Source organism: Salarias fasciatus, chromosome 12, assembly GCF_902148845.1.
Source record: "Salarias fasciatus chromosome 12, fSalaFa1.1, whole genome shotgun sequence".
NCBI lineage: Eukaryota > Metazoa > Chordata > Actinopteri > Blenniiformes > Blenniidae > Salarias > Salarias fasciatus.
The window spans coordinates 10,919,235-11,039,630 of record NC_043756.1 but is presented as its reverse complement, the minus strand read 5'-3'; the positions used below and the strand labels follow the sequence as shown (position 1 = coordinate 11,039,630).

The following is a 120,396-nucleotide window of genomic DNA, read 5'->3' as shown; positions in this document are numbered from 1 at the left end:
TATTTAGATACATTTTACTGCTGTGATGCTGGAATGTCTTCCCTGAATCAATCATTTTAATGAACAAATATATTAAACTTTTGACACTGTTACTGTTTTCACATTCTTAACACCATTTTGGGATATTCACCATGGCTTGATGAATTGGTGGAAAAGACTTTGAAATAAACTTGATCTCTTTCGTTACTAATGAAGGATATCGCCAATTTCTGGAAATTTTTGCTTCAACCATGTACACAATTTTTCCATTTTTCGCGTAGAAATACGATGGCATTTTCCTGCAACACAGAACCAGGACAGAGTAGCAAATTAAAAACTTAGATTACAGGGCGAGCAATATGTGTCAAGGCTAAAACATTCCAATTATTATAAGAGAAGGCAATGTAAGGCAAGGTGATTTTATTTGCATAGCACATTTCAGCAACAATGCAATTCAAAGTGCTTCACATGAACAAAAATGTACAGCAGGCAATGAGAAGGCTGGATGAAAATAAGAACAAAGTCTATAAAAGCAAGAAAAGATCAAAAGAAAAAGCATAATTAAATCTAAAATGCAAAAAAAAAGTAAAAGGACAACAGTAAGCATGAAAGTATAGCAAGAAATGTATAGATATACAGTATATAGAAAGTATAACACTTAAAGATACAATGCAAAATACTGAAAGCAGCTTCTGCATGCTTGATTTACATAACCTAACATTACAGAGGATCTTGGATTTCTTAGTTTGGGCCTAAACCCTTCAGTAATTTGAAGACCAGAAGTAATATTTTAAAATCCATTCTTTCTATGATAGAAATCCAGTGGTGCAAAGCTCTGAGAACCGGACTGATGAGATCCATTTCTTGGTGTTTGTCAGGGTGAGAGCAGAAGCATTTTAAATTGAGTTTTTAGAAAGAGCGGTGATGACAGCATTATAGTCATGAATTCAACTAAATAAATTCCTTTAAATCCTGCTGAGATATCAGTTGTTTAACCCTCGTTCCATTTTTCACGAGCTGTCATTTTGGTTGTTTTGATATTGGACCATAGTCACCTGATGAGAGAGTGACACAAATCTGTGCGTCATCTGTGTAGTGACGATTTCAAACTTTGTTGTTGAATAAAATCTAAGCCAATGGGATTATTAGATGTTAAACAGAAGTGGATACAGAACAGAGGTGTAATTGCTATGAGCTCTGACTTAAAATTACCCTTTGCGTGGATCTTCCCAAATATTTAAAACACTTATTTTATTGTCAGACAATATAGATGAAAAAAAAAAAGTCTAAAAGAAAAACTAAGCTCATATTAACTATATCCTTACACCTTAATAAATAACCATTATCTTCTGTCTTATAATATAGTGTAGTTGTGTCAAAAACACCAGCAGGAGTCACACGAGCAGAACTTCTCAACATGTCTCATCAGGAGCATGAGTGCAGTTTCTGCAGTTGGTGAAAACACTCTTTTGTTTTACTATGCATGCGCATAACATAAAAAGCAGTGTTAAGGTCGATGTCTACTTTCCGAGTTATGTTTGATTATGAGTTCAAGGCTCATTTCACTCTCAGATGAAGCCTTTCAATATGTATGTACGAGACCAAATATGGAAACAGAAATAAAGGTAAAAGCCTCTCACTTACCCCTGAGGAATGTTGAGCGAGAACTTGAAATTATGGGGCCCTTGGTGAAGCACAGTGCCTGCAAAAAATGAGAGCAATCGGAGCAGAGCGCTGCAGCGTGCGGTGCCTCTCTCTGTCGCCCTGTCGCCCTCTCTCCCTGTGTGTGTGTGTGTGTGTGTGTGTGTGTGTGTGTGTGTGTGTGTGTGTGTGTGTTTGTGTGTGTGTGTGTGTGTTTATCAGAAAAGGAAAACGAAAAGCGACATAATTTGTCATTTTACTTCATTTTAATTCGAAAATTGACTGGATTCTCTCGTATTTTCCGTTCCCGACTTCCTGTGTGGTGCGATCTGCTCTGTCCAGCTTTACAACTGGCGGTCCACGGCGCGCAGCTCGCGGAGAAAATAGAGAGGAGCAGAGTGGCCGCGGTCCAGGGTGCGAGAAGCTACGGACGCTGCGGTCCCCCGCGCCTCCTGTATGAACCGTCAGATAAGTTAACAGCTGCGCTGATCTGACAGTCGGTGCGCTGCGCTTCCCACTTCCGCGTCGGAGGCGGCGCGTCCTGTGTGAACCAGGCGTTTGTCGCCCCCTGTCGGCGGGCCTGCCCAACCATGTGAAAGACTCCTTATCTCTCAATGATAAAGAATCCTTTAAAAAATTTGTGGATCCAGACAGTGATCCGGATCATCACCAAAATGTAATCAATTTTAAGTTAGCCCAAGACCCACCTTTCCACAAAGTTTCATTGCAATCCGTCAATTGCTTTTTCCGGGATCTTGCTAACAAACCAACCAACCAACCAACAAACCGACATGATTACATAACCTCCTGGCGGAGGTAATAAGAAGAAACCTTGGTCCTTCACACATTGTCAGGAACTCTAAAGCTCTCAATATGCAGTCACGACTGTAAGAATTTTTTTTCCAGGAAAGAATTGGAAGAATAATGTAAATATGCCAAAAAGTTCACATTCAAACTACTGTTGCTTCCTTAAAACCACAGTACATATGTCCAAAGTGTCTTCAAAGTATGGCGTAAATCACAGTCACACAGTTAACACTCGTAACTTGAGGACTTACCTCCAGTATCTTTTGCAACCCAGTACCGTTTGACTTTGAAATATCTTACAGTACTCTGGCGTGGCGTACCATTTTCATCATTTTCGTTCCACTTCACCTTTGCGTCCCCTTTAGCCTTCACTGAAATGCTCTTCACTGTGGTGTCACTGTTCAGAAAGAAAGAAAGAGTGCCTATAATAGTGTCTCCTTCGGAATAAGTGCCCTCTTGGTTCAGCGCTTCCAAAGTCAAATTTAAGTCCTTAAACGGAGACATGCTGTCTTTGAACCTTTGTTCACCCCACAGCGGGAGTTAAAAGTCAAGTTGCGTCTTTATAGAAGGGGATATCCTAATTGACAAGCCTCCAGGAAATACTTCATCATATTGTTTCAGACGTCCCTCAGCAGCACACAGGAAGTCACTGCACTGACTTCAACAGAGAAAATATTGTAGGCATTGAAAGCGTCGAAAGCTGAAAGACGTGTGGTGAGGATCATGTAAACTGTCATACATTTTCTTTATCAGATGGGCGGTTGTCACTTGATTCTTTATTGGCCCGTAAAGACAGGTGCAGTTAAGAAAAGAATGACCTGTGAGGCAGCAGTGAACCCCGAACTGAGGTCAAGGTCATCGTATTCAGCATTCAGAATCAGCAACACATGGCTGAAATTATTTAAATCGTTTCACCTGGACAGCAAGCTTTTCCTTTAATCATGACAAACATTTCCACCCGTTAGAGGTGCTAAACTTAATTTACAGATGAGCGCTTCATTTCAGTCAAGTCCCGTGCGCGGTTGGGCTGGCCCACACCAACACGCCACTGTACCGAGGACACGACTCAGGATAACATTTAACATGACAGCAGCTCCAGGACGGACAAAGACAAAGACAGCCGTGGTGTGCCTGCGCTGGGAACGGGGCTCGAACAGGGCAGGACCGCTTCCTACTTCGTTAGTGGGACAAATGCTCAGACCAGCACTGGACCATCGGGACCCACGCGCCCGATCTACAGCTGCGGCGGCATGCACTTGACGCGCTCCCCGGAGCCATCGCGATACTGCAGGGCATAACTGCCCTCATGGAACACCGCTACCAGCCAGCACCAACCCGGAAGTGCAAGAACCAGAGGACGACACGGACGTAAGAGGGGGTTTTATAGCGCCCCCAGCCAATAGGCTGAGAACAACAATACACACCCATCCTGCCACATTAAGAAATATCTTTAAAATTGTCAATTATATTGCTCCACCTCCATTAAAAAAAATTGTTCAACTTTACTCTGAGCAAATGACCTGAACATCTCGATCCACAGTTCACAGAAACTGTGCTGTCCCAAAGAGATCCTCTGCCTTTGCTCAAACAGCGTTTTCATTCAAAACCATTAAACAATGGAATCAGCTCCCAGACAGTCTGAAATGTTCTGTAGATTTAAAATTTTTTTTCTAGAAATCTAAAGAAATATATTCTTGATAACCAACTGTGTCAGCATCAGTCCTGTTGATTTTGTATATGGGATTTGACACTGATGTATATTAATTTTAAAAGAGCTAATGTATTGTTTTGTAATAGTTTTTAACATTAACAGTTATGTAATTGCATTGTGATTGTTGTGAACCTGCCCAGGGACTACAGATGGAAATTAGCATTCGCGAAATCTGGTACAAAGCATGTTTTCTATTGAAAGATTAATGTATTTGTACATGGTCCCTGTCAAATCAATAAACTAAACTAAACTAAACTAAACTCTATTTCATCCCTACTGACTGCCAGAGGTGGTGCTGAAAGCACTGGAATGACATGTTCTGAAACCGGGAACTTTTAAGTTTATTTGCACTCTGAAAGTCAGCATTTTTGAATGGGTTTCAATGAGACCCAGGTTCTTTTTCGTGCTGATAGATAATTAAGTATTGATAACATTCAAACCACTGATCCAAATCATATTGAAATTTTTGGTTTCAAGCCACATTGTACAGTAGGGACTCGATTTTCGTAGACTTCATGTGGTCTAAGCTGAGCACAAGCGCATTTTCAGCACAGGAAGTCAACAGGGCCTGTCCATAACATTTTGCAATTTTTGTGAAGGGGCGCAGAGCAGCGGAGTCACACATCTGTCCCGCCCACCAGTGCAGGTGTTGCAAGAATGCAGTCTGTGATGCACATCAACTTCCTTTCCGGCTCAATGGTCAGTGTCCTTAACAACCACGAGTGGTTGCTAAGGACGCAGCGGAGTGACGGCTTTGCAGAGGAAGCTGTCAGAAGGTACATAGGAACGAAAAAACTGCAGATCACATCTATAAACCGAGTAGAAACTTTGAAGATAAAGAGTATATTTAACTCTAGCGAAGCATTGTGTAAATTGCAATACAGAGATTTCTCCATTCTATAGATTTGTGTTTTTTGTTTTTGTGGTTCATATTGAAGCATCTGATCTGTCTCAGAAACTCTAGACCTTTCTGGGCTTACGTCACAATCGCGTCACAAATCAAAATGGCAGATCGGGTCGGTGAAAACAAAGGACTCTGGTCTGTAAAAATGTAGGACTCAGAGTGATTTTGGATTTATTTGTGAGGTTTTTTTTTTTTTTTTTTTTACATTTAAAATGGTTGCGGAATGACGTTTGACTTCTATAGCAGTTTGTGTACCACGCTCAATAGTGGGACTTCTTTATTTGGACAGAGAAGTTTTGTCTCCTGGTCTTTGTTAAGCGTGATGATGAGTTCATCGAACAAATGGTACAGAAAACAACTGAATTCTTGCACAAATACACTCTGAATGAGCTTCTGACCAGAACACTGGAATACAAAAGCAATGAGAAATCTGAAAACAAAGAAGATATTCCAAGTCAGTGCTTCTGTGTGTGTCAGTAAAAATACACCTATCTAAAGTTATTTGTTTGTATAAATAAATAAATATATAAATAAACAAACACCACTCTTTCGCCAGTTTTCAGTCCTCCAACACCACTAGAATTTCTCTAAACTGACAAACTTTGACGGAGGTACGGTAATAATAACTCCAGAAACTGACAACAGAGCGCTGGTGCTAAGTCAAAAACATGTTGGAAACAAAATAACAGATTTGATCATACTCAGAAATTATTCTTACCACTTAGGAAATAGGGGTGTAACAATACACAAAAATCTCAGTTCGATACTTACCTCGGTTCTGAGGTCACGGTTTGGTTCGATATGGTACGGCAACAAAATGCAAAACCTAAATGTTCTTGTTGTTCATTTGGTTGTTTATTATCTGTAAACAACAAATTACTGTAGCAACTTACTGTTTTATAAAAACAGGAAAATGAAATAAATGCAAAGTGCTGCTTGGTAATAAGTTAAATAAAATTTCCGCACCACCGATGCACACGTGCCTTCTCTCATGCTACATTTGGGCTGACGCGGTGCGCGTTCCATGCAGGCGCGCTGATCCTCAAGAAGCTTTTCCGGTGTCATGCCAAAAAGTGATTGCCTGCCAAAAACTGAATTGCTGCTCCGCCCAGTAACCACGACGTGTCCGGCCCTGAGTCAACTGGTAGCCTGGCACTAAGCCTCTGCTGCGCGGTCTGTTGCAGGACAAAGACCGCATCAGAAAAACACGCACAAAAAAAAAAAGAAAAGAAAAGAAAAGAAAAACCTTCCTGTCAGAAACTAATTTAAAATGATTTATGTGCATCTGTGTTTTTCTGAAATTATTTGGCGACTCCAAGAAATCATCTCACACCCCACTTGGGGTCGGGAGGAACAGCTGCGCTTGATGCAACATCAGTGCTCAAACTGTGCTCAACTTATCTTTCTTTCTTTCTTTCTTTCTTCCTTTCTTTATTAATGTCATTATTTTTCAGCATAGACAACCCAGCATCATGGCGCGGGGCAGGTGGCCGTTGAGACCTGGACCGTAGGAGCTCGGCTCCTCAGACTCAATCCCAGCAGTCCAAACACAGGAAGATGAGGAAGAAAAAAATAATAATAAGTGATTTTGTGTATCCTCAATGGGACTGACACTCTGGAAACCTGCCTGTAAAGTTTTGGTTACCTGGACAAATGACGACTGTGCCCTCCTATCATGTTCCGGGTCAAATTGACCCGTTTCAAAGTTTAAAGATCTAGGAAAAGTATTTAAAATTATTTTTTCAGGACGAAACGTCTTCTGCTTGCCTTATTTAGTGTGATCAACATATAAAATGAAAATGGGTCATTTCACATATTTGCAACCACCCCCTACATGTTTATATGACAGAGATACTGTTCGGGTCAATTTGACCCGGCAGTCAAACTGGATGTAAAAGGGTGTCAGAAATGTCAGATTATTTCTTTATTTGCATTGAAACTGTGAGACATTTCATCACAATCACACACACACACACACACACACACACACACACACACACACACACACACACACACACACACACACACACACACACACACACACACACACACACACACACACACACACACTCAGTCTCGTATTTCTATCCTCGTGGGGACCGTCCATTGACTCCCATTCATGTCTAGCCCCTAACCCTGACCCTTACCCTAACCCTAACCCACACTAAAACAAAGCCTAACCCTAAAGAAATGTTTTTGCACTTTTACTTTTTTCAGTAACAACAACATGGTCAAGAAAACACTGTTTCTCCTACTTAGGACGGGAAAAAGGTCCCCACAAGGCACGTCGTTCCATGTTTTGCTATCCTTGTGGGGACATTTGGCCCCAACAAGGATAGAAATACGAGAACACACACACACACACACACACACACACACACACACACACACACACACACACACACACGTTCAAGTGTTTTGACTTTTGACAAGAACCATTTGTGTTCTCGCAGGAAAACTATCTTGAGCTAAATTCTGATTGTAATGATTCTGATTTTGAACCACATGAGAGGATTTGTATTCCCATTCCCCCAAGCAAAACAGTCATGTCAAAAAATGGTAAAAATACAGTGGCGCTCATACCCAAAATGTGCATCAGGCAAACCTGTCTGCAGGAATCATAGAGAGTGGCAGGGGCCCACTGCGATGGCAGTGACTCGTGTGACAGACCTCAGGTCAGCTTTTGAGCTGGTCATGCCTAATTCAGTACAGAAAATCATTCTGGATCTGGACTACTGTAGGACTGAGGTGTGTTTTTGGGAAGAAGTGGAAGGAGTTGGACAAAACACATTCAGGAGTGTATTTGGGGCTCCTCATCTTGGCTGGGGTCTATAGGTCGAAAGATGAATCGACAGCCAGTCTGTGGGATGCAGAGAGCCAGATTTTGAGCCACAATGTCTCTGGAGACTTTTCACATTTTCTCCAGAGTAATCAGATTTGATAATCGAAAGACAAGGGCTGGTAGACAGGAGAGACAACCTGGGAGCTCTGAGGACAGTGTGGGAGAAGTGGGTAGAACCACCTCCTCTATTCTATAACCCAGACCCTCATGTCACAGTGGATGAAAGGCTGGAGGCATTCAGAGGTCACTGTCCATTTAGGCAAAACATGCCTTCCAACACAGCTAAATATGGGATAAAAAACTGGGCAGCATGTAATGCAAACGCCATTGAACATGCTGGTTTACACTGGAAATCCAGTTGAAGGAGGCCTAGAGAAGAGTCAGGGAAAAATTCAAATGTTGTTTCAATGTCATCTAAAACTATTGTTTTATATGTTGGTCTTTCAAAAGTAATGAAGTGGTGAAACAATTAAAAAAATATTTGAACATGTATTTTTTTTTATAACAAAAACGAGTGAATTATACCAATCTAACCATTACCTGTGAGAGGTAAAGAACACCATTGCACTAAATATTGAGAGATTAGTTAGTAATGGAGTTAATAATGACAGACGAACAATGATTGTTTGGATTTATTTTGGTTTTGGACATCTTTTGGATAGTTAAACATACACCGGGTCAAATTGACCCAGGAACATCATTGCTGTTCCTAAAAAATGAACATAACAGGAGGGTTAAATAAATGATAGTAAACCAACAATATATATGTTTTTTGTCTATAAATAATCTCCAACAAAAGATCAGACAAGCAGCTTATTGGAAAAAAAAGGACATAATTGCAGACAGCCTGCTAGAGGCTAAATAAAAACTTCCAAGGCACAGGACAGATAGGTTTTGATTCATAACTCTTAAACAGAAATATACTAAAGCACAAAGAATCTCAGATGTAAACTAGTCATCTCTGACTGTGTACCGATCACTGAGTACAGCTGCACAGCGGAGCTGGGGAGCATCTATCTGATTGAACCTGCTGGTTCTCATCCAACCTTCTACCTACTCAACCCACACACAAAACATCTGACAAGGACAGCAACTGTTGCTTAATTTCAAGTCGTGATGCTGTTTATTACAAGAATTTACAGACCAAAGCCAGCTGTGGTGGAAGTTTGAAACAATTAAGGCATCTTCAGTTTGAAGGTTTTAAACAAGCAACACACATCATGTGGCTGATCTGACTGATTAGCACAATGAAAAAAAAGCTAATTTAATATGAATTTAATTTGATAGGTGTGAGTTGAAAACCCTGCTGACAGAGGGTTCCACCAGACGTTCCCAGCAGATCCTGACAACACGTTTGGGTCTCCAGAGTCTGTCCAGTCTGCTCCTCCGGCAGCGAATCCAATTCACCACTAGGTGGTGATTGGTCGACAGCTCTGCTCCTCTCTTCACCCGAGTGTCCAAAACACGCTGCCAGAGGTCAGATGACATGATAACAAAGTCGATCATTGACCTCTGATCTAGGGATTCCTGGGGCCAAGTGCACTTATGGACACCCCTATGCTCGAACATGGTCTTCTTTATGGACAAACGTGGTGAACACAGAAGTCCAATAACAGAACACCACTCGGGTTCAGATCAGGGAGGCCGTGCATCCCAATCACCCCCATCCAGGTCTCACTGTCGCTTCCCATGTGGGTATTGAAGTCCCCCAGTAGAACAATGGAGTCCCCAGATGGAGCACTGTCCAGCACCCCTCCCAGGGACTCCAAGAAGGCCGGATACTCTGCACTGCTGTTCGGCCCGTAAGCCAAGACAACAGTAAGGCAGCTATGCCTGACCAGAAGGCGCAGGGATACGACTCTCTCGTTCACTGGGGTAAATGCCAAAACATGGCAGCTGAGCTGTGGGGCTATAAGCAAACCCACACCAGCCCGCCACCTCTCACCGCGGGCAACGCCAGAGAAGTGGAGAGTTCAGCCCTTCTCGAGAGACTGGGTTCAATCAGGCATCTGGCATCTTCAGTTTGAAGATTTTAAACAAACAACACACATCATGGGGCTGATCTGACTGATTAGGACTATGAAAAAGAAAAAGCTAAATTAATTTGAATTTAATTTGATAAAACCCACTGACATGAAAAATTAAGGAATTATCCTATGGTGCATTCATGAGTAACTGAGAGGAGGGAAAGTTTCCACTTCCTACTGGGAATAATGCCACATGTTAGGGAGATCAAATTGGAAACTTCACTTGAAGAGATGGAACAGCTTCACTTGAGTAGTATTTTCTTAATCCTCCAACCATATGTATTTTTTTTTTTTTTTTTGTGCTGCAAGTTAGATGTTCATTGCATGATTTCTGTATCTTTGTTTTATACATTTGTCCTATGGTACGGAACTCACTTTAGTGAAACAACATATTAAAAAATAAAGGTTTTTGGAGAGGGCCAATTTCATTCAGCATGGCAGCAGTTAAAGATGAGAAATGTAAAGTTCACTGCACATACATATTAAATTCATCCTGTTTTTTGCTTGGAGTAATTGACATAGCATTAGAGAGCCCAAAAAAAATCCCACCTCAGGACAGGAAACAGTTTGTGTTCCTGTCTGTTTAGATACAACAGCATGTGGGAGGCACCAACACTCCATGCAACTTCTGTTTGACCATCCATCATAGAGAGACATGAACAGAGGGATGGGGAATTCCTTCTTTGCTATGCTGAGTGGGATTTGTGACTGGGTACAGAGGGCTTGAAGTTGCTGTCACTTGGAGCACCTGCAGGATCAGATGTGCCCCACTCCCTCATTGAGATGAGCAAGGACAAGGTTCGATGGAGCAACAAGGAGCGGAAACACCACCTCCGGATCGAAAGCAAAACTAACTTCCAAATGCACCTGAGGAACAGAGATACAAAGAGAAGAAAAAAGGCAGTCAAAATCCACATACATTAATGATTCCTAACGGTAATGACTCTAAATGAAAAGCCATTTCATTGCATTATCTATTTACATCTGTCTATTCATTTTCTACACCCGTTCATCCAATTTCGGGGCTGGAGTCAATCATAGTTGACAGTGAGATAAAGAAAAGGTACAACAAACAAAACATGGTGTGAGTTCCAAAACAAATAGCAATGTTTCAAAACAGGAATGTCAATAAATGTCTCACTACATACCTTGAGGTAATGTTCAACTGAGATGATTTCACTGTTATGGAGAGTGTAGACAACTTTAGGAATCTTCACTTCAAGGGGAACCGTCACCTCTGACCTTGGTGTGATTATGTCTCCAACCATGGTAAATATGGCTTTATCATGGATCATGGTGTCCTTTTTGACACTGTACACAACCTTCTGGTGAAAACTGTGTACGAGCTTAACAGATTTTGAAGAAGAGTTGCGGATTATGGCAGAGGCAGACAAAGTGTCACCTGTTGGAGACAAATCATGATGCCCAGATGTGCAAATCAGTTACTGCATATTTTGAATAATTATAAAATACTTTTAACCATCCTCTAAGTTCAAATCTTGACACACTGTATGACGTGGGTCTAAAAATCTTTCCCACGAACTCCAGATAACCGGCGTTCGCCAGATCAACTACAAGTTTAGGTCTGGTTTTCAACATCTGTCGGTCACCAGTTAACAGGGAAACCAGTTAATATGAAACACCAGTTGAGAGCCAAGACATACGATATGGCCACTTTTCTCTCATGATTGTTATATTTCGTCTGGGACTGATTACTCAGTCTGTACAGGCCAGTAAAGACAGGTTCTTCTCTTGTTTATTTTAGTGAGTCACACACTGTACCTGGGAAGCAAACTCCTCGGTTAAGTGAAGCAGTCATTTGGAGCCGTCCGCTGGAGAAGTTCTTAACCGCTGAACCGGATAATGGATGCTGTAAACATATTCATAACAGGTATTTTTCCCAGTCAACTTACAGCCTCCAATAATCAGAAATCTAATTCTAGAAGAAATAGCGTTTTGTTTCAGGTGAGCTTTGGCTTAAGGTATATTGTTAAAGTGAAAACCATAAAAATGAACTGTAAAAGCTTGGCCTTGTTATATTTACATACATTTTACTGCTGTGATGCTGGAATGTCTTCCCTGAATTAAGGACTTATCCTTTAACTCCCACATTAAACAGGTCTGCAGGACCTCCTTCTTTCACCTGCGTAATATTTCTAAAATTAGGAACATGCTGACTCAAAGCGATGGTGAGAAGTTAATCCATGAATTTGTTACCTCCAGAGTAGATTACTGTAATTCCTTGTTGTCAGGGGGCCCCAATAACTGCCTAAAAAGTCTCCAACTCATTCAAAATGTTGCAGCAAGAGTTCTCACAAAAACCAGCAGGAGAGATCATATCACCCTATAGCTTCTCTTCACTGGCTTCCTGTTAAACCTAGAATAGAATTCAAAATCCTCCTCTTAACCTATAAAGCCCTGAACAACCAGGCCCCATCATATCTTAAACAGCTATTAGTCCCATACTGTCCTTGGAGAACACTTCGTTCTCAGAGTGCTGGTCTGCTGGAGGTTCCTATGTTTTCTAAAAGTAGAACAGGAGGTAGAGCTTTTAGCTATCAGGCTCCTGTTATGTGGAACCAGCTCCCAGTGTCTGTAAGGGAGGCTGACACAGTCTCTGCTTTTAAGACGAGGCTTAAGACCTTTCTATTTAATAAAGCTTACAGTTAGGGCTGGTTTATGCCTTTCTTTTAAGCCGGGAGCTTGTGTCTGCTCACTGTCTCTCTCTCTCTCTCTCTCTCTCTCTCTCTCTCTCTCTCTCTCTCTCTCTCTCTCTCTCTCTCTCTCTCTCTCTCTCTCTCTCTCTCTCTCTCTCTGTGTGTATTTCATGAACTGTTATGTAACTGTTCTGTAAGGTGATGTTGGGAAAATGAGTTGTCGATTAATTGTACAAATTGGTAACTTTGATGGAAAGAAAATGATCTCTCCCCCTCTCTCTCTCTGGGATCGATGGTCGATTCTACTATGGGAGACTAAAAAGTCAGAACACCTAAACCCTGGACGAAGAGGATGCCTTGCAGGTGGACTAGAGCCATGATTGAGGGATCACATGCGGCTGATCCATTGATCTAATGAAACAGCCTGGACTGCTCCTTTCTCTCGTTTCAAAGTAAATTCAGTCTATTACTGTGTCATTGATGATTGTTCCTTTTGTAGCCTATGTACTCTTTGTTTATATATGATATGTATGTAGATACAACAAACTGTCTGTCCTATATCTCTGTCCCCTCACCCCAACCGGAGTAGCAGAAAGCCGCCACCTCTGAGCCTGGTTCTGCAAAGGTTTCTTCCTGTTAAAAGGGAGTTTTTCCTTTTCACAGTCGCTTATGCTTGCTCACGTGGATCTGTTGGGTTTGTTCTGTAAAACTATCTCGAAAAGATTAAATAAAGCTGAATTGAAGCTGAATTAATAATATTGATGAATATTGATGAATATATTAAACTGTTTACACTGCAACTGTTTTCACATTCTTAACACCATTTTGGGATATTCACCATGGCTTGATGAATTGGTGGAAAAGACTTTGAAACAAACTTGATCACTTTTTTTAGTGATAAAGGCCACTGCCAACTTCTGGAAATTTTTGCTTCAATCATGTACACAATGTTTCCATATTTTCCTTGAAAGGACGATGGCATTTCCCTGCAACATAGAACCAGAACAGAGAAGCAAATTAAAAAGTTAGATTACAGGGTGAGTGATATGTTTCAAAGGCTAAAACATGCCAATTATAATAAGAGAAGGCAGTGTAAGGCAAGGTGACTTTATTTGCATAGCACATTTCAGCAATGATGAAATTCAAAGTATTTCAAATGGACAAAAATATAAAGCAGGCAATGAGAAAGCTGGATTAAAATAAGAAATGGTCTATAAAAGCAAGAAAAGATAAAAAAGTAAAAGAACAATTACATCTAAAATGTCAAAAAAATATAAGGACAACAGTAAGCAGCATACTCACTTAAAGATTTACATAACGTAATATTTAAAAGGATCTTGGAGTACTTATTTTGGGCCCGAACCTTTCAGTATTTTGACGACCAGCAGTAATATTTTAAAATCCATTCTTTCTATGACAGAAATCCAGTAGTGCAAAGATCTGAGAACCGGACTGATGAGATCCATTTCTTGGTGTTTGTCAGGATGAGAGCAGAGGCATTTTGAATCGACCACTCAGTAGAGTTTTTAGGAAGAGCAGTGATGACGGCATTATAGTTGTTAAGTCAACTGAATTAATTTCTCTAAATCCTGCTGAGACATCAGTCTTTTCATTTTTCATGAGCTGTCTTGCTTTTTTTGGGGTTTTTTTTTGATATTGCTGGTCAGACTGAGGTCAGAGTTCATGATCACAAAAAAAAAAATCTGGTTCTGTCACTGTGTTTTAACCAGAGACACTGAGGAAGAGCATCAACCATTATCCCCTCATAAGTTCCAAAAAACCTTTGGCACATCCAAAGATTCACCTGCTTAATGCTCCAACTCAGTGTTTTAATTGGACCACAGACACCTGATGAGAGAGTGACACAAATCTGTCCGTCATCTGTGGAGTGACAATTATGAACTTTGTTGCTGAATAAAATCTGACCAATGGGATTATCAGATATTTAAAAGAAGTGGATACAGAACAGAGATGTAATTGTTTGGGCTCAAACTGAAAATTACCCTGGATCTTCCCAAATATTTAAAATACTTTCTTCATTGTCAGACAACATAGATAAAAAAAAAAAAAAAAAAACATCTAAAAGAAAACTAAGTTTGTGTCAAATATATCCTCACACCTTAATAAATTACCATTATCTTCTATCTTATAATTTAGTAGTTGTGTCAAAAACACAAGCAGGTGTCACAACAGCAAAACTTCTTCATGTCTCATCAGGAGGACCAGTGGAGTTTATGCAGTTGGTGAAAACACTCTTTTGTTTTACTATGCATGCAGATAGTTCAAACATAAAAAGCACTGTTAAGGTCAATGACTACTTTCAGAGTTATGTTTTATTATGGGTTCAAGGTTCATTTCACTCTCAGATGAAGCCTGACCTTTAATCTACATGTATGTGTTAAACCAAATATGGAAACTGAAATGAAGGGAAAATCTTCTCACTTACCACTGAGGAATTTGGAGTGAGAACTTGAAATTATTGGGCCCTTTGCGAAGCACAGTGTCTGCAAAAAAATGAGAATGACTAACACTTCTATTGACATTTTGTATGCATTCAGCAATATTTGTTGTTGAGCCTGGTATTGAACCTTTATTATTGTGACACTTTAAATCAAAGTGTGCGAGTGTTTTCTCTTGTTTGTGTTTTTAATCATTTTAATGACAATAAGAAGAAACCTTGGTCCTTCATACATTGCCAGGAACCCTAAAGCTCTCAATATGCAGTCAAACTACTGTAAGAATTTTTGCCAGGAAAGAATCGTAAAAATAATGTAATTTTTTGCAAAAAAGCGTACATTCAAACTACTGACTTCCTAAAACAGCAGTACGTATTTCCAAAGTGTCTTCAAAGTATGGGGTAAATCACAGTCACACAGTTAACACTTGTAACTTGGGGACTTACCTCCAGTATCGTTTGCAACCAAGTCCTGTTTGATTTTGAAACATCTCAAGTGCTTCTTGACCAGTCTATCATGAGCTGAGTCATTCCACTTCACCTTTGAGTCCCCTTTGGCCTTCACTGAAATGCTCTTCACTGTGGTGTCACTTTTCAGAAAGAAAGAAAGAGTACCTGTAATATTATCTCCTTCGGAATAAGTGCCCTCTTGGTTCAGCGCTTCCAAAGTCAACTTTAAGTCCTGAAAGGGAGACATGTTGTCTTTAAGCCTTTGTTCACCCCACAGCAGGAGCTAAAAGTCAAGTTGCCTCTCTCTAGAAAGGGATATCCAAATAATTCTATTGACAAGCCTCCAGGAAATACTTCCTCATATTGTTTCAGACGTCCCTAAGCAGCACACAGGAAGTCACTGCACTGACTTCAAGTGAGAAAATGTAGGCATTGAAAGCGTCGAAAGCTGAAAGAGGTGTGGTGAGGATCATGCAAACTATCGTAAATTTTCTTTATGAGATGGGAGGCTGTCATTTGATTCTTTATTGGCCTGTAAAGATAGGTGCAAAAGAATGAGCTGAGAAGCAGCAGTGGACCAACCTCCAAATTCCACCGGACTCAAAAGCGCCATGCCGCACCGCGTCCAAGAAGTGCTGGCGTACGGTGCTTAAGTTTTGCTTCAAGTCTATTTTCAAGAACGGTACCGCTGCAGAGCCGGAGGCCACAGTTGAATAACCGGAGACCGCACTGCTAGGACTGCGCCTCTGTTGAGCCATGATTGAATGAATGGAGACTGCACCTTCAGGACCACTCTGTGAGGACCATGATTTTTATAGATAACTATATAACATACGACATTTAAGATATATCTGTAATTTACAAACATTATTTGAACAAATAAAAAAAGATAAAATTAAAGCTTATTTCAACCAAAATATTGCTTATCTTGATTGGTTTCTAAGACTGTCATTTGAAGAAATTATGTAAATCATATACCTGTGTTATTATCAGCTAAAATGTTAATGGAATCATATCTCTACATTTCAAACAAGGTAGAGTTGAAAAGAGGTGCTCAACAAGGACAACTCTGGAGACACATTTATATTTTATTATTTTTATATACATTTATGAACAAAACTGAATTACTGCGACGCTGACTCCTGCTGCAAAATCTGTGACCTCACGTTCTGAGGGATGCAGAGAAAGACATAAACACACATAAGTATACATAGCATGGACATATCCAATAAACTGTGCATATTTCACCTTTTTACCGGTTCCTTGCATTTTAGGAAGTTAACAAAAGCTCTGCCTCACAACTCAAGATGTCACAAGTATCAAAGAATAAAAAGCTCTAAACAAACCTGACTTTGTGCTGTAATGTCAAACTAATAAAACAATCCACAGTAAGTACTCACGTCTTGGCAGTCATTCATCATGGCAGTCAATGCTTCCACTGGCAGGTGAGCATCAACTGAGCAAGTAACATGTCTTGTGTGTCCAGTTTCATGTGACCTATCGGTGTCTATAGTGCGGTCTGAGAATTATACTTTAAATCTTTAATGTGTTGGTTAAAAAAATAAGTATTTGGCTCAATAAACCATTTATTATAAACAGAACATGAACTTGTGCTTTACTCCTGAAACGTTTTAAATTGTACAAATACTTTCAGTAATCATCCTTTACAACAGTAACCTTTTGTTGAATGAAACAATCCTTCACAACAGTAACTTTTTGAAATGTTGGTTTATTTGGAGTGAAATCATCCTTAAAACAGTAAATCATGTAGGACACCTGTTTTGAACTTCTATATGTATATTTTACAGCAGGTGGCAGGGGATTCTGTCCATAAAAAGAACAGTCCTTGAAGGTGCTGTTCGGTTCTTCAACTTGGTCTCAATCGGGACGCCAAAGCATGGTCGTGACCACAGACATAATAAAGAGTAGACCCTGCTTGGGGCGCTGCGCAGCGAGAAATACGGCCGCCATCTTGGTCCGGTCGAGCTGGCGCATACTCTCCAGTCATTTGTATGGGGATTCAGTCGGAGCACTGTGTGTGACACCTGTGTATTGGACGGTAGCGAGCAGGGCTCAAGGAACAACTTTTCACAGATAGGATTAAACGTTTTTTCAACATCACAACTGACTGTAGAGTCATTTGCAAACAGCTCGCTTATTCACAGGGTACCACCAATTTATCCCAAAGCAGGCACAGAGACACACACTCACATTCACACGACTTAAAAATTTTGAAGTGATTTGCAAGCTTGCATGAACCAAAAAAAAAAAAAAAAAAAAAAAAAAAACTGTGAAGAAGTGGAAGTTCAAAAGCAATAACCATTCAGAGTTTGTGGCCATCGATTAAAAAAAAAAAAAAAAGAAACACTTGATGTGATTATATGCTGAGTGGGATCTGTGACTGGGTACAGAGGGCTTGAAGTTGCTGTCACTTGGAGCTCCTGCAGGATCAGACCTGCCCCACTTCTTCATTGAGCTGAGCATGGACAAGATTCGACGGAACAACAAGGAGCGGAAACACCACCTCTGGATCGTAAGCAAAGCTGACGTCCAAATACACCTGAGTAACAGAGATAGAATCAGAAGAAAAAAGGCAGTCAGATTCCACATACTTTAATGAAGACATACATTCATTTTATTACATGATGATTTTAATGAATAAAGATGATTTCTAATGGTAATTACTCGAAGTGAAAAGCTATTTCATTGCAATATCTATCTACATCTATTTATTGATTTTGTACATCCCATCATGCAATTTAGGGGCTGGAGCCAATCATAGTTGACAGTGAGATAAAAAAAAGGTACAACAAACCAAACATGGTAAGACCCCAAAACAAGTAGCAATGTTTCAAAACAGGAATGTATTCATTATATGTCTCACTACCTACCTTGAGGTAATATTCAACCGAGATGATTTGACAGTTATGGAGAGTGCAGACAGCATCGCCAGGAATCTTCACTTCACAGGGAACCGTCACCTCTGACCTTGGTGTGATTGGGTCTCCAACCATTTTAAATATGACTTGATCGCTGATCTTGGTGTGCTTTTTGACCCTGTAGACAATCTTGTGGTGCAAACTGAACTTGGGCCTCACAGATTTTGAAGAAGTGTTGCAGATTCTGGCAGAGGCAGACAATGTTTCACCTGATGGAGACAAAACATGTGCAAAGCCCAGATGTGCAAATCAGTTGCTGCATATTTTGAATAATTACAAAATACCTTAATGCATTGTTGTGGCTAACAGTGGAACATTGTCTCATACAGCAAAGAAATAATGTATAAGGCAGTAAAGGCAGTCTCTGTACCTGGAGAGCAAACTCCTCGGTTAACCAAAGCAGTCATTTGGAGCTGTCCTTTGGAGAAAATCCCCAACTCTTTATCCACTGAACCAGATAATGGATGCTGTAAACATATTCAAACTAATCACACTTTCCCCAGTCAACTTATAGCCGTCAATCATCAGAAATCAAATTCTAGAAGAAATACTGTTTTGTTTCATTTCAGCTTTGACTTAAGCTATATTGTTAAAGTGAAAACCATAAAAATGAACTGTAAAAGCTTAACCTTGGTGTATGAATATACATTTTACTTGCTGTGATGCTGGAATGTCTTCCCTGAATTAATCATTTTGATTAGCCAATATATTAAACTGTTCACACTTTAACTGTTTTCACATTCTTAACACAATTTGGAATATTCACCATGGCTATATGAATTGGTGGAAAATCCTTTGAAAGAAAATGCATCTCTGTTTTCACCAATGAAGGCCACCGCCAACTTCTGGAAATTTTTGCTTCAACCATGTACACAATTTTTCCATTTTTCGCTTTGAAGGAGGATGGCATTCCCCTGCAACATGGAACCAGAACAGAGAAGCAAATTAAAAAGTTAGATTACAGGGTGAGTGACATGTTTCAAGGCTGAAATATTCCAACTATTATAAGAAAGGGCAGTGTAAGGCAAGGTGACTTTATTTGCATGGCACATTGCAGCAACAATGCAATTCAAAGTGTTTCACATGAACAAAAATGTACAGCAGGCAAAGAAAGATAAAAAGAAAAAGGATAATAAACCCAAAATTTTAAAAGAATTAAAAGAACAATGGAAAGGATTAAAGTAAACCACTGAAAGATCCAACAAATAAAAACTGAAAGCATTCACTTCTGCATGCTTGGTGTACACCTAACATTACAGAGGATCTTGGATAACTTATTATGGACCTCAACCTTTCAGTATTTTGACGACCAGCAGTAATATTTTAAAATCCATTCTTTCTGTGACAGAAATTCAGTAGTGCAAAGATCTGAGAATCGGACTGATGTGATCCACTTCTTGGTGTTTGTCAGGACGACAGCAGAAGCATTTTGAATCGACCACCCAGTAGAGGTTTTAGGAAGAGCAGTGATGACGGCATTATAGTTGTTAAGTCAACTGAATTAATTTCTCTAAATCCTGCTGAGATAGCAGTCTTTTTCACCGTCGTTTCATTTTCCATGGTTGTTTTGATGTTGCTGGTCAGATTCAGGTCAGAGTTCATGATCACATCAAAATTTCTGGTTCTGTCACTGTTTTTTAACCTGTGACAATGAAGAAGAGCACCAACCAGTAATCTCCCCTCTTTAGGTCCAAAAAACTTTTGGAATATCCAAAGGTTGACTTGCTCAGTGTTCCCACTCAGTGTTTTTATTGGACCACAGACACCTGATCAGAGAGGCCGAAATCTGTCTGTCATCTGTATTGTGATGATTCCACACTTTGTTGTTGAATCAAATCTGAGCCAATGGGATTATCAGATGTTAAACAGAAGTGGGGACAGAATAGATGTACTTTCATAATACTTTCTCCATTGTCAGACTGTGGTGATCACGGGGACAGAATCCACCACTCAGACTTAGGGGCGGGGTTTTGGTCATTTATATAAAGCGCTGCTGTGTGCGCTCGTGAGTGTTGTTTCCTGCTTTATGGAAAATAAAGAAGTTCTGTGTGTTCCGCTCACTCTGCCTCCTACTCCCTGTCTCCGGCATCACAAGACAACATAATTTGAAAAAAAAAAAATTCTCTTGAAGAAAAATAAGCTTGTATCAAATGTATCCTCACATCTATGCCTCAATAAAATACCATTATCTTCTATCTCATAATTTAGAGTAGTTGTGTCAAAAACACCAGCAGGTGTCACAAGAGCAGAACTTCTTCATGTCTCATCAGGAGTACCAGTGGAGTTTCTGCAGTTGGTGAAAACACTCTTTTGCTTTATTATGGATGGTTCAAACATAAAAAGCACTGTTAAGGTCTATGTCTACTTTCACAGTTTGGTTATGAGTTAAAGGTTGATTTCACTCTCAGATAAAGCCTGACTGTTTTGATCTGTAGAATAGAATGTATTTAACCAAAGATGGAAACAGAAATGAAGGTAAAAGCTTCTCACTTACCCCTGAAGTATTTTAAATGAGAACTTGAAATTATGAGGCCCTTGGCGAAGCACAGTGCCTGAAAACAAATGAAAATAACTAACAGTTCAACTGACATTACATATGAGTGCATTCAACAATACTTGTTGTTGAGCCTGGTATTGAACCTTCATTACTGAGTCATGATAAATCAAAGCGTGTGTGTGTGTGTGTGTGTGTGTGTGTGTGTGTGTGTGTGTGTGTGTGTGTGTGTGTGAGTGTGTGTGTGTTTCATCATTTCAGTACTAACAATAAAAAGAAACCTTTGACCTTCATACATTGCCAGGAACCCTAAGCTCTCAATTTACAGAACAGGATTGGGGCCACTGGAAAATTACAAAAAAAAAAACAAAAAAACAAAAAAAATTCAGCTCTAATTTTTTCTCAGAATTCTGGTGAGAGATGAGGAGACACAGTTACAGTGGTTTTGTGGTTCATTTCACCACATCCACGCCGTCTGCAGCATCTGCTGTCACACATCTCTGTTAATGTCAGAGCAGCCGGGTGTCTGCCTGTCACAGCTATAAGACCTCATACACTCATAAGAGAAGGTTGTTTAAACACGTTTTGTGCTGCTGGTCTTCACTGTCTCTATAAAATGGTTTAAGATGTCCACTGCATGCAATGCGTTGTATTTAATATGTACAAGTACTTCTTAAAAATTCTGTTTGAAAAAACAAAAGCAGAAAAATCACTTCAACATTTATGCATGTGTACATGGAAAAACAAACCAACAAAAATGATTTACTCTTATTTTTTCCTCTGTGCAGATAGACCAAGATGTCACTGTCTTCATGGATCATGCAACACTGGTGACTGAAATGGTGTCTGCAATTTCTGCACAAGATTCAACTCTGAAGCCAAGTCTGATCAGGTCCTCTGAATCATGCACTGCTAAAATTTATATGCAAAGAAACAAAATAACTTGAAGGGATTCTGATGACACACTTAAAATATTCTGAATGTTGTATCATATCTCTTCATGTTGATGTTCCGTACACTCGTTTGCTAGCAGAATAAGGTTGCTTACAGCTATACGTCTGACTTTAAAATCAGAATTCTGAGAAAAATGTCAGAACTTACTTTTTCCTCTAGTGGCCCTAATTGTCTCCATTCTCAAAATCTTTATTTATTTCCTTTATTTATTTACACCAGCACACTTGTGAAACCCTGAGTGATTTTTATCTGAGAAAATTGCGATATAAATCAAATGTATTTTATTAAATGTATTGTTGCAAGGCTGCTTATGAAGTCACAAACAGGAGCACAAAAGCAGAATGAAAGTACAATTTGAAATTATTCTGTTTCTCACAGGAGTTCCAGAGACATAAATAATTGAAGGTTAATTAACTGTGTAGCTGTTGAAGCACTGGAACTGTGTGAAGAGTGGTGCAGAATTACTGTAAACTCACAAAAAAGTGTAGTCAAAATACTGTGAGAAATTTTTCCAGAAACGAACTGGAAGAGTAATGTAAATATGCAAAAAAGTGCACATTCAAACTACTGTGACTTCCTAAAACAACAGTACATATGTCTGAAGTGTCTTCAAAGTATGGGGTAAATCACAGTCACACAGTTAAGATTTGCAACTTGAGGACTTACCTCCAGTATCTTTTGCAACCAAGTACTCTTTGATATTGAAATATCTCACATGCCCCTTGTAGACCGTCGTACTATTTCCAGAACTTTTTTTCCACTCCACCTTTGCGTCCCCTTTAGCCTTCACTGAAATGCTCTTCACTGTGGTGTTACTATTCAGATTGAAAGAAAGAGTGCCTCGAACAGTATCTCCTTCGGAATAAGTGCCCTCTTGGTTCAGCGCTTCCAAAGTCAACTTTAAGTCCTTAAAGGGAGACATGTTGTCTTTAAGCCTTTGTTCACCCCACAGCAGGAGCGAAAAGTCAAGTTGCCTCTTTATAGAACGGGATATGCTGATTGACAAGCCTCCAGGAAATACTTCATCATATTGTTTCAGACGTCCCTCAGCAGCACACAGGAAGTCACTGCACTGACTTCAACAGAGAAAATGTTGTAGGCATTGAAAGCTTCAAAAGCTGAAAGAAGTGTGGTGAGGATCATGCAAACGCTCATAAATTTCCTTTATCAGATGAACAGTTCCTCTTCACTGTTCTCCACTGTCGACTCTACAAGCAAAATAAATTAGGATCTGGATAAAATACATTCCTGTTCACTTTTGGATTGAACTATTCTAAAAACACTTTACAATTTCAAAAGCACTTCTTAAAAGCATGAGAATCACCGACACCCATCACTCATAAGTTTGCACTCTGTCATTATGTCACTGCAGTGATCCCTTGTAAACCATATTGAACATCAAATGTGTTTTTCTGTGATGAGTGAGGTGATTGCTGTTGGGTAGAGACTTCTCTTCAATCTGGTTGTCTTCGTCTTTAATGCTCTGTGTCGTCTGCCTGATGGCAGCAGGTCAAATAGAGTGTCCAGGGAGTGAGTTGTCCTTTATGATGTTGTTTTAATTTTTGAGGCCAATTTCAGTTCCCTAATTGAAACAATATATTCATAAAAAGCTCAGTTCCTCAAACTTGGGACATTCAAGGTTCCCATGTTCTGTGGAATTAAGCTGACTGACTTTCTAACTGTGGACACAAATCACAACCCAACAACAATAACCTGGCTGTGTGATATCACTGATACAGAATCTAACTGGTTCCTCTCTTGAGCTGTAAACCTCAGTGAACCATTCAGCCACGGACAATGACATTAACATACATAGCTCTATGTATGTAGCACTTGTTAAAAACATGAAAGAAAGAGATAATGTAGTTAATTTTGAAGAGAAAAAGTTTTTTTTTCACAAAAGTTTTTCTTGAAAGATTACAGAGATGACGGAAGACTGCTTTTCTCAGGCTACTCGTTCCAAAACAATTAACCTCACAGAAATGATACTGATGACAGTAAAAAGAAATGCAGACTTTCACATATTGTGAACCTTGGTGAATAAAAAGTGTACTTTATTGTATTTTAACACAGAATTCATGCTTGAGGTGAGAACAGTCAACAATGTATGGCTAGTTTACAATGGTCACATTTTTTAAAACATTTTTCAGAGCTCACTGAAAAAGTTTATTTTTAACCATGCTTCCCTGTCTGCCACTCTCCCCACCTTCCATCAGTTCGTGGACTGTCCCACCAGGGACAGCAAAATTCCAGACCTGTTTTATACAAATACCGCTGAGGCCTACAGATGCTCCCCCCTCCCCCCGCTTGCCCACTCAGACCACAACCTAGTCCATTTGCTCTCTGCTTACACACCCATAGTGAAGAAAAAGACTGTAAAAACAGCTACAGGAGGAAGATGGAGGATTAGCAGCAGAACAACATAAGAGAGGTCTGGAGAGGACTCCAGACCATATCAGGGCAGGACAAGGCCAGAAAGAGGGAACCTGAACCTGAGGACAGAGACTGGGCCAAACAGTTAAACCTGTGTTTCAGCAGGTTTGATAGCGGTCTCACCCCATCCCCCTCTAGCCCGAGCCCTGTCCAGCTGACCTCCAGCTCCTCCTGCCTGATCACCCGCTCCCCCTCACCTCCTTCATCTCCACCATCCCCAGGGCTCTCCTCCCTCCCCCAACCTTCTCCTCTTCTCTTTGCACCGACAGTGGATCAGGTGAGAATGCAGCTCAGGAAGACCAGAGCCAGGAAAGTCATGGGTCCTGATGGCATCAGTTCCAAACTTCTCAGGGAATGTGCAGACCTGCTCAGTCAGGTGGTCTGCTACATCTTCAACCTTAGCCTGAGACTGGAAAGAGTTCCTGTCATGTGAAAGATGTCTTGTGTGGTCCCGGTCCCAAAGACCTCGTGCCCCAAGGAGCCCAACCACTTTAGACCTGTGGCCTTAACCTCTCACTGATGGAGGCTCTGGAGAGGTTGGTCCTGAGCCATCTATGCCCCCCTGGTGAGCCCAAACATGGATCCTCTTCATTTTGCATACTAGCCTGGGATTGGGATGTATAACCTGGGATGATGGATGACGGAGGTCCTCTACCTGCTGTCTCCCTGTTTCACCTGGAGGACACTGCGAACACCGTCAGGATCACGTTCTTTGACTTTTCCAGTGCCTTCAACACAATCCATTGGATTGTGTTGAAGATTGGATCACTCAGCAGTGATGGATGGATTGAATCCAACCATCACTGCTGAGGGTGAAGATGGAGAGGGCAGGGGTTAGTGGCCAGTTGGCTGCACGGACCATGGACTACCTCTCACAAAGACCCTAGTATGTGAGGTTACAGGACTGTATGTCTGATGCGGTGGTCTGCAGCACTGGAGTCCCTCAGGGTACAGTACTCTCACCTTTGCTCCTCACCCTTCATCCTCTATACATTGGACTTCCGCTATTCCACAGACAATTGTCATGTCCAGAAGTTCGCTGATGACTCGGCCATCATAAGATGCGTGTCAGAGGGGAACGACTGCGAGTACAGGAAGGACATCATGGAGCTTTGTCTTCTGGTGCGAGCAGAACCACCTCCAGATGAATGTCAGTAAGACAAAGGAGACAGTGATTGATTTCCGCAGGACACCAAACCGTCCACCAGTGAGCATCCAGGGACTCGACATTGAGAGAGTGAGGACTTACAAGTACCTGACTCTCTGTATAAGAAGGATCAGTGTCGTCTATACCTGCTGAGGAGGCTCGCATCATTTGGTGTGAGCAGACCACTGTTTAGGACCTTCTATGACAGTGTGTCTGTGGTCTTCTATGCAGTGGTGTGCTCGGGAGGGGGTTGCACTGAGTGATACAAGAACAGACTCAACAGACTGATTAAAAGATCCAGCTCAGCCTGTGGCTGCCCGCTGGACTCCATGGAGATGGTGGGAGAGGGGAGGGCTCGGGCCCAACTACTGTCCATCATGGAAAACTCTTCCCACCCTCTGCATCAAACTGTGAACTCGTTGAAAAGCTCCTTCAGCAACAGAGTGGTGCACCCTAAGTGTAAGAAGGAGCGTTTCCTCAGGTCGTTTATTCCAGCATCTGTTAGATTGTACAATGCTGCTGTATAAATTTCATTGTGTGGTGGTTTGTTGTGCTTTTTGCCTGAAGTCATCACTTCCTCCTATTTTGATACTTTGTGGGGAAGTTAGATGCAACAGTGCTTTAACGCTGTCTCCCTTTGTTTGTGAACATTATAGAGCTGCCCACAAGGCAGCCTGTAGGGAATCACAAATCAAAGACAAGAATTCTGAGCTGAAAGGTCCCATCTTGATCATACTGAAAATCTCTCTCTCATGCCCTCCAACTGTTCTAAGTCCTCATTGTCCTTCTCAGCCCTCACTGTAGATGAGCTCTCTCAGCACTCACTAATGTGTTATTCCACTTTTCTCCTGTCTGATCAGATAAGGAGACCAATGCTGGTGTTGCCAATACCACAAGCCTTCATGTAGGTTTTTAATCTACAAAGTAATAAACAGTAATAAACACACTGGCTCAGGATATTGGGACAAATCCAACTTTCCAAGACTCCAGGATGATTTTTTTTTTGTGCTGACAGATATTGAGTATTGATAACATTCAAACCACTGATCCAAAGCATATTGAAATTTTGGTATCAAGCCACATTAACAGTAGGAGTCCAAGACACTTTGACGCTCCTGAAACAGAATCTTCTGGGGGAATCTGACTTCTTCATGGAGCACTTCTAAAGTCAGTTTCAACCCCTTTATTCAGACAATTCAGATAGTTTTAACTAATCAATCAAAAAGATTATTCACATATTATCAAACCGCATTGGGAAATTCTATGTACACATTTTTTCCACCGTAATGCGGTTGAGGGACCCGTAAACCGTGGGAATCGAAACTGCAACCTTTGCTTCTCCAGACCCCAAACCACCACCGCCCCAGTTTCTAACCTGTAGGATTTTTTTTCTACACAGGCTCAACCTACACACAAAACATCTGAAAAGAACAGCCACTGTTGCTTAATTCCCGGTAGTGATGATGTTTATTACAAGAATCTGCAGAGCAAAGCCACCAGCTGTAACAGTGCAACTTCTGAACAATTATGGCATCTTCAGTTTGAAGATTTTAAACAAGCAACACACATCATGTGGCTGATCTGACTGATTAGCACTATGGAAAAAAAAAAAAGTCAACTTAATATGAATTTAATTAGATAAAATGAAAAATGAAGGAATTATCCAGTGGTGCATTCATGAGCAACTGAGAGGAGGGAAAGTCCCCACTTTCTGGGATAAATATAATAATGCCACATTAGGAAGATCAAATTGGAAACTTCACTTGAAAAGATGGAACAGGTTCACTTTAGTAGTATTTCTTAATCCTCCAAGCATCTGTATTGTTCTTGCACTGCAGTTAGATGTTCATTGCATGATTTCTATATCTTTGTTTTATACATTTGTCCTATTGTACGTAAGTCACTTTAGCTAAACGGCATTTTAAAAATGAAAGTTCTTGGAGAGGCTCAATTTCATTCAACATGGCAGCAGTTAAAGATGAGAAATGTAAAGTTCACTGCGCAGACATGTTAAATTCATCCTGTCGTTGTCGCTTGTTGTTATTGACATAGCATTAGAGAGCACAAAAAAATCCCACCTCAGCCAGGAAACAGTTTGTGCTCCTGTCTTGCTTAGAGACAACAGCATGTGGGAGGCACCAACACTCCATGCAGCTTCTGTTTGACCATAAATCATAAAGACATATGGACGAGGAATTCCTTGTTTGAGGACAGAAATCCACTTTTCTGTTATAATTATACTTTTGCCACTGAAAGAGTGCTTTGATCATTTATGACAGGTTCTCGGCTTCACAGGGTACGACCAATTTATCCCAAAGCAGACACAGAGACACACACTCACATTCACACGACTTAAAAATTTTGAAGTGACTTGCAAGCTTGAATGAACCAAAAAAATAATTGTGAAGAAGTGGAAGTTCAAAAGCAATTACCATTCACAGTTTGTGGCCATCGATCATAAAAAAAAAAAAAAAACTTGATGTGATTATATGCTGAGTGGGATCTGTGACTGGGTACAGAGGACTTGAAGTTGCTGTCACTTGGAGCTCCTGCAGGATCAGATGTGCTCCACTTCCTCATTGAGCTGAGCACGGACAAGATTCGATGAAACAACGAAGAATGGAAACACCACCTCTGGATCAAAAGCAAAGCTAACGTCCGAATACACCTGAGTAACAGTTATACAATGAGAAGAAAAAAGGCAGTCAGAATCCACATACTTTAATGAAGACATACATTATTTTTATTACATGATTATTTTAATGAATAAGATGATTTCTAATGGTCACTACTCCAAATGAAAAGCTATTTCATTGCATTGTCTAGCTACATCTATTTATTCATTTTGTATATCCCATCATGCAATTTAGCGACTGGAGTCAATCATAGTCGTCTATGAGACAAAGATAAGGTACAAACTGTGCGACTGTTAAATCACAGTCACGCAGTCAACACTTGCAACTTGCAACACTTACCTCCAGCATTTTTTGCAACCAAGCCCTCTTTGACTTTAAGATATCTCTTGTGCACATAGTAGGTCTTCTCATTTTTTCCAATTCCTTCCATCCAACGCACTTTTGCATCCCCTTTAGCCTTCACTGAAATGCTCTTCAGTTTGGTGTCACTCCTCACATAGAAAGAAAGAGTGCCTATAATAGTATCGCCTTTGGAATAAGTGCCCCCTTGATTCAGCGCTTCCAAAATCAGTTTTAAGTCCTTACAGGGAGACACGCTGTCTTTAAGTCTTTGTTCACTCCACAGCAGGAGCTAAAAGTCAAGAGATAGTCAGTGCATTACGTTGTATCCATCCATCCATCCATCCATCCATCCATCCATCCATCCATCTTCCACCGCTTATCTGGGATCGAGTTGCAGGGGCAGCAGTATAAGCAGAGATGCCCAGACTTCCCTGTTCCAAGACACTTCCTCCAGCTCTTCCGGGAGGATCCCACGGCATTCCTAGGCCAGCCGAGAAGCATAGTCTCTCCAGCGTGTCCTAGGTCTTCCCTGGGGTCTCTCCTGGTGGGACATGCCCGGAACACCTTCCCAGGGAGGCGTCCAGGAAGCATCTTAAAGAGGTGCCCGAGCCACCTCAGCTGGCTCCCCTCGATGTGGAGGAGTAGCAGCTCTACTGCAAGCTCCTCCCTGGTGACTGATCTCCTCACCCTATCTCTAAGGGAGTGCCCAGCCACCCTATGGAGGAAGTTCATTTCAGCTGCTTGTATCCAGGATTTTGTCCTCTCGATCATGACCCAAAGCTCATGACAATAGGTGAGGGTGGGGACGTAGACAGACCGGTAAAGGACCAATGCAATGACCACATCACTGCAGATGCTGCACCAATCCACCTGTCAATCTCATGCTCCATCCGTCGCCCACTCATGAACAAGACCCCAAGATACTTAGACTCCTCCACTCAGTGGAGAGACTCTGGCAGGGCAGGCCACCTTCTTCCGGTTGAGGACCATGGCTTAGGATTTGGAGGTGCTGATTCTCATCTCTGTCGCTTCACACTCGGCTGTGAAACCGCCCCAGCAATTGCTGTAGGTCCAGGTTCGATGGAGCCAACAGGACAACATCATCTGCAAAAAGCAAAGATGAAATCCTGTGGTCCCCAAAACGGGAAGCGTCCGGCCCCTGGCTTCACCTACAAATTCAGTCCATAAAGATTATGAACAAAACCGATGACAGAGGGTAGTCCAGACAATGCTGACCAGACTCCTACTCCTGTCATGCAGAGACCGGACGGCCCTTAACAAGCACGAAGCCCGGAGCACCCCCTACAAGACACCACAAGGGACACGGTCAAACGCCTTCTCCAAGTCCACAAAACACATGTGAACTGGTCGGGCAAACTCCCATGAACCCCCGAGCACCCTATAGAGCAGGGGTCCTCAAATGCAAGCATGGGTCCGGGCTGCAGTGCCCTGTCGGAGTGGGGCGGGGGGGACAATACCGAGTGATGCCGGGAAGTACCGAGCAGAGCGGTGCTCACACGGAACGCGGAGCGTGGGGGCACCCCTTGTACGGCCATGGCGGCCCCCCTGTACATCTGTACATTGCGCCCTAGGCTGCCGTCTAGTTTGCCTATGCCTGGGACCGGCCCTGGGTCCATTTATTAATGTCGTTCATGTACAACGCAGGTCGAAGGTGCTGTCCGTCCCATCTTGCTAGCAGCATGCACGCTCTGTCAGCCAATCAGCGCATTGTTGTCATAGAGATGACAGCCCATAATATCCTGTCACCCAATCACCCAGTGCCAGCCAAGCAGCGCTGTCTCCCTCTTCTCTCAAACACACACATGCATGCACATACACACACAGCACGCAGCGCGCTGGGCGCATGCAGTGATTAAATCTAACAGAAGTGGGAATATGAGATATTTGACTAAAAATGAAACAAAAATTAGCGATAGAATAGTAGCGCATAGCAATAGATTGGTGATTAATAAAAATAATATATGTTTAAAGAAAAAAAATGTTTTTGTTTTTTTTTTTTTGTGGAAAAGTGCCATTTGCCCTGCGTCCACAGCGAGGTGTGCCGTGATCCTGTCGTGGACCGCAGTCCGCTAATTGAGGAACCCGGCTATAGAGGGTACAGAGGTGGTCCAGTGTTCCGCGACCAGGACAAAAACCGCATTGTTCCTCCTGGATCCGCGGTTCGACCATCGGTCGAATCCTCCTCTCAGGTACTCTGGAATAGACTTTCCCAGGGAGGCTGAGGAGTGTGATAGTTGTAGCAAATCCGCTGGTCCCCCAATTTAAAAAGGGGAACCACCACCCCAGTCTGCCAATCCAGAGGCACTGTCTCTGACCACCATGCGATGTTGCAGAGACGTGTTCCAGAGACTTAAGGTACTCAGGGCGAATCTCACCACCCCCGGTGCCTTGCCAACGAGGAGCTTACTGACCACCTCGGTGACTTCGGATTGGGTGATGGACGAGTCCAGCTCTGAGACCTCAGCCTCTGCTTCCTCCATGGAAGACGTGGCAACAGGATTGAGGAGGTCCTCGAAGTTTTCCTTCCACTGTTCTATAAATCCCCTGATCAGGTCAACAGATCCCCACCTCCACTATAAACAGTGTTAGTGGAGACCTGCTTCCCCTTCCTGAGGCACCAGACGGTTTGCCAGAATTTCTTTGAGGCCGACCAGTAGTCCTTTTCCATGGCCTCCCCGATCTCCTCCGAGACCCAAGTTTTTGCCTCCACAACTGCTTGGACTGCAGTTCGCTTGGCTTGCCCATACCTGTCAGCTGCTTCTGGAGTCCCATGAGCCAACAAGACTCAATAGGAACTCCTTCTTCAACTTCACCACAGCCCTTTGTGTCCAGTGTCCACCACCGGGTTTGGGGGTTGCCGCCACGACAGGCACCGCAGACCTTACGACTACAGCTCCGGGCAGTTGCTTCGACAATGGAGGTGGAGAACATGGTCCACTCGGACTCAATGTCCCCAGCCTCCCTCGGGACATGAGAGAAGCTCTCCCGGAGGTGGAAGTTGAAAACCCTGCTGACAGAAGGTTCCACCAGACATTCCCAGCAGATCCTGACAACTCATTTGGGTCTCCCAAGTCTGTCCGGTTTCCTCCTCCGCAAGCGAATCCAACTCACCACTAGGTGGTGATTGGTTGACAGCTCTGGTCCTCTCTTCACCCGAGTGTCAAAAACACGCGGCCGGAGGTCAGATGACACATCAACAAAGTCGATCAATGACCTCTGATCTAGGGATTCCTGGTGTCAAGTGCACTTATGGACACCCCTGTGCTCGAACATGGTCTTCTTTATGGACAAACATGGTGAACACAGAAGTCCAATAACAGAACACCACTCGGGTTCAGATCAGGGAGGCCGTGCATCCCAATCACCCCCATCCAGGTCTCACTGTCGCTTCCCATGTGGGTATTGAAGTCTCCCAGTAGAACAATGGAGTCCCCAGATGGAGCACTGTCCAGCACGCCTCCCAGGGACTCCAAGAAGGCCGGGTACTCTGCACTTCTCTTCAGCCCGTAAGCCGAGACAACAGTGAGGCACCTGTCCCCGACCCGAAGGTGCAGAGATGCAACCCTCTCGTTCACTGGGGTAAACTCCAACACATGGCGGCTGAGCTGTGGGGCTATAAGCAAACCCACACCAGCCCGCCACCTCTCACCACGGGCAACGCCAGAAAAGTGGAGAGTTCAGCCCTTCTCGAGAGGCTGGGGTCCAGAGCCCAGGCTTTGTGTGGAGGTGAGCCCGACGACATCTAACCGGTACCTTTCAACCTCCCTCACAAGCTCGGGCTCCTTCCCCCCAATCCATTCCTTAATTTTCTGTAATTAATCTCATCATTCAATTCTCTGGTGTGAAGATGGCCCATAAAGACAGGAGCTGTGAGGCAGCTGAAGGCATTGAACCCCTAACCAAGGTCAAGGTATTCAGCATCACATGGCTGAAAGTATTTTAATCATTTTACCTGGACAGCAAGCCCTTCTTTTTTTTATCACAAGAGACATTTTCACCAGTTGCAGAAAGTTCGCATAGTTCACTATTCTAGACAGGCGACACTACAACCAAAATAAATTTGGATCTGGATAAAAACACATTCCTGTCCACTTTTGGAGAAAACTATTCTTCTGTGGGTGAAAATCATGAAAACAAGTCATCTATTATATATATATATATATATATATATATATATATATATATATATATATATATATATATATATATTGTGTACATATATTTATGTACATACATAAAATACTTCTGTCATACACAAACACAATATTAGCTTAGTTTCACATGCATGAATTTTACTCAAACATTGTATTTCAATCTCTGAAGAACTCACAGTTTTTGAGCTGCTCAACAAAATATTCCTTTAATCCTTATTTGTCATTGTAACAAGTACAACCAAAAAAAAAAAAGAAGTGTGATCCAATCTGTACATCATACATAAAAATCACTAAAAGCACTTTAAAGAAACACAAGCAGAAACCCATCACTCACAGTCAAGCATGCACTCTGTCTTTTAGTCATTGCAGCGATCTCTTATAAAACATAATGAACATCAAATGTGTTTTGACTCAGGAAGAAAAAGACTAAATGTGGATGAGAGACAATGATGCTGGACACCATTGCCAGAACAAAACGTCATCAATAAACAAGTTTTTTATAGTTATAGTAGTTTGTAGATATACAGATATTGTGAACGAGGCTTTACTGTTTATGGTATTTATCGTGTTGAAACTCAGTATGAATCAAAATAGAATATAATAATTAATATGGAAATAGCAATAATGTGATGATTAAAAGATAATAATAGAAATAATAATCATAATAGTGATTATAGAATTTAAACATAATAACAACATTAATTACAATAATCGTGATAATAATAGATATAACAATTCGATATAATAATAATGATAATCACAATCATACAATCATAATGTCAGTAACAGTCAAGTACAATATAAATCCTTAAACCAATTCTCTCAATAAAAACTCAATCAGCCTGAACAGTTTATGAGTTCATTTCAGTCTGTTTATGTCTGTGTGTCCTCCAAGTCTGATGTTTATCATAAACATCAGACAAGTTGAAAACTGATCAATTTATAATCATGTTTATGGTGAAACATATCATTCCTCAGTGTGCTGTGGAAGCGAGATCAACCCCTGCAAGATGGCAGCGTGAATGAGGAGTCTCCGTATATGATCTCTTTGACTGAGGTGAGCATGGACAAGGTTCGACGGAACAACGAAGATCGGAAACACCACCTCTGGATCGATAGCAAAGCTGACGTCCAAATACACCTGAGTATAAGAGATACAATGAGAAGAAAAAAAGGCAGTCAAAATCCACAGACATTAATGATTCCTAACTATCATGAATCTAAATGAAAAGCCATTTCATTGCATTATCTATTTACATCTATCTATTCATTTTCTACACCCGTTCATCCAATTTCGGGGCTGGAGCCAATCATAGTTGACAGTGAGATAAAGAAAACGTACAACAAACCAAAGATGGTGAGATTCAAACAGATAGCAATGTTTCAAAACAGGATTGTATTCATTATATGTCTCACTACATACCTTGAGGTAATGTTCAACTGAGATGATTTCACAGTTATGGAGAGTGCAGGCAGCATCAACAGGAATCTTCACTTCACAGGGAACCGTCACCTCTGATCTTGGTGTGATTGTGTCTCCAACCACTTTAAATATGACTTTATCACTGGTTTTGGTGTACTTTTTGACTCTGTACACAATCTTCTGGTGCAAACTGAACTTGGGCCTCACAGATTTTGAAGAAGTGTTGCAGATTCTGGCAGAGGCAGACAATGTGTCACCTATTGGAGACAAAACATGATGCTCAGATGTGCAAATCAGTTGCTGCATATTTTGAAAAAACTTGGCACATTGTACGACATGGATGTAAAAATCTTTCCCACAACGTGAAGTTTGCTCTGTGCAGCCCATCGTACAGACTGCAAGATGAAATCAAAAGGTGATCACAGGTGGATGACATTGACATGAAGAAGCATGCGGTCGCCATGGCCACCGAAACTCAACTTAGCACCAACATTCACTAGCAAAACATGAACGGAGTTCTAGTTTACTCCCGCTGGGATGAAGCCTGATAAAACACAGCCCAGTGGACAGTACACAATTGGACAGAGTCCATTGAGACGCTCCCCACCATGAAGCGTCTCCCCCAGAGGCAAAAGAGCGAGCTAATAACTTCAGCATGAGTCCTATCAGCTGGACACGAAGAATTTTTTTTTGTTTGTTTTTTTTGCTTTTACACACCAAAGCGTTCACAATTGTGACATTTGTGTTTGGAGGAAAATCACTTTCACAAAATCACAGTAATTTTCCAACAACACATGATGTAAAACACTCTACATGTAAACAGAAACAAACACTGCCATGGATCGCAGCAGCAGTCCCACAATAGCCCCAAATTTCAGACGATGCTGTTAATTGGTGATTGATTTTTGTAAACAAGTAAAAATTTAAGGTAACTCCAGATAACCGGCGTTTGCCAGATCAACTACAAGTTTAAGGCGGGTTTTCAACATCTGTTGGCCACCAGTTAACAGGGAAACCAGTTAATATGGAGCACCGGTATAGAGCCAAGGCATACAATATGGACACCATTCTCTCACAATTGTTATCTTTCCACTGGGACTGATTTCACAGTCTGTACAGGCTAGTAAAGGCAGGTGCTTCTCTTGTTTATTTTAGTGAATCAGACACTGTACCTGGAGAGCAAACTCCTCGGTTCACTGAAGCAGTCATTTGGAGCTGTCCGCTGGAGAAAGTCTTAACCACTGAACCGGATAATGGATGCTGTAAACATATTCAAAACAGGCATTTTCCCCAGTCAACTTACATTCTCCAATAATCAGAAAACAAATTCTAGAAGAAATTGTGTTTTGTTCCAGGTCAGGTGAGCTTTGACTTAAGCTGTATTGTTAAAGTTAAAACCATAAAAAATAACTGTAAAAGCTTGACCTTGTTATATTTACATACATTTTACTGCTGTGATGCTGGAATGTCTTCCCTGAATTAATAACATTGATAAACAAATATATTAAACTGTTTACACTGTAACTGTTTTCACATTCTTAACACCATTTTGGGATATTCACCATGGCTAGATGAATTGGTGGAATAGACTTTGAAACAAACTTGATCTCTTTTGTTAGTGATGAAGGCCACCGCCAACTTCTGGAAATTTTTGCTTCAACCATGTACACAATTTTTCCATATTTCGCTTCGAAGGAGGATGGCATTTCCCTGCAACACGGAACCAGAACAGAGAAGCAAATTAAAAAGATGAATTACAGGGTGAGTGACATGTTTCATGGCTAAAACATTCAAATTATTATAAGAAAAGGCAGTGTAAGGCAAGGTGATTTTATTTGCATAGCACATTTCAGCAACAATGAAATTGAAAGTGTTTCACATGAACAAAAATGTACATCAGTGAAAGATAAAAAGAAAAAGCATAATAAACCTAAAATTTAAAAAGAATGAAAAGAACAATGGTCAGCATTAAAGTACAACACTTAAAGACAGAACAAATAAAAACTGAAAGCAGCTTCTGCATGCTTGGTTTACACAACCTAATATTACAGAGGATCTTGGAGTTCTTATTTTGCGCCGAAACCTTTCAGTATTTTGAAGACCAGCAGTAATATTTTAAAATCTATTCTTTCTATGACAGAAATCCAGTAGTGCAAAGATCTGAGAATCGGACTGATGAGATTCATGTCTTGGTGTTTGTCATTATGAGAGTAGAAGCATTTTGAATCGACCATCCAGTAGAGTTTTTAGGAAGAGCGGTGATGACAGCATTATAGCGTCCTGAAGTCAACTGAATTAATTTCTCTAAATCCTGCTGAGATATCAGTCTTTTCACCCTCGTTTCATTTTTCATGAGCTGTCTTTTTGGTTGTTTTGATGTTGCTGGTCAGACTCAGGTCAGAGTTTATGATCACATGCAGATTTCTGGTTCTGTCACTGTTTTTTAACCTGTGACAATGAAGAAGAGCACCAACCAGTAATCTCCCCTCTTTAGATCCAAAAAACTTTTGGAATATCCAAAGGTTGACTTGCTCAGTGTTCCCACTCAGTGTTTTTATTGGACCACAGACACCTGATCAGAGAGGCCGAAATCTGTGTGTCATCTGTGTTGTGATGATTCCACACTTTGTTGTTGAATCAAATCTGAGCCAATGGGATTATCAGATGTTAAACAGAAGTGGGGACAGAATAGAGATGTACTTTCATAATAATTTCTTCATTGTCAGACAACATAGTTGAAAAAAAATTATCTTGAAGAAAAATAAGCTTGTATCAGATTTATCCTCACATCTCTGCCTTAATAAATGACCATTATCTTTTATCTCATAATTTAGAGTAGTTGTGTCAAAAACACCAGCAGGTGTCAGAAGAGCAGAACTTCTTCATGTCTCATCAGGAGTACCAGTGGAGTTTCTGCAGTTGGTGGAAACACTCTTGTTTTACTATGGATGCAGATAGTTCCAACATAAAAAGCGCTGTTAAGGTCAATGTGTATTTTCACAGTTTGGTTATGAGTTATAGGTTGATTTCACTCTCAGATAAAGCCTGACTTTTAATCTATATGTAGGCTATTAAAACAAATATGGAAACAGAAATAAAGGTAAAAGCTTCTCACTTACCAATGAGGAATTTGGAATGACAACTTGAAATTATGGGGCCCTTGGCGAAGTACAGTGGCTGAAAAAAAGTAAAAAAATGAGAATCACTGGCACTTCTACCGACATTATGTATGCATTTAACAATATTTGTGGTTGAGCCTGGTATTTAACCTTTATTATTGAGACACAATAAATCAAAGTGTGTGTGTGGTGTGTGTGTGTGCGTGTGTGTGTGTCTGTGTGTGTGTGTGTGTGTGTCTGTGTGTGTGTGTGTGTGTGTGTGTGTGTGTGTGTGTGTGTGTGTGCGTTCTCGTATTTCTATCCTTGTCGGGGCCAAATGTCCCCACTAGGATAGCAAAACGTGGAACGACGTGCCTTGTGGGGACCTTTTTCTGGTCCTCAGTAGGAGAAACAGTGTTTTCTTGACCATGTTGTTGTTACTGAAAAAAGTAAAAGTGCAAAAACATTTCTTTAGGGTTAGGCTTTGTTGTGGTGTGGGTTAGGGTTAGGGTAAGGGTCAGGGTTAGGGTTAGGGTTAGGGGCTAGAAACGAATGGGAGTCAATGGAATGTCCCCAAAAGAGTGGGAAACCCAACACGTGCGTGTGCGTGTGTGTGTGTGTGTGTGCGTTTCATGATTTCAATCACAACAACAAGAAGAAACCTTTGTCCAGTAAAGGAACCCAAAAGCTCTCAACATACAGAGCAGGATTAGGGCCAGTGGAAAATCTTGAGCGAGAGACGATGAGAAACAGTGACAGTGGTTTTGTGGTTCATTTCACCACATCCACGTCGTCTGCAGCATCTGCTGTCACACATCTCTGTTAATGTCACAGCAGCCGAGTGTCTGCCTGTCACAGCTATAAGACCTCATACACTCATAAGAGAAGGTTGTTTAAACACGTTTTGTGCTGCTGTTCCTTCACCGTCTCTATAAACTGGTTTAAGATGTCCACTGCATGCAATGCACTGCATATAATGTGTACAAGTTCTTCTTAAAAACTTCTGTTTGAAAAAAACAAACAAAAAATCACTTCAACATGTATGCATGTGTACATGGAAAAACAAACCAACAAAAATGATTTGCTCTTATTATTTCCTCTGTGCAGATAGACCTAGATGTCACTGTGTTCATGGAACACTGGTGAATGACATGGTGTCTGCAAAAACATTCAACTCAGAATCCCTTCAGGTTCTGTTGTTACTTTGCACATAAATGTCAGCAGTGCATGATTTGGAGGACCTGATCAAACTTGCCTTGAGATGATACACATAAAATATTCCGAATGTTGTATTATATCTCTTTATATTGATGTTCCGTATCAGTTGCCAGCAGAAATAGGTCACTTACAGCAACCTACACTTCTGAATTTAAAATCAAAATTCAGACAAAAAAGTCAGAACTCAACTTTTTTTCACCCTAGTGGCCCTAATGATCTTCATTCTCCAAATGTTCATTTTTTCACTCCAGCACACTTGTGAAAAACTGTATGATTTTTAACTGTGGAAATTGCGATATAAATCAAATGTATTTTATAAAATGTATTTACTTCTTGCACGGCTGCTTATGCAGTCACTAACAGGTTCAGAAAAGCAGAATGAAGGTACAATTTGAGATTATTTTTTTTTCTCACAGGAGTTCCAGAGACATGATGAGTTGAAGGATAATTTGCCTAGCTGCTGAAGCACTTAAGCTGTGAGAAGAGTGGTGCAGAATTACTGGAAACCCACAAAAAGTGCAGTCAAACTACTGTGACAATTTTTTTCCAGGAAAGAACTGTCAGAGCAATATAAATACTGTGTGTGTGCAAAAAAGCACACATCCATACTACTGTGACTTCCGAAAACAACAGTACGGATTTCCAAAGTGTCTTCAAAGTATGGGGTAAATCACAGTCACACAGTTAACATTTGTAACTTGAGGACTTACCTCCAGTATCTTTTGCAACCAAGTCCTGTTTGAGTTTGAAATATCTCCTTTGCCCCTTGTAGTACGTCGTACTATTTCCATATTCTTCTTTCCACTCCACCATTGCGTCCCCTTTAGCCTTCACTGAAATGCTCTTCACTTTGGTGTCACTTTTCAGATTGAAAGAAAGAGTGCCGATAATATTATCTCCTTCGGAATAAGTGCCCTCTTGGTTCAGCGCTTCCAAAGTCAACTTGAAGTCCTTAAAGGGAGCCATGTTGTCTTTAAGCCTTTGTTCACCCCACAGCAGGAGCGAGAAGTCAAGTTGCCTCTTTATAGAACGGGATATGCTGATTGACAAGCCTCCAGGAAATACTTCATCATATTGTTTCAGACCTCCCTCAGCAGCACACAGGAAGTCACTGCACTGACTTCAACAGAGAAAATGTTGTAGGCTTTAAAAGCATCGAAAGCTGAAAGAAGTGTGGTGAGGATCATACAAACGATCATAAATTTTCTTTATCAGATGGACGGTTCCTCTTCACTGTTCTCCACTGTCGACCCTACAAGCAAAATAAATTAGGATCTGGATAAAACACATTCCTGTTCACTTTTGGACTGAACAATTCTAAAAACCCTTTGCAATTTTAAAAGCTCTAGCTCTTAAAAGCATTGAGAATCACCAACACCCATCACTCATAAGTTTGCACTCTGTCACTGCAGCGATCCCTTGTAAACCATATTGAACATCAAATGTGTTTTTCTGTGTTCAGTGAGGTGATTGTGTAACCCAGATTGGGTAAACAGAACTGATTTAATTAAATATTTAAAATAAATAAAAAGCAGTTAAAAAAGTATTATTTTCATTTAAAAACACACCGCTGATTGAAGAGTAAAATTTTATTTATTTAAAAAAAGAAAAAAAAGATTAGATTCAGGATTTACACCCGGCAGCCGTGAGCCAATCACGAGCTCCGCTGGTCACATGGTAGGCCGTCACTTCCTGCTTCGCGGCAGAGACGGCAGACAGCAGAGAAGCGCCTCAATGGTTCCAGAGGGAAATTAATCCATGTTCATCTTCGGGGTAAGATTAAAAATAACCATTTTAAACTGCCATCCGTTGATCAATTACCTTATTGGTGATACGTAATTATTATATCTGGCGTTAATTTCCTCTAGAACCGTGCGGTTGATCGAATGTTCGAGCTGAACGTGGCCATGTGATTAGGGCCAGGAGAACAGAAACTGACTCAGCGGTGAGTGAGATGGAAAGATTGGATGATTGTATTGACGGAAATTGATTGTAAAATGGTTGATTTTTATGGTGAAGATATTTGATGTCTTTTTATTTTCTTTATGTGATGGAAGAGCTAAATGTTTTGTGAAATGTGGAGCAATGAAGCACACATTTGGTTTTGTAACCTCAGGTTGCCAATTATTTTACATTCATTGTGTTTTTTTTATCAATTTGGTGGCTTTATATCACGTTTTCTGTTTATTTTCTATGAAAATGGATTAGTTTTGAGCTTTTGACTTCACCATACTTTCAGAATAGATGTGATTTCGTATAAAGAATGCGTGAAAGTAATTCTGATTGATCTTTTCTGGCCTGTTCATAGGTCAGGTTTTTTTTTGTGAATTGTTTCCTGTTGGATTTGAGTGGTGGATGTTCATCGCTCGGTGTGCGGGTGGAGTTTCCGACCGGGACCGGAGCCACACTCCGCCAGGGTCTGGAGCTTCGCCTGCGGGAAGCAGTGGGGCTGCACAGCCCAGGATTTTGGATTTCCCGGTGTGAACTGGGTGGCGAGCCAGGACGAAAGAACACGCACGTTGATCACAGATTCTTCTCCTTCACAGTGGTAGGATTGAACTGATCACTGACACACAGACACTGACACACTGGAGCACTGACACAGTGGAATACAAACTGAAGAACTTGATTTTGAAAGGGCCCCAACGGAACAAGGACTGCTTGGGAACTGGGTTTTCTTTTTGCCGGCTTTTATTATTTTGATTTATTATTTTCCATATATTCTTCTGCTTGCTGTGTTTGTCAATTGTTGTTGTGATTTCAAATAATACGTTTGCACTCAATCAGATTGTTGTGTGTGTCGTATTTGATATCTAATCACTGGCTCTTAAAGATCTAGAATCGCTCTGATAGTAGCCCAATTGATTTGATTTATTTGACACCCACCTGTGCCTTATTACGACTTCGCAATATTGGTTACAGATTTGGCGAGCCAGCCAGGAGCCGGTTGATTTGATATCAATACTGAAATCACATCCAGTATGGACTTCATACAGGAGTCTGGTATTAAGATCCCAAATGCAGTCATTGTTAGTGGAGCAACCCAGGTTGCAGATCAGGACGAGCAAGTCATTGATTTTTTGAAGAAGTATGGCTCTATCAAGAGAGTTGTTTTTGTTGATGATGATGCCTCTGAGTTTTACAAAAACCTGATCGTTGAGTTTTCGTACGGCACGGCCATTGAGGGATTGGCAGAGATTTTGCCGTACACATTTACAGTGAAAAATGATCCCCCTGTTGTTTATGTTGTGAAAACATTGAGCAGTGTGTACCATACCAGGATTGGTGGTAACATTACTAAGACTTACCTGACTGAGCTCAAAACACTAGCCAAGCGAAGCGGAGTTGAGTATGAGCTGGTATTGAAAGATGTCATGTCCCAGATCAGCGAGGATGTTGGTACTATGAGTCTAAATCCTGAAACAACTCCTGAAGTGCATGTCGAGGCCTCCTGGCCACATGCCACAGACGATGTCATGAATACAAAGGAAGCCAGATCTCCGTCCCTTTCAGTTGGTGATGTGAACCCACCTGAAATCCAGAAAGTCGTGGTTGAGCATATAGTCAGGAGGGAAACTGATAGCTCACATTTGCAGTCTCCAGTAAGGCTTCGCTCCTTTTCTGGAAAGACTCCCAGACCAAACAGTGAAGCTGATTATGACACTTGGCGCTCACACATTGAACTGTTGTTGAGTGATCCTGACATGGCCCCTCGGCAGATATCCAGAAGGATTGTTGAAAGTTTGCTCCCACCAGCGACTGGTGTGGTTAAAGGTCTACGGCCTGATGCTCCCCCGTTAGCCTATTTGCAACTGCTTGATTCTGCATTTGACACAGTCGAGGATGGGGAAGAACTTTATGCCCAATTCTTGAACACATTCCAGGACCCGGGTGAGAAATCTTCAAATTATCTCCATCGGTTGCAGATAGCACTAAATCAAGCTGTAAAAAGAGGAGGGGTTCCATCTAAAGAAGTTGACAAACACTTGCTGAAGCAGTTCTGTAGGGGGTGTTGGGAGAGTTCTCTGCTCACTGCCCTTCAGCTTGAACAAAAGAAAAATGATCCACCCTCATTTCCAGAGCTTCTGCTGTTGTTGCGTACTGAGGAAGATAGACAACAAGCAAAAACTAATCGCATGAGAAAACACGTAGGTGCCACAAAGCAGCGGGTCCAAATTCAGTCCCAGGATGCAGGTACATGTGTGGAACCAAAAGAGAAACCAGATGCAGTTTCTAATGCTATCAAAGACCTCGAGAGACAGGTTGCTAGCTTGCAGAGCCAGTTAACCTCTCTCATGACTCACAAAAAGAAGGAGACAGGCAAGAAGATTCCTGTAGGAAAATTCAAATCCCAAACAACAGATGAAGACAACACAAACTTCAAAAATCAAACAAAGCTGAAGCAAACAGGCAGACCTCGGCCGTGGTACTGCTTTAACTGTGGTGAAGACGGGCATATCTCCCCGTCGTGTACTGAAGCACCAAACCCCAATTTGGTAGCTGAAAAGAAAAAACAACTGGCAGAGAAGCAGCGTGCATGGGACACCAAAACCAGTCCCAGTGCACATTTAAACGAGTAACAGCACCTGTTGTGGGGCGAACAGGGGCTGCTCAGATCCAACGTCCCTCAGTTGATAATGCTGGAAATAAGTCTCAGGCATGTACCAGCCTGAAACAACTGGACAGGAACTCCCAAATTAAGCTTCCTGATGGATTGGTTGGTACTAAATGCACGGCTTGTGTGAACATAAAAAATGCAGAAGTCAGATGTCTGTTTGATACGGGTTCCCAAGTGACAACAGTCCCCCAGTCGTTTTACAACCAGCATCTTTCAGAGCAGGAGATTAAGCCGTTGATTGATCTTTTGGAAGTAGAAGGAGCAGCAGGGCAGTCTGTTCCTTATTTGGGTTTTATTGAGTTGGCTGTAACTTTCCCAAAAGAGTTTGCAGGGGCACCAATTGAGGTTAACACACTTGCTTTGGTTGTTCCCGATTTTGAAGCCATCAGAGATCCCCTTGTGCTTATAGGCACTAACACTCTTGATGTACTTTATGACTTGTGTTCCAAAACTGGAGTGATGCACCAGCCTATTCCATATGGCTACAAAGCAGTCTTCAAAGTGCTTGATGTAAGGCACAAGCAGACAGACCATTCTGAGTCCAGAGGTGTTGTGAGGTTGCAAGGGAAAAGTGCTCAGGTCATTCCGGCTGGTGAGTCTGTTGTTCTTGAAGGAGTTTGCCCAGAATGCCAGTTTCAGAATGAAAAATCTGTTCTCATCGAACATCCTTCTTCGCCTTCATTACCAGGGGGTTTGTTTGTGAGGGCTGGCTTGGTTGATCTTCCCCAACGGCAGCCTTATGTGATACCTGTTGTGATGTGTAATGAGTCTGATCACGATATTGTCATCCCTGCAAAGTGCGCAATAGCACAAATTTGCACTTACCAGACTGTCTTATTGAAGGAGCACAGTGTGACTGAATCACTTGAGTCATGTAAGAAACCAGCGCAGACAGAATCTTCACAAAAATCCACTCTGAACTTTAACTTTGGTGAGTCTGAAATTCCCCGTGAGTGGAAAGAACGCATCACTCGGCAACTTAACAGCATGCCTGATGTGTTTGCACAGCATGAATTGGATTTTGGTCGGACAGACAAAGTGACACATCACATAAAACTCTCAGACGAGACTCCCTTTAAGCAGCGAGCCCGACCAATCCACCCCCAGGATATTGAGGCAGTTCGGAGGCACATTCAGGAACTTCTCGACACAGGAGTTATCAGAGAGTCAGAATCACCTTTCTCATCACCCATTGTAGTGGTCAGGAAGAAGAGTGGCCAGGTTCGTTTGTGCATCGATTACAGGCGTTTGAATCTCCAAACCATCAAAGATGCCTATTCTCTCCCAAAGTTGGAGGATACATTCTGTGCACTCAATGGATCTGAATGGTTTTCTGTCCTTGATTTAAAATCAGGATTTTATCAGATTGAAGTTGAAGAATCAGATAAACCAAAAACCGCTTTTGTGTGCCCTCTTGGTTTTTGGGAGTTCAACCGAATGCCTCAAGGAGTGACCAATGCTCCAAGTACATTCCAAAGACTAATGGAGAAATGTATGGGGGACATGCACCTAAAAGATGTGTTGGTTTTTATTGATGACTTGATCGTGTTTTCTAAAACACTGGAGGAACATGAAGAAAAACTGATGAGAGTGCTCTCTCGTCTTAGAGAGTTTGGCTTAAAACTGTCACCGGAAAAGTGTGTTTTCTTCCAGACATCAGTTCGTTACCTTGGCCATGTGGTGTCCAGAAATGGAGTGCAGACCGATCCAGAGAAGGTCACAGCTCTCAAGACATGGCCGATCCCTCAGAACCTGAGGGAGTTGAGATCTTTTCTCGGTTTTGCAGGGTATTATCGGAGGTTTGTGAAGGATTTCTCCAGCATTGTGAAGCCCCTCAATGAACTGACTTCTGGTTATCCACCTTCCCAAAAGAAAGCAAAAATGAAACAGAAATCGGAGCAGTACCGAAACCCAAAAGAGCTCTTTGGAGAGCGATGGACTCCTGCTTGTCAGCAGGCATTTGACACAGTCATCACAAAACTTACCACTGCCCCTGTTCTGGCTTTTGCAGATCCCCAGAAACCTTATGTGCTTCACACTGATGCTAGCACCACCGGGCTCGGTGCTGTGCTGTATCAGGAGCAAGAGGGTCAGCTTCGGGTCATTGCTTATGCAAGCAGAGGGCTGTCAAGAAGTGAGAGTCGCTACCCAGCACATAAGTTGGAGTTCTTGGCATTGAAATGGTCGGTTACTGAAAAATTCAGTGATTATCTGTATGGTAATGATTTCACTGTCGTCACTGACAGTAATCCATTGACATATATACTTACCTCAGCCAAGCTAGATGCAACCAGCTACAGATGGCTGGCAGCATTGTCCACATTCTCATTTAAGCTTCTTTACCGACCAGGTAAGCTGAACAATGATGCAGATGGCTTGTCTCGCAGACCACATGGGAAGTCAGAGGATGATCTCAAGTCTCAGAAAGAGAGAGAACGCATTCTTCAGTTCACCCGAGACCACCTTTCAGACCCAGAAAGCATTGATGCTGTTGATCGAGAGGTTGTACAAGCAATCTGTGAAAGGCAACTCATCTACAGTGTAGATGATGATGAACACAGGGGTCTTAACAATGCTGTCTTGGTTGAGAGTCTTGCTGTTTCTGCTGATGCTGTGCCTGACAGTTATCAACAGGAAGGTCAGCTTGGAGGGCTTCCAGATATTCCCTATTTGTCCAGAGCCGAGTTGATGGATAAACAAAGAGCTGATCAGTGCATAAGGCATGTCATTTCCCAACTTGAACATGGTGACAAACCACCCCCCACTTTACGAGATGAGATCCCCGACCTTGCATTCCTACTAAGGGAGCTGAACCGCCTTGAGCTTTTGGATAATGTTTTATACAGACGGCGTCAAGAGGGTTCTAAGGTGACTTACCAGCTTGTGCTTCCAGCTGAGCTTCGTGATGCGGTATTGACCAGCCTCCATGATGACATGGGTCACATGGGGGTGGGCCGCACAATGGATCTTGTGAGGACTAGGTTCTACTGGCCAAGGATGGCCGCAGATGTTGAAAAAAAGGTCAGAACTTGTGGTAGGTGTGTAAGAAGGAAGTCACTGCCTGAGAGAGCCGCACCACTTGTTAACATTAAAACCACAAGGCCCCTTGAGTTGCTCTGTATGGATTTTCTTTCTCTTGAACCTGACAGAAGTGGGATGAAAGACATTTTGGTGATCACAGATCATTTTACCAAATATGCTGTAGCGATCCCTACACCTAACCAGAAGGCCCGCACAGTGGCAAAGTGTTTGTGGGAGAATTTCATGGTGCATTATGGTATGCCAGAGAAGCTACATAGTGACCAAGGACCAGATTTTGAGTCCCGTTTGATCAAAGAGCTTTGTCAGATCGCGGGCATCCAAAAAGTCAGAACAACCCCATATCACCCCAGGGGTAATCCTGTCGAGCGGTTTAATCGCACTTTGCTAGACATGCTAGGCACTCTCCAGAACAAAGATAAGTCTCGCTGGCGTGACTTTGTAAAACCTTTGGTCCATGCCTACAACTGCTCTAGGAATGATGTCACAGGGTTTACGCCATACGAACTAATGTTTGGACGCCAACCTCGCCTGCCGGTTGACTTGGCGTTTGGATTGCCAGTACAGAACAGCCAGCATGTATCACATTCTGATTATGTGCGAAACCTCAAATCTCAGCTCGAGGAAAGCTATAAGATTGCAATGAAGAATGCTGCAAAGATAGCACAGAAGAACAAAACACGGTTTGACAGGCGTGTCACTGCCTCGGATTTGGAAGTTGGTGATCGAGTGTTGGTCAGAAATGTCCGGATTCGAGGAAAGCACAAGATTTCGGATAAGTGGGAGTCTATCGTTCATGTGGTCACGAGTAGGGCAGGGACGCTTCCTGTTTATACAGTCAGGCCAGAGAACAATGATGGTCCTTTGAGGACATTGCACAGAGATTTACTCCTCCCCTGTGGTTATTTACCTACAGAGAAAAGTGGAGAGTTGATTCAAAAGCCTGTTAAGCACAGACCCGCCACTCGTGCAAATCCCGCTGTGGATGCTGATCCTTCCTCGGAGGAGGAGGATGAACTCATACCAGTCTATTGGTTTAGACCACAACCAAGTACCGAGCTCCCTACAGTCCAGAGTTCAGAACAGACCCACTCAAGAACATTCATTAAGAACAGTACGCAGCATACGGAACGTCCCAATATACTTCCAGCTGAGAGCTCAGCAAATGTTCCAGAGGTTGGTTCTACTTTTGAATCAGACAGATTACTCATCTCTGACAGCACATCAGGTTGTCCTCTAAAGGTCAATGAAACCACCAGTCATCCGGATGGCATTGAGCACTTACCTGTTACAGCAGCTGTCACAGTTGAACAAACCTCTGAAGTTGCCCAGACCAGCAGTGTTGTAACAGACCGTGACCTACCTGAAGAGTTATGTTTGGTAGAGAGAGAGAACTTACCTGCTGAAGTTGATGACATTCATAACGAGCAGCTTGAGGCAGATGAACCTGTAAATAAGGAAGCTGAAGAGGAAGGAAAGGATGAGTCAGATGAGGTGGAGCCAGGTGCAAGTGAAGTGTTGGAGGGACACACTGTCAGGAGGTCAGAGAGAGTTGGCAAACCACCAAAACGGCTTGACTACGTTGACCTTGGAAATCCGTTAATAACAGTGGTGAAATCATTCTTCCATGGGCTTACTTTAGCACTGGCCGAAACACTGAACGAAGCAGAAAAGTCCTCATTCCCCCCTATACTGTCAGTTTAATATGTCTAAATATTGCCATGTACAGGGACGTACATGAGTTCAGCAGGGGAGAGTGTAACCCAGATTGGGTAAACAGAACTGATTTAATTAAATATTTAAAATAAATAAAAAGCAGTTAAAAAAGTATTATTTTCATTTAAAAACACACCGCTGATTGAAGAGTAAAATTTTATTTATTTAAAAAAAGAAAAAAAAGATTAGATTCAGGATTTACACCCGGCAGCCGTGAGCCAATCACGAGCTCCGCTGGTCACATGGTAGGCCGTCACTTCCTGCTTCGCGGCAGAGACGGCAGACAGCAGAGAAGCGCCTCAATGGTTCCAGAGGGAAATTAATCCATGTTCATCTTCGGGGTAAGATTAAAAATAACCATTTTAAACTGCCATCCGTTGATCAATTACCTTATTGGTGATACGTAATTATTATATCTGGCGTTAATTTCCTCTAGAACCGTGCGGTTGATCGAATGTTCGAGCTGAACGTGGCCATGTGATTAGGGCCAGGAGAACAGAAACTGACTCAGCGGTGAGTGAGATGGAAAGATTGGATGATTGTATTGACGGAAATTGATTGTAAAATGGTTGATTTTTATGGTGAAGATATTTGATGTCTTTTTATTTTCTTTATGTGATGGAAGAGCTAAATGTTTTGTGAAATGTGGAGCAATGAAGCACACATTTGGTTTTGTAACCTCAGGTTGCCAATTATTTTACATTCATTGTGTTTTTTTTATCAATTTGGTGGCTTTATATCACGTTTTCTGTTTATTTTCTATGAAAATGGATTAGTTTTGAGCTTTTGACTTCACCATACTTTCAGAATAGATGTGATTTCGTATAAAGAATGCGTGAAAGTAATTCTGATTGATCTTTTCTGGCCTGTTCATAGGTCAGGTTTTTTTTTGTGAATTGTTTCCTGTTGGATTTGAGTGGTGGATGTTCATCGCTCGGTGTGCGGGTGGAGTTTCCGACCGGGACCGGAGCCACACTCCGCCAGGGTCTGGAGCTTCGCCTGCGGGAAGCAGTGGGGCTGCACAGCCCAGGATTTTGGATTTCCCGGTGTGAACTGGGTGGCGAGCCAGGACGAAAGAACACGCACGTTGATCACAGATTCTTCTCCTTCACAGTGGTAGGATTGAACTGATCACTGACACACAGACACTGACACACTGGAGCACTGACACAGTGGAATACAAACTGAAGAACTTGATTTTGAAAGGGCCCCAACGGAACAAGGACTGCTTGGGAACTGGGTTTTCTTTTGCCGGCTTTTATTATTTTGATTTATTATTTTCCATATATTCTTCTGCTTGCTGTGTTTGTCAATTGTTGTTGTGATTTCAAATAATACGTTTGCACTCAATCAGATTGTTGTGTGTGTCGTATTTGATATCTAATCACTGGCTCTTAAAGATCTAGAATCGCTCTGATAGTAGCCCAATTGATTTGATTTATTTGACACCCACCTGTGCCTTATTACGACTTCGCAATATTGGTTACAATTGCTTTTCTTAAATCTGGTTGTCTTTGTTTTTAATGCTCTGTGTTGTCTGCGTGACGGCAGCCAGTCAAACAAAAGGTCCAGGGAGTGAGTTGTCCTTAATGATGTTTGCATTTTTGAGGCCAATTTCAATTCCGATTGAAACCGTGTGTTCATAAAAAGCTCAGTTCCTCAAACTTGGGACGTTCAGTGTGACCATGTTCTGTGGACTTAAGCTGACTGGCTTTCTAACTGTGGACACAAAGATCACAACCCAACAACAATAACGTGGCTGTGTGTGATGTTACTGATACAGAATCCAACTGGTTCCTCTCCTGAGCTGTAAACCCCAGTAAACCATTCAGACAAGAACTATGACATTAACACATCTATGTGCGTCACACTTGTTAAAAACATGAGAGAAAGAGAGAATGTAGTTAATTTTGAAGAGGAAAAGTTATGTTTTCACAAAAGTTTTTTTCTTTTTTGAAAGATTACAGAAATGACGGAAGACTGCTTTTCTCTGGCTACTCATTCCAAAACAATTGACCTCTGACAGAAATGATACTGAAGACAATTAAAAGAAATGCAGACTTTTACTTATTGTGAACCCTGGTGAGAAAAAAAGTGTACTTTATTGTATTTTAACACTGACTTCATGTTTGAGGTGAGAACCTTGAGGTTTGTTTTTTTTAAGTAATAAACAGTAATAAACACATTGGCTCAGATTATTGGTACAAATCCAACTTTTTCAAGATTCCAGGCTGTCATTTTTTTGTGCGGACAGATATTACCATTCAAACCACTGATCCAACTCATATTGATATTTTGTTATCAAGCCAAATTAACAGCAGGAGTCCAAGACAATGAACACACATCTACACACCCTGAGTTCTTCACAACATGTTCAGCAATTTCAGTCAAGCTTTAAACAAAAACAGATTACAAGTTCGAAAAGAAGAAATCATTTTATTGCTTGTCTGTTGCATTTTTGATGACAAGTAGTGTTTGACATAGAAGTATTTTTTGTCCACTTCCTTCACTTTGACCCTCCCAGTCAAAATGAAAGGTAACGTTCCTCAAACAGAATCTTCTGGGAGAATCTGACTTCCTCACGGAGCACTTCTAAAGTCAGTTTCAAGCCCTTTATTCAGACAATTCAGATAGTTTTAACTAATCAATTGAAAAGATGATTCATATATGATGGAACCCCCATTGGGAAATTCTTTGTACACATTTCTTCCACCCAAATGTAGTCGAGGGACCCATTGTGGTGACCTGTAAACTGTGAGAATCAAAACTGCAACCTTTGCTTCTCCAGACCCCAAACCACCACTGCCCCAGTTTCTAACCTGCGGGGTTTTCCACACAGGCTCAACCTACACACAAAACATCTGAAAGGAACAGCCACTACTACTTAATTCCAAGTAGTGATGATGTTTATTACAAGAATCTGTAGAGCAAAGCCATCAGCTGTAATAGTGGAACTTCTAAACAATGATGGCATCTTCAGTTTGAAGATTTTACACAAGCAGCACACATCATGTGGCTGATCTGACTGATTAGCACTATGAAAGAAAAGCCAATTTAATATGAATTTATTTGATAAAACCCACTGACATGAAAAATGAAGGAATTATCCAGTGCTGCACTCATGAGCAAATTGAGAGGAGGGAAAGTTACTAGGATAAATGGAATAATGCCACATTAGGGAGATCAAATTGCAAACTTCATTTGAAAAGATGGAACAGGTTCACTTTAGTAGTATTTTCTTAATGCTCCAAGCATCTATTGTTTTGCCCTGCAGTTAGATATTTATTGCATGATTTCTATATCTTTGTTTTATACATTTGTCCTATTGTTGGTAAGTCACTTTAGTAAAACAAAATTTTTAAAATAAAGGTTAAACTCATTCTTCTTTTTGCTTGTAGTTATTGACATAGCATTAGAGAGCACAAAAAAATCCCACCTCAGCCAGGAAACAGTTTGTGCTCCTGTCTGTTTAGAGACAACAGCATGTGGGAGGCACCAACACTCCATGCAGTTTCTGTTTGTCCATCCATGACACATGAACAAAGGGACGAGGAATTCCTTCTTTGAGGACAGAAGTCCACTTTTCTGTACTTATAACTATACTTTTGCCACTGAAACAGTGCTTCGATCATTTATGACAGGTTCTCAGCTTTACAGAATACCACCAATTCATCCCAAAGCAAATACAGAGACACACACTCACATTCACGCCGACTTTAAAATTTTGAAGTGACTTGCAAGCTTGAATGAACCAAAAAAATAATTGTGAAGAAGTGGAAGTTCAAAAGCAATAACCATTCAGAGTTTATCACCATCAATTACAAAAAGAAGAAAACACTTAAAGGGGCTGTATCATGCAAAATTCACTTTTTGTATGTTTTAACCTTGTTATATAGTTATGTACTTACCAAAAACACCCCCAAAGCATTTTTTTCTTTTCGTGTCTGTGTGTTTGAGCTTTCCTCACATTTGTGCTGCTCAGAGAGGCAGCCCCTCCCGCACCCGTGAAAACAGACTGTTTCCCATGTTGACGTCACACGGTGAAGATGGCTCCCCTGAGCCCCCCTCCCGCAGGCCCTCGGAAATCAGCGTTGCCACTTTTTGTATCTCCGATTACGGGGATAAACTTTAACCATCGTCTGAAAGCAACAATCAAGCAAGAGCAAGAGTCTGACGAGTCTGCGCTTGGTGAGTTTCTAACAGGAAAAGATGTTGTCGCTTGTCTTTGCGTGTAGAGAAGCTAGCGCTAAAGAGCTAAAGCAAGCCAGTGTATTTGTTTTGAAGAGCTGATTGGTTTAAGTAGCTGTCAGTCAAAGTCCACAGGGGGAGAGGTGGGATTTTCAGTGAAACAGAGCGTTTTCTCTTCCGGGCTTCAGAATTAGCCCCAGAAAATCTTTTATTTCACACAAAATGACTTTTCCTGAGCGCCAAAAATAAACTATTACCATGTTAGAGCCATTTCTAGGGTTTAGAATAGCTAAGAAAAGCATGATACAGCCCCTTTAATATGATTGCACGCTAAGTAGGAACTTGGGCTGGACACAGAGGGCTTGAAGTTGCTGTCACTTGGAGCTCTTGCAGGATCAGATGTGCCCCACTTCCTCATTGAGCTGAGCATGGACATGGTTTGACGGAACAATGAAGAGTGGAAACACCACCTCTGGATCGAAAGCAAAGCTGACGTCCAAATACACCTGTGTAACAGAGATACAATGAGAAGAAAAAAGGCTGTCAGAATCCACATACATTAATGAAGACATAAACTTATTTCATTACATCATCATTTTAAGGAATAAAGATGATTGCTAACGGTCATTACTCTAAATGAAAGCCATTTCATTGCATTGTCTATCTACATCTATTTATTCATTTTGTACATTCCATCATGCAATTTAGGGGCTGGAGCCAATCAAAGTGGACAGTGAGATAAAGAAAAGGTACAACAAATTTAAAGATGGTGAGATTCCAAACAAGTAGCAATGTTTCAAAACAGGAATGTATTCATTATATGTCTCACTACATACCTTGAGGTAATATTCAACTGAGATGATTTGACAGTTATGGAGAGTGTAGACAGCATCAACAGGAATCTTCACTTCACAGGGAACCGTCACCTCTGACCTTGGAGTGATTGTGTCTCCAACCATTTTAAATATGACTTTATCACTGGTCTTGGTGTTACCGCTGGCTCTGTACACAGTCTTCATATGTAAACTGAATTTGGGCTTCACGGTTTTTGAAGAGGAGTTGCGGATTCTGGCATAAGCAGACAATGTTTCACCTGAAGGAGACAAAACATGAAGACCAGATGTGCAAATCAGTTGCTGCATATTTTGAATAATTACAAAATGCCTTCATGCATTGTCATGGGTAACCATTGAACATCCTCTCATACAGCGAAGAAATAATGTATAACGCAGTTCTTCTCTTTTTTATTTTAGTGAATAACACACTGTACCTGGAAAGCAAACTCCTCGGTTAACTGAAGCAGTCATTTGGAGCTGTCCTTTGGAGAAAATACCCAACTCTTTATCCACTGAACCAGATAATGGAAGCTGTAAACATATTCAAAACAGACATTTTCCCCAGTCAACTTACAGCCTCCAATCATCAGAAATCAAATTCTGCAAGGAAAATTGCTTTGTTCCAGTTGAGCTTTGAGATAAGCAATATTGTGAAGGTGGAAACCATAAAAGTGAAATTTAAAAGCTTGACTTTTTTTTTATATTTAGATACATTTTACTGCTGTGATGCTGGAATTTCTTCATTGAATTATTAATTTTGATGAACAAATGTGTTCATTAACTGTTTTCAAGTGTTTTCAAATTGTTAACACAATTTTGGGATATTCACCATGGCTTGTTGAATTGTTGGAAAAGTCTTGGAAACAAACTTGATCTCTGTTGTTACTGATGAAGGCCATCGCCAGCTTCTGGAAATTTTTGCTTCAACCATGTACACAATTTTTCCATTTTCCCCTTTGAAGGACGATGGCATTTCCCTGCAACACAGAACCAGAACAGAGTAGTGAATTAAACAGTTAGATGTGGGATGAGTGGTATGTTTTGTGTTTACCTGTGTCTCTGTTCTCGTCTGTGCTCTCCCTCCCTCCCCATCTCTCTCTCTCTCTCTCTCTGTCTCTGTCTCTCTCTCTCTCTCTCTCTCTCTCTCTCTCTCTCTCTCTCTCTCTCTCTCTCTCTCTCCAAAACTGATACATTGTTGCCAACTCCTCCATGAGGAGAGTTCTAAATGATGACAATCTAATTTGGATGGCTGCTCATTTGCATATCTCAGTCAAATTAGATGATGGTGTCATTTAAAACTAATACATTGTTGCCAACTCCTCTGTCAGGAAAGCTTGAAATGATGACATCATACATAAAGAAGGATCTGTTTTGCTGCAAAGTGTGTCATGTGATGTAATAGAGATATAGCCATAGAGAACCCTGATCATTCAAAGGCAGCTTTTAAATGAAAGCACAGACATCTATTGACATGAATCTACTGTGTTTTACAAATGTAGAAATGCTATCTCCAGTTACAAATCACATTTTTTTGGTGTCTTGTCTCATATCATCATACAGCAATATTTGAACAATTTAGATTAGTGTGACACTTAGTGTTTGTACTTTATTCTGTTGAGTGTCCATTTATATTCATTCGTCATATATCCAGTTTTATAATAAATACTTAAACATGCATCTTAAAGTTTCATTAAGAGGGGATCCAAATTCTTTGACATATTTAAACACACTTTTTTAAAGTAATGCAATAGTTACTTTGCCTATTACTTACTATTGAAGAAATATGAAAATATTGAAAAGCAGCTATTTAAAGATAAAACCAGTGACTACAACTAATTACTTTTTAAAAGTAACTTGGTGTGCTCCGGCAGTGCCATGTTCGACTCGGACGCAAAATTTGAGTTCTGCTGATTTACCAACTTACCAAACGACATTTGAACAAAACTCGGCAAAAAACATGCCCAACGACACCACAAAGACAAGCGCTGGCGATCGACTCTCCAGATATCACTTTAGAAACAAAGACGGGGACGACAAATTGCTGGAAACAAATGAAGCTCATCAGCCTGCTAAGCGAGGCACAGCTAGCGCTAGTAAAGCTACTGAACCTGCCACTAAAAACATAGAGGAAATGCCCACGACTGAGTTGCTAGCCCGAGTACGAAATCGCGCTGCGCCAGCTGCGGAGGTTGTGGCGGGAGCTCTAGGCCGGTGCGGTCCGCAGCATTGGTGAAGAGCCCCGCGAGGTGCTGTGCAGGCTGGCTTGTCCATGTCTTCTTGTCTTGAATCTTGAATCTTGAGCTAAGCTTCAGATCAGTCTCGAGACTGAGAAAGAAGAAGGGAGTAGAGTGGGTGCACGCTGATTATATCCCCTTGGTGAGGGGCGTGGCAGTATGGCAGTGTGCCAGCGCGCGTGCGGGATTGGCGCGTCACTTTTCAGATCTGTCTCAGTGATTGGCTGGCGCCACGGAGAGTACCAATAGCGAAGCCCATAGGTGGGCTAAGCATCACACGAAGTAGAATGGGTAATAAAGCTCGTAGATTATTGTCTTTTCAATTGCGGAAAGCTCAATCGAATCAAGTGGAACCTAGAATTAAACACCCTGACACAGGTAGAATTACCTCCCAACCAAAAGAAATAGCAGAGGCATTCGCTGCATCCTACAAAAAAATTATATGAAGGTCAAGAATTACAAGGAAAGAAGGAAAAAATAACAGAACTTCTGGATTCGATTCAATTGAATAAATTATCACAGGATGAGGCTGAGATGCTATGTTCCCCCATAACAGTACAGTAAGTACATAAGTACAGTGGGTTAAAGAATAGTAAATCCCCAGGTGCTGATGGCTACTCTGGGGAATACTCTAAGGTTTTCGTTAAGGAGTTAGCCCCAATTTTATGTATAATTATGCACTAGATGAAAGGGACCCCTCAAAAACATGGTCAGAGGCAATCATCACAGTCATACATAAGAAGGAAAAGACCCCACTCAGTGTATGTGATATCGGCCTTTAAGTTTGCTTTGTCAGGATTTGAAAATCCTGACCCCTATCCTGGAAAATAGAGTACAAAGACACATTCGGAAATTATTTAACTCAGACCAAATGGGATTCATCAACGGGCAGCATGGCACCAATAATGTACGGCGAGCTCTAAATTCACAATTTATTGCTTCTCATAGAAAGACTACATCAAAGCATTTGATAGATTGGACTGGGCATTTTTGGAGCAAACATTGGCTCATATGGGCTTTAATTAAACTTTTTCAAGTTGGATTGGAGTGTTTTATGATAACCAGCGTTATTATACCAGCGTCTAACAAGAGTTAGAGTTAACGGCCAGTGCTCTGATTTTTTTAATCTGGGGCGGGGGACGAGGCAGGGAGATGCACTTTCCCCAGCTCTGTTCGCTCTCAGCATTGAGCCCCTCGCTGAACTGATTAGAAGTAACCCCCTTATACAAGGAATAAGAGATGGGGGTGGACACCAACATGAAATCGCTCTATATGCGGATGATATATTATTATTTATTGAAAATCCCATGCATTCTGTCCCGGCTCTCCTACAAAATCTTAGTGAACATGGTCTAGTGTCTGGGTAAAAAGTTAATCCCAGTAAATCAGAGGCGATGATGGTATCTGGGCCATGGCCTATCCAGATTGTTGATTTGGTATCCTTTCGCAGATCTAAACATGGCTTTAGATATCAAGGAATCATACTCACTCCCCATGGTAGCACAACTGTATCAGGCTAATTATAAAAAAATTATTTGAGATATTTAGAAATTAATTAGTAAGATGGGATGTACTGCCGTTGTCACTTTTAGGTAGAGTAGCGGTTAATATGAAGTTACTCCCCAGGCTCCTCTTCTTGTTTCAGTCTCCCCCAATCAGCATCCCAACATCAGCCTTTAATATGCTGGACAAGCTTATATCCAGATTTATATGGCCAAATAAGAGACCAAGAGTAAGACTTAAAACACTTACTCTCGAGAAGAACAGGGGTGGACTTGGCCTCCCCAACACAAAATACTATTTTTGGGCAGCACAGTTAACAGCAATGATAGCCTGGATTAACAATGATGTGGAGACGGGGTGGGTAACGATAGAGCAAAATTCATTGCCAACTGTACCCCTTTCCAACTCTAGTATTTCTGAGCAAGTAATCCCAGGAAAATTTGGATCTTAAAAATACATGGGTAAAATACACCTTTAAAGTCTGGTCGACAATCCAAAAGAGAATTAGAGGGACGGCTACACTTTCAAGGGCTATTCAGATTGCTGGAAATCCAAACTTCCCCCCTCAGTGAAAGATATCGCTTTCAAAAGATGGGAAGACAGAAAATTAAAAGTCATTGATCAGTTGTTCTGTGACAATGTTTTACAGCCATTCTCATATATTCAAGACAAATTCTCTCTAACCCAACGTGATCTGTTACGCTATTTTCAGATTAGACACTACATCACAAGCCATAAAGACTGGAATATAATTAAAATGCCCCAACAAATGTAGAGACATACTTTATCAATGTAATTAAACATCAGTTACCCAAGAAAAAAACATGTGTCCCATATATACAGACATCTGTTACTGAATATACCAGATAATACTTTGTATATCGAAAATAAATGGGAGCTGGAGCTAAATACTACAATTGAGGATGAAGAATGGAAAAAATATGCACTGGATGTCATAAGGGTATCAATAGTAACATATGGGAGGAATTTGATTGGAAGATGAAGACAATATTCTTTAAGTCACCTTTGGTGGTTTCCAAATTTATACTGTTGGAGAAAACGTGGCGGCGATCACTCACACATGTTTTGGGATTGCCCAATGATGCAATCTTTTTGGAAGGTGGTGAAGAGAGAAATAGATGAAGTTATGGGAACTGATTTATTATTCATCCCAAGTCAGTTTCTTTTCGATCTAACTCCTGAAGATATGTATACCAATAACCAAAAGTACCTGTTACATACAGTATACTTTGATGATTGCTAGGAAAATGGTAACAATAAAATTGATGAATCTACAGCCACCTGCAGTGGCACAGTGGAAACACAAGTTGTGGGAGGTGTATGGAATGGAGGCTTTGACTGCTCAAATACAATTGAAGGCTGATGTTTTTGCGAGAAGGTGGCTACCTATAGCAAGATATCTTTCAGAATAAGGGAAATCTCACACTGTTGTAATGTCTTTGCTCTAATTATTATGTATTCATTGATATTTTTTTAGGCTTCCTGGGCCTCAGAAGCTTTTCTGTTTGTTTTGTTTTGTTTGTTTGTTTTTATTTCTCTCCTCTCTGGGCCTACTTTTCTTTCTGTACGATCATACTTTGTCGGTGATGTTGTCAAGGAATGTTGTGGTTTGTTTTGTGTCTTTGGTTCAATAAAAATATAGTTAAAATAAAATTAAAGTAAATTGCCCAATGCTGGTTTTAAACCTTCCAATTATTTTAAGAAAAAGCAATGCACGGCAAGGTGGCTTTATTCTCAAAGCACATTTCAGCAACGAGGCAGTTCAAGTGCTGTACATTAAGAAAAATGTACAGCTGGCAATGAAAAGGAGGATGAAAATAAGTAAAAGCATAATGAAATCTAAAATATCAAAACTCATTAAAAGAACAACAGTAAGCATAGCAGCATAACAATGAAAGCCGCTTCTGCATGCCTGCCTGCATAACATAACATTACAGAAGAGCCCAGATGTATTATTAAGGATCTAAACCTTTCAGTATTTTTAAGACCAGCAGTAATATTTTAAAACCCTTGTTTTTTTTCTATGACAGTAATTCAGAGCAAAGACCTGAGAACTCGACTGATGTGATTTACTTGGTGACAAACTTGGTGTTTGTCATGATTGGAGCAGCAGTGTTTTGAATCAACTGTCCAACAGAGTTTTTAGGAAGACCAGTGATGACAGTGTGACAGTCGTGAAGTCGACTGCAGACAAATGGATGGATTAACCTTTCCAAATCCTGCTGAGATATCAGTGTTTTAAACCTCGCAATATTTTTCATCTGACAATGAGCTGCTCTAATGAGAGGAGTTGTGTCAAAAACAGCAGCAGGTGTCACAAGAGCATAACTTCTTCTGTCTCATCAGGAGCATCCAGTGAAGTTTCTGCAGTTGGTGACAACACTTTTTTTTTTTGCTATGCATGTGGATGGTTCAATCATAAAAAGCAGAGTTAACAAATAAAGTTGATAAGGTCTATTCTTGTGTTATTTATGTTTGATTATGAGTTTAAGGTTCATTTAACTATGACTCTGTTGCACAGAATATATTAAACAAAATAAGGACACAGAAATAAAAGTAAAAGTTTCTCACTTACCCCTGAGGGATTTTGAGTGTGAAATTGATATTATGGGCCCCTTGGGGGAGCACAGTGCCTGGAAAAAAAGAGAGAATGATGAACACTTCTGGTGATATTACATATGTGTGCACAGATTGTACATAATAATCCATTTGTTTTTTAACCTTGAACTTGGTATTGACCCTTTTGTGTGTATGTGTATGTGTATGTGTGTGTATTTTGTCTCTGTGTTTCATCATTTCAAGAATTTGCCTTCAGGCAATAAGCTGAATCTGGTCGTGGCAGTGTGGGTGGAGGAAACCAAATTTGTCATTCATAAGAACCTGAAAACTCTCAAAAAGTGAAATGCAATATTTTTAACTTTCAGAAATTAAAAGTCATCACGTCAAAGATAAAAATCTTAAATATCTTTATTCTTTTGAATAATTACCCCCCACAAAAAAGGTGCAGTCAAGATACAGTGACACTTTATTCCTGAAAGAACTGCAAGAATAATGCAAATATGCAAAAAAAAAGTGCACATTCAAACTACTGTGACCTCCTAAAACAACAGTACGTATGTCCAAAGTGTCTTCAAACTATTTGTTAAATTAGAGTCACACAGTTAACACTGTCAACTTAGACACTTACCTCCAGCATTTTTTGCAACCAAGTCCTCTTTGATTTTAAGATATCTCTCGTGCGCAGAGTAGGTCTTCTTATCTTCTCCAATTCCTTCCGTCCAATCCACGTTTGCGTCCCCTTTAGCCTTCACTGAAATGCTCTTCACTGTGGTGTCACTGTTCAGATAGAAAGATAAAGTGCCTATAATAGTATCTCCTTCAGAAAAAGTGCACTCTTGGTTCAGCGCTTCCAAAACCAATCTTAAGTCCTGAAAGGGAGACATGTTGTCTTTAAGTCTTTGGTCACAACAGGAGCTAAAAGCTCCTAAAAGCTAAAAGTCTCTACAAGCTGGATATCCCAATTGACAAGCCTCCAGGAAATATTTCATCATATTGTTGAGACTTGGTTCAGCAACACACAGCCAGTCACTGAACTGACTTCAAGTGAGAAAGACAGGAAGCTAAAAGAGGTGTGGTCATGATTGTGCAAACTGGTCAAAGTTCTCTTGCGTTCCTTCAGTGTGTGCTCATATCAACAAGTCCTCCAACTCAAATGATCACAGTGGCCATTAATTCATGCCTCAAATTACAACAATGAGGTATGTTTTAAACTCAAGCGCCCCATAGTGAGCATGTAATTCTACTTCGTGTGATGCTTAGCCCACCTACAGGCTTCGCTATTGGTAACTTCTCTTGGTGCCAGCTAGACACTGAGACAGATCAAAGCAGTTCCCACGCCCATCCTGTACGTGCAGTGGCGCATCTCCACGCCCCTCACCGTGGCTATATAAGCCGGGTAATCCCCTCAATCTCCTTTCTTCTTTCTCAGCTCCTGAGATCAATATCAATGCAGCATCAAGACAAAGATAAAGACAAAGACACAGAGCCAATGGAGCAGCCGGACAAGAACGCCCGAGACATCTCGTCGGGCTCTTCACCTGCCGCAGCTGCAACGCTCCGCCGCAGGAGAGGGACCGGCATGAACGCTGCTTCACCTGCCTGGGATGGCAGCATCAAGCTCAGCGTGCTTCCTGTTCTCCCTGCCTGACGCTCTAATCCAGGCAGGGGGCACTCTTCGGTCCTGCCCTGTCCTGGGCAGGAGACTCCTGGCCTGGATGCTGAGAGGGTCAGACTAGCCAGGCTGTGAGCTGATTCGAAGAAGGGAGATTGAGGGGATCACCCGGCTTATGTACCCATGGTGAGGAGCGTGACGATGTGTACAGGATTGGCATGGCAACTGCTTTGATCTGTGTCAGTGTCTGGCTAGAGCCAAGTGGAGTTACCAATAGTGAAGCCTGTTGGTGGGCATGCACACACTCGTAGAACTGTAGTTACATTCAGTAACTATTATATAATGTCACGAACACCACAGACTGATGGAGTTTTTTTGTTTTGTTTTGTTTTGTTTTTTGAATTTTTTTTTTGGGAGTGAGTTGTACTTAATAGTTACATTCAACCACAAATATAATTCTCTGCATTGAATGACTTCAGTTTGATTTTCAAAACACAACAAAATCTTCTTTCAGAATGAAGTTTTGCTCTTTAACCAATAATGATAAATATCCCTCTTTGCCTTAAATAACAACAAATTGTGTGATTATTGTGACTGACAGGTTAGAGGTGGATAATGTGCCTGAAGCTTCATGTTTGCCATTCTGTTTGAACCGACTAGCTTAGCTAAAAGCAATCAGAGGTTGTTTGCTCATTTCACCAAATCACAGCAATAAATCCAGAACGATAAATGTAACCAATAAAACCAATAAACCAATAAACATGTCTCAGGACTAAGCATGATACATCATTGAAAAGGACTTGATCAGGGGAGTAAGATTATGCAAGACTGGAAGTTTGAATTTGCTCCTGCTCAGAGATATTGACCTTTGAACTTTGACTTTGGTGCTTCTTTTAAAGCTTCTATTTTGACAATGAAAAATACTAGAATCATGGGACCAACTGTTATACAAAGCTCTTGAACTCCACAATCCTGTCAGGTTTGACTTAATATTATCACCAACAGGGGGCATTATGATATGTGGTAAAAACTCAATTTCACCAATGTATATCAGTTTCATTTGAAAAAATAATAATCCAGTGGAACATGTTCCTCACCAGTCTAAACCCCTAAATGTACTTATTTTGTATATTTCACTCTTCTATTCAGTGAAAACAGGTATTTTCAAGAACTACAATTCCAAATAGCGTCATGACGCAAATCCATTGACCGCGTCATGTATTTGTAGTTCTTTCTGGGATTTGAACGTAGGGTTACGTTTCTTAGTTTATGAACGCCAATAAACCATATGAACAGCTGAACATGTACTATTGGTGAAGTGTAATTCGTGTCTTATGAATTGAGTGTGAAGAAGTATATCACTCTGGATTTATTTTTGTGACTGTGTGACTGATAAATGCTGCAATTCCCACGAGAGCTTGTGTTCTCGCGATACCGACAATCTCGCTTTCCCAATCAAAAAAAAGAAAGAGGGCACTGCCGTTCTCTCTCCTGAACAGAGCTTCAGCTGGACCTTGTTGGCCCTGCCGTTGTGCGTCTGCTGTGCAGGAGGCATATGCCCCCTTCCCTCAGCTTATCACACCCACTTTGTTTTCTGAACCCCTGAGCAACACAGTTGGTATCAGCTTGGCCGTGTCCGGCAAAAGCCAGCATTTGCACCTACCCTGCTCCCAGCAGGTTGTGTCTACAGGAAGGCAGAAGGAGGAGACCATCTGCTAGAGCGTTCTGTCACTCAGAGTCTTTGTGATCACGTGAGAAGATTCTGCAGGAACCGAACCTGGTGCTGGACACCGGAACTTACGGTTGTTCCTGGGTCACTCGGGGTCACAAGTGACGTCATTGTTATACATACTGGAACTGCGCATGCACGGAGGGAAGATTCCAGTGCTTTCAGCACCGTCTCTTGTGGTCAGTAGGGATTTATAGAACCATAGTTACATTCATAACTTTCGTTTTCTCTGGCTACTCATTCCAAAACAATTAGCCTCTGACAGAAATGATACTGATGACAGTAAAAAGAAATACAGACTGTCACATATTGTGAAACCTGGTGAAAAAAGTGTACTTTATTGTATTTTAACACTGATTTCATGTTTGAGGTGAAAACAGTCAACAATGTATGGCTGTTTCACAATCGTCACATTTTTTAAAACATAATATTTAAGAGCTCACTGAAAAAGTTGATTGGAAAATTCACAGAAGTTAAATGTGTGGTGTTGCGATTCCTGATGTCAAGATTCATCATCCCACAATCTCATAATGAAAATGTCATCATACCATTATTACATGAATTTTTAATCCAGATCAGTAATACAGTGAAACCAAATAGTCCATCAGACACCGTGCATCAGACTGTATTTTAAATCCAGTACTTTCACTCATGGACGCCATTCTCTGTGATTTATGTTGTATAAACCTATCAAAAACAAGTCTCGAAAAACTAGCAACCAACCAGGCAGTTCACAGCAAATAAGCTACTTTGACAAAATTTCAACAAGGTGAAATGATGGAGTATTCAGTTAGAAAAAAACACATTTATTGTGACTCATTACAAGAACCTCAGGATTCTAAGTATCTATGATCTGTGATCTATTTGGACTTTTTTGAAACTCCACATGTACAATGTGCCAGTTTTTATAATTCATTAAAAACTGACAGAAAATACTAAGTATATCACAATATGTACAGTATATCATAAGAGACAATACAATAATTTTATGTGCAAAGAAGTCAGGATACTGAAATACTAATAATTTTTATGCAGTTACTTTTTCAAGTGTGACGCTGTTGATACTTTTTTTCCCCTCTTTGATTCTATCTTACAGATTAAAAAGAAACATTCAATTAAAAAAAAACCCAAAACAAAACTGAAAATTGTTTTCAAGTTCCCCATGAAGTGGGATTCACGTACATACAAAGTACTTTGCGGAAAATGAAGAGTGCTTCATTTTAGAGGAAGTAATCACTGCCTCCTATTTGAATACTTTGTGGGTGAGTTAGGTGCAACAGTGATTCAATGTCTGCTCCCTTTGTTTGTGAGCATAATATAGCTGCCCACAAGGCAGCCTGTAGGGAATCACAAATCAAAGACAAGAACTCTGAGCCTAAAGGTCCCACTTTGATCATACTGTACATCTCTCTCTCAAGCCCTCCAGCTATTCGTCCTCATTGTTCTTCTAATGAAGGGCTTGAAACTGACTTTGTTTAAAGGGGACATATTGTGCTTTTTTCACTTTGTGAAGAGTTTCTTATAGTAGTATGTGTTGCGGTAGCCTCATTATGACGTTCAAATTTGAAAACTGTATGTTTCCTCCCTGTCTTGCTACACCACATTTTTGAAAATGAAACTGAAACTGAAGCTGAAATGGTCTAGTTTGAGTTTGGTCCCCTTATCATGAAATAAATGGATTTCACTCCACATTGCATTAGAGATCACAATACATCCTACCTCAGGGCAGGAAACAGTTTGTGCTCCTGTCTGTTTAGAGACAACAGCATGTGGGAGGCATCAACACTCCATGCAGCTTCTGTTTGTCCATCCATCACAGAGACACACGAACAGAGGGATGAGGAATTCCTTCTTTGAGGACAGAAATCTACTTTTCTGTACTTATAACTATACTTTTGCCACTGAAACAGTGCTTTGATCATTTATGACAGGTTCTTGGCTTCACAGGGTGCCACCAATTGATCCCAAAGCAGACGCACACTCACATTCACACAGATTTAAAAATTTTGAAGTGACTTGCAAGCTTGCATGAACCCCCCCCCCCCCCAAAAAAAAAAAAAAAAAAAAAACTGTGAAGGAGTGGAAGTTCAAACACAATAACCATTCAGAGTTTGTCACCATCGATTAAAAAAGACAAAACACACACACACACACACAAAAAAAACACTTGATATGATTATACTCTAAGTGGGAACTGTGACTCGGTACAGAGGGCCTGAAGTTGCATCAATTGGAGCACCTGTAGGAAAAGACGCTCCTCATCCCTCAGCCCCACTTCCTCATTGAGCTGAGCATGGACAAGGTTCGGCGGAACAACAAGGAGTGGAAACACCACCTCTGGATCGAAAGCAAAGCTGACGTCCAAATACACCTGAGTAAGAGAGATACAATGAGAAGAAAAAAGGCAGTCAGAATCCACATACATTAATGAAGACATATATTTATTTTATTACATGATGATTTTAATGAATAAAGATGATTTCTAACAGTCATTACGCTAAATGAAAAGCTCTTTCATTGCATTATGTATCTACATCTATTTATTCATTTTGTACATCCCATCATGCAATTTAGGGGCTGGAGTCAATCATAATTGACAGTGAGACAAAGAAAAGGTGCAGAAAAGGATACATGAATGATTCCCAACTGTCATGGCTCTAAATGAAAAGCCATTTCAGTGCATTAATTATTTACATCTATCTAATCATTTTCTTCACCCGTTCCTCCAATTTCAGGGCTCGAGCCAATCATAGTTGACAGTGAGATAAAGAAAAGGTAACCTGGCAAAAGCCATATTGACATGTGCAGCAACGAACTGCTTCACGTGTCAATCTGGGATTTCCCTCGGCAAATCCGTTCGGGGAAGGAGGGACTTGCTGTAGAACTCTTTGCGTTCATTTGACGGAAGGACACAGTGCGCCCGCCTAACCATGTTTGGTTTCAGCCAATCACCGCAAATAAAAAACCTCTTGCTGATCGTTTTTCAAAGACACAATAGAGGATTCATCCAAAACAGATTTAATCGCTGTCGGGACATCCATTGTTTTCGCTAGCCATGCTAATATTATTAGCAGTCCGTCACTTCCTGCTTCCGTCAAAGCTTCATGTCCCGACCTAAACGACACAAATGGTCCGACGGAAAAAGATCCGAGCCCGAGCGCATAGGTGCAAGATGGATTCTCGTGGTGTGTGTGAACAAATACCGCGAGAATTCAGCTTGCCGGCAAGGTTAAAGAAAAGATACCACAAACAAAAATGGTGTGAGTTCCAAAACAAATATCAATGTTTCAAAACAGGAACGTATTCATTATATGTCTCACTACATACCTTGAGGTAATATTCAAGTGAGATGATTTGACAGTTACAGAGAGTGCAGGCAGCATCAACAGGAATCTTCACTTCACAGGGAACCGTCACCTCTGACCTTGGTGTGATTGTGTCTCCAACCATTTTAGATATGACTTTATCACTGGTCTTGGTGGACTTTTTGACACTGTACACAACCTTCTGGTGCAAACTGAATTTGGGCTTCACAGATTTTGAAGAGGCGTTGCGGATTCTGGCAGAGGCAGACAATGTGTCACCTATTGGAGACAAAATATGATGCCCAGATGTGCAAATCAGTTATTGCATATTTTGAATAATTACAAAATACCTTTAAAGGGATAGTTCGGGATTTTTGACATGAATCTCTATGGCATCCCCGTTAGCAGTGTTGTTCATTCACACAGACTAACTCCTGACAGCGTCCAGTGAGCGGAGATCCTGTCCGGTTTAGGTCCAGAGGAAAGTAGTCCGGCAAGTTTGCTGGGGTCCTGAAAATAAAGCGTTTTTGTTCTCAAACGAATATGTGTGCGAAAGAGTCATATATTTGCATCGCAAAACCGTTGTCGACGAAAAAGTCAGACAGCGCTGGTTTCACTTTGTTTACCGCTGGTAAAGAGCCAGCAAGCTCTAGCTCTAGCTGTTACCATCTCCGCGCCGCCTTGATATGAAGGGAGAGAAAATAGTGCCAAGCGTTTACGAGGTCTGACTTTTTCGTCGACAACGGTTTTGCGATGCAAATATATCACTCTTCCGCACACATATTCGTTTGAGAACTAAAACGCTTTATTTTCGAGACCCCAGCAAACTTGCCGGACTACTTTCCTCTGGACCTAAACCGGACAGGATCTCCGCTCACTGAATGCTGTGAGGGGTTAGTGTGTGTGAATGAACAATACTGCTGACGGGGATGCCACACAGATTCATGTCAAAAATCCCGAACTATCGCTTTAAGGCCTGTACAGACATAGACCTAAAAATCTTTCCCACAATGACAAGTTTGCTAAGTGCAGACCATGGTACAGACTGCAAGATGAAATCAAAAGGTGATCGCAGGTGGATGACATCGACATGAAGACGCATGCGGTCGCCGTGGCAACCAAAAGTCAACTCAGCGCTGACATTCACTAGCAAAACATGAATAGAGTGCTCGTTTATTCCCGCTGGGACAAAGCCTGATAAAACACAGCCCAGTGGACAGTACACAACTGGAGAGAGCCCGTTGAGATGCTCCCTGCCATGAAGCGTATCCCCCAGAGGCAAAAGAGCGAGCTAATAACTTAAGCATGAGTCCTATCCGCTGGACACCGGAGCAGTTTTTTTGTTGTTGTTTTTTTGCTTTTACACACCGGAGCACTCACAATTGTGACATTTGTGTTTGGAGGAAAATCACTTTCACATAATCAGTAATTTTCCAACAAAACACTATATATGTAAACATAAAAAACACTGCCATAGATATTAGCAACAGTCCCACGATCATCCAAAATTGCTGACACTGCCAGAATTTAATCGCAGCTGATCTTTGGTCACATACGAAAATGTCGGCCAACCTTGACCCGGTGTTTCGAATGAACTGGTACCCCTGTTAACTGGTGATTGATTTTCGTAAACACATGCTCATAACAACAAGTGTCATAATACACACAACACATGCCAAGGTTACAAATTTATGGTAACTCCAGATAACCAACATTCACCAGAACAACTACAAGTTTAAGTCAGGTTTTCAACATCTGTCAGTCAGCAGTTAACAGGGAAACCAGCTAAGACGAAACACCGGTTTCGAGCCAAGACTTACTTTATAGCCAATGTTCTCTCACGATCGTGATCTTTCGTCTGGGACTGCCGATAATCGCAGTCTGTACAGGCCAGTAAAGGCAGGTTCTTCTCTTGTTTATTTTAGTGAATCACACACTGTACCTGGAGAGCAAACTCCTTGGTTAACTGAAGCAGTCATGTGGAGCTGTCCGCTGGAGAAAATCCCCACCTCTTTATCCACTGAACCAGATAATGGATGCTGTAAACACATTCAAAACAGACATTTTCCCCAGTCGACTTACAACCTCCAGTCATCAGAAATCAAATTCTAGAAGAAATTGTGTTTTGTTCCACTTGAGCTTTGACTTAAGATATATTGTTCAAGTGAAAACCAGAAGAATGAACAGTAAAAGCTTGACCTTGTTATATTTCTATGCATTTTACTGCTGTGATGCTGGAATATCTTCCCTGAATTAATCATTTTGATAAACAAATACATTAAACTGTTTACACTGTAACTGTTTTCGTATTCTTAACACCATTTTGGAATATTCACCATGGCTAGACGAATTGATGGAAAGTGCCTTGAAAAAAAATTAATCTCTGTTTTCACCGATGAAGGCCACCGCCAACTTCTGGAAATTTTTGCTTCAACCATGTACACAATTTTTCCATTTTTCCCTTCGAAGGATGATGGCATTACCCTGCAACATGGAAACAGAACAGAGTAACAAATTAAAAAGTTAGATTACAGGGTGAGTGACATGTTTCAAGGCTAAAACATTCCAATTACTAAGAGAAGGCAGTGTAAGGCAAGGTGACTTTATTTGCATAGCCCATTTCAGCAACAATGCAATTCAAAGTGCTTCACATGGACAAAAATGTACAGCAGGCAATGAGAAAGGTGGATAAAAATCATAAAAAGGTTTTATAAATGCAAGAAAAGATAAAAAGAAAAAGCATAATTAAATCTAGAATATCAAAAAAATTAAAAGGACAACAGTAAGAATGAAAGTATACAACACTTAAAGATACAACACATAAAAACTGAAAGCAGCTTCTGCATGCTTGGTTTACACAACCTAATATTACAGAGGATCTTGGAGTTCTTATTATGGGCCGAAACCTTTCAGAATTTTGAAGACCAGAAGTAACATTTTAAAATCCATTCTTTCTATGACAGAAATCCAGTTGTGCAAAGATCTGAGAACCGGACTGATGAGATCCATGTCTTGGTGTTTGTCATTATGAGAGTAGAAGCATTTTGAATCGACCATCCAGTAGAGTTTTTAGGAAGGGCAGTGATGACAGCATTATAGCTCAGTGAAGTCAACTGAAATAATTTCTCTAAATCTTGCTGAGATATCAGTCTTTTAACCCCTGTTTCATTTTTCATGAGCTGTCTTTTTGGTTGTTTTGATATTGTTGGTCAGACACAAGTCAGAGTTCATGATCACACCCAGATTTCTGGTTCTGTCAGTGTTTTTTAACCTGTGACAATGAAGAAGAGCACCAACCAGGAATCTCCCCTGTTTAGCTCCAAAACATTTGGCATGTTCAAAGATTCACCTGCTTAATGCTCCCACTCAGTATTTTTATTGGACCACAGTCACCTGATGAGAAAGGGACACAAATCTGTGTGTCATCTGTGTAGTGATGATTCCACATTTTCTTGTTGAATAAAATCTGACCAATGGGATTATCAGATGTTGAATAGAAGTGAGTATAGAACAGAGATGTAGTTGTTTTGAGCTCCGACTTAAAATTAACCATTATGTGGATCTTCCCAAATATTTAAAATACTTTATTCATTGTCAGACAACATAGTTGAAAAAACTACCCAAAAGAAAACTAAGCTTGTCTGAAATATATCCTCACACCTTAATAAATGACCATTATCTTCTATCTTATAACTCAGAGTAGTTGTGTCAAAAACACCAGCAAGTGTCACAAGAGCAGACTTCTTCATGTCTCATCAGGAGGACCAGTGGAGTTTCTGCAGTTGGTGAAAACTCTTTTGTTTTACTATGCATGCAGATAGTTCAAACATGAAAAGTAGTGTTCACAACGTTGATGAGGTCATTGTCTACTTTCACATCAGTTATGTCTGATTATGAATTCAAGGTGCATTTCACTCTCAGATGAAGCCTTGCATTACGTATGTTTTAAACCAAGTATAGAAACAGAAATAAAGGTAAAAGTTTCTCACTTACCACTGAGGAATTTGGAATGAGAACGTGAAATTATGGGGCCCTCGGCGAAGCACAGTGCCTGCAAAAAAATGAGAATGACTAACAGTTCTACCGACATTATGTATGTGTAACCGGCTGGTTATTGGTGAAGCCTCATAGCTGTGGCAGGAACCAATGGTGAGCTGGGCTGTGTTGTGGGAGGGGATAAATTCGGTGCGGACACGCTTCCTTCCCCTTGGCACTTCTGGGTTGGAGCAGGTATGTGGCAGCATGCGTGTTTACTGACTCGGCGTTGCCGTGCATTAACATGTTCTGTTTCTCCAAGTCCCAGTGAGCAGGTCAGCGCGGTGGCTTGAGGGGTCGGGACAGCCGAGTTGCCTCTGTTGCTTTGTTCTGTCTTCTGCTTTTTTTGGTTTTTTCCTGCTGTGTCTTTTTGAGGTTCCTTTGAGGTAACACCAGCCAAGGTTCAGCAACAGACTGAGGGGGGTGTGCTTGCTCGGGCACGTTTTAACCAAGCTGTGTGTTGTTGTTCTCCCACCGTATTTATTTATTAGGTGGTGACTATTGTCCTTTTCTGTCCACTGAGTAACAATAAAGTACGTATTTTATTTCTCTACACAACCGCCTCGCATTCCATCTTTGAGCTGTCTTCAATTCACTCTCGGTTACATATGCGTTAAACAATATTTGTTGTTGAGCCTGGTATTGAACCTTCATTATTGAGAGACTATAAATCAAAGTCTGTGTGTGTGTTTCTCTTGTTTGTGTTTCATCATTTCAATAATAACAATAAAAAAAAAAACCTTTGTCCATCATACATTGCCAGGAATCCTAAAGCTCTCAATATACAGACAAGGATCAAGGCCAAGGTGCTCGAGGGTTCGTGGGAGTTTGCCCAACCAGTCCACATGTGTTTTGTGGATTTGGAGAAGGCATTCGACCGTGTCCCTCGTGGTGTCTTGTGGGGGGTGCTCCGGGAATACGGAGTCCGGGGCCCCTTGTTAAGGGCCGTCCGGTCTTTGTATGACCGGAGTAGGAGTCTGGTCCGCATTGCCGGCAGTAAGTCGGACCTGTTCCCGGTGCATGTTGGTCTCCGGCAGGGCTGCCCTTTGTCACCGGTTCTGTTCATAATCTTCATGGACAGAATTTCTAGGTGCAGCCAGGGGCCGGAGGGGGTCCGGTTCGGGAACCACAGGATTTCATCTCTGCTTTATGCAGATGATGTTGTCCTGTTGGCTTCATCGAACCCGGACCTACAGCATGCACTGGGGCGGTTCGCAGCTGAGTGTGAAGCGGCAGGGATGAGGATCAGCACCTCCAAATCCGAGGCCATGGTCCTCGACCGGAGGAAGGTGGCTTGCCCCCTCCAGGTTGGTGGAGAGACCCTAGCCCAAGTGGAGGAGTTCAAGTATCTTGGGGTCTTGTTCACGAGTGGGGGACGGATGGAGCGTGAGATTGACAGGCGGATCGGTGCAGCGGCTGCAGTGATGCAGTCGTTGTATTGGTCCGTCGTGGTGAAGAAGGAGCTGAGCCGAAAGGCGAAGCTCTCGATTTACCGGTCAATCTACGTTCCCACCCTCACCTATGGTCATGAGCTTTGGGTCATGACCGAAAGGACAAGATCCCGGATACAAGCAGCCGAAATGAGCTTCCTCCGTAGGGTGGCTGGGCGCTCCCTTAGAGATAGGGTGAGGAGCTCAGTCACCAGGGAGGAGCTCGGAGTAGAGCTGCTACTCCTCCACATCGAGAGGAACCAGCTGAGGTGGCTCGGACATCTGTTTAGGATGCCTCCTGGACGCCTCCCTAGGGAGGTGTTCCGGGCATGTCCCACTGGGAGGAGACCCCGGGGAAGACCCAGGACACGCTGGAGAGACTATGTCTCTCGGCTGGCCTGGGAACGCCTTGGGATCCTCCCAGAGGAGCTGGAGAAAGTGTCTGGGGACAGGGAAGTCTGGGCATCCCTGCTGAGACTGCTGCCCCCGCGACCCGGCTCCGGATAAGCGGTAGAAAATGGATGGATGGATGGATGGATCAAGGCCACTGGAAAACCTTGAGCGAGAGACAATGAGACACAGTTACACCGGTCTGGTGGTTCATTTCACCACATCCACGCCATCTGCAGCATTTGTGTTAATGTCACAGCAGCCGAGTGTCTGCCTGTCACAGCCATAAGACCTCATACACTCATCAGAGAAGGTTGTTTAAACACGTTTTGTGCTGCTGTTCCTTCACTGTCTCGATAAACTGGTTTAAGCTGTCCCCTGCACGCAATACACTGCATTTAATGTGTACAAGTGCTTCTTAAAACTTCTGCTTGAAAAAACACACACAAAGAAAAAACCCAGAAAAATTACTTAAACATGTGTACATGGAAAACAAACCAACAAAAAATTATTTACTGTTATTTTATTTCCTCTGTGTAGACAGACCTAGATGTCACCGTGTTCATGGATCATGCAACACTGGTGACTGACATGGTGTCTGCAAAAACATTCAACTCAGAATCTGTAAAGCTTGAGAAGCGCAGTGGCATCTGCGTGATGAAGAATGAGCGGAGCTTGAGTCAATCTTGTTCACTCCTCAGACGTCTTTATTTCTTCAGCATTTCCTCCAGATTTAACACACGTTTTCTCTCAGCGAATCGAACAGATTGGAGCACAATGATGACATCAGATGTGCGACTCTTTGTCAAACAGAACATCAACATTATTTACATAGAGTAAGGGCGCCATCTATTGGCAACACTTAACAGAATCCCTTCAGGTTCTTTTGTTTCTTTGCACAAAAATGTCAGCAGTGCATGATTTGGAGGACAAGATCAAACTTGGCTTCAGATGATACACATAAAATATTCTGAATGTTGTATCATATCGTTTTATGTCGATGTTCCGTACACTCAGTTGCCAGCAGAATTAGGTTGCTTACCGCTACCTATACTTCTGACTTTAAAATCAGAATTCTCCAAAAAATGTCAGAACTTACTTTTTTTCCCCCAGTGGCCCTAATCCTCTCCATTCTCCAAAAGTTTATTTATTTACTCCAGCACACTTGTGAAAACCTGTGTGATTTTTATCTGAGAAAATTGCGATATAAATCAAATCTATTTTATTAAATGTATTTACTTGTTGCACGGCTGCTTATGCAGTCACTAACAGATTCACAAAAGCAGAATGAAAGTTGTTGTATATTTCTATGGCTAAACTGTGTTTTTATTACTTTGCATTGTAACTGCTTGTGTGCCCTGTGCCTGCATGGGTGAAGGGTCACGATAGCTAAACCTTTGATCTCTTTGTGATAATGTAAGAACCACAGCCCTGAGCGACAACAGGTCTGAACCAGCCAAGATAAGGAGCTGATGCCAGGTCAGAAGCCACAGGAGGCAGTTCATTGTTTATTCAGGCTACATTCCGGTCCCATATGGCCTGCTGAGATGAGCTGGATTGTTGTAAAAGGCCCCAAGCTAGGGTGCTGTAACCGCAGGACCCCAGATCTTAAGCATGATTGCTGACTCCTGAAGAAGAGGAGTCTCATGTGTCACCCTTAATTATGCGAAAACGGAGGATAAAGTTGTCTCTCCACCAACAACCGGGGCCATTCATCCTGGGGTTCAGACTGAGATCTGTTCTCGCAGGGCTGATGGACCGAGAGCCTCATATTTTGATTTTATTGCTAGCATGAGGCCTTCTTCGCTGTCTGATCATCCTCAATCAAATAAAAGAATCTGTGCTGAGACTTAGAGGTTTCAAGCATCCTTTTTTCATTTCAAACTCAGTCTCAACAAAGTATAATTTGAAATTATTCTATTTCTCACAGGAGTTCCAGAGACACAATGACTTGAAGTTAATTGTGTAGCTGTTGAAGCAGTGGAACTGTGTGAAGAGTGGTGCAAAATTACTGGAAACCCACAAAAAGTGCAGTCAAACTACTGTGACAATATTTTTTCCAGGAAAGAACTGTCAGAGTAATATAAATATTGTGTGTGTGCAAAAAAGCACACATCCATACTACTGTGACTCCCGAAAACAACAGTACGTATGTCCAAAATGTCTTCAAAGTATGGGGTAAATCACAGTTAACATTTGTAACTTGAGGACTTACCTCCAGTATCTTTTGCAACCAAGTCCTGTTTGAGTTTGAAATATCTGACGTGCCCCTTGTAGTGCGTTGTACTATTTCCAGAGTCTTCTTTCCACTCCACCTTTGCGTCCCCTTTAGCCTTCACTGAAATGCTCTTCACTTTGGTGTCACTTTTCAGATTGAAAGAAAGAGTACCGATAACAGTATCTCCTTCGGAATAAGTGCCCTGTTGGTTCAGCGCTTCCAAAGTCAACTTTAAGTTCTTAAAGGGAGCCATGTTGTCTTTAAGTCTTTGTTCACCCCACAGCAGGAAAAAGAAGTCAAGTTGCCTCTTTACAGAAAGGGATATGCTGATTGACAAGTCTCCAGGAAATACTTCATCATATTGTCCCTCAGCAGCACACAGGAAGTCTCTGCACTGAGTCCAAGTGAGAAAATGTTGTAGGCATTGAAAGCGGCGAAAGCTGAAAGAGGTGCGGTGAGGATTATGAATCATAAATTTTCTTTATGAGATGGGAGGTTGTCATTTGATTCTTTATTGGCCCGTAAAGACAGGTGCAGTTAAGAACAGAAGGAGCTATGATTCAGCAGTGAACCTCTAACTGAGATCAGGGTCATTGTATTCAGCATTCAGAATCAACATGACATGGGTGATAGTGTTTAAATCATTTCGCATGGATAGCAAGCCTTTCTTTTTTAATCACAGCAGACATTTCCACCTGGTACAGAAAGATCCCATAAGCCTCTTCACTGTTCTCCACTGTCGACTCTACAAGCAAAATAAATTAGGATCTGGATAAAATACATTCCTCTTCACTTTTGGACTGAATTGTTAAAAAAACACTCTGCAATTTTAAAAGCACTTCTTAAAAGTATGAGAAACACCGACACCCATCACTCATAAGTTTGCACTCTGTTATTATGTCACTGCAGCGATCCCTTGTAAACCATATTGAACGTCAAGTGTGTTTTTCTGTGATGAGTGAGGTGATTGCTGTTGGGTCGAGACTTTTCTTCAATCTGGTTGTCTTTGTTTTTAATGCTCTGTGTCGTCTGCCTGACGGCAGCAGGTCAAGTAGAGTGTCCAGGGAGTGAGTTGTTCTTAATGATGTTGTTTGCATTTTTGAGGCCAATTTAAATTCCCCAGTTGAAACCTTATATTCGCAAAAAGCTCAGTTCTTCAAACTTGGGACATTCAAGGTTTACATGTTCTGTAGACTTAAGCTGACTGACTTTCTAACTGTGTACACAAAGATCACAACCCAACAACAATAACCTGGCTGTGTGCGATATTACTGATACAGAATCCAACTGGTTCCTCTCCTTACCTATAGAGCTTGCGGCGCACAAAACAAGCCCCAAACTATGCGAAGCGGCTCCTCTGCGCCAAAGCAGGTACCTATACAAATGTTGCGAGGGGAAAAAATGCGTGTGACCTTGCAGTCCTCACCACCAACAAAATAGCTGCCATACAGGACAGAAGGAATGAGCTCTTCGCTTATTATTAATAGTGGAGATGAATGTAAACACAGGAATGAAGGGAAACTGTACAAAAGTCACGTTTGACTACGCGAGATTTAAAATAGTGAGGGGGGGTGGGGTTGAAATTCAGCCTGAGAGCTTGGTTTGGAGAGGCCTTTTATCCGATCATATGAAGGATGCGAGTGGAACCACAATGTTAACACAAATACTTTTACTGGCAATATGAAAACAATCTGAACATCTGAATGTGTGGCAGTGCATTTAATTTAGTTTTAATGTAATACAATTTTTGTTTGGGCACTTCAATTGCAGGGGGGGGGGCACATAATCGAAGATGTTTTTATTCCAATCTAAACAACTATCCATTCTTGAACTTTAAAACAATGTCAGAAATTTCGTGGTTTAAAAAAGCACCTTGTATTTTGTCACAGACTGCTGCTAATAACTTCAATGTCTACTGCTTCACTCAATACAGTAAGAAAAAAAAAAGCCAATATTATGAAACACCTGACAATAGCACCCTGGAGTTACTGTGGCTGCTGTCTCCAGTCACCAACTTGTTAAACAAACTGTCTTTTAAAACAAGAATGTGTGTGAAATGTGGAAAGTACATTATAATAAATAATTATAATTCTGTAATGCCAACGATTTAGGACCATTTCAATGTTGTGAATGAGTCGCTTTTCCTTAGAAACGAACACAGAAGCGCTGACTTTGAGTGTTTACAAATGTTTGACAAAACCTGCGATCTGAAAAGAGCCGGATTGTGACTTTGGAACTTGAACGCCTCACAGCTGAGCGTCTTTCACTCATGTGATCACTTAACAATATGAAGATAAAACAACAAGCAGAACAGCAAACAGTCAAGCTCAACACAGAAATTAAACATACCAAAGCAATGTCTCCCTCGTTCTCTCCAAGCCGCCGCTAAGCAGCTCAGATACTTCCTCTCAGAACTGAACCGTCCGCCAGTAACAACTTTCCCCGTTCTGTCCGACGCTCAGCGTTTAAATCTTCTTTCCACTGTCTCAGAAGCTGAGATCGCGTCCCGTCGACTGATGTTTCAGCACGAAGGAATCGTTCAAAGCCAGCCAGTTCGTCGGTGACTGACAGCTAAGCTAACAGCTGACTACCCATGGAGTGTATCAGCAAGCTGCTTTTACGAAGTGTCCCTGAAGGCAGCAGGAGCGGCACGGAGCAGGTTGTTGACTGAGGGAGAGGGTTTCCAGGTGTTCCACAGGTAATGAAGGCGGTTTAGGAGGAGATGGATACTGTCAGGTTAGTGCAGGCGCGCGGGAAAGTGTTTTAAGTCGAGGGGGCTGACAACTAAATGAATGAAGTTATTGCATTTTTTCCCTGCTTTGCATCGCCACTCAGACTACTAGCTGGAAGCCATATGATACACACAAATGAACTTTAAGAAGTTCTAAAATCACATTTTATTAATTTTTTTCTCCACAAGGAGATCGGCAGCAGTTCACCACATGACAAGAGCAGACGAGAACAAAAACACTTTCACAGCAGCAAATCGCTGTTATTTTAAAGCGCTGTCCATGGTGCTGAAGATGCAAAAAAACAGTCAGGCGTTGTCTTCTGAGGAGACGGGCTGTGCTAAGCTGCGAGCTGACGTGACTTCAGTTTCAGCTGCCACAATGTTGTTGTTTTTACCTTTGTCATCCTCGGGAACATTCGATTTAGATTTTTTTGGAAGTATTGCCTGTGAAAAAAATCAGATATTCTCTTCTGCTTGCTGTCTGCCATCATTGTTTGATTGCGAAGAAGCTGCTTCTGGGTGAGGGAGGAGTCTCCTCAACAAACAATTGACAACTTTAAACTGATGGTAATCAACGCAGCAGAGTCAACAAACAACTGCCAAGCCGCCAGATATATTAGACTGAATTGTTAATGTTCATAAAGTTGAAAAGAACTTGAATTTGATGGTTATAAAGTTATTTACATCAGTGATTGAACCTTTGAGGTTACTTAATTGTTGCTTATTTTTTCTTATTTTTGAGAAAGAGAATGTATATATTTTTTAATACTGCAGTAATTTTTTTTTATCTTAAATCACGTGAAATGTTACCGCAGTTGTGAGTTTTTGAGTTTAGAATAATTGTACAATAAAAAGTTGTTTTATGAGGAACCTTATTGTCTTCAACTTATTTTTATTTTCACAAAATGATATCTGAAAAATAGGGGGTCGTCTTATAATCAGAGTCGTCCTGTATTCAGGCCAATATTTTCTTAATCCTCCAAGTATCTATTGTTTTTGCGCTGCAGTTAGATGTTCGTGACATGATTTCTATGTTTGAAACATTTGTCCTATTGTAAGTAAGTGAAGTTTGAACAATACATTAAAAATAAGTTTTTGGAGCGGCCAAATTTCAACCCATGTGGCAGCATTTCTGGTCAAAGATGAGAAATGTAAAGTTCACTGCACAGATAATTAGCATAACTTATCCTGTTTTTGCTTGACATTATTGACATAGCATTAGAGAGTCCTTTCCTAGGTTAAGCAGATATAGGGTCTGAAATGATCAAGCCATGGGGCGCTTTTCCTCTCGTCCCGGCTTGGCCCTCCTCCGCATGGTTCGGCCCTGGTGCCTTAGTGTTTCCGTTACATTTCAATACTGCATACCAGGGACTTTCATGATCTCTGCTGGTCCCTGTCAGCATAGACATCATATACATAGACAACTCACTGAGGGGCCCCAAGGCACGCCTGCCATCTTACCGAGGTGGAGGAGCAGCAGCAGTGCATGTCCATCTACAGAGGTAAGAGGCTTTCTTTAATCTCAAAGTAGAATTATTCACTGAATTTTCCGCAGATTTCCAAATGATTTGATTTGTTAAAAACGTCACAAGTGCGGCTATCACACAAGATGTTTGGATGTTTTACAAACAAAATCCATCACAATATAACTGGAAAAGATGCCGGATTTTTTTTGTTCCTCTTTTGGATGTTCTCATTAAACCAGATGCTGTAGAGTCACCTTTCACAGGCAAAGGGAATATAAAGAATAACATGGAGAGAGCTGGTTGTTAAATAGTGAAATAAACCAAGATGGGACTGCCTCCAGTTTCTTCACAGAAAATACAGCTCACTTTACATTATTCAACACGTGACTGCACCATTGCGAGAAAAAAAAACCCATCAATAAACGAGTATTTTATATTAATAGTAGTTTGTAGATATGCAGAAGCTTTTAATGAGACAGATGTCGTGTCTGAGGCTTTCCTGTTTATGGTATTTATCACGTTGAAACTCAGTATGAATCAAAAGAAAATATATTAATTAATATGGAAATAGCAATATTGTGATGATTAAAAGAAAATAATAGCAATAATAATCATAATAGTGATTACAGAATTTAAAAAAAATAACAATATTAATTAATCGTGATAATAATAGAGATAACAATGCAATATAAAAATAATGATAATCAGAATCATACAATCTTAATATCAATAACAATCAAGTACAATATAAATCCTTAAACTAATTCTTTCAATAAAAAAAACTCAATCAGCCTGAACAGTTTATGAGTTCATTTCATTCTGTTTGTGTCTGTCTGTCCTCCATGTCTGATGTTCATCATCAACTGGAATAGAATTTAAAAAGTGATCAATTTATAATCACAATTATGGTGAAACATATCATTCCTCAATGTGCTGTGGAAGCGAGGTCAACCCCTGCAAGATGGCCGCCACATAGGCACGTCGGCTCCAATTCACAGCAGCATCAATGAGGAGATTATGGACATGCTGTCTGGGACTGAGCTGAGCATGGACATGGTTTGACGGAACAATGAGGAGCGGAAACACCACCTCTGGATCGAAAGCAAATCTGACGTCCAGATACACCTGAATAAAGAGATACAATGAGAAGAAAAAAGGCTGTCAGAATCCACAGACATTACAGTAATGATTCCTAACAGTCATTACTCTAAATGAAAAGCCATTTCATTGCATTATCTATTTACATTATATTATATATCTATTCATTTTCTCCACCCGTTCATCCAATTTTGGGGCTGGAGCCAATCATAGTTGACAGTGAGATAAGGAAAATGTACAACAAACCAAAGATGGTGAGATTCAAACAAATATCAATGTTTCAAAACAGGAACGTATTCATTATATGTCTCACTACATACCTTGAGGTAATGTTCAACTGAGATGATTTGACAGTTACGGAGAGTGTAGACAGCATGAAGAGGAATCTTCACTTCACAGGGAACCATCACCTCTGATCTTGGTGTGATTGGGTCTCCAACCATTTTGAGTATGACTTGGTCACTGGTCTTGGTGTAGTGTTTGACGCTGTACACAATCTTCTGGTGCAAACTGAATTTGGGCTTCACAGATTTCGAAGAAGAGTTGCGGATTCTGGCAGAGGCAGACAATGTGTCACCTATTGGAGACAAAACATGATGCCCAGATGTGCAAATCAGTTGCTGCATATTTTGAATAATTACAAATACCTTGAAGGCTTGTACAGACTCTGCAATTTTAACCATCTTCTAAGTTCATAACTTGGCACATTGTATGATTTGGATCTAAAAATCTTTCCCACAACGTCAAGTTTGCTCTGTGCAGACCATGGCACAGACTGCAAGATGAAGTCGAAAGGTGATCGCAGGTGGATGACATCAACATGAAGAAGCATGAAACGTCAACTTAGTGCCAACATCAACTCGCAACACATAAACGGATTGCTGGTTTACTCCCGCTGGGACAAAGCCTGATAAAACACAGCCCAGTGGACAGTACACAACTGGACAGAGCCCGTTGAGACGCTCCCTGCCAAGAAACGTCTCCCCCAGAGGCAAAAGAGCAAGCTAATAACTTCAGCACGAGTCCGATCAGCTGGACACCAAAACAGTTTTTTTTTTTTTTTGCTTTTACACACTGGAGCATTTACAATTGTGACATTTGTGTTTGAAGGAAAATCACTTTCACAAAATCACAGTAATTTTCCAACAACACACTACACGTAAACATAAAAAAACAATGCCATGGACCGCAGCAGCAGTCCCACGATCAACACTGATTGATTTTGTAAACACGAGCTGAAAGCAACAAGTGTTAAAATAATACACACAAAAGACACCAAGCTTAAAAATTTACAGCAACTCCAGATAACCAACATTCGCCAGAACAACTACAAGTTTAAGTCAGGTTTTCAACATCTGTCAGTCAGCAGTTAACAGGGAAACCAGTTAATATGAAACACCACCAGTTTAGAGCCAAGACATGCATTATGGCCACTATTGTCTCATGATCGTTTTCTTTCATCTGGGACTGCTGATAATTGCACAGTCTGTACAGGCCAGTAAAGGCAGGTTCTTCTCTTGTTTATTTTAGTGAATCACACACTGTACCTGGGAAGCAAACTCCTCGGTTAAGTGAAGCAGTCATGTGGAGCTGTCCGCTGGAGAAAATCCCCACCTCTTTATCCACTGAACCAGATAATGGATGCTGTAAACATATTCAAAACAGACATTTTCCCCAGTCAACTTACAACCTCCAGTCATCAGAAATCATATACTAGAAGAAATAATGTTTTGTTCCGGGTGAGCATTGACTTAAGATATATTGTGAAAGTGAAAACCATAAGAGTGAACTTTAAAAGCTTGACTTTTTTATATTTAGACACATTTCACTGCTGTGATGCTGGAATTTATTCCCCGAATTAATAATTTTGATGAGAAAATGTGTTCATCAACTGTTTTCAAGTGTTTTCAAATTCTTCATCAAATTCCAGAAGAAAAATTGTTTAGTTTCATTTGAGCTTTGACTTAAGCTATATTGTTAAAGTGAAAACCATAAAAATTAACTGTAAAACCTTGACTTTGGTATATTTACATACATTTTACTGCTGTGATGCTGGAATGTCTTTCCTGAATTCATCATTTTGATTAGCCAATATTTTAAACTGTTTACACTGTAGCTGTTTTCACATTCTTAACACCATTTTGAAGTATTCACCATGGCTTGATGAATTGGTGGAAACCACTTTGAAAGAAAATTGATCTCTGTTTTCACACACGAAGGACACCGCCAACTTCTGGAAATTTTTGCTTCAACCATGTACACAATTTTTCCATGTTCCGCATGGAAGGACGATGGCATTCCCCTGCAACATAGAACCAGAACAGAGAAGCAAATTAAAAAGTTAGATTACAGGGTGAGTGATGTGTTTCAAGGCTAAAACATTCCAATTACTAACAGAAGGCAGTGTAAGGCAAGGTGACTTTATTTGCATAGCACATTTCAGCAACAATGCAATTCAAAGTGTTTCACAAGAACAAAAATGTACAACAGGCAATGAAAGACAAAATAAAAATTTCAAAAGGATTAAAAGAACAACAGTAAGCATTAAAGTACAACACTTTAAGATACAATAAATAAAAACTGAAAGCAACGTCTGCATGCTTGGTTTACACAACCTAAAATTACACAGGATGTCAGATTTGTTATTTTGGGATTCAACCTTTCAGTATTTTGAAGACCAACAGTATTTTTTAAAAACCCATTCTTTCTATAACAGGAACCAGTGGTGCAAAAATCTGATAACCAGACTGATGTGATCCACTTCTTGGTGTTTGTCAGGATGGGAGCAGCAGCGTCGTGAAGTCAACTGAATTAATTTCTCTAAATCCTGCTGAGATGTCAGTCTTCTAACCCTCATTTCATTTTTCATGAGCTGTCTTTTTGGTTGTTTTGATGTTGCTGGTCAGATTCAGGTCAGAGTTTATGATCACATGCAGATTTCTGGTTCTGTCACTGTTTTTTAACCTGTGACACTGAAGAAGAGCACCAGCCAGGAATCTCCCCTCTTTAGATCCAAAAAACCTTTGGAATATCCAAAGGTTGACTTGCTCAGTGTTCCCACTCAGTGTTTTTATTGGACCACAGACACCTGATCAGAGAGGCCGAAATCTGTGTGTCATCTGTCTTGTGACGATTCCACACTTTGTTGTTGAATCAAATCTGAGCCAATGGGATTATCAGATGTGGGTACAAAATAAAGATGTCATGCTTTCTTTATTGTCAGACAACATAGTTGGAAAAAAAATATCTTGAAGAAAGATAAGCTTGTATCAGATTTATCCTCACATCTCTGCCTTGATAAATGACCATTATCTTCTATCTCATAATTTAGAGTAGTTGTGTCAAAAACACCAGCAGGTGTCACAAGAGCAGAACGTCTTCATGTCTCATCAGGAGTATCAGTGGAGTTTCTGCAGTTGGTGAAAACACTGTTTTTTTTTTACTATGCATGTGGATGGTTCAAACATATAAAGCATTAAGGTTGATGTCAACTTTCACAGTTATGCTTAGTTATGAGTTTAAGGTTCATTTCACTCTCAGATAAAGCCTGACTGTTTTGATCTGTAAAATAGAATGTATTAACCAAATATAGAAGCAGAAATAAAGGTAAGAGCTTCTCACTTACCCCGGAGGAATTTTGAGTGAGAACTTGAAATTATGGGGCCCTTGGCGAAGCACAGTGCCTGAAAACAAATGAAAATAACTAAAAGTTTAACTGACATTACATATGAGTGCATTCAACAAAACTTGTTGTTGGACACTATAAATCAAAGTGTGTGTGTGTGTGTGTGTGTGTGTGTGTGTGTGTGTGTGTGTGTGTGTGTGTGTGTGTGTGTGTGTGTTGTCTCTTGTTTGTGTTTCATCATTTCAGTGCTAACAATAAGAAGAAACCTTTGACCTTCATACATTGCCAGGAACCATAAAGCTCTCAATACACACAACAGGATTGGGGCCACTGGAAAATTACAACAACACAAAAAAAAATTCAGCTCTAACTTTTTCTCAGAATTCTGGTGAGAGATAAAATCTCATATCTGCTTTCAGTCGCCAAGTGAAGAATTCAAATTCAGGGACGTTCCAGAACTGTAGAGCATGACTCATCAAATGAATACACCGAGAAGAGATTCGAAATCCACATTTTTACTGATGATGAATGAAAGTTAAGTCAGACCGTTTTCTCCAAAATAAATCCTAAGCCCCATCAGGCAACTCAAATAACACTTTCAGTATGTTTCAATTCTAAAGAAGAAAAAGTTTAAGTACATCCCAGCAAACCAATTCAGTCTGGTGCACCATTCAAAAATGCAATACAAATATTGCTAGAAAAAAATTCTGAAATAAAATAAGGCTGAGTCTCAAATAGCCACTGAAGCAAACTGAATTCAAAATGAATACTAAAGCTAACTCAACACAGCAATTCAGAATGAATACTAAGTATAACATGTCTCTAAATAAGACAACAATTCCATTCACATTGAATTGCCACTCAAGTGTGCTGTAATTAATCTCACATTAATTTTTTTAGTGCACTAATTTGCAGTGTAATTAATTAATCTGATTAATGCACTAAAGTGACAGCCCTAGTTTAAACACGTGTTTTGTGCTGCTGTTCTTTCACTGTCTCTATAAACTGGTTTAAGATGTCCACTGCATCATGCGTCTGCTTGCGGTGCTTTCAATATGTGTACAAGTACTTCTTAAAACTTCTGTTTGGAAAAAAAAAAAAAAAACAAGCAAACAAAACAGAAAAAAATCACTTCAACATGTGTACATGGAAAAACAAACCAACAAAAAATGATTTATCTTTATTTTATTTCCTCTGTGCGGATAGACCAAGATGTCACCGTGTTCATGGATCATGGAACACTGGTGACTGACATGGTGTCTGCAAAAACATTCAACTCAGAATCCCTTCAAGTTCTTTTGTTTCTTTGCACATAAATGTCAGCAGTGCATGATTCGGAGGACCTGATCAAACTTGGCTTCAGATGATACACATAAAATATTCTGAATGTTGTATTATATCTCTTTATATTGATGTTCCGTATCAGTTGCCAGCAGAAATAGGTCACTTACAGCTACCTGTAAAAATGTCAGAACTTAATTTTTTCCCCCAGTGGCCCGAATCCTCTCCGTTCTTCAAATTTTTATTTATTTATACCAGCACACTTTGATGCTCACATTGTGAAGCACTGTGTGATTTTTATCTCAGAAAATTACGATATAAATCAAATGTATTTTATTAAATGTATTTACTTGTTGCACGACTGCTTATGCAGTCACTAACAGGAGCACAAAAGCAGAATGAAAGTACAATTTGAAATTATTCTATTTCTCACAAGAGTTCCAGAGACATAATGAGTTGAAGGTTAAGCTGTGTAGCTGTTGAAGCAGTGGAACTGTGTGAAGAGTGGTGCAGAATTACTGTAAACCCTCAAACAAGTGCAGTGTGAAAATTTATTTCCAGGAAAGAACTTTAAGACTGACGTAAATATGCAAAAAGCATACATTCAAACTACTGTGACTTCCTAAAACAACAGTACATATGTCTGAAGTGTCTTCAAAGTATGGGGTAAATCACAGTTAACATTTGCAACTTGAGGACTTACCTCCAGTATCTTTTGCAACCAAGTACTCTTTGACTTTTAAATACCTCACGTGCCCCTTGTAGTACGTTGTACTATTTCCAGATTTTTTTGTCCACTTCACCATTGCGTCCCCTTTAGCCTTCACTGAAATGCTCTTCACTGTGGTCTCACTGTTCAGATAGAAAGAAAGAGTGCCTTGAATAGTATCTCCTGCAGAATAAGTGCACTCTTGGTTGAGCGCTTCCAAAGTCAACTTTAGATTCTTAAAGGGAGCCATGTTGTCTTTAAGTCTTTGTTCACCCCACAGCAGGAAAAAGAAGTCAAGTTGCCTCTTCACAGAAAGGGATATGCTGATTGACAAGCCTCCAGGAAATACTTCATCATATTGTCCCTCAGCAGCACACAGGAAGTCTCTGCACTGAGTCCAAGTGAGAAAATGTTGTAGGCATTGAAAGCGACGAAAGCTGAAAGAGGTGTGGTGAGGATCATGAATCATAAATTTTCTTTATGAGATGGGAGGTTGTCATTTGATTGTAAAGACAGGTGCAGTTAAGAACAGAAGGAGCTATGATTCAGCAGTGAACCTCGAACTGAGGTCAGGGTCATTGTATTATGCATTTAGAATCAACATGACATGGGTGATAGTGTTTAAATCATTTCACATGGATAGCAAGCCTTTCTTTTTTAATCACAGCAGACATTTCCACCTGGTACAGAAAGTTCCCATAAGCCTCTTCACTGTTCTCCACTGTCGACTCTACAAGCAAAATAAATTAGGATCTGGATAAAATACATTCCTCTTCACTTTTGGACTGAATTGTTCAAAAAACACTCTGCAATTTTAAAAGCACTTCTTAAAAGTATGAGAAACACCGACACCCATCACTCATAAGTTTGCACTCTGTCATTATGTCACTGCAGCGATCCCTTGTAAACCATATTGAACGTCAAGTGTGTTTTTCTGTGATGAGTGAGGTGATTGCTGTTGGGTCGAGACTTTTCTTCAATCTGGTTGTCTTTGTTTTTAATGCTCTGTGTCGTCTGCCTGACGGCAGCAGGTCAAGTCGAGTGTCCAGGGAGTGAGTTGTTCTTAATGATGTTGTTTGCATTTTTGAGGCCAATTTAAATTCCCCAGTTGAAACCTTATATTCGCAAAAAGCTCAGTTCTTCAAACTTGGGACATTCAAGGTTTACATGTTCTGTAGACTTAAGCTGACTGACTTTCTAACTGTGTACACAAAGATCACAACCCAACAACAATAACCTGGCTGTGTGCGATATTACTGATACAGAATCCAACTGGTTCCTCTCCTTACCTATAGAGCTTGCGGCGCACAAAACAAGCCCCAAACTATGCGAAGCGGCTCCTCTGCGCCAAAGCAGGTACCTATACAAATGTTGCGAGGGGAAAAAATGCGTGTGACCTTGCAGTCCTCACCGCCAACAAAATAGCTGCCATACAGGACAGAGGGAATGAGCTCTTCGCTTATTATTAATAGTGGAGATGAATGTAAACACAGGAATGAAGGGAAACCGTACAAAAGTCACGTTTGACTACGCGAGATTTAAAAGAGTGAGGGGGGGGTGGGGTTGAAATTCAGCCTGAGAGCTTGGTTTGGAGAGGCCTTTTATCCGATCATATGAAGGATGCGAGTGGAACCACAATTTTAACACAAATACTTTTATTGGCAATATGAAAACAATCTAAACATATGAATGTGTGGCAGTGCATTTAATTTAGTTTGAATGTAATACAATTTTTGTTTGGGCACTTCAATTGCAGGGGGGGGGGGGGGGGGCACATAATCGAAGATGTTTTTATTCCAATCTAAACAACTATCCATTCTTGAACTTTAAAACAATAATGTCAGACATTTTGTGGTTTAAAAAAGCACCTTGTATTTTGTCACAGACTGCTGCTAATAACTTCAATGTCTACTGCTTCACTCAATACAGTAAGAAAAAAAAAAGCCAATATTATGAAACACCTGACAATTGCACCCTGGAGTTACTGTGGCTGCTGTCTCCAGTCACCAACTTGTTAAACAAACTGTCTTTTAAAACAAGAATGTGTGTGAAATGTGGAAAGTACATTATAATAAATAATTATAATTCTGTAATGCCAACGATTTAGGACCATTTCAATGTTGTGAATGATTGCTTTTCCTTAGAAACGAACACAGAAGCGCTGACTTTGAGTGTTTACAAATGTTTGACAAGACCTGTGATCTGAAAAGAGCCGGATTGTGACTTTGGAACTTGAACGCCTCACAGCTGAGCGTCTTTCACTCATGTGATCTATGAACAAGATGAAGATAAAACAACAAGCAGAACAGCAAACAGCCAAGCTCAACACAGAAATTAAACATACCAAAGCAATGTCTCCCTCGTTCTCTCCAAGCCGCCGCTAAGCAGCTCAGATACTTCCTCTCAGAACTGAACCGTCCGCCAGTAACAACTTTCCCCGTTCTGTCCGAGACGCTCAGCGTTTAAATCTTCTTTCCACCGTCTCAGAAGCTGAGATCGCGTCCCGTCGACTGATGTTTCAGCACGAAGGAATCGTTCAAAGCCAGCCAGTTCGTCGGTGACTGACAGCTAAGCTAACAGCTGACTACCCATGGCGTGTATCAGCAGGCTGCTTTTACTAAGTGTCCCTGAAGGCAGCAGGAGCGGCACGGAGCAGGTTGTTCACTGAGGCAGAGGGTTTCCAGGTGTTTCACAGGTAATGAAGGCGGTTTAGGAGGAGATGGACACTGACAGGTTAGTGCAGGCGCGCGGGAAAGTGTTTTAAGTCGAGGGGGCTGACAATTAAATGAATGAAGTTATTGCATTTTTTTCTCTGCTGTGCATCACCACTCAGGCTACTAGCTGGAAGCCATATGACACACACAAGTTAACATTAAGAAGTTCTAACAAATTCACATTTTATTAATTTTTTTTCTCCATAAGGAGGTCGTCAGCAATTCGCCATATGACAAGAACAGACGAGAACAAAAACACTTTCACAGCAGTAAATCGCTGCTATTTTAAAGCGCTGTCCATGGTGCTGAAGATGCAAAAAAACAGTCAGGCGTTGTCTTCTGAGGAGACGGGTTGTGCTAAGCTGCGAGCTGACGTGACTTCAGTTTCAGCTGCCACAATGTTGTTGTTTTTACCTTTGTCATCCTCGGGAACATTCGATTTAGATTTTTTTTTTTTTGGAAGTATTGCCTGTGAAAAATATCTGATATTCTCTTCTGCTTGCTGTCTGCCATCATTATTTGATTGCGAAGAAGCTGCTTCTGGGTGAGGGAGGAGTCTCCTCAACAAACAATTGAAAACTTTAAACTGATGGTAATCAACGCAGCAGAGTCAACAAACAACTGCCAAGCCGCCAGATATATTAGACTGAATTGTTAATGTTCATAAAGTTGAGAAGAATTTGAATTTGATGGTTATAAAGTTATTTGCATCATTTACATTTACATCATTTCATTTTTAATCTTAAATCACGTGACATGTTATCTCAGTTGTGAGTTTTTGAGTTTAGAATAATTTTACAATAAAAAGTTGTTTTATGAGGAACCTTATTGTCTTCAACTTATTTTTATTTTCACAAAATGATATCTGAAAAATCTGTCTCATAATCAGAGTCGTCCTATATTCGGGCCAATATTTTCTTAATCCTCCAAGTATCTATTGTTTTTGCGCTGCAGTCAGATGTTCGTGACATGATTTCTATGTTTTAAACATTTGTCCTATTTTAAGTAAGTCTCTGAAGTTTGAACAATATATTAAAAATAACAGTTTTTGGAGAGGCCAAATTTCAACCAATGTGGCAGCATTTCTGGTCAAAGATGAGAAATGTAAAGTTCACTGCACAGATTATGATCATAACTCATCCTATTTTTGCTTGACATTATTGACATAGCATTAGAGAGTCCTTTCCTAGGTTAAGCAGATATAGGGTTTGAAATGATCAAGCCATGGGGCGCTTTTCCTCTCGTCCCGGCTTGGCCCTCCTCCGCATGGTTCGGCCCTGGTGCTTTAGTGTTTCCGTTACATTTCAATACTGCATACCAGGGACTTTCATGATCTCTGCTGGTCCCTGTCAGCATAGACATCATATACATAGACAACTCACTGAGGGGCCCCAAGGCACGCCCGCCATCTTACCGAGGTGGAGGAGCAGCAGCAGTGCATGTCCATCTACAGAGGTAAGAGGCTTTCTTTAACCTCAAAGTAGAATTATTCACTGAATTTTCCGCAGATTTCCAAATGATTTGATTTGTTAAAAACGTCACAAGTGCGGCTATCACACAAGATGTTTGGATGTTTTACAAACAAAATCCATCACAATATAACTGGAAAAGATGCCGGATTTTTTTTGTTCCTCTTATGGATGTTCTCATTAAACCAGATACTGTAGAGTCACCTTTCACAGGCAAAGGGAATATAAAGAATAACATGGAGAGAGCTGGTTGTTAAATAGTGAAATAAACCAAGATGGGACTGCCTCCAGTTTCTTCACAGAAAATGCAGCTCACTTTACATTATTCAACACGTGACTGCACCATTGCGAGAAAAAAAAAACCCCATCAATAAACGAGTATTTTATATTAATAGTAGTTTGTAGATATGCAGAAGCTTTTAATGAGACAGATGTCGTGTCTGAGGCTTTCCTGTTTATGGTATTTATCACGTTGAAACTCAGTATGAATCAAAAGCAAATATATTAATATGGAAATAGCAATATTGTGATGATTAAAAGAAAATAATAGCAATAATAATCATAATAGTGATTACAGAATTAAAAAAAATAGCAATATTAATTAATCGTGATAATAATAGAGATAACAATGCAATATAAAAATAATGATAATCAGAATCATACAATCTTAATATCAATAACAATCAAGTACAATATAAATCCTTAAACTAATTCTTTCAATAAAAAAAACTCAATCAGCCTGAACAGTTTATGAGTTCATTTCATTCTGTTTGTGTCTGTCTGTCCTCCATGTCTGATGTTCATCATCAACTGGAATAGAATTTAAAAAGTGATCAATTTATAATCACAATTATGGTGAAACATATCATTCCTCAATGTGCTGTGGAAGCGAGGTCAACCCCTGCAAGATGGCCGCCACATAGGCACGTCGGCTCCAATTCACAGCAGCATCAATGAGGAGATTATGGACATGCTGTCTGGGACTGAGCTGAGCATGGACATGGTTTGACGGAACAATGAGGAGCGGAAACACCACCTCTGGATCGAAAGCAAACCTGACGTCCAGATACACCTGAATAAAAGAGATACAATGAGAAGAAAAAAGGCTGTCAGAATCCACAGACATTACAGTAATGATTCCTAACAGTCATTACTCTAAATGAAAAGCCATTTCATTGCATTATCTATTTACATTATATTATATATCTATTCATTTTCTCCACCCGTTCATCCAATTTTGGGGCTGGAGCCAATCATAGTTGACAGTGAGATAAGGAAAATGTACAACAAACCAAAGATGGTGAGATTCAAACAAATATCAATGTTTCAAAACAGGAACGTATTCATTATATGTCTCACTACATACCTTGAGGTAATGTTCAACTGAGATGATTTGACAGTTACGGAGAGTGTAGACAGCATGAAGAGGAATCTTCACTTCACAGGGAACCATCACCTCTGATCTTGGTGTGATTGGGTCTCCAACCATTTTGAGTATGACTTGGTCACTGGTCTTGGTGTAGTGTTTGACGCTGTACACAATCTTCTGGTGCAAACTGAATTTGGGCTTCACAGATTTCGAAGAAGAGTTGCGGATTCTGGCAGAGGCAGACAATGTGTCACCTATTGGAGACAAAACATGATGCCCAGATGTGCAAATCAGTTGCTGCATATTTTGAATAATTACAAATACCTTGAAGGCCTGTACAGACTCTGCAATTTTAACCATCTTCTAAGTTCATAACTTGGCACATTGTATGATTTGGATCTAAAAATCTTTCCCACAACGTCAAGTTTGCTCTGTGCAGACCATGGCACAGACTGCAAGATGAAGTCGAAAGGTGATCGCAGGTGGATGACATCAACATGAAGAAGCATGAAACGTCAACTTAGTGCCAACATCAACTCGCAACACATAAACGGATTGCTGGTTTACTCCCGCTGGGACAAAGCCTGATAAAACACAGCCCAGTGGACAGTACACAACTGGACAGAGCCCGTTGAGACGCTCCCTGCCAAGAAACGTCTCCCCCAGAGGCAAAAGAGCAAGCTAATAACTTCAGCACGAGTCCGATCAGCTGGACACCAAAACAGTTTTTTTTTTTTTTTTGCTTTTACACACTGGAGCATTTACAATTGTGACATTTGTGTTTGAAGGAAAATCACTTTCACAAAATCACAGTAATTTTCCAACAACACACTACACGTAAACATAAAAAAACAATGCCATGGACCGCAGCAGCAGTCCCACGATCAACACTGATTGATTTTGTAAACACGAGCTGAAAGCAACAAGTGTTAAAATAATACACACAAAAGACACCAAGCTTAAAAATTTACAGCAACTCCAGATAACCAACATTCGCCAGAACAACTACAAGTTTAAGTCAGGTTTTCAACATCTGTCAGTCAGCAGTTAACAGGGAAACCAGTTAATATGAAACACCACCAGTTTAGAGCCAAGACATGCATTATGGCCACTATTGTCTCATGATCGTTTTCTTTCATCTGGGACTGCTGATAATTGCACAGTCTGTACAGGCCAGTAAAGGCAGGTTCTTCTCTTGTTTATTTTAGTGAATCACACACTGTACCTGGGAAGCAAACTCCTCGGTTAAGTGAAGCAGTCATGTGGAGCTGTCCGCTGGAGAAAATCCCCACCTCTTTATCCACTGAACCAGATAATGGATGCTGTAAACATATTCAAAACAGACATTTCCCCCAGTCGACTTACAACCTCCAGTCATCAAAAATCATATACTAGAAGAAATAGTATTTTGTTCCGGGTGAGCATTGACTTAAGATATATTGTGAAAGTGAAAACTATAAGAGTGAACTTTAAAAGCTTGATTTTTTTATATTTAGACACATTTCACTGCTGTGATGCTGGAATTTATTCCCCGAATTAATAATTTTGATGAGAAAATGTGTTCATCAACTGTTTTCAAGTGTTTTCAAATTCTTCATCAAATTCCAGAAGAAAAATTGTTTAGTTTCATTTGAGCTTTGACTTAAGCTATATTGTTAAAGTGAAAACCATAAAAATTAACTGTAAAACCTTGACTTTGGTATATTTACATACATTTTACTGCTGTGATGCTGGAATGTCTTTCCTGAATTCATCATTTTGATTAGCCAATATTTTAAACTGTTTACACTGTAGCTGTTTTCACATTCTCAACACCATTTTGAAGTATTCACCATGGCTTGATGAATTGGTGGAAACCACTTTGAAAGAAAATTGATCTCTGTTTTCACACACGAAGGACACCGCCAACTTCTGGAAATTTTTGCTTCAACCATGTACACAATTTTTCCATGTTCCGCATGGAAGGACGATGGCATTCCCCTGCAACATAGAACCAGAACAGAGAAGCAAATTAAAAAGTTAGATTACAGGGTGAGTGATGTGTTTCAAGGCTAAAACATTCCAATTACTAACAGAAGGCAGTGTAAGGCAAGGTGACTTTATTTGCATGGCACATTTCAGCAACAATGCAATTCAAAGTGTTTCACAAGAACAAAAATGTACAACAGGCAATGAAAGATAAAATAAAAATTTCAAAAGGATTAAAAGAACAACAGCAAGCATTAAAGTACAACACTTTAAGATACAATAAATAAAAACTGAAAGCAACGTCTGCATGCTTGGTTTACACAACCTAAAATTACACAGGATGTCAGATTTGTTATTTTGGGATTCAACCTTTCAGTATTTTGAAGACCAACAGTATTTTTTAAAAACCCATTCTTTCTATAACAGGAACCAGTGGTGCAAAAATCTGATAACCAGACTGATGTGATCCACTTCTTGGTGTTTGTCAGGATGGGAGCAGCAGCGTCGTGAAGTCAACTGAATTAATTTCTCTAAATCCTGCTGAGATGTCAGTCTTCTAACCCTCATTTCATTTTTCATGAGCTGTCTTTTTGGTTGTTTTGATGTTGCTGGTCAGATTCAGGTCAGAGTTTATGATCACATGCAGATTTCTGGTTCTGTCACTGTATTTTAACCTGTGACACTGAAGAAGAGCACCAGCCAGGAATCTCCCCTCTTTAGATCCAAAAAACTTTTGGAATATCCAAAGGTTGACTTGCTCAGTGTTCCCACTCAGTGTTTTTATTGGACCACAGACACCTGATCAGAGAGGCCGAAATCTGTGTGTCATCTGTCTTGTGATGATTCCACACTTTGTTGTTGAATCAAATCTGAGCCAATGGGATTATCAGATGTGGGTACAAAATAAAGATGTCATGCTTTCTTTATTGTCAGACAACATAGTTGGAAAAAAATTATCTTGAAGAAAGATAAGCTTGTATCAGATTTATCCTCAGATCTCTGCCTTGATAAATGACCATTATCTTCTATCTCATAATTTAGAGTAGTTGTGTCAAAAACGCCAGCAGGTGTCACAAGAGCAGAACTTCTTCATATCATCAGGAGTATCAGTGGAGTTTCTGCAGTTGGTGAAAACACTCTTTTTTTTTTACTATGCATGTGGATGGTTCAAACATATAAAGCATTAAGGTTGATGTCAACTTTCACAGTTATGCTAAGTTATGAGTTTAAGGTTGATTTCACTCTCAGATGAAGCCTGACTGTTTTGATCTGTAAAATAGAATGTATTAAACCAAATCTAGAAGCAGAAATAAAGGTAAGAGCTTCTCACTTACCCCGGAGGAATTTTGAGTGAGAACTTGAAATTATGAGGCCCTTGGCGAAGCACAGTGCCTGAAAACAAATGAAAATAACTAAAAGTTTAACTGACATTACATATGAGTGCATTCAACAGAACTTGTTGTTGGACACTATAAATCAAAGTGTGTGTGTGTGTGTGTGTGTGTGTGTGTGTGTGTGTGTGTGTGTGTGTGTGTGTGTGTGTGTGTGTGTGTGTGTGTGTGTGTGTGTGTTGTTTGTGTTTCATCATTTCAGTGCTAACAATAAGAAGAAACCTTTGACCTTCATACATTGCCAGGAACCATAAAGGTCTCAATATACACAGCAGGATTGGGGCCACTGGAAAATTACAACAACACAAAAAAAAATTCAGCTCTAACTTTTTCTCAGAATTCTGGTGAGAGATAAAATCTCATATCTGCTTTCAGTCGCCAAGTGAAGAATTCAAATTCAGGGACGTTCCAGAACTGTAGTGCATGACTCATCAAATGAATACACCGAGAAGAGATTCGAAATCCACATTTTTACTGATGATGAATGAAAGTTAAGTCAGACCGTTTTCTCCAAAATAAATCCTAAGCCCCATCAGGCAACTCAAATAACACTTTCAGTATGTTTCAATTCTAAAGAAGAAAAAGTTTAAGTACATCCCAGCAAACCAATTCAGTCTGGTGCACCATTCAAAAATGCAATACAAATATTGCTAGAAAAAAATTCTGAAATAAAATAAGGCTGAGTCTCAAATAGCCACTGAAGCAAACTAAATTCAAAATGAATACTAAAGCTAACTCAATACAGCAATTCAGAATGAATACTACAGGTATAACATGTCTCTAAATAAGACAACAATTCCATTCACATTGAATTGCCACTCAAGTGTGCTGTAATTAATCTCACATTAATTTTTTTAGTGCACTAATTTGCAGTGTAATTAATTAATCTGATTAATGCACTAAAGTGACAGCCCTAGTTTAAACACGTGTTTTGTGCTGCTGTTCTTTCACTGTCTCTATAAACTGGTTTAAGATGTCCCCTGCATCATGCGTCTGCTTGCGGTGCTTTGCATATGTGTACAAGTACTTCTTAAAACTTCTGTTTGGAAAAAAAAAAAACAAACAAACAAAACAGAAAAAATCACTTCAACATGTGTACATGGAAAAACAAACCAACAAAAAATGATTTATCTTTATTTTATTTCCTCTGTGCGGATAGACCAAGATGTCACCGTGTTCATGGATCATGGAACACTGGTGACTGACAGTGTGTCTGCAAAAACATTCAACTCAGAATCCCTTCAAGTTCTTTTGTTTCTTTGCACATAAATGTCAGCAGTGCATGATTCGGAGGACCTGATCAAACTTGGCTTCAGATGATACACATAAAATATTCTGAATGTTGTATTATATCTCTTTATATTGATGTTCCGTATCAGTTGCCAGCAGAAATAGGTCACTTACAGCTACCTGTAAAAATGTCAGAACTTAATTTTTTCCCCCAGTGGCCCGAATCCTCTCCGTTCTTCAAATTTTTATTTATTTATACCAGCACACTTTGATGCTCACATTGTGAAGCACTGTGTGATTTTTATCTCAGAAAATTACGATATAAATCAAATGTATTTTATTAAATGTATTTACTTGTTGCACGGCTGCTTATGCAGTCACTAACAGGAGCACAAAAGCAGAATGAAAGTACAATTTGAAATTATTCTATTTCTCACAAGAGTTCCAGAGACATAATGAGTTGAAGGTTAAGCTGTGTAGCTGTTGAAGCAGTGGAACTGTGTGAAGAGTGGTGCAGAATTACTGTAAACCCTCAAACAAGTGCAGTGTGAAAATTTATTTCCAGGAAAGAACTTTAAGACTGACGTAAATATGCAAAAAGCATACATTCAAACTACTGTGACTTCCTAAAACAACAGTACATATGTCTGAAGTGTCTTCAAAGTATGGGGTAAATCACAGTTAACATTTGCAACTTGAGGACTTACCTCCAGTATCTTTTGCAACCACGTACTCTTTGATTTTTAAATACCTCACGTGCCCCTTGTAGTACGTTGTACTATTTCCAAATCTTTTTGTCCACTTCACCATTGCGTCCCCTTTAGCCTTCACTGAAATGCTCTTCACTGTGGTCTCACTGTTCAGATAGAAAGAAAGAGTGCCTTGAATAGTATCTCCTGCAGAATAAGTGCACTCTTGGTTGAGCGCTTCCAAAGTCAACTTTAGATTCTTAAAGGGAGCCATGTTGTCTTTAAGTCTTTGTTCACCCCACAGCAGGAAAAAGAAGTCAAGTTGCCTCTTTACAGAAAGGGATATGCTGATTGACAAGCCTCCAGGAAATACTTCATCATATTGTCCCTCAGCAGCACACAGGAAGTCTCTGCACTGAGTCCAAGTGAGAAAATGTTGTAGGCATTGAAAGCGACGAAAGCTGAAAGAGGTGTGGTGAGGATCATGAATCATAAATTTCCTTTATGAGATGGGAGGTTGTCATTTGATTGTAAAGACAGGTGCAGTTAAGAACAGAAGGAGCTATGATTCAGCAGTGAACCTCTAACTGAGGTCAGGGTCATTGTATTATGCATTTAGAATCAACATGACATGGGTGATAGTGTTTAAATCATTTCACATGGATAGCAAGCCTTTCTTTTTTAATCACAGCAGACATTTCCACCTGGTACAGAAAGTTCCCATAAGCCTCTTCACTGTTCTCCACTGTCGACTCTACAAGCAAAATAAATTAGGATCTGGATAAAATACATTCCTCTTCACTTTTGGACTGAATTGTTCAAAAAACACTCTGCAATTTTAAAAGCACTTCTTAAAAGTATGAGAAACACCGACACCCATCACTCATAAGTTTGCACTCTGTTATTATGTCACTGCAGCGATCCCTTGTAAACCATATTGAACGTCAAGTGTGTTTTTCTGTGATGAGTGAGGTGATTGCTGTTGGGTCGAGACTTTTCTTCAATCTGGTTGTCTTTGTTTTTAATGCTCTGTGTCGTCTGCCTGACGGCAGCTGGTCAAGTAGAGTGTCCAGGGAGTGAGTTGTCCTTAATGATGTTGTTTGCATTTTTGAAGCCAATTTAAATTCCCCAGTTGAAACCTTATATTCGCAAAAAGCTCAGTTCTTCAAACTTGGGACATTCAAGGTTTACATGTTCTGTAGACTTAATCTGACTGACTTTCTAACTGTGTACACAAAGATCACAACCCAACAACAATAACCTGGCTGTGTGCGATATTACTGATACAGAATCCAACTTGTTCCTCTCCTTACCTATAGAGCTTGCGGCGCACAAAACAAGCCCCAAACTATGCGAAGCGGCTCCTCTGCGCCAAAGCAGGTACCTATACAAATGTTGCGAGGGGAAAAAATGCGTGTGACCTTGCAGTCCTCACCGCCAACAAAATAGCTGCCATACAGGACAGAGGGAATGAGCTCTTCGCTTATTATTAATAGTGGAGATGAATGTAAACACAGGAATGAAGGGAAACCGTACAAAAGTCACGTTTGACTACGCGAGATTTAAAAGAGTGAGGGGGGGTGGGGTTGAAATTCAGCCTGAGAGCTTGGTTTGGAGAGGCCTTTTATCCGATCATATGAAGGATGCGAGTGGAACCACAATTTTAACACAAATACTTTTATTGGCAATATGAAAACAATCTAAACATATGAATGTGTGGCAGTGCATTTAATTTAGTTTGAATGTAATACAATTTTTGTTTGGGCACTTCAATTGCAGGGGGGGGGGGGGGGGGCACATAATCGAAGATGTTTTTATTCCAATCTAAACAACTATCCATTCTTGAACTTTAAAACAATAATGTCAGACATTTTGTGGTTTAAAAAAGCACCTTGTATTTTGTCACAGACTGCTGCTAATAACTTCAATGTCTACTGCTTCACTCAATACAGTAAGAAAAAAAAAGCCAATATTATGAAACACCTGACAATTGCACCCTGGAGTTACTGTGGCTGCTGTCTCCAGTCACCAACTTGTTAAACAAACTGTCTTTTAAAACAAGAATGTGTGTGAAATGTGGAAAGTACATTATAATAAATAATTATAATTCTGTAATGCCAACGATTTAGGACCATTTCAATGTTGTGAATGATTGCTTTTCCTTAGAAACGAACACAGAAGCGCTGACTTTGAGTGTTTACAAATGTTTGACAAGACCTGTGATCTGAAAAGAGCCGGATTGTGACTTTGGAACTTGAACGCCTCACAGCTGAGCGTCTTTCACTCGTGTGATCTATGAACAAGATGAAGATAAAACAACAAGCAGAACAGCAAACAGCCAAGCTCAACACAGAAATTAAACATACCAAAAAAATGTCTCCCTCGTTCTCTCCAAGCCGCCGCTAAGCAGCTCAGATACTTCCTCTCAGAACTGAACCGTCCGCCAGTAACAACTTTCCCCGTTCTGTCCGAGACGCTCAGCGTTTAAATCTTCTTTCCACCGTCTCAGAAGCTGAGATCGCGTCCCGTCGACTGATGTTTCAGCACGAAGGAATCGTTCAAAGCCAGCCAGTTCGTCGGTGACTGACAGCTAAGCTAACAGCTGACTACCCATGGCGTGTATCAGCAGGCTGCTTTTACTAAGTGTCCCTGAAGGCAGCAGGAGCGGCACGGAGCAGGTTGTTCACTGAGGCAGAGGGTTTCCAGGTGTTCCACAGGTAATGAAGGCGGTTTAGGAGGAGATGGACACTGTCAGGTTAGTGCAGGCGCGCGGGAAAGTGTTTTAAGTCGAGGGGGCTGACAACTAAATGAATGAAGTTATTGCATTTTTTTCCCTGCTGTGCATCACCACTCAGGCTACTAGCTGGAAGCCATATGACACACACAAGTTAACATTAAGAAGTTCTAACAAATTCACATTTTATTAATTTTTTTCTCCATAAGGAGGTCGTCAGCAATTCGCCATATGACAAGAACAGACGAGAACAAAAACACTTTCACAGCAGCAAATCGCTGCTATTTTAAAGCGCTGTCCATGGTGCTGAAGATGCAAAAAAACAGTCAGGCGTTGTCTTCTGAGGAGACGGGTTGTGCTAAACTGCGAGCTGACGTGACTTCAGTTTCAGCTGCCACAATGTTGTTGTTTTTACCTTTGTCATCCTCGGGAACATTCGATTTAGATTTTTTTTTTTTTGGAAGTATTGCCTGTGAAAAAAAATCAGATATTCTCTTCTGCTTGCTGTCTGCCATCATTATTTGATTGCGAAGAAGCTGCTTCTGGGTGAGGGAGGAGTCTCCTCAACAAACAATTGAAAACTTTAAACTGATGGTAATCAACGCAGCAGAGTCAACAAACAACTGCCAAGCCGCCAGATATATTAGACTGAATTGTTAATGTTCATAAAGTTGAGAAGAATTTGAATTTGATGGTTATAAAGTTATTTGCATCATTTACATTTACATCATTTCATTTTTAATCTTAAATCACGTGACATGTTATCTCAGTTGTGAGTTTTTGAGTTTACAATAATTTTACAATAAAAAGTTGTTTTATGAGGAACCTTATTGTCTTCAACTTATTTTTATTTTCACAAAATGATATCTGAAAAATCTGTCTCATAATCAGAGTTGTCCTATATTCGGGCCAATATTTTCTTAATCCTCCAAGTATCTATTGTTTTTGCGCTGCAGTTAGATGTTCGTGACATGATTTCTTTGTTTTAAACATTTGTCCTATTTTAAGTAAGTCTCTGAAGTTTGAACAATATATTAAAAATAACAGTTTTTGGAGAGGCCAAATTTCAACCAATGTGGCAGCATTTCTGGTCAAAGATGAGAAATGTAAAGTTCACTGCACAGATTATGATCATAACTCATCCTGTTTTTGCTTGACATTATTGGCATAGCATTGTAGAGTCCTTTCCTAGGTTAAGCAGATATAGGGTTTGAAATGATCAAGCCATGGGGCGCTTTTCCTCTCGTCCCGGCTTGGCCCTCCTCCGCATGGTTCGGCCCTGGTGCTTTAGTGTTTCCGTTACATTTCAATACTGCATACCAGGGACTTTCATGATCTCTGCTGGTCCCTGTCAGCATAGACATCATATACATAGACAACTCACTGAGGGGCCCCAAGGCACGCCCGCCATCTTACCGAGGTGGAGGAGCAGCAGCAGTGCATGTCCATCTACAGAGGTAAGAGGCTTTCTTTAACCTCAAAGTAGAATTATTCACTGAATTTTCCGCAGATTTCCAAATGATTTGATTTGTTAAAAACGTCACAAGTGCGGCTATCACACAAGATGTTCGGATGTTTTACAAACAAAATCCATCACAATATAACTGGAAAAGATGCCGGATTTTTTTTGTTCCTCTTATGGATGTTCTCATTAAACCAGAGTCACCTTTCACAGGCAAAGGGAATATAAAGAATAACATGGAGAGAGCTGGTTGTTAAATAGTGAAATAAACCAAGATGGGACTGCCTCCAGTTTCTTCACAGAAAATGCAGCTCACTTTACATTATTCAACACGTGACTGCACCATTGCGAGAAAAAAAAAACCCATCAATAAACGAGTATTTTATATTAATAGTAGTTTGTAGATATGCAGAAGCTTTTAATGAGACAGATGTCGTGTCTGAGGCTTTCCTGTTTATGGTATTTATCACGTTGAAACTCAGTATGAATCAAAAGCAAATATATTAATATGGAAATAGCAATATTGTGATGATTAAAAGAAAATAATAGCAATAATAATCATAATAGTGATTACAGAATTAAAAAAATAGCAATATTAATTAATCGTGATAATAATAGAGATAACAATGCAATATAAAAATAATGATAATCAGAATCATACAATCTTAATATCAATAACAATCAAGTACAATATAAATCCTTAAACTAATTCTTTCAATAAAAAAACTCAATCAGCCTGAACAGTTTATGAGTTCATTTCATTCTGTTTATGTCTGTCTGTCCTCCATGTCTGATGTTCATCATCAACTGGAATAGAATTTAAAAAGTGATCAATTTATAATCACAATTATGGTGAAACATATCATTCCTCAATGTGCTGTGGAAGCGAGGTCAACCCCTGCAAGATGGCCGCCACATAGGCACGTCGGCTCCAATTCACAGCAGCATCAATGAGGAGATTATGGACATGCTGTCTGGGACTGAGCTGAGCATGGACATGGTTTGACGGAACAATGAGGAGCGGAAACACCACCTCTGGATCGAAAGCAAACCTGACGTCCAGATACACCTGAATAAAAGAGATACAATGAGAAGAAAAAAGGCTGTCAGAATCCACAGACATTACAGTAATGATTCCTAACAGTCATTACTCTAAATGAAAAGCCATTTCATTGCATTATCTATTTACATTATATTATATATCTATTCATTTTCTCCACCCGTTCATCCAATTTTGGGGCTGGAGCCAATCATAGTTGACAGTGAGATAAGGAAAATGTACAACAAACCAAAGATGGTGAGATTCAAACAAATATCAATGTTTCAAAACAGGAACGTATTCATTATATGTCTCACTACATACCTTGAGGTAATGTTCAACTGAGATGATTTGACAGTTACGGAGAGTGTAGACAGCATGAAGAGGAATCTTCACTTCACAGGGAACCATCACCTCTGATCTTGGTGTGATTGGGTCTCCAACCATTTTGAGTATGACTTGGTCACTGGTCTTGGTGTAGTGTTTGACGCTGTACACAATCTTCTGGTGCAAACTGAATTTGGGCTTCACAGATTTCGAAGAAGAGTTGCGGATTCTGGCAGAGGCAGACAATGTGTCACCTATTGGAGACAAAACATGATGCCCAGATGTGCAAATCAGTTGCTGCATATTTTGAATAATTACAAATACCTTGAAGGCCTGTACAGACTCTGCAATTTTAACCATCTTCTAAGTTCATAACTTGGCACATTGTATGATTTGGATCTAAAAATCTTTCCCACAACGTCAAGTTTGCTCTGTGCAGACCATGGCACAGACTGCAAGATGAAGTCGAAAGGTGATCGCAGGTGGATGACATCAACATGAAGAAGCATGAAACGTCAACTTAGTGCCAACATCAACTCGCAACACATAAACGGATTGCTGGTTTACTCCCGCTGGGACAAAGCCTAATAAAACACAGCCCAGTGGGCAGTACACAACTGGACAGAGCCCGTTGAGACGCTCCCTGCCAAGAAACGTCTACCCCAGAGGCAAAAGAGCAAGCTAATAACTTCAGCACGAGTCCGATCAGCTGGACACCAAAACAGTTTTTTTTTTTTTTTTTTGCTTTTACACACTGGAGCATTTACAATTGTGACATTTGTGTTTGAAGGAAAATCACGTTCACAAAATCACAGTAATTTTCCAACAACACACTACACGTAAACATAAAAAAACAATGCCATGGACCGCAGCAGCAGTCCCACGATCAACACTGATTGATTTTGTAAACACGAGCTGAAAGCAACAAGTGTTAAAATAATACACACAAAAGACACCAAGCTTAAAAATTTACAGCAACTCCAGATAACCAACATTCGCCAGAACAACTACAAGTTTAAGTCAGGTTTTCAGCATCTGTCAGTCAGCAGTTAACAGGGAAACCAGTTAATATGAAACACCACCAGTTTAGAGCCAAGACATGCATTATGGCCACTATTGTCTCATGATCGTTTTCTTTCATCTGGGACTGCTGATAATTGCACAGTCTGTACAGGCCAGTAAAGGCAGGTTCTTCTCTTGTTTATTTTAGTGAATCACACACTGTACCTGGGAAGCAAACTCCTCGGTTAAGTGAAGCAGTCATGTGGAGCTGTCCGCTGGAGAAAATCCCCACCTCTTTATCCACTGAACCAGATAATGGATGCTGTAAACATATTCAAAACAGACATTTCCCCCAGTCAACTTACAACCTCCAATCATCAAAAATCATATACTAGAAGAAATAGTGTTTTGTTCCGGGTGAGCTTTGACTTAAGATATATTGTGAAAGTGAAAACCATAAGAGTGACCTTATGGTGACCTAACCTTGACTTTGGTATATTTACATACATTTTACTGCTGTGATGCTGGAATGTCTTTCCTGAATTCATCATTTTGATTAGCCAATATTTTAAACTGTTTACACTGTAGCTGTTTTCACATTCTCAACACCATTTTGAAGTATTCACCATGGCTTGATGAATTGGTGGAAACCACTTTGAAAGAAAATTGATCTCTGTTTTCACACACGAAGGACACCGCCAACTTCTGGAAATTTTTGCTTCAACCATGTACACAATTTTTCCATGTTCCGCATGGAAGGACGATGGCATTCCCCTGCAACATAGAACCAGAACAGAGAAGCAAAATAAAAAGTTACATTACAGGGTGAGTGATGTGTTTCAAGACTAAAATATTCCAATTACTAACAGAAGGCAGTGTAAGGCAAGGTGACTTTATTTGCATAGCACATTTCAGAAACAATGCAATTCAAAGTGTTTCACAAGAACAAAAATGTACAACAGGCAATGAAAGATAAAATAAAAATTTCAAAAGGATTAAAAGAACAACAGCAAGCATTAAAGTACAACACTTTAAGATACAATAAATAAAAACTGAAAGCAACGTCTGCATGCTTGGTTTACACAACCTAAAATTACACAGGATGTCAGATTTGTTATTTTGGGATTCAACCTTTCAGTATTTTGAAGACCAACAGTATTTTTTAAAAACCCATTCTTTCTATAACAGGAACCAGTGGTGCAAAAATCTGATAACCAGACTGATGTGATCCACTTCTTGGTGTTTGTCAGGATGGGAGCAGCAGCGTCGTGAAGTCAACTGAATTAATTTCTCTAAATCCTGCTGAGATGTCAGTCTTCTAACCCTCATTTCATTTTTCATGAGCTGTCTTTTTGGTTGTTTTGATGTTGCTGGTCAGATTCAGGTCAGAGTTTATGATTACATGCAGATTTCTGGTTCTGTCACTGTTTTTTAACCTGTGACACTGAAGAAGAGCACCAGCCAGGAATCTCCCCTCTTTAGATCCAAAAAACTTTTGGAATATCCAAAGGTTGACTTGCTCAGTGTTCCCACTCAGTGTTTTTATTGGACCACAGACACCTGATCAGAGAGGCCGAAATCTGTGTGTCATCTGTGTTGTGATGATTCCACACTTTGTTGTTGAATCAAATCTGAGCCAATGGGATTATCAGATGTGGGTACAAAATAAAGATGTCATGCTTTCTTTATTGTCAGACAACATAGTTGGAAAAAAATTATCTTGAAGAAAGATAAGCTTGTATCAGATTTATCCTCACATCTCTGCCTTGATAAATGACCATTATCTTCTATCTCATAATTTAGAGTAGTTGTGTCAAAAACGCCAGCAGGTGTCACAAGAGCAGAACTTCTTCATATCATCAGGAGTATCAGTGGAGTTTCTGCAGTTGGTGAAAACACTCTTTTTTTTTTACTATGCATGTGGATGGTTCAAACATATAAAGCATTAAGGTTGATGTCAACTTTCACAGTTATGCTAAGTTATGAGTTTAAGGTTGATTTCACTCTCAGATGAAGCCTGACTGTTTTGATCTGTAAAATAGAATGTATTAAACCAAATCTAGAAGCAGAAATAAAGGTAAGAGCTTCTCACTTACCCCGGAGGAATTTTGAGTGAGAACTTGAAATTATGAGGCCCTTGGCGAAGCACAGTGCCTGAAAACAAATGAAAATAACTAAAAGTTTAACTGACATTACATATGAGTGCATTCAACAGAACTTGTTGTTGGACACTATAAATCAAAGTGTGTGTGTGTGTGTGTGTGTGTGTGTGTGTGTGTGTGTGTGTGTGTGTGTGTGTGTGTGTGTGTGTGTGTTGTCTCTTGTTTGTGTTTCATCATTTCAGTGCTAACAATAAGAAGAAACCTTTGACCTTCATACATTGCCAGGAACCATAAAGCTCTCAATACACACAACAGGATTGGGGCCACTGGAAAATTACAACAACACAAAAAAAAATTCAGCTCTAACTTTTTCTCAGAATTCTGGTGAGAGATAAAATCTCATATCTGCTTTCAGTCGCCAAGTGAAGAATTCAAATTCAGGGACGTTCCAGAACTGTAGTGCATGACTCATCAAATGAATACACCGAGAAGAGATTCGAAATCCACATTTTTACTGATGATGAATGAAAGTTAAGTCAGACCGTTTTCTCCAAAATAAATCCTAAGCCCCATCAGGCAACTCAAATAACACTTTCAGTATGTTTCAATTCTAAAGAAGAAAAAGTTTAAGTACATCCCAGCAAACCAATTCAGTCTGGTGCACCATTCAAAAATGCAATACAAATATTGCTAGAAAAAAATTCTGAAATAAAATAAGGCTGAGTCTCAAATAGCCACTGAAGCAAACTAAATTCAAAATGAATACTAAAGCTAACTCAACACAGCAATTCAAAATGAATACTACAAGTATAACATGTCTCTAAATAAGACAACAATTCCATTCACATTGAATTGCCACTCAAGTGTGCTGTAATTAATCTCACATTAATTTTTTTAGTGCACTAATTTGCAGTGTAATTAATTAATCTGATTAATGCACTAAAGTGACAGCCCTAGTTTAAACACGTGTTTTGTGCTGCTGTTCTTTCACTGTCTCTATAAACTGGTTTAAGATGTCCACTGCATCATGCGTCTGCTTGCGGTGCTTTGCATATGTGTACAAGTACTTCTTAAAACTTCTGTTTGGAAAAAAACAAACAAACAAACAAACAAAACAGAAAAAATCACTTCAACATGTGTACATGGAAAAACAAACCAACAAAAAATGATTTATCTTTATTTTATTTCCTCTGTGCGGATAGACCAAGATGTCACCGTGTTCATGGATCATGGAACACTGGTGACTGACATGGTGTCTGCAAAAACATTCAACTCAGAATCCCTTCAAGTTCTTTTGTTTCTTTGCACATAAATGTCAGCAGTGCATGATTCGGAGGACCTGATCAAACTTGGCTTCAGATGATACACATAAAATATTCTGAATGTTGTATTATATCTCTTTATATTGATGTTCCGTATCAGTTGCCAGCAGAAATAGGTCACTTACAGCTACCTGTAAAAATGTCAGAACTTAATTTTTTCCCCCAGTGGCCCGAATCCTCTCCATTCTCCAAATTTTTATTTATTCATACCAGCACACTTTGATGCTCACATTGTGAAGCACTGTGTGATTTTTATCTCAGAAAATTACGATATAAATCAAATGTATTTTATTAAATGTATTTACTTGTTGCACGGCTGCTTATGCAGTCACTAACAGGAGCACAAAAGCAGAATGAAAGTACAATTTGAAATTATTCTATTTCTCACAAGAGTTCCAGAGACATAATGAGTTGAAGGTTAAGCTGTGTAGCTGTTGAAGCACTGGAACTGTGTGAAGAGTGGTGCAGAATTACTGTAAACCCTCAAACAAGTGCAGTGTGAAAATTTATTTCCAGGAAAGAACTTTAAGACTGACGTAAATATGCAAAAAGCATACATTCAAACTACTGTGACTTCCTAAAACAACAGTACATATGTCTGAAGTGTCTTCAAAGTATGGGGTAAATCACAGTTAACATTTGCAACTTGAGGACTTACCTCCAGTATCTTTTGCAACCAAGTACTCTTTGATTTTTAAATACCTCACGTGCCCCTTGTAGTACGTTGTACTATTTCCAGATTTTTTTGTCCACTTCACCATTGCGTCCCCTTTAGCCTTCACTGAAATGCTCTTCACTGTGGTCTCACTGTTCAGATAGAAAGAAAGAGTGCCTCGAATAGTATCTCCTGCAGAATAAGTGCACTCTTGGTTGAGCGCTTCCAAAGTCAACTTTAGATTCTTAAAGGGAGCCATGTTGTCTTTAAGTCTTTGTTCACCCCACAGCAGGAAAAAGAAGTCAAGTTGCCTCTTTACAGAAAGGGATATGCTGATTGACAAGCCTCCAGGAAATACTTCATCATATTGTCCCTCAGCAGCACACAGGAAGTCTCTGCACTGAGTCCAAGTGAGAAAATGTTGTAGGCATTGAAAGCGACGAAAGCTGAAAGAGGTGTGGTGAGGATCATGAATCATAAATTTCCTTTATGAGATGGGAGGTTGTCATTTGATTGTAAAGACAGGTGCAGTTAAGAACAGAAGGAGCTATGATTCAGCAGTGAACCTCGAACTGAGGTCAGGGTCATTGTATTATGCATTTAGAATCAACATGACATGGGTGATAGTGTTTAAATCATTTCACATGGATAGCAAGCCTTTCTTTTTTAATCACAGCAGACATTTCCACCTGGTACAGAAAGTTCCCATAAGCCTCTTCACTGTTCTCCACTGTCGACTCTACAAGCAAAATAAATTAGGATCTGGATAAAATACATTCCTCTTCACTTTTGGACTGAATTGTTCAAAAAACACTCTGCAATTTTAAAAGCACTTCTTAAAAGTATGAGAAACACCGACACCCATCACTCATAAGTTTGCACTCTGTTATTATGTCACTGCAGCGATCCCTTGTAAACCATATTGAACGTCAAGTGTGTTTTTCTGTGATGAGTGAGGTGATTGCTGTTGGGTCGAGACTTTTCTTCAATCTGGTTGTCTTTGTTTTTAATGCTCTGTGTCGTCTGCCTGACGGCAGCAGGTCAAGTCGAGTGTCCAGGGAGTGAGTTGTTCTTAATGATGTTGTTTGCATTTTTGAGGCCAATTTAAATTCCCCAGTTGAAACCTTATATTCGCAAAAAGCTCAGTTCTTCAAACTTGGGACATTCAAGGTTTACATGTTCTGTAGACTTAAGCTGACTGACTTTCTAACTGTGTACACAAAGATCACAACCCAACAACAATAACCTGGCTGTGTGCGATATTACTGATACAGAATCCAACTTGTTCCTCTCCTTACCTATAGAGCTTGCGGCGCACAAAACAAGCCCCAAACTATGCGAAGCGGCTCCTCTGCGCCAAAGCAGGTACCTATACAAATGTTGCGAGGGGAAAAAATGCGTGTGACCTTGCAGTCCTCACCGCCAACAAAATAGCTGCCATACAGGACAGAGGGAATGAGCTCTTCGCTTATTATTAATAGTGGAGATGAATGTAAACACAGGAATGAAGGGAAACCGTACAAAAGTCACGTTTGACTACGCGAGATTTAAAAGAGTGAGGGGGGGTGGGGTTGAAATTCAGCCTGAGAGCTTGGTTTGGAGAGGCCTTTTATCCGATCATATGAAGGATGCGAGTGGAACCACAATTTTAACACAAATACTTTTATTGGCAATATGAAAACAATCTAAACATATGAATGTGTGGCAGTGCATTTAATTTAGTTTGAATGTAATACAATTTTTGTTTGGGCACTTCAATTGCAGGGGGGAGCACATAATCGAAGATGTTTTTATTCCAATCTAAACAACTATCCATTCTTGAACTTTAAAACAATAATGTCAGACATTTTGTGGTTTAAAAAAGCACCTTGTATTTTGTCACAGACTGCTGCTAATAACTTCAATGTCTACTGCTTCACTCAATACAGTAAGAAAAAAAAAGCCAATATTATGAAACACCTGACAATTGCACCCTGGAGTTACTGTGGCTGCTGTCTCCAGTCACCAACTTGTTAAACAAACTGTCTTTTAAAACAAGAATGTGTGTGAAATGTGGAAAGTACATTATAATAAATAATTATAATTCTGTAATGCCAGCGATTTAGGACCATTTCAATGTTGTGAATGATTGCTTTTCCTTAGAAACGAACACAGAAGCGCTGACTTTGAGTGTTTACAAATGTTTGACAAGACCTGTGATCTGAAAAGAGCCGGATTGTGACTTTGGAACTTGAACGCCTCACAGCTGAGCGTCTTTCACTCGTGTGATCTATGAACAAGATGAAGATAAAACAACAAGCAGAACAGCAAACAGCCAAGCTCAACACAGAAATTAAACATACCAAAAAAATGTCTCCCTCGTTCTCTCCAAGCCGCCGCTAAGCAGCTCAGATACTTCCTCTCAGAACTGAACCGTCCGCCAGTAACAACTTTCCCCGTTCTGTCCGAGACGCTCAGCGTTTAAATCTTCTTTCCACCGTCTCAGAAGCTGAGATCGCGTCCCGTCGACTGATGTTTCAGCACGAAGGAATCGTTCAAAGCCAGCCAGTTCGTCGGTGACTGACAGCTAAGCTAACAGCTGACTATCCATGGCGTGTATCAGCAGGCTGCTTTTACTAAGTGTCCCTGAAGGCAGCAGGAGCGGCACGGAGCAGGTTGTTCACTGAGGGAGAGGGTTTCCAGGTGTTCCACAGGTAATGAAGGCGGTTTAGGAGGAGATGGACACTGTCAGGTTAGTGCAGGCGCGCGGGAAAGTGTTTTAAGTCGAGGGGGCTGACAACTAAATGAATGAAGTTATTGCATTTTTTTCCCTGCTGTGCATCACCACTCAGGCTACTAGCTGGAAGCCATATGACACACACAAGTTAACATTAAGAAGTTCTAACAAATTCACATTTTATTAATTTTTTTCTCCATAAGGAGGTCGTCAGCAATTCGCCATATGACAAGAACAGACGAGAACAAAAACACTTTCACAGCAGCAAATCGCTGCTATTTTAAAGCGCTGTCCATGGTGCTGAAGATGCAAAAAAACAGTCAGGCGTTGTCTTCTGAGGAGACGGGTTGTGCTAAACTGCGAGCTGACGTGACTTCAGTTTCAGCTGCCACAATGTTGTTGTTTTTACCTTTGTCATCCTCGGGAACATTCGATTTAGATTTTTTTTTTTTGGAAGTATTGCCTGTGAAAAAAAATCAGATATTCTCTTCTGCTTGCTGTCTGCCATCATTATTTGATTGCGAAGAAGCTGCTTCTGGGTGAGGGAGGAGTCTCCTCAACAAACAATTGAAAACTTTAAACTGATGGTAATCAACGCAGCAGAGTCAACAAACAACTGCCAAGCCGCCAGATATATTAGACTGAATTGTTAATGTTCATAAAGTTGAGAAGAATTTGAATTTGATGGTTATAAAGTTATTTGCATCATTTACATTTACATCATTTCATTTTTAATCTTAAATCACGTGACATGTTATCTCAGTTGTGAGTTTTTGAGTTTACAATAATTTTACAATAAAAAGTTGTTTTATGAGGAACCTTATTGTCTTCAACTTATTTTTATTTTCACAAAATGATATCTGAAAAATCTGTCTCATAATCAGAGTTGTCCTATATTCGGGCCAATATTTTCTTAATCCTCCAAGTATCTATTGTTTTTGCGCTGCAGTTAGATGTTCGTGACATGATTTCTTTGTTTTAAACATTTGTCCTATTTTAAGTAAGTCTCTGAAGTTTGAACAATATATTAAAAATAACAGTTTTTGGAGAGGCCAAATTTCAACCAATGTGGCAGCATTTCTGGTCAAAGATGAGAAATGTAAAGTTCACTGCACAGATTATGATCATAACTCATCCTGTTTTTGCTTGACATTATTGGCATAGCATTGTAGAGTCCTTTCCTAGGTTAAGCAGATATAGGGTTTGAAATGATCAAGCCATGGGGCGCTTTTCCTCTCGTCCCGGCTTGGCCCTCCTCCGCATGGTTCGGCCCTGGTGCTTTAGTGTTTCCGTTACATTTCAATACTGCATACCAGGGACTTTCATGATCTCTGCTGGTCCCTGTCAGCATAGACATCATATACATAGACAACTCACTGAGGGGCCCCAAGGCACGCCCGCCATCTTACCGAGGTGGAGGAGCAGCAGCAGTGCATGTCCATCTACAGAGGTAAGAGGCTTTCTTTAACCTCAAAGTAGAATTATTCACTGAATTTTCCGCAGATTTCCAAATGATTTGATTTGTTAAAAACGTCACAAGTGCGGCTATCACACAAGATGTTCGGATGTTTTACAAACAAAATCCATCACAATATAACTGGAAAAGATGCCGGATTTTTTTTGTTCCTCTTATGGATGTTCTCATTAAACCAGAGTCACCTTTCACAGGCAAAGGGAATATAAAGAATAACATGGAGAGAGCTGGTTGTTAAATAGTGAAATAAACCAAGATGGGACTGCCTCCAGTTTCTTCACAGAAAATGCAGCTCACTTTACATTATTCAACACGTGACTGCACCATTGCGAGAAAAAAAAAACCCATCAATAAACGAGTATTTTATATTAATAGTAGTTTGTAGATATGCAGAAGCTTTTAATGAGACAGATGTCGTGTCTGAGGCTTTCCTGTTTATGGTATTTATCACGTTGAAACTCAGTATGAATCAAAAGCAAATATATTAATATGGAAATAGCAATATTGTGATGATTAAAAGAAAATAATAGCAATAATAATCATAATAGTGATTACAGAATTAAAAAAAATAGCAATATTAATTAATCGTGATAATAATAGAGATAACAATGCAATATAAAAATAATGATAATCAGAATCATACAATCTTAATATCAATAACAATCAAGTACAATATAAATCCTTAAACTAATTCTTTCAATAAAAAAACTCAATCAGCCTGAACAGTTTATGAGTTCATTTCATTCTGTTTATGTCTGTCTGTCCTCCATGTCTGATGTTCATCATCAACTGGAATAGAATTTAAAAAGTGATCAATTTATAATCACAATTATGGTGAAACATATCATTCCTCAATGTGCTGTGGAAGCGAGGTCAACCCCTGCAAGATGGCCGCCACATAGGCACGTGGGCTCCAATTCACAGCAGCATCAATGAGGAGATTATGGACATGCTGTCTGGGACTGAGCTGAGCATGGACATGGTTTGACGGAACAATGAGGAGCGGAAACACCACCTCTGGATCGAAAGCAAACCTGACGTCCAGATACACCTGAATAAAAGAGATACAATGAGAAGAAAAAAGGCTGTCAGAATCCACAGACATTACAGTAATGATTCCTAACAGTCATTACTCTAAATGAAAAGCCATTTCATTGCATTATCTATTTACATTATATTATATATCTATTCATTTTCTCCACCCGTTCATCCAATTTTGGGGCTGGAGCCAATCATAGTTGACAGTGAGATAAGGAAAATGTACAACAAACCAAAGATGGTGAGATTCAAACAAATATCAATGTTTCAAAACAGGAACGTATTCATTATATGTCTCACTACATACCTTGAGGTAATGTTCAACTGAGATGATTTGACAGTTACGGAGAGTGTAGACAGCATGAAGAGGAATCTTCACTTCACAGGGAACCATCACCTCTGATCTTGGTGTGATTGGGTCTCCAACCATTTTGAGTATGACTTGGTCACTGGTCTTGGTGTAGTGTTTGACGCTGTACACAATCTTCTGGTGCAAACTGAATTTGGGCTTCACAGATTTCGAAGAAGAGTTGCGGATTCTGGCAGAGGCAGACAATGTGTCACCTATTGGAGACAAAACATGATGCCCAGATGTGCAAATCAGTTGCTGCATATTTTGAATAATTACAAATACCTTGAAGGCCTGTACAGACTCTGCAATTTTAACCATCTTCTAAGTTCATAACTTGGCACATTGTATAATTTGGATCTAAAAATCTTTCCCACAACGTCAAGTTTGCTCTGTGCAGACCATGGCACAGACTGCAAGATGAAGTCGAAAGGTGATCGCAGGTGGATGACATCAACATGAAGAAGCATGAAACGTCAACTTAGTGCCAACATCAACTCGCAACACATAAACGGATTGCTGGTTTACTCCCGCTGGGACAAAGCCTAATAAAACACAGCCCAGTGGGCAGTACACAACTGGACAGAGCCCGTTGAGACGCTCCCTGCCAAGAAACGTCTACCCCAGAGGCAAAAGAGCAAGCTAATAACTTCAGCACGAGTCCGATCAGCTGGACACCAAAACAGTTTTTTTTTTTTTTTTTTGCTTTTACACACTGGAGCATTTACAATTGTGACATTTGTGTTTGAAGGAAAATCACGTTCACAAAATCACAGTAATTTTCCAACAACACACTACACGTAAACATAAAAAAACAATGCCATGGACCGCAGCAGCAGTCCCACGATCAACACTGATTGATTTTGTAAACACGAGCTGAAAGCAACAAGTGTTAAAATAATACACACAAAAGACACCAAGCTTAAAAATTTACAGCAACTCCAGATAACCAACATTCGCCAGAACAACTACAAGTTTAAGTCAGGTTTTCAGCATCTGTCAGTCAGCAGTTAACAGGGAAACCAGTTAATATGAAACACCACCAGTTTAGAGCCAAGACATGCATTATGGCCACTATTGTCTCATGATCGTTTTCTTTCATCTGGGACTGCTGATAATTGCACAGTCTGTACAGGCCAGTAAAGGCAGGTTCTTCTCTTGTTTATTTTAGTGAATCACACACTGTACCTGGGAAGCAAACTCCTCGGTTAAGTGAAGCAGTCATGTGGAGCTGTCCGCTGGAGAAAATCCCCACCTCTTTATCCACTGAACCAGATAATGGATGCTGTAAACATATTCAAAACAGACATTTCCCCCAGTCAACTTACAACCTCCAATCATCAAAAATCATATACTAGAAGAAATAGTGTTTTGTTCCGGGTGAGCTTTGACTTAAGATATATTGTGAAAGTGAAAACCATAAGAGTGACCTTATGGTGACCTAACCTTGACTTTGGTATATTTACATACATTTTACTGCTGTGATGCTGGAATGTCTTTCCTGAATTCATCATTTTGATTAGCCAATATTTTAAACTGTTTACACTGTAGCTGTTTTCACATTCTCAACACCATTTTGAAGTATTCACCATGGCTTGATGAATTGGTGGAAACCACTTTGAAAGAAAATTGATCTCTGTTTTCACACACGAAGGACACCGCCAACTTCTGGAAATTTTTGCTTCAACCATGTACACAATTTTTCCATGTTCCGCATGGAAGGACGATGGCATTCCCCTGCAACATAGAACCAGAACAGAGAAGCAAAATAAAAAGTTACATTACAGGGTGAGTGATGTGTTTCAAGACTAAAATATTCCAATTACTAACAGAAGGCAGTGTAAGGCAAGGTGACTTTATTTGCATAGCACATTTCAGAAACAATGCAATTCAAAGTGTTTCACAAGAACAAAAATGTACAACAGGCAATGAAAGATAAAATAAAAATTTCAAAAGGATTAAAAGAACAACAGCAAGCATTAAAGTACAACACTTTAAGATACAATAAATAAAAACTGAAAGCAACGTCTGCATGCTTGGTTTACACAACCTAAAATTACACAGGATGTCAGATTTGTTATTTTGGGATTCAACCTTTCAGTATTTTGAAGACCAACAGTATTTTTTAAAAACCCATTCTTTCTATAACAGGAACCAGTGGTGCAAAAATCTGATAACCAGACTGATGTGATCCACTTCTTGGTGTTTGTCAGGATGGGAGCAGCAGCGTCGTGAAGTCAACTGAATTAATTTCTCTAAATCCTGCTGAGATGTCAGTCTTCTAACCCTCATTTCATTTTTCATGAGCTGTCTTTTTGGTTGTTTTGATGTTGCTGGTCAGATTCAGGTCAGAGTTTATGATCACATGCAGATTTCTGGTTCTGTCACTGTTTTTTAACCTGTGACACTGAAGAAGAGCACCAGCCAGGAATCTCCCCTCTTTAGATCCAAAAAACTTTTGGAATATCCAAAGGTTGACTTGCTCAGTGTTCCCACTCAGTGTTTTTATTGGACCACAGACACCTGATCAGAGAGGCCGAAATCTGTGTGTCATCTGTGTTGTGATGATTCCACACTTTGTTGTTGAATCAAATCTGAGCCAATGGGATTATCAGATGTGGGTACAAAATAAAGATGTCATGCTTTCTTTATTGTCAGACAACATAGTTGGAAAAAAATTATCTTGAAGAAAGATAAGCTTGTATCAGATTTATCCTCACATCTCTGCCTTGATAAATGACCATTATCTTCTATCTCATAATTTAGAGTAGTTGTGTCAAAAACGCCAGCAGGTGTCACAAGAGCAGAACTTCTTCATATCATCAGGAGTATCAGTGGAGTTTCTGCAGTTGGTGAAAACACTCTTTTTTTTTTACTATGCATGTGGATGGTTCAAACATATAAAGCATTAAGGTTGATGTCAACTTTCACAGTTATGCTAAGTTATGAGTTTAAGGTTGATTTCACTCTCAGATGAAGCCTGACTGTTTTGATCTGTAAAATAGAATGTATTAAACCAAATCTAGAAGCAGAAATAAAGGTAAGAGCTTCTCACTTACCCCGGAGGAATTTTGAGTGAGAACTTGAAATTATGAGGCCCTTGGCGAAGCACAGTGCCTGAAAACAAATGAAAATAACTAAAAGTTTAACTGACATTACATATGAGTGCATTCAACAGAACTTGTTGTTGGACACTATAAATCAAAGTGTGTGTGTGTGTGTGTGTGTGTGTGTGTGTGTGTGTGTGTGTGTGTGTGTGTGTGTGTGTGTGTGTGTGTGTGTGTGTGTGTTGTCTCTTGTTTGTGTTTCATCATTTCAGTGCTAACAATAAGAAGAAACCTTTGACCTTCATACATTGCCAGGAACCATAAAGCTCTCAATACACACAACAGGATTGGGGCCACTGGAAAATTACAACAACACAAAAAAAAATTCAGCTCTAACTTTTTCTCAGAATTCTGGTGAGAGATAAAATCTCATATCTGCTTTCAGTCGCCAAGTGAAGAATTCAAATTCAGGGACGTTCCAGAACTGTAGTGCATGACTCATCAAATGAATACACCGAGAAGAGATTCGAAATCCACATTTTTACTGATGATGAATGAAAGTTAAGTCAGACCGTTTTCTCCAAAATAAATCCTAAGCCCCATCAGGCAACTCAAATAACACTTTCAGTATGTTTCAATTCTAAAGAAGAAAAAGTTTAAGTACATCCCAGCAAACCAATTCAGTCTGGTGCACCATTCAAAAATGCAATACAAATATTGCTAGAAAAAAATTCTGAAATAAAATAAGGCTGAGTCTCAAATAGCCACTGAAGCAAACTAAATTCAAAATGAATACTAAAGCTAACTCAATACAGCAATTCAAAATGAATACTACAAGTATAACATGTCTCTAAATAAGACAACAATTCCATTCACATTGAATTGCCACTCAAGTGTGCTGTAATTAATCTCACATTAATTTTTTTAGTGCACTAATTTGCAGTGTAATTAATTAATCTGATTAATGCACTAAAGTGACAGCCCTAGTTTAAACACGTGTTTTGTGCTGCTGTTCTTTCACTGTCTCTATAAACTGGTTTAAGATGTCCCCTGCATCATGCGTCTGCTTGCGGTGCTTTGCATATGTGTACAAGTACTTCTTAAAACTTCTGTTTGGAAAAAAACAAACAAACAAACAAACAAAACAGAAAAAATCACTTCAACATGTGTACATGGAAAAACAAACCAACAAAAAATGATTTATCTTTATTTTATTTCCTCTGTGCGGATAGACCAAGATGTCACCGTGTTCATGGATCATGGAACACTGGTGACTGACATGGTGTCTGCAAAAACATTCAACTCAGAATCCCTTCAAGTTCTTTTGTTTCTTTGCACATAAATGTCAGCAGTGCATGATTCGGAGGACCTGATCAAACTTGGCTTCAGATGATACACATAAAATATTCTGAATGTTGTATTATATCTCTTTATATTGATGTTCCGTATCAGTTGCCAGCAGAAATAGGTCACTTACAGCTACCTGTAAAAATGTCAGAACTTAATTTTTTCCCCCAGTGGCCCGAATCCTCTCCATTCTCCAAATTTTTATTTATTCATACCAGCACACTTTGATGCTCACATTGTGAAGCACTGTGTGATTTTTATCTCAGAAAATTACGATATAAATCAAATGTATTTTATTAAATGTATTTACTTGTTGCACGGCTGCTTATGCAGTCACTAACAGGAGCACAAAAGCAGAATGAAAGTACAATTTGAAATTATTCTATTTCTCACAAGAGTTCCAGAGACATAATGAGTTGAAGGTTAAGCTGTGTAGCTGTTGAAGCACTGGAACTGTGTGAAGAGTGGTGCAGAATTACTGTAAACCCTCAAACAAGTGCAGTGTGAAAATTTATTTCCAGGAAAGAACTTTAAGACTGACGTAAATATGCAAAAAGCATACATTCAAACTACTGTGACTTCCTAAAACAACAGTACATATGTCTGAAGTGTCTTCAAAGTATGGGGTAAATCACAGTTAACATTTGCAACTTGAGGACTTACCTCCAGTATCTTTTGCAACCAAGTACTCTTTGATTTTTAAATACCTCACGTGCCCCTTGTAGTACGTTGTACTATTTCCAGATTTTTTTGTCCACTTCACCATTGCGTCCCCTTTAGCCTTCACTGAAATGCTCTTCACTGTGGTCTCACTGTTCAGATAGAAAGAAAGAGTGCCTCGAATAGTATCTCCTGCAGAATAAGTGCACTCTTGGTTGAGCGCTTCCAAAGTCAACTTTAGATTCTTAAAGGGAGCCATGTTGTCTTTAAGCCTTTGTTCACCCCACAGCAGAAGCGAGAAGTCAAGTTGGCTCTTTATAGAACAGGATATGCTGATTGACAAGCCTCCAGGAAATACTTCATCATATTGTTTCAGACGTCCCTCAGCAGCACACAGGAAGTCACTGCACTGACTTCAACAGAGAAAATGTTGTAGGCTTTGAAAGCATCGAAAGCTGAAAGAAGTGTGGTGAGGATCATGCAAATGATCATAAATTTTCTTTATCAGATAGACGGTTCCTCTTCACTGTTCTCCACTGTCGACTCTACAAGCAAAACAAATTAGGATCTTGATAAAACACATTCCTGTTCACTTTTGGACTGAATTGTTCTAAAAACACTCTGCTATTTTAAAAGCACTTCTTAAAAGCATTGAGAAACACCGACACCCATCCCTCATAAGTTTGCACTCTGTCATTATGTCACTGCAGCGATCCCTTGTAAACCATATTGAACATCAAATGTGTTTTTGTGTGATGAGTGAGGTGATTGCTGTTGGGTAGAGACTTCTCTTCAATCTGGTTGTCTTTGTTTTTAATGCTTTGTGTTGTCTGTCTGACGGTCCAGGGAGTGAGTTGTCCTTTATGATGTTGTTTGCATTTTTTAAGGCTAGTTTCAATTCCCTATAAGTGAAACCATATATTCATTAAAAACTCAGTTCCTCAAACTTGGGACATTCAAGGTTCCCATGTTCTGTGGACTTAAGCTGACTGACTTTCTAACTGTGGACACAAAGATCACAACCCAACAACAATAACCTGGCTGTGTGTGATGTTACTGATACAGAATCCAACTGGTTCCTCTCTTGAGCTGTAAAGCCCAGTCAACCATTCAGCCACGGACAATGACATTAACATACGTAGCTATATGTGTGTAAAACTTGTTAAAAACATGAAAGAAAGAGATAATGGGGTTAATTTTGAAGAGAAGAAGTTTTGTTTTCACAAAATTATTTCTTGAAAGATTACAGAGATGAGGGAAGACTAGTTTTCTCAGGCTACTCATTCCAAAACAATTAACCTCACAGAAATTATACTGATGACAGTAAAAAGAAATGCAGACTTCCGCATATTGTGAACAGTGGTGAATAAAAAGTGTACTTTATTGTATTTTAACACTGACTTCATGCTTGAGCTGAGAACAGTCAACAATGTATGGCTATTCCACAATGGTCACATTTTTTAAAACATATTTTTAAGAGCTCACTGAAAAAGTTTATTGGGAAATTTACAGAAGTTAAATGTGTGGTGTTGTGATTCTTCATGTCAAGATTTATCATCCCACAATCTCACAATGAAAAGGTCATCTTACCATTCTTACATACATTTTTAATCCAGATCAGCAATACATTTAAACCAAATAGTTCATCAGACACCGTGCATCAGACTGTATTTTGAATCCAGTACTTCCACTCATGGACGCCATTCTCTGCGATGTATGTTGTATAAAACAAATAGAACAAGTCTCTAAAAACTAGAAACCCACCAGGTCGTTCACAGCAAATAAGCTGCTTTGACAAAATGTCAACAAGGTGAATTGATGAAAGTCAGGATACTGAAATGATAATCATTTGTATGCAGTGTGAAGCTGTCAATACTTTTTTTCCCCACTTTGATTCTATGTCACAGATTAAAAAAAACATTCAATGGAAAAAAACAACCCAAAACAAAACTGTAAATTGTTTTCAAGTTCCTCATGAAGTGGGTTTCCCGTACATTTTATTATTTTTTTTTGCATACAAAGCACTTTGTGGTAAAGGAAGAGTGCTTCATTTTAGAGGAAGTAATCACTTCCTCCTATTTGGATACTTCATGGCTGAATTAGATTCAACAGTGCTTCGATGTCTGCTCCCTTTGTTTGTGAACATAATAGAGCTGCTCACAAGGCGGCCTGTAGATAATCACAAATCAAAAGACAAGAACTCTGAGCTGAAAGGGTCCACTTTGATCATACTGTACATCTCTCTCTCAAGCCCTCCAGCTGTTCTCAGTCCTCATGTTCCTTCTCAGCCCTCACTGCAGATGAGCTCTCTCAGCACTCACTAACGTGTTATTCCAATGTTCCCTCTGATCCGACGATTACTAGTATTGCCAATACCACATGCCTTCATGTTTTCTATAAAGTAATAAACAGTAATAAACACACTGGCTCAGGATATTGGGACAAATTCAACTTTTTCAAGATTACAGGATGTCTTTTTTTTTTGTGTGTGGACAGATATTAACATTCAAACCACTGATCCAACTCATACTGATATTTTGGTATCAAGCCACATTAACAGTAGAGTCCAAGACAATGAACACACAGATTTTCACAATATGTTCAGCAATTTCAGTCAAGCTTTAAACAAAAACAGATTACAAGTTTTAAAAGAAGAAATCATTTTATGGCTTGCCTGTTGCATTTTTGATGACAAGTAGTGTTTGACATTGGAGTATTTTTTGTCGACCTCCTTCACTTTGACACTTCCAATCAAAAATAAAAGATTACGTTCCTCAAACAGAATCTTCTGGGAGAATCTGACTTCCTCATGGAGCACTTCTAAAGTCAGTTTCAAGCCCTTTATTCAGACAATCCAGATAGTTTTAACTAATCAATCAAAAAGATTATTCATATATTATCAAACCCCATTGGGAAATTTTTTGTACACATTTTTTCTACCCTAATGTGGTCGAAGGATCCACTGTTGTGACCTGTAAACTGTGGGAGTCGAAACTGCAAACTTTGCTTCTCTCAACCCCAAACCACCACTGCCCCAGTTTCTATACCTGCGGGGGGGTTTTTCCACACAGGCTCAACCTACACACAAAACATCTGAAAATAACAGCAGCTGTTGCTTCATTCCAAGTAGTGATGATGAGCCCCGGGCGCAGAGCAGTTGAGTAGAACGCTCCCCTGTTGATCTTGTTGATCCTGTCACTAATCCTGCTCCCGGATTTTTACAAGTCAAGCATGGAGATTTACCTCGGCAAATAGAGACTGTGTCTGTCCATAGTGCTCAAAGCATTAAAAAAAAGTCAATGGGTAAAAAGCTTAACAAGACAGAATAACTTTTCTAGTAGGAAATACATAAAATGTGGTCTACTAAACATTAGAGCAATTTCCACCAAATCTCTGTTAGTTAATGACCTTATCGGTGACAATAACATTGATCTCCTTGCTCTAACAGAAACTTGGCTTCAGCAAGATGACTTCGTGAGGCTCAATGAATGTACCCCTCCAACCTATGTTAATTTCCAAACAGCTAGATCAACAGGTCGAGGTGGAGATGTGGCAGTGATATCGCACTCCAGTCTTCTTCTTAAACCCAAAACTAATGTTAAATTCAACTCTTTTAA

General features: G+C 40.2%; 8 protein-coding genes across 8 annotated transcripts; all 8 read right to left on the bottom strand.

Annotated features, from left to right (window-relative positions):
* Positions 1 to 17,817: 17,817 nt before the first annotated feature.
* On the bottom strand, positions 17,818 to 22,829 carry LOC115397827 (arrestin domain-containing protein 3-like). The gene is made up of 6 exons (XM_030104305.1): positions 22,527 to 22,829; positions 20,907 to 20,964; positions 19,179 to 19,326; positions 18,783 to 18,879; positions 18,365 to 18,621; positions 17,818 to 18,033 (listed from the first exon to the last, which is right to left on the bottom strand). The coding sequence occupies exons 1-6, from the start codon at positions 22,780 to 22,782 to the stop codon at positions 17,923 to 17,925; spliced, it is 927 nt and encodes a 308-aa protein (XP_029960165.1). The 5' UTR covers positions 22,783 to 22,829; the 3' UTR covers positions 17,818 to 17,922.
* A 10,544-nt stretch (positions 22,830 to 33,373) lies between these two features.
* Positions 33,374 to 39,354, bottom strand: LOC115397824 (arrestin domain-containing protein 3-like). Its single transcript, XM_030104301.1, has 6 exons — positions 39,043 to 39,354; positions 37,136 to 37,193; positions 35,579 to 35,726; positions 35,189 to 35,276; positions 34,017 to 34,273; positions 33,374 to 33,734 (listed from the first exon to the last, which is right to left on the bottom strand). The coding sequence occupies exons 1-6, from the start codon at positions 39,296 to 39,298 to the stop codon at positions 33,561 to 33,563; spliced, it is 981 nt and encodes a 326-aa protein (XP_029960161.1). The 5' UTR covers positions 39,299 to 39,354; the 3' UTR covers positions 33,374 to 33,560.
* Positions 39,355 to 52,259: 12,905 nt separating this feature from the next.
* Positions 52,260 to 59,930, bottom strand: LOC115397828 (arrestin domain-containing protein 3-like). Its single transcript, XM_030104306.1, has 6 exons — positions 59,675 to 59,930; positions 59,063 to 59,120; positions 53,559 to 53,706; positions 53,164 to 53,260; positions 52,730 to 52,986; positions 52,260 to 52,399 (listed from the first exon to the last, which is right to left on the bottom strand). The coding sequence occupies exons 1-6, from the start codon at positions 59,928 to 59,930 to the stop codon at positions 52,289 to 52,291; spliced, it is 927 nt and encodes a 308-aa protein (XP_029960166.1). The 3' UTR covers positions 52,260 to 52,288.
* A 571-nt stretch (positions 59,931 to 60,501) lies between these two features.
* On the bottom strand, positions 60,502 to 74,018 carry LOC115397724 (arrestin domain-containing protein 3-like). The gene is made up of 7 exons (XM_030104168.1): positions 73,763 to 74,018; positions 69,686 to 69,743; positions 68,029 to 68,176; positions 67,635 to 67,731; positions 65,715 to 65,971; positions 64,596 to 64,758; positions 60,502 to 60,794 (listed from the first exon to the last, which is right to left on the bottom strand). Exons 1-7 carry the CDS (start codon positions 74,016 to 74,018, stop codon positions 60,502 to 60,504), a joined length of 1,272 nt encoding a protein of 423 aa, XP_029960028.1.
* A 4,770-nt stretch (positions 74,019 to 78,788) lies between these two features.
* LOC115397830 (arrestin domain-containing protein 3-like) lies at positions 78,789 to 84,838 on the bottom strand. The gene is made up of 6 exons (XM_030104308.1): positions 84,670 to 84,838; positions 82,686 to 82,743; positions 81,215 to 81,362; positions 80,608 to 80,704; positions 79,381 to 79,637; positions 78,789 to 79,087 (listed from the first exon to the last, which is right to left on the bottom strand). Exons 1-6 carry the CDS (start codon positions 84,770 to 84,772, stop codon positions 78,881 to 78,883), a joined length of 870 nt encoding a protein of 289 aa, XP_029960168.1. The 5' UTR covers positions 84,773 to 84,838; the 3' UTR covers positions 78,789 to 78,880.
* A 4,775-nt stretch (positions 84,839 to 89,613) lies between these two features.
* On the bottom strand, positions 89,614 to 95,626 carry LOC115397723 (arrestin domain-containing protein 3-like). The gene is made up of 6 exons (XM_030104167.1): positions 95,524 to 95,626; positions 93,530 to 93,587; positions 92,060 to 92,207; positions 91,453 to 91,549; positions 90,225 to 90,481; positions 89,614 to 89,930 (listed from the first exon to the last, which is right to left on the bottom strand). The coding sequence occupies exons 1-6, from the start codon at positions 95,624 to 95,626 to the stop codon at positions 89,724 to 89,726; spliced, it is 870 nt and encodes a 289-aa protein (XP_029960027.1). The 3' UTR covers positions 89,614 to 89,723.
* A 4,703-nt stretch (positions 95,627 to 100,329) lies between these two features.
* Positions 100,330 to 106,413, bottom strand: LOC115397823 (arrestin domain-containing protein 3-like). Its single transcript, XM_030104300.1, has 6 exons — positions 106,152 to 106,413; positions 104,166 to 104,223; positions 102,696 to 102,843; positions 102,295 to 102,391; positions 101,065 to 101,321; positions 100,330 to 100,770 (listed from the first exon to the last, which is right to left on the bottom strand). The coding sequence occupies exons 1-6, from the start codon at positions 106,405 to 106,407 to the stop codon at positions 100,564 to 100,566; spliced, it is 1,023 nt and encodes a 340-aa protein (XP_029960160.1). The 5' UTR covers positions 106,408 to 106,413; the 3' UTR covers positions 100,330 to 100,563.
* Positions 106,414 to 110,605: 4,192 nt separating this feature from the next.
* Positions 110,606 to 117,056, bottom strand: LOC115397822 (arrestin domain-containing protein 3-like). The gene is made up of 6 exons (XM_030104299.1): positions 116,783 to 117,056; positions 114,785 to 114,842; positions 113,315 to 113,462; positions 112,914 to 113,010; positions 111,684 to 111,940; positions 110,606 to 111,389 (listed from the first exon to the last, which is right to left on the bottom strand). Exons 1-6 carry the CDS (start codon positions 117,036 to 117,038, stop codon positions 111,183 to 111,185), a joined length of 1,023 nt encoding a protein of 340 aa, XP_029960159.1. The 5' UTR covers positions 117,039 to 117,056; the 3' UTR covers positions 110,606 to 111,182.
* Positions 117,057 to 120,396: the final 3,340 nt, after the last annotated feature.

Excerpts from the sequence above, each read along its gene's own strand:
- LOC115397827 (XM_030104305.1), bottom strand. The coding sequence starts at position 22,782 with ATGTCTCCCTTTAAGGACTTAAAGTTGACTTTGGAAGCGCTGAACCAA. Across the intron at positions 19,327-20,906 it reads TCATTTAAAATACTTCAGGG|GGGAATGCCATCCTCCTTCA; the intron begins GTAAGTGAGAAG and ends TCCATGTTGCAG. Across the intron at positions 18,034-18,364 it reads CGGTTGAATATTACCTCAAG|GTGTATTTGGACGTCAGCTT; the intron begins GTAGGTAGTGAG and ends TCTGTTACTCAG.
- LOC115397824 (XM_030104301.1), bottom strand. The coding sequence starts at position 39,298 with ATGGCTCCCTTTAAGGACTTCAAGTTGACTTTGGAAGCGCTGAACCAA. Across the intron at positions 35,727-37,135 it reads TCATTCCAAATTCCTCATTG|GGAAATGCCATCCTCCTTCG; the intron begins GTAAGTGAGAAG and ends TCCGTGTTGCAG. Across the intron at positions 33,735-34,016 it reads CAGTTGAACATTACCTCAAG|GTGTATTTGGACGTCAGCTT; the intron begins GTATGTAGTGAG and ends TCTTATACTCAG.
- LOC115397828 (XM_030104306.1), bottom strand. The coding sequence starts at position 59,930 with ATGTCTCCCTTTCAGGACTTAAGATTGGTTTTGGAAGCGCTGAACCAA. Across the intron at positions 52,987-53,163 it reads CCGAGGAGTTTGCTTTCCAG|GTGAAACATTGTCTGCTTAT; the intron begins GTACAGTGTGTT and ends TGTCTCCTTCAG. Across the intron at positions 52,400-52,729 it reads CAGTTGAATATTACCTCAAG|GTGTATTTGGACGTCAGCTT; the intron begins GTATGTAGTGAG and ends TCTGTTACACAG.
- LOC115397724 (XM_030104168.1), bottom strand. The coding sequence starts at position 74,018 with ATGGCTCCCTTTAAGAACTTAAAGTTGACTTTGGAAGCGCTGAACCAA. Across the intron at positions 69,744-73,762 it reads GGTTGCAAAAGATACTGGAG|GCACTGTGCTTCGCCGAGGG; the intron begins GTAAGTCCTCAA and ends ATTTTTTTGCAG. Across the intron at positions 67,732-68,028 it reads CATCAATTCGTCTAGCCATG|CATCCATTATCTGGTTCAGT; the intron begins GTGAATATTCCA and ends ATGTGTTTACAG.
- LOC115397830 (XM_030104308.1), bottom strand. The coding sequence starts at position 84,772 with ATGGTGAAGTGGACAAAAAAATCTGGAAATAGTACAACGTACTACAAG. Across the intron at positions 81,363-82,685 it reads TCACTCAAAATTCCTCCGGG|GGGAATGCCATCGTCCTTCC; the intron begins GTAAGTGAGAAG and ends TCTATGTTGCAG. Across the intron at positions 79,638-80,607 it reads CCGAGGAGTTTGCTTCCCAG|GTGACACATTGTCTGCCTCT; the intron begins GTACAGTGTGTG and ends TGTCTCCAATAG.
- LOC115397723 (XM_030104167.1), bottom strand. The coding sequence starts at position 95,626 with ATGGTGAAGTGGACAAAAAGATTTGGAAATAGTACAACGTACTACAAG. Across the intron at positions 91,550-92,059 it reads CACCAATTCATCAAGCCATG|CATCCATTATCTGGTTCAGT; the intron begins GTGAATACTTCA and ends ATATGTTTACAG. Across the intron at positions 89,931-90,224 it reads CAGTTGAACATTACCTCAAG|GTGTATCTGGACGTCAGGTT; the intron begins GTATGTAGTGAG and ends TCTTTTATTCAG.
- LOC115397823 (XM_030104300.1), bottom strand. The coding sequence starts at position 106,407 with ATGGCTCCCTTTAAGAATCTAAAGTTGACTTTGGAAGCGCTCAACCAA. Across the intron at positions 102,392-102,695 it reads CACCAATTCATCAAGCCATG|CATCCATTATCTGGTTCAGT; the intron begins GTGAATACTTCA and ends ATATGTTTACAG. Across the intron at positions 101,322-102,294 it reads CCGAGGAGTTTGCTTCCCAG|GTGACACATTGTCTGCCTCT; the intron begins GTACAGTGTGTG and ends TGTCTCCAATAG.
- LOC115397822 (XM_030104299.1), bottom strand. The coding sequence starts at position 117,038 with ATGGCTCCCTTTAAGAATCTAAAGTTGACTTTGGAAGCGCTCAACCAA. Across the intron at positions 113,463-114,784 it reads TCACTCAAAATTCCTCCGGG|GGGAATGCCATCGTCCTTCC; the intron begins GTAAGTGAGAAG and ends TCTATGTTGCAG. Across the intron at positions 113,011-113,314 it reads CACCAATTCATCAAGCCATG|CATCCATTATCTGGTTCAGT; the intron begins GTGAATACTTCA and ends ATATGTTTACAG.